This window comes from Papio anubis, chromosome 13 (genome assembly GCF_008728515.1).
Source record: "Papio anubis isolate 15944 chromosome 13, Panubis1.0, whole genome shotgun sequence".
Classification (NCBI taxonomy): Eukaryota; Metazoa; Chordata; class Mammalia; order Primates; family Cercopithecidae; genus Papio; species Papio anubis.
In genome coordinates, this window is record NC_044988.1 from 91,915,313 (window position 1) to 92,059,491 (window position 144,179).

At 43.1% G+C, this 144,179-nt stretch overlaps 2 protein-coding genes across 11 annotated transcripts; one reads left to right on the plus strand and one right to left on the minus strand.

Moving 5' to 3' along the window:
* Positions 1–9,098: 9,098 nt before the first annotated feature.
* RBM18 (RNA binding motif protein 18) lies at positions 9,099–35,457 on the minus strand. 4 transcript variants are annotated; one of them, XR_001895616.3, is made up of 7 exons: positions 35,313–35,457; positions 32,025–32,153; positions 22,569–22,695; positions 17,551–17,637; positions 15,282–15,367; positions 13,797–14,177; positions 9,099–12,095 (listed from the first exon to the last, which is right to left on the minus strand). XR_001895616.3 is itself a non-coding variant. In XM_003911280.4 (6 exons), the coding sequence occupies exons 2-6, from the start codon at positions 32,135–32,137 to the stop codon at positions 11,936–11,938; spliced, it is 573 nt and encodes a 190-aa protein (XP_003911329.1). In that variant the 5' UTR covers positions 32,138–32,153; positions 35,313–35,452; the 3' UTR covers positions 9,099–11,935. The 4 variants fall into 4 exon arrangements, 3 of the variants coding, with proteins under 3 accessions (XP_003911329.1, XP_009186408.1, XP_021782879.1); XM_003911280.4 differs by lacking the exon at positions 13,797–14,177 and having other exon boundaries at positions 35,313–35,452; XM_009188144.2 differs by lacking the exon at positions 13,797–14,177 and having other exon boundaries at positions 32,025–32,143; positions 35,313–35,433.
* Positions 35,232–100,622, plus strand: MRRF (mitochondrial ribosome recycling factor). 7 transcript variants are annotated; one of them, XR_002517434.2, is made up of 8 exons: positions 35,232–35,536; positions 41,470–41,681; positions 56,080–56,235; positions 60,854–60,972; positions 67,755–67,846; positions 87,875–87,948; positions 89,983–90,142; positions 99,678–100,622. XR_002517434.2 is itself a non-coding variant. In XM_003911278.4 (7 exons), exons 1-7 carry the CDS (start codon positions 35,343–35,345, stop codon positions 99,753–99,755), a joined length of 1,011 nt encoding a protein of 336 aa, XP_003911327.1. In that variant the 5' UTR covers positions 35,232–35,342; the 3' UTR covers positions 99,756–100,622. The 7 variants fall into 7 exon arrangements, 6 of the variants coding, with proteins under 6 accessions (XP_003911327.1, XP_017805074.1, XP_003911328.1 ...); XM_003911278.4 differs by lacking the exon at positions 87,875–87,948; XM_009188146.4 differs by lacking the exons at positions 35,232–35,536; positions 87,875–87,948 and adding an exon at positions 35,571–35,871 and having other exon boundaries at positions 99,678–100,618.
* Positions 100,623–144,179: the final 43,557 nt, after the last annotated feature.

The window sequence follows — 144,179 nt, forward strand, 5'->3', positions numbered from 1 at the left end:
CATCCTCACTACATCACACATGTCATCACCTCCATAATTGCCCTCACTGACAGATGTAAACACCCCACACACACAATTGTTCTTACATTTGTACACACAGCCATACTCAAGAGGGCACAGACTTTCACAGAGCTCCAAACCCATGTATAACCTTATGTCCTCTACTCAGGCACCCTCAAATATGTACTTACATCCTTACAGATGGTGAGGCAACCATTGATAGGCATTTATAGGCAGACACAGCACACACACTTCTGCAGCCATAGATTCCCAATAGTTACAGTCTCAGTTTGCACATACACAGACAGGTTCTGACAGATGCAGGTGGTAGAGGGTGCCTGCACACCATCACGATACTAAAGACCCACACCCATATTCCCCAGAGATACAAATATCTGTTTCTTTACTGATGCCAAGGTACACAAAAACAGCCCCAGCCTCAGCTAATGGCATTTCCCACCCCCTGCATTCATTGCTCTCAGACACAGAAATTCATAGACACAGAAATTCAGAGTGAAAAGAGTTTCCCTTTGAACCCTAATCTTTTATTTAATTTAATTTTATTTATTTTTTTAAGATGGAGTCTCTCTCTGTCGCCCAGACTGGAGTGCAGTGGCACAATCTCGGCTCACTGGAACTCTAATCTTTTATACGAAGAGAACAAGTTGCATTGTGAAGCAAGTGAGGTGTATGCATAGATGCACATGTGTACACACATACACATGCATTCTCAAACATGAACACAGAAGAACAACCCCTCCCCCTCAAATATCTCCTTTGCACATAATAATTTCAGCTACTACTGGGATTATTCCCAGTTATTACAGCTATTAATGTCTGCCAGGCATGATACTAGGCATTTTACAATCATGATCTCATTTTCCTTTCACAATAATCCCGTGAGGTAGTATCTCTCAGGGTGCTTGTTTTACTGATAAAGAGACTGAGGTTCAGAGAGTTCAGGTGATATATCCAAAACGGTGCACGTGGCTAATTGCCAGAACTAAGGACTTAAAACCAGATCCATCTCACATTAGAGCTCATACTCTTGATTTCTAGGCTACAGACATGACCATGTTTACTTTCTGCACACACACACATACACTCTACATTATCTGTTAAAAGATCTGGATATGACTCCTAGCCTCACCACTTATAGGCTCAGCCTGTTTTCTCATCTGCAAAATGGAAATAACAATAGGACCTGCTTTATCTCCTTCTCTTCCTCCCCTCTGGGTGACTTGGGGAATTGAGAGGTTAATAAACCTTACAGAATGCTACATATATGCTAGATTTGTGAGGACTCCAGGAAAGAAGACCATGTAGATTGTACTGGCTTTGCAAAACTTCTTAGACATGAGCAGTGGAGGAGGCTTGAGCTAAAACTAAAGGGCAGGTGAAATTTGGATGGGTTCAGGGAGAAGAAAGTATTTCAGGTAGAGAGAGGACCACAAAGGTTCAGAGGCTGGACAAACAAGCTGCTGTACTCTAATGAGGGGGAATGTGAAGCATGTGGTCCTAGAATGATAATAACTAACATTTATTGAGCATTTATGTGCTAAGTCCTTTGTTTTACATGCATTATCCTCTTTAATCCTTGCGACAACCCTACAAAGAGGTCATATTATTATCTTTCTTTTATAGTTGAGGAAACAAGCTTACAGGAGCCCCATTTGAAGCTCTGACACTCAGATTTTAGAACCCAAACTCTTACCTATCCTGAATTCTGATTAAGTGCTCAGATAATAAAAACTGGAGTAAAAGGCAGTAAAGTCATTAGTGAAACACAAAGACTCTGGGGACAGATGGCCTTGATGCCAATCTTGGCATCTGTTTTTTATTCCCTTTATTACTTTATTACTTGGGTAACGCTGGACAAGTTCTTTAGTCACTCATCAGCCTCAGTTTCCTCATCTGTAAAGTGGGGATAACAGAGTTCAACTCCTATGGTTGTGAAAATTACACAAATGATCCATGTAAGAGGACTCAGAAATATGCCGGGCACATAGTAAGCAAATAATAAACAGCCACCATTATGGCATGGACTGGCTGAATCTTATGATTGTTATTCTACTAGGTACTACATCAAATTATTTATGAAGGCCAAGGATGAATCAACCAAAAAAATCAAATCTTCTCCTGAATAACTTACCTAAGGAAGATGCAGAACCATTATTCGAGCCCAGAACTTGCCTAACTTCAAAGAGGACAGAAGTGAAATTACTTTGGAAAAGGAATCTCTCTTCCAATGACTCATGACTCCATTAGGAAAAAGAGTCCAGATAGGAGTGACCTTGGCAAAATTAGGATGAGCAAACATAGTACGTTCCATTAGGATACTTGATTTCTTCCTATGAGAAACTGTGGGTCACTTTGAGTCACTTTGCTTCTCTGAGCCTCAGTTTCTTACCTGCAAAATGGGGATAACGATACTAACCTCTCAGAATTGAAGTGACAACTAATTATACATTAAAAACTAATATTTTGGCTAGGTGCGGTGGCTCATGCCTGTAATCCCAGCACTTTGGGAGGCCGAGGTGGGAGATCAAGCCCATCCTGGCCAACACAGTGAAACTCAATCTCTCCTAAAAATACAAAAATTAGCCGAGCATGGTGGCAGGCGCCTATAGTCCCAGCTACTCGGGAGGCTGAGGGCTGAGGCAAGAGAATTGCTTGAACCCGGAGGCAGAGGCTGCAGTGAGCCGAGATTGCACCACTGCACTCCAGCCTGGTGATGGAGTGAGACTCAATCTCAAACAACAACAACAACAACAACAACAAAATCTAATATTTTTAAAAGTGTTGTAGCTTTATTCATTTATACATCCCTGAAGTTGCATTAAGCACCCTACATGAATAATGGCATCTTCTCACTTCACAGTTCTTCTCCCAGTCACTAAACAGGATGTGGTCATCTGGTCCTCTGGGGTGAATTTTGCATCTTCCCCCATTTGAGTCTAGGCCCAAGGGTTCAGTTTGAAAGAGGCTTCATTAGTAACTGGATAATTCTGTGGGAGGCCCCCAGCAATGGTTCAACCCTGCCGGGGAGTAATTCTAGGAAGGTAATGTGAGCTGGGGGAGGCTGGAGACCCAGCTTCACATTTATTTACTTTGACAGCTAAATTGGTGAGCAAGGGGGAAATCAGATGAAAGCCATTTCAGAGTAAATACTAAATACGAAATTTAAACATTCAGATTGTGACAAATGGGAAGGGGACAATGGGAAGAGACACGGGCAGCAGTCCCCTTCCAAGCCTAGGACCCCACCCTCACCCCATCAGCTTCCTAGGTATTTCCTGTTTGAGGAAAGAGCACAGAATGGGGTAAAAACTGTACGACCCTAAGCCGGCAATTTACCTCTCCTGGCCTCAGTGTCCTTGTTTGCAAAATGCACATGTGAATCAGTGATGTGGAAGTGACAGAGAGAGCCTGAGCATAAGACAGACCGCCAATCACAGCCCAGCCACCTCCTGTCGGGTGAACTTGGAAAAGTCACTTATCTGAAATTCATTTTTCTCAATATCAGTATCTGGGGACAATATCAATCTCAGAGGAGTCAATAAGATAATCACTGTGAAAGGGTTTTGAGAAGCACCAAACTCTGGGGCCAGATGGCCTTGATGTCAACCTTGGCACTTCCCTTTATTACTTGGGTAACCCTGGACAAGTTCTTCAGTCACTCATCAGCCTCAGTTTCTTCATCTGTAAAGTGGGGGTAACCAAGTTCCACTCCTATGGTTGTGAAAACTACGCAAATGATCCATGTAACAGGACTCAGATATATGCCTGGCACACAGTAGTCGATCAATAAACATTAGCCATCATTATGGCACGGACTGTCTGAATTTTCTGGTTGTTATTCTAGTAGGTACCACATCAAATTCTTTATGAAGGCAGGGGACAAATCAAAGCCTCAAAGTATATTGCAAAGCAATATTGCATATCTGAAAACATATTGCAAATGTGAACAATTATAATTACTGGAAGTCCCCTTCCAGGAAGCTCTGACGTTCACTAAGTAAGTTCAGGTAAGCAGACATTTGTGAAGCATTTACTCCATACCAGGTTCCACAATAGGCCCAGGAAATACAGGAAGCTGTCCTTGTCCCTGCCCTTGAGGAGCCCACTGTCTATTAAGAGAGAAGAAAGCCAGCAACTCAGTGCAATGTGACAGGTGCTACAGAGGGTGTTACAGAAGCAAGGAGGAGGGGCACTTAACCTGGCTTACGGGTGGTGGATCAGGAAGGCTTCCTAAGGAGGTGACGTTTCAGATAAATCCTGAAGGATGAGTAAGTGTGGACAGGCAAGCGCAGAAGGGAGCTGGACCAGGATGAAGAGTGACTGCCCAGTTAGTGTTGGCTGGGGCAACAAAGGGAGATGAGGCTGGGGAGGTAGACAGGAGCCAGATTGTGGGGGGCTGAGTGTTGAGGAGTTTAGATTCATCTTGGAAGCTGGAGTCTATAAGCCTACAGTGACACAGGAAGCAGCATCCTGCAGGAGTTGCACAGTGCAGTGGTTAAGGATTCCAGCCTTGGAGCCAGGTGGCCTACCTTGATGACCTGACCCTATTACACACTGGTTGGGGGGCCGAAGGCAAGTCACAAACTCTATGAGCCTTAGTTTCCTCAACCATAAAATGGACATTATTAGATAACCCATTGACAAGTGCTGTGATGATACCAGGAGACCACGATGCATCAACGAGTTAAGTTCTTCACCACCAAGAGCCATTGTTATCATTGTTATCACTGTTATCACTAAGAAGTTGAGGGAATGGGCACACAGAAGGCACTAGCTAAGTGGGGATCCTCAAGGTGCTAGATGTTCCCTCCTCAGAGAATTCTACCCTGACCACACTATTCAAAATAAATCTCCCCTATTAATCTTTTTACAGCAGAGGGTAGATACAGCTTACAAGTAGCCTCACAAATAGTCTTCTATAGAATGCTAAGGAATTTCAACTTCAAAATAGGAACTATGAGGGGCCACCAAAGGCTTGTAAGCATGAAGATGACATGGCGAAGTTGGAGATTTGGAAAGATTACTTAAGTAGTTGGTTTCAAGATAGATTTGAAGGGGTAAGTACTTAATTGATTGCAGCAATACTGAAGGTTTATTAACTAATAATCTAAGGGACAAGGGATGAGGAAGCTGCAGGAACAAGGAGGATGAACAGAAATAATATAATTAAAAGTTTATTATTTTACTTTATTATGTTATATATGATCATATGCATATATCTACAACACATCCAGTTTCCTAATCAACTTTACCTTTTTTTTTTTTTTTTTTTTCTTGAGACAGAGTCTCATTCTGTTGCCCAGGTTGGAGTGCACCATCTTGGCTCACTGCGACCTCTACCTCCTGGGTTCAAGTGATTCTTGTGCCTCAGTCTCCCAAGTAGCTGGATTACTGGTGTGTGCCTCCATGTCCAGCTAATTTTTTGTTTTTGTTTTTTTGAGATGGAGTTTTGCTCTTGTTGCCCAGGTTGGAGTGCAATGGCGTGATCTTGGCTCACCGCAACCTCCGCCTCCTGAGTTCAAGCGATTCTCCTGCCTCAGCCTCTCAAGTAGCTGGGATTACAGGCATGCACCACCACACCCGGCTAATTTTGTATTTTTAGTAGAGACGGGGTTTGTCCATGTTGGTCAGGTTGGTCTTGAACTCCTGACGTCAGGTGATCCGCCTGTCTAGGCCTCCCAAAGTGCTGGAATTACAGGTGTGAGCCACTGCCGCCAGTCAATTTTTTGTATTTTTAGTAGAGATGTGGTTTTACTATTTTGCCAGGCTGGTCTCAAACTCCTGGCCTCAAGTGACCCGCCTGCCTCGGCCAGAGTGCTGGGATTACAGGCATGAGCCACCATGTCTGGTCAACTTTACATATTAAGGTTATACATGATGTTATATAGAATCATATATATGTAGTATATATGGTATAAATACATACAAATGTATAATATATAATATCATCAGCTATATAACATTGAGGAGACTGGATATAGGGAGTAGGGGAGTGGAAAATGTCCGAGATAACTCTCAGGTTTCTAATTTTTTATTTACTTTTTCCCAATGACACGGAACACGGGAGGAATTGAGGAAGGGCAAGAAGGATCAATGAGCTCAGTTTTGAGTCAATGTACCCTGGGAATATTCAAGTGGAGGGGCCCAGGAGTGAACAGGACATATGGGTCTGCAGCTCAGAAGAAAGCCTGGATCTAGGAAAAGGAATTTCAGAGATATCAGCATAGGGATAGCAGCTGAATCCTTGGAAGTGCAGATTTTACAGCAGCTGGAATTTACCCCATCTATGAGAAGAGAGTTGACTTGTTTGCTTTCTGGGAGGTAATTTGCCCCTGAAACTCATCTTACCTTCAGTAAGAATAGTTTTTTAAATTATAAAGCGCATCATATGTAGTGGTAAGTGCGAAAACAGACCCAGGTAGTTAAGACGCAGAAAGACAACTAACTGCTTTAGAGGAATGAGCATGGGTGGGAAAATATCTGTTAGACAAGTGATGGGGGTGGGCAGAAGGGACTTCCCAGGCAGAAGGCACATTTTGTACAAGGACAGGGGAATCCAGGAGAGTCCATCATGTTTGGGGTACACAGTTTAGTCCGGTTAGGAGAATGCCTAGTGGGACTGATCTGTAGAAGGCGTCATAAACCTGGCTTATCCTATTGCTCTAGGTATTTGGAAGTATCTTAACTCCTTACTTAGATTATATCTCAATTTCTCTCACTTCGGGGCTTTGTTCTTTGTTCAACATTCCCCTTAAACCCCTTACGCAGCTTATTAAACACTGGCCACTCAGCTCAGGGGAAATCACCTATGTCACCGTGTCCCATTCCCAGCCTGGTTCCCATCCTCTGGCGTCTTGAAGCTGCTGAGTCTTCCCTTTATCATGGCACATCACAGTGCACAGGGCTCCTGCCTCATCATCTTTATACCCTCCATGCTTCACCCATGGCAAATGCCGTCTGTTTCAGGAATGAGTAACCTTCCTTCTGATGAGGTCGCTCACCAGAAAGCTTCTCAAATGGGATAGACCTGTTTTCAGAAAAGGAACACATAATTTTTTTTTTTAAGGCGAAATTTTAAAATTATACTTCCAGTTTAGATAAGTCACAGGGTATGTAAAAATTAAATGTCATTCAGCATAATCAGTAATCCTAGCCAAGTAAGACTGCATGCAGAGGAAAGAAGATACAGACCTGCGTACTGGGATAAATTTCGACAGATCGGTTTTTTTGGGGTTTTTGTTTCTTTCTTTTTAACTGGTGATTCAAAAGACCTCTCCAGAGACCACAAAGAAGAGCCTGCTTGAGAATGAAACTAAGCCAGAGGAAAACACAATCAAGAGATAGACAGATTCCTAATCATATCATTGAACACCTGGACTTTTCAGTTACATGAACCAATACACGTTCTATTGTAAGGGAGTTGGAGTAGGGTTTTTGTTACTTGAGCTGGGAATCCTGACAAATCTGCTTACATAGCTGGGGCTACAAGTCTGATGCCCAAGTTCTTACGGCCTTAGTTTCCTCACAGAGACAATGAGAGGATTTAGCCCACATTGATAGCCTTAAGCAGTACGGCGATGCCACTAGGGCTGGTATAGCCAGTTCTCTATCCCAAAAGGGGTCAGAGACACTAAGAAACAATATTCAGTGCACATCATTCTGACATCTGTTGCTTTTATTCTCTGCATTAATACCAGAATTTTGACTCTACAGTGGTTTAGAAAACACATTTCCAGTCATGGAATATGGTTCAGAGTAGGGCTCGGCAAATTTTTCCTGTAAAGGGACTGATAGTATATATTTTAGGTTTTGTAGGCCACAGTCTTCATTGTAACTATTCAACTCTTCTATTATATGGGGAAAACCGTCACATGTAAATGCTTGGGCATGGCTGTGTTCTAACAGTTACTTCACATACACTGAGATATGAATTTCATGTCATTTTCATGTCACAATATAGTGTGTATAGACATGTAACTTTTTTCTCAACCACTTGAAAATGAAAACAAAACAACATTCTTAAATTGTAGGCATACAAAATGAGGTGGCAGAGGCGTTTGCTGAACACTGGACTAGATGTTTGCAGGCCTGGGTTCTACCTAAAGCTCCCCCATTAACCATGTGACCCTGGCCAAATCGCTTTGTCTCTCTGGGTTCTCGTTTTTCTCATCTGGACAATGAGGGGGCTATATGAGATGGTCTCTTTAAGGCCCTTCGGCTCTCAAATACCAGAATTCTTGTAGTTCATTCAACAAATATTTATTGAGCATGTATGATGTACAGCCATTGTTTTAAATGCTGAGGGTATAGCAGTGATATAGAGTTCCTGCTTACATGAAACTTGCATTCCAATAAAAAGAGACAAAAAAATTTAGATATAATGTTGGTTAGGGGTAAGTGCTTTTGAGAAAATGGTGAGGAAAGGATTGAAGAGCGACAGGGTTGTAATTTTAAAAGCGAGGCCAGGGACTGCCTCTTGATCATTAACATTTGAGCAGAGACGAGTCAGGTGAGGGAGTGGGCTCTGCGGCTATCTGGAGAAAGAGCATTCTAAGCTAAGGCAACAGCCAATGTAAATGCCTTCAAGTAGAAGCTCCCTTGTATTCAAAGAATAGCAAGAAGGCCAGTGTGGCTGGAGCACAGTGAGCAAGGGGAGAACAGCAAGCTATCCAGTCAGACACGTAGTGAGGGACATGTCATTAGGGCCTTACAGGTCTTTGAATTTTGGTGATGGAAAGCCACCAAGAAGAGAATCACATTCTTAAAATAACTGTTTAAAAATCACTTTGGCTACTGTATGGAAAATGGACCCTAAAGAATCAATAGCAAACGCAGGGAGATAATTAGGAAGGTATTGTAGTAATGCAGGGAAGAGATGATGGTGGCTTTAACAAAAATGTGATAGTGGCTTTAACAAAAATGGTGGTGGTGTTGGAGGTGGTGAGATGGCTGGATTCAAGACGCATTTGGAAGGTAAAGTTGACAGGATTTGTTGACAGACTAGATAAGAGCTGGAGAGAAAAAGAGAAAACAAGGATAAACATGCTGGGACTAAATCATATTTTAGGAACAAATGATTACATACAGGAAATCTTTAACATTTAATTTATAAGGCAAGAATTACTCCTATTCTTTTATATAGTAGTATAAAAGAATCACAGATATATTTATTGATTCAGGAAACTGTGCATATCTTAATAAATAAGAGACAGAGCTACAGAATACTTGGTTTCATACCACTTGTGCTAATGATTTTTGACATGCTTTGTTTTTGTTTGAGATGGTGTTTCACTCTGTCGCCCAGGCTGGAGTGCAATGGCACAATCTCGGCTCACTGGAACCTCTGCCTCCTGGGCTCAAGCGATTCTTGTGCCTCAGCTGACATGCTTTGAAAAATCTTTCCTCATGTGATACTCCTCCCCAGTACTGAGATATAAATTATAGAAAATCAACTGGTTAGGATTACATTTTGCATTTGATAAAATAGCAATTGAGAAAAAAATAGTTCATACCTCTCTCCTCAATATTTCCTTCAATTCTTCATTCTTGTATATAAACCCAAATTATAAGTGACATAATTTTAGCAAACCAAAATAATTAACCAGTAAACCAAAGAAAAATTTTACCTTAAGTACAGATAACCTCCTAACAGAGTTGACCAAGTTAACACCTGAAATTTAAAAACCTTTCATCAGACTGCTTTCAGCATATTTATGATATATACATTTATTCTTCTGAAATCTCTACTATGAGAGACTAAACATAGTATGATACTTGCAGAAATTTCCATTAACAACTTCTTTTCAAATATTGACATTTGCAATGGAAACAGCTGGTCTCTCTTCTCATCTCTAACAACAGAGGTAGGCAGGCATAAAGGGTAAAGAGAGTTGCCTCTGAGTTTGACTCTAGCCAGAACCCTCTGCAGAGAAGGCACTTACAAGCAGCACCCGACCTGGACATGCTGGCCAGAGTCCTGAGTGGAAACAAGCCTGTCAGAGAACTGCAGTCTATGCCATTAAGTGAATGAGAGAAGATATAACCACACAGACACCATCTTACATTTATTCACAGAGGGATAAGAATCAGTACAAATAATAAACAATGCTTTAAATACAAATAAATAGCTCTGGTTTCTAAAGGAAACAACTCTATATATTAAGTTTTTTCTAAGTTCCTATTAAAAATAGAAGACTATTTTGCATTATGTAAGTTCTACTCCACCATTACCCTTTAAAGACTTATGGATAAAATGGTGAATTCTATACTCCAAGAAGTCACCAGAAAAATGGGAGATAATGCTCCTACCTCTCTGAACTATCCCCCAAATAGGAGGAGAGTTACTTGCATCATAGACAGACACAGCTAACATATACAGAAAGTATTTGATGTCTAGAGATATTTAAAAAGATTAACCTTGGGAAAAGTAAAAATAATTTCATTGAACCAGTTTTATGAATTCTGAAACCTCCCTCTACTGAAGCTTTGATTCAAATGTCTATATATTCATTTATACTCATGGGAAGATGTTAAGTTCCTATAACGAAAGCTTCCTCTTGCTAACAATGATAGTGATAAACAGTCTGTAATCACCAAGAATGGCACCTGGAGTAACAAAGTGATACATACCTGGTAAAGGAGCAAAAGTGCTGCCCAATTAAACAGTATGTCAAACTTGGCACCAAAATGACCAAAATGTGCTGAAGAAACACATCCCCAAATCTGTTGGTTGACTTATCTTTCTCTATTGTTATATTTAGGATGCTTAGAGTGAAATATCTAGAGGCAAGTATGTTCTCCAAGTGAAGAATCATTTCCAAGGCATGCAGTCCTTTAAAACTACCTACCACACAAAGTCATCACAGTCTTGGTGCCAGAGTGGCGTCTGTTCCATTGACTTTCTGTACCCACTGCATGTCCTCTCCTTGTCCTGCATAAGTTAATGCAATCTCTTCCACTTAGATCGCTACACAATTATTAGAAAATTGTATGTTTGATAGTGACCAATACAGCAATGTTTAGGTTTTCAAAGAAATTTTGCTTTTTCTATTTAGACTGACCATGATATAATTCCAAACAGAACATTCTCATGCTATAAAAACAATCCCATGCAATAAATGTAATTTTAAAAGTCCCATGAAAATAGCAACATTTGTTATTATAGAAGGCATGGTTATCTAGATTTGAAAAAAATGATTGCTATAGAATAAAAGTTCAATTTCCAAATAGAACTTGTGTTGTGGTATAAAATATTAAATTTGATTCTAGTTTTAACATGAACAACTTTAAGATATACAGCATGTTTTCCTAGCTGGGATTTTGAAACAATAAGCATAATTCTTAAACAGATTACTATAATATTTGCTCAAAGAATCAGCTCCTTTTTGCCAAGAACTTTCTCTTTTTCAGTCCAGTTGGAGGGACTGCCATAGTAAATTCTGGAACAACAGTTCTGAACATGATTTAAAACCTGTCTCTCACTTCCCTCCCTGTCTTTTACTTTTTCTTTGTGTTGTAAAGACACATAAGCGTAGAAAAATGCTCAATTTTTTAATAGACGCTAATATATTTAGTTTCCTGATTTAAGTAATAACATTTTGTGTATTTGCCTTTTGCTCTGGCACACTATAGAATGTTTCTGGAGTTACAAATCCAAACAAACCAGCCAATTAGAGCATCCCAGGGTTTCAATCACAATTTGGGATACAATCCTATTTATTCTGGATGATGCTCAATTCCATACATAGTGCAGGGAAGAAACATCCATAAGAACATCCAAAAACATTATGTTACCAAATGCTAACATGTGATTGTGCTCCGTTGAATAGTACCATTCACATCTACAAAGTACAAAGGCAGACGATTTTAGGTGTGGAGACCAATTTGCTTTTGTTGCTACAGTAATTCACAACCATCATCTTCGAGATTTCCATGCTGTTCTAGAATACGGAGTAGTCCTTTTTTTATCTGGTGGTTTAAAGTAGGAATAAACAGGCGCTGCTGGATACTCTGCATCAGGATTTTCCGCCATCATTTTCAGTTTTGCTTCAATGGCTTTTATCTTTGCAGTGACACTGGAAAAAGAATAGCAGAGGATCAGAGTGGGCCTAAATACCTGCAGAAAATACCTGTATAGTTCATCTCTTTGAGCCTCTTGGGAATATTAGAGAAGCAACAAGACATTAAATTACAAACATTTAAACATTTTACATATGTAACTAATTCTCTCATTCTAACAAAGACATCAAGTCTGAGCCATCTATTGTTTTTTTTTTTTTTTTGAGATGGAGTCTTGCTCTGTCACCCAGGTTGGAGTGCAGTGGTGCGATCTCGGATCATTGCAAGCTCCACCTTCCGGGTTCATGCCATTCTCCTGCCTCAGCCTCCTGAGTAGCTGGGACTACAGGCGCCTGCCACCTTGCCCGGCTAATTTTTTGTATTTTTAGTAGAGACGGGGTATCACTGTGTTAGCCAGGATGGTCTCCATCTTCTGACCTTGTGATCTGCCAGCCTCGGCCTCCCGAAGTGCTGGGATTACAGGCGTGAGCCACCGCGCCCGGCCATCTATTAAATTTTTAACATAAACCCAGACACTGTTAGGAGTACTTCATATATTTTTACATTTAATCCTCAGACGCAGACACTGTTCAGCACCTTAATGCTTGGCAGAGAGTAGGCACTAAAAATAATTCTTGTAGAATTGAAAACAACATTTTAAGACAGGTTATATTCCTTATTTTGCAGATGTTGTAACTGAGGCACAGAAAGGTTCATTTGCCCAATGTTACACAGCGAGTAAATGACAGAGCAGAGATTTGAATACAAACTGACTCAACAGCCCAGGTTTCACCTGAATCACTGAATAAAAATGGAAAGAAACCATTCTGGAAATCCTATACAGTCTCTTTTTATTGATGAATGTGTGTTAATAAAAACTATCATTTACAAAGTGCTTACAATGAGCCAGGCACAGTGCCCAGCATTTTACTTATACTGTTTTTTGTTTTTGTTTTTTTTAGACAGGGTCTTGTTCTGCCACCAAGGCTGGAGTGCAGTGGTGCCATCACAGCTTACTAAAACCTTGAACTCCTGAGCTCAAACAACCCTACTGCCTCAGCCTCCCGAGTAGCTAGGACTACAGGCACACACCACCACATCCAGCTGATTTTTTAAAACTTTTTTTGTAGAGATGGAGTCTCGCTATGTTGTCGAGGCTGGTCTTGAACTCCTGGCTTCAAGTAATCCTCCTGCCTCAGCCTCCCCAAATGCTGGGATTACAGGCATGAGCCACTGCACTTGACCTACTTATTATGTTTTTAATCCTTGCAATGGCTCTACATGGGTTATCATCCATGTTTTACAGATACAGAAACAAATGCAGAGGTAGTAATATGATCAAGGTTCACACAGTTAACAAATCGCAGTGAGAATTCAACTTATCACTAAAGCCCTCATTTTTTCTTCTCTATCAAGTTAAGAGCTGAATAGTCTTATATTACACAGGAAGGGAGAGGAGATCCTAGAGAAGTGGTGAGGAATTTGCTTTTGATTGAGATCATTGCCATCCCTGGACCTGAACGCAGAGCACTCAGGGAGTAGGTATTTTTTGGCCTATGGCTACCTTCATTTTCCATTCTTGATGCTGTTAACGGTCTATAGCCAGTGAGAGAAACTTGGAAGGAGTGTATACGTGGCCTTTTGGAGATCCTCAAAAGGTATACATGGGCAAGAAATTTAAAAACTAAGTTACAATAAAAAGAACACTGATGTATTACCGAGATGCATTCTGGCCCCTCTTCCATTAATGGCACAGCCGGTCACTGATTTTGTATGAGTCACAGGGAAGCAACCTTCTCTCATTAGGCATAGATGTTAATAGAGAGATGTAAGCTGCGGTCCTCTGGATAAAAAAATAGATGGAAAACCCTAGGCTATCTTGTAAACAAGTGGCATACACAAATCATAAGAAACTAAAGACATGTTCATTGTAACATGAAGACCATCAAGCACAAATGCAGTCATCTCTTTCCAATAGGAGTTAGATTTACGAAAACCTTCACGGAGATCAATCTGTGATCAAGGAGGTTCAAATCTCATGAGGAAAATAACACAGTGGATATATGTTCCCAGTGAATCTATAGAAGTCACTTAATTCCCTAGAGCAAAAATAAAAAAAATCATATTAAACTTAAATGAGTAACCATAAAATTAATTTAAATTTACTAATTTACCATTCCTGAAAACATTTCAGGAACACCTTCCCTTAGGTTTAATGAGATGCTTGTAAATCTGTTTTGCTTGGTGCAGGTAATATACAAGAAAGGCATTTATTCCCCCTGCTTGGTGCTCCACCCAAACAGGCATCACTTTCCTGACTTTACGATTGTTGGTTACTGATCCTTATGTATCACTGATGCTCCTTCACATATTTTCTTCCCCAACCCCGGAAGAGGCTTTAGTCCTGCACTTATGGCCTGGGGCTTCTTTGAAATAGTAACTACAAGACTGAATTTTGAAGTCTAATAGACCTGGCTTTGAATCCTGACTGTTATTTGCCATCTGTGTGATCTCAGCCGTAAGTAAATGACATACTACATGTAACATGTTTAGCACAGTGCCTGCTTCAGAGTAAGCTCAATAAATCTTGGATATTGTTATTGCTAAAATGTCTCCCTAGGCTACAATGCAAAACAAAACAAACAAACAAAAAACCCACCTTCTACTTCTGCTCAACCATCCACTTAACTTCCCCTTCCTCTACCCAACCCTTAGTTCTCCTGTTTTAAACTTCAAAGAAATAACTAATAATTTGTACAAACTAGAACCAAAACTGTCATGGCTGTTGCAATGGTACACAGAATCAAATATCTGCAAACCAAAATTTTGTATAAGGGAACTTAAGATTGGGTAAAAATTAGCATATAATGACAAACGCCCAAGAGACCCAAGGCCTTATTAAAATGCTTGTTTTTAGGGTAATGACTGATCTGTCTTTGTATTTCCAGTGCCAAGCACAAGGGTTCGTGTGTAGTAGCTACACCCAGTCTTTTTCGAAGGAATGACTCTGTAAATGGGGACTACATGACCTTAGGTGGATGGAAGGAGAGGAAATGTATACATTCTGGAGACTAACTGAACATATCTCTTGTCAAATTAATAAACTCTAAGAGTCTGAAGACTCACTATTTTATGAAGACATGGAATAATGAAATGGCTGAAGCTCCTGAATTACCGTGTCTTTCTATAGTACATCATCTTACCTTAGGTTAGACTGAGTAGGCTCAGTGCTTGAGGATGGCTCAAGACTGATTGGAAGAATCTTATCATTCTTGTTATGATCGTATCTCTGAAAATGAGAAACAGAGAAATTACTTCACTTGGGCAGAAACCAGCCCTTTACTGTAGTGCGTGGGTTCAGAAACTAATACCGTCAGTGCATCATCTTACTTCTAGACAATTTTTGGACTACTTTACATTTAGAATTAATGAAAAACGTCACATAGTTTTGGCCTAAAGGCTGTAAGTTTAGAAAAAGATGCTTCCATCTTGTCATCAGTTCCTCCTTATTTGGTAGGAAAAAAATGTCAACTTTCAATTTCTCAGATGGTACAAACACACAGGAGGGTTGCCTTCTTATATTCTTATTTTAACTGTCACATATCGCCTCTTACAATATTTATTTTATTAAAAATACTTTAAACTGGCCAGGCACGGTGGCTCACGCCTCTAATCCCAGCACTTTGGGAGGCTCAGGTGGGCAGATTGCTTGAGCTCAGGAGTTTGAGACTAGACTAGGCAACATGGCAAAAACCCTGTCTCTATTGTTAAAAAACAAAAAACCAAAAATTATCTGGGCATGCTGGCACATGCCTGTAGTCCCAACTACTCAGGAGTCTGAGGTGAGAGGATTGCTTGAGCCTGGGAGGCAGAGGTTGCAGTGAGCCAAGATCTTGCCACTGTACTCCAGCCTGGGTGACAGAGCCAGACCCTATCTCAAAAAACAAAAAACCCTTTAAATTTTGCAAAGTACCAACCAAGCATAACATTCAACTCTTAACAGGCCTGAGTGAAGAATAAAAGTTGCAGCAGCTTTCAGTTGTTGATATAGAAAACATTCTACAGTAAAGTAGTAGTTTAATTTGATGTCAGATAATTACATACTTTTTTTTTCTTTGAAAATTTTATTAGAAACAATAAAGACAGGGTCTCACTATGTTGCACAGGCTGGCCTCGAACTCCTGGGCTGAAGCCATCCTCCTGCCTCAGCCTCCCAAAGTGCTGGGATTACAGGCATGAGCCACCATGCCCTAGTCAGATAACTACATACTTCTTGTAAAAAGTAAATATAATATTGAAGAGCAATCAGGAGCCTCTGGTCAAAAAAGATTTATAAGAGAAGAGAACCGTGAGGCAAAGAGATTTTCAAATGAAAGACAGGAATGGAGGATGATTTCTCTTGCATGCCTTTTCAATGAGATGCAGAACCAGAAAACGGGTTTGGTAAATGAGACTTGATTTTCCCTTGAGTAAAAAAGCATTTGGTAATTCTCCTTGTTGTTTCTATTTTTAAGGCAATGTGTCCTAGAAATTGAGAAGGCTCTGTGATTACCTGGAATACTCAGAAGGATCTAAAGTATCTGAACTTACTTTTTCAGCTTGGATATTGAGTTTAAATGTCTGTTTAGTCTCTGTGACTCTTTACTGGGAAGTTTGTTGGGGTGGGGGGTAGAGAGTCTCTGATCAAAAACCATGCTTAGAGCTAAAGATTTCAGTTCCAACTCAAAACTGTCACAAATCTTTGTGCACGCAGGTTTTTCAAGTCCCCAGTGCGGAAGGAGGCAGATCAACTCTTGGGAACGTTCCAGTCAACACACTTTACCACCTCTGTGCCAGCTGGAACAGAATGCCATTTGTTGTTGTTTTTTTTTAATGGCTGAAGCTCTTCTAGTGCATTCTCCCAAGAGACTAATTACAGAATGCACAGGGCAGCCTACTGCTTCTCGGGACTTAAACACAATACAGGCACTGCAAAGCCCCATGAACCCACACCCTGGTAACTCCCAAGATTTCTGGAGTAAGGAGATGCCAGTGCTTTAAGCACTCATACGAACTACCCATTTCTCAAGCATTTAGAATAAACAAATTCAAACTCTCCAGAGTCAGAGGCTGGGAAGAGTCTAATAATGCCTATGGCAACTGATTTTAAAAATAAATACATTTTTTTCCTCCAAAGAACCCTCCACCTGAAGAAATGACAGAGGTCTGAGCGTAGTAATTATTGGCCACATGAGAAAATCAAAACCAGGATCTGTGGGCATGTGGAGAGAAATAACCAAGGAACTTAATCCCTCCTGAGATGTTCTCAAAAGAAAATCATCTGGTAACACACATGGCAGATACAAGTAGGAGCCTGAAGTATGGCTGTTTCTGGCGTGAAGAGATTGGGACATAAACGGGTAAGTGGATAACTGTCTTTCAGAAGGCTTATTTAGGATGAGGCTTGATGCCTTTCTAGCCTCTCAGACATACCTTTACTTGAGCATGTGCCCATCGCACCACCAACTTCTTGGACAGGGCCAGCTTGCCATTGAGACACTGGATGGCTTGCTCTGCTTCCTGTCCAGGAAAGGGACAAATGTTAGTTAAAAACTGAAGTGCTTAACTAGCTATATGTATTCTCACAGGGCCTCACTAGCTTTGATGGCTCAGTTTCTAACAAATTGTTTTTGGTAAATAACTGGCAAGGGTTTACAATTTTACAAGGCAGAATTTTAAAAAGGGCATTTTTTTTCTTTTGAGACAGAGTCTTGCTCTGTCACCAGGCTCTGGAGTGCAATGGTGCGATATCAGTTCACTGTAATCTCCGCCTCCAGGGTTCAAGCGATTCCCCTGCCTCAGCCTTCTGAGTAGCTGGGACTACAGGCGTGAACCACCATGCCTGGCTAATTTTTTTGTATTTTTTAGTAAAGACGGGGTTTCACCATGTTGGCCAGGACTGTCGCAATCTCCCGACTTCACGATCTGCCCGCCTCAGCTTCCCAAAGTGCTGGGATTACAGGCGTGAGCTACTGTGCCTGGCTAAAGGCGTGAATTTTTAAGTCAGTCAGACAAAAATTCAAATCCTGGTCTGTCATTTGTTGGCAGTATGATATTTGGCAGCTCACTTAAGTGTCTCTAGCTTTGTCAACTGTAAAATATAGATAAATAATACATAATTTTTAATAGATAATATGGATACTTATTCCTCAGTGGTTGCTGTGAGGACTCAAAGAATATAAAGCATGAAGTATATGATATGCACCTAACATATGCTAGTAATAGTGCTGTTCCCATTAGGTGATAGCCATATGCACACTTCCGTTAGCTAGGGTAGCACCCCCTATGTCAAGAAACTATACTCCCCGCAAGGGCCCTGGAACCATATCCTGGACTAGGGCGTACTCTCTGGATTCATAGTGAGGAATAATTGCTTTAAAGGGCATGGGAGTCAAGGAAACTAGGCCGGAAAAAGCAGGAGTGAGTCAAACAGACCGTTAGCAAGGTATCTGTGTGAGTCAATCTATGCACCTGGTTTTCAGAACCGAAAGTTCCTTGACCCTTTCCCCATCAGACACAGGAGTCATATGGTTGAAAGGAATTCCTGAAGCTGGCTAACAGTCACTCTGGGTCATTCCCAGGAAACCTGGCTGTACTTTCCATCCTGCCAAACCTTCTTTGCCCCATTTGCATCCATGAGACATTCGGCCAAGTGTAACCCATGTTTAGTGAGGGTGAAGAAATGCTTAAGGAACAGAGGAGGAATAGGATGTCCCAGGGAGCAGGGAGAGGCTATAGAAGCCAGTAGGCATTCCAGTCTGGTTTTACTGGTGATTCTCTTGTTCCTACAGAACTTACCAGTATGACATTTAACAAATATTTACTGAGTTCTCACTGTGTAGTAGGCTTTGGATATTCACTAATTATCCTTGCCCCACTACAGCACACAAAGCTAGAGTGTCAGGTAAGAAACATTTTATTCTTTTAAGCTTCATTTGGTGAATAAGAACTTATAGGGCACTCTATTAGTTCCAAAGTAGCAGCAGTTGCCAGCAGGGGCATTTTATTTTTAAATATTTTATTTTAAAATGTTTTTAAAAATAATTTTCTACCTGTGTACATTATTTCAAATATTTTCATATATTCGAAAATATTAAATGCCCACTATGTTTTCTTATACTTTCATCTATTCTCCCATCTTCCCATAAGTTACGAAGGATATGTATTTTTAATTTCCTTTCTTAGATGGAAAATCGAGGCCAAAAGAAGTTAAGAGACTTGCTCAAAGTTAATAAATAAAAGAGCCAGAAATATAAACTAGGCTTTGTATTCTACTCCAGTGTTTTTAAGCTAACATCTATGCCCAAACATGACCACTGATTTTAGTTGTCTGCAACAATTCCCAGACCGGGCACAGTGGTTCACGCCTGTAATTTCAGCACTTTGGGAGGCCGAAGCAGGCAGGTTGCTTGAGCTCAGGAGTTTGATCAGCCTGACAACATGATGAACCCCTGACTCTACAAAAAATGCAAAAATTAGCCGGTGTGGTTGTGTGTGCCTGTGGTCCCAGCTACCTGGGAGGCTGAGATGGGAGGACTGCTTGAATCCAGGAAGTTGAGGTTGCACTAAGCTGTGATCGTGCCACTATACTCCAGCCTGGATGACAGAGAGAGACCGTGTCTCGGGGCAAAAAAAAAAAAAAAAAAAAAAAAAAGGAATTCTCACTGCACTTCATTTTATCATTAAGAAAGAATAAAATATTTAAAAATGCTGGCCAGGTGTGGTGGCTCACACCTGGAATCCCAGTACTCTGGGAGGCAGAGAAGGGCAGTTTGCTTGAGCCCAGGAGTTTGAAGCCAGACTGGGCAACATGGTGAAACGCCATCTCTACAAAAAATGCAAAAATTAGCCAGGCATGCTGGCATGTGCCTGTAGTCCCAGCTATTGCAGCAGCTGAGGTGGGAGCATCACTTGAACCCAGAGGTCAAGGGTGTAGTGGGTAATGATTGTGTCACTGCACTCTAGCCTAGGTAACAGAGCAAGACCGTATTAAAAAAAAAAAATAAATAAAGACTGCTAATTATATAGTGCATTATTTCACTTCACTCAAAATACTTGAACAATTACAGTAACAATGTATTACTTATTGACTATCATATTTTAGAGTAACAATGTATTACTTATTGGCTATCATATTTTAAAAAATTAGAGGAAATAAAAAATACCCAGCACTGGCAAGGAGAAATGACACTACCATACAATCTCAGAACATACTGATATATCATTTCTTGAAGACAATCTGGCAGTTGTATTAAGAAAAACTATAGGCTGGGCACAGTGGCTCACACCTGTAATCCTAGCACTTTGGGAGGCTGTAGCGGGCAGATCACCTGAGGTCAGGAGTCTGAGACCAGCCTGATCAACACGGAGAAACTCTGACTCTACTAAAAATACAAAATTAGCGGGGTATGGTGGCACATGCCTGTAATCCCAGCTACTCGGGAGGCTGAGGCAGAAGAATCGCTTGAACTCGGGAGGCAGAGGGTGCGGTGGGCTGAGATTGTGCCATTGCACTCCAGCCTGGGCAACAAGAGTGAAACTCTGTCAAAAAAAAAAACAAAAAACAAAAAAAAAACAAGAAAAGAAAAGAAAAACTATGCATGGACTTTGATGATGCCATTCCATCTCCACAAATGTGGCAAATATACATAATTAGAGCTGTAAAAATACTCACTTTTGTGATATTTATACTAGTGAATCAACCCAAATACCAGTGAAACAACCCAAATAGCTAACAATTGGGGACTAGTCAAATATTATATATTCACATTATGTAGTTATCAAAAATGATTAGTTTTTAAATGCAGTCTAAGTCACATACAATCACAAAATGCCCAAATCTCAGATACAGATCAATGATTTTACCTCCCCCCACACACAGGTACATACAAACACCAGTGAAACCACAATATCAAGATACAAAATGGTATCTTGATGTGATTAAATGGTAGAAAAATTTTAGTATACTTTGAATGATAAACATGATAATATGATTCTGTTTGTGTGTTACAACACTGCATAATGTGTGTTTATGTGTGTGTGAATGTGAAGAAACAAAAAAAGACTGGAAAGATATATGACTAAATGTTAACAGTGATTATTTCTGCGTATTAGGCCAAGTGATTTACATTTTCTTTCTCAGTTATCTATATTTTCTTTCTTTTTTTTTTTTTTTGAGATGGAGTCTCACTCTGTTGCCCAGGCTGGAGTGCAGTGGTGCGATCTCGGCTCACTGCAAGCTCCGCCTCCCGGGTTCACACCGTTCTCCTGCCTCAGCCTCCCGAGTATCGGGGACTACAGGCACCCGCCGCCAGGCCCAGCTCATTTGTTTTTATATTTTCAGTAGAGACGAGGTTTCACCATATTAGCCAGGATGGTCTCGATCTCCTGACCCCGTGATCCGCCCGCCTCGGCCTTCCAGAGTGCAAGGATTACAGGAGTGAGCCACTGCACCCGGCCAGTTATCTATATTTTCATCTATAATATTCACACATTAATTTCAGAATAAAGAAAAACACTCATACAAATTATTGTTATTATTATGAGATGGAGTCTTGCTCTGTCGCCCAGGCTGGATGGAGTATAGTGGTGTGATCATAGCTTGCTGCAGCCTTGAATTCCTGGGCTCAAGTGATCCTCTTGCCTCAGTCTCCCAAGTAGCTAGGACTATAGGTGCACCATCACACATAATTAAAAAAATTTTTTTTAGAGACAGAGTCTCACTATGTTGCCCAGGCTGGTCTCAAACAATCTCCCCATCTCAGCCTCCTGGGTAGTTGTGATCACAGGTGTGAGCCAGGCCCAAATTATTAACATAACATTAACTATGCGATGTTCTTACATATGATGAATAAATTTATAAGTACTATGCAGCATCTCTACATTTAGCAACAATCAAATTCAATTTCTTTATCAATGTACTTCCACTTCAAGGACTAAATTTTAATACAAGGAGATCCATGTATATATCATGGTTGAAGGTGAATGCTCTCTTCTACATACATTAAAATTTATATGCATTTGTTCTGAGACCTTGAGAAGAAATAATAAAAGAGTCTTTATGGGTGTCTCATCACAGGTAGGTTTCTGTACCACAGGGAAAACTACTGAAAGAAAAGAAGGCTTTGTCAGTTGGCCAGCCAGTAAAGCAACAAACAAAAGAGAATAGAGAGGGGGATGTACATGTGCTCAATGTGGGCATCCCAATGCATTTGGTCAAAAATGTAGGTCAGTCAGTTGCCTTAAACCTTGGCCAAGGGAGAGTGAATTGTGAAAGTCACTAATTCATTTGTTTACTGAGGATCTCTTTTAGGACTCAATGTAAGGCACACAGATGAATCAGACATGGCTCTTGCCTACAGGGAACTGCTATTCTAGTAGGCAAGAGAGATGCACAAATAATTATGACAGAGTTTGATAAATACTATAAAATGGGGAGAAAGCTTAATTACCTGCTTAGTTTCAAAGTTAACAAAACAGTAGCCTCGAGGCTGTCCCTCCAAAGCACCTGACTTGTGGAAGAGGAAGTCAAACTGCTTTACTTTGCCAAACTTCTGGAGGAGCTTGAGGAGGTGGTATCTGCAGAGAAAGAAGAGTCCATGAGTATGCTCTGGGAATTCTGTTGGCCACTCAGCCTGAAGTGTGAGACAAAAGCAGGAGATAATTTACCCCAGGGATGAAATCTCTCACCCCAGCCCCCTGCCTTCCTCTAAACTGCTATGTTAGTTTATTTGGCAAACAGAGTTGTTTGCCTCTATTTGGAATGGGAACTAGAATTGTCATGGCTATGCATCTGTCCAACACAAAAATACCAAACAAAAAAACCACACCTTACAAACAGCTGTCTGGCCTACAAGCCCTATTTGTTTTTCTTTTGTTGAAAAGCTCAAAAATAGTGTTGATTTATTTATTTGTAATTCCTTGGCAATGAAATAGCATTTGTGAATAACTATAACTCCATTAGAAACACATACCCACCCTCCAAAAGCCAAAGCCTACCCTATCTCAAAAATAAACAAAGTAACAAACACACATGCATTCATGCAAACAAACAAACAAAAAAAACAGTCCTGGAAGATCTTCCTATTTGATTTTGTAGTTAATTCTTAGACCCAAATTGCACTTGTGAGCAACTCTACCATTAATCAAACCACAGCTAGTGATACTTCCATAGCACTTGAGAGTTTCAACGACTGATATGACTGAACATTAGGACAATGTGGAACAACTATGCGACTGAGGCTGGTTTCACAAAGGGCAGGGGAACCCGGCCAGTCCTACAAATCATCCAGCTATGGGTAACTAACCAACCTCAGTTGCTGTGAAACAGTTTATACTCTAGGGTATAGTCAAGTAAAGAATACAGATGGTCAAGGAAGAAATTTATTCCTGGCAGGATGTTCACTCCAAGCTATTGCTTACCACTCTGCCACTCATCCTCTTCTTAAATTCCTTACTCCAAAACTTACTTGGTTTCTATAGAGCTTTTAAGTTATTCAAACAGATGTGGCCTTAACAGGTTGCTGTGGCCAATCTCAATTCCGACTTCCTGTCATCTGATGTGGGGGTGAGACAAACCAACAGCTCTCCCGTTTCCTTTCCCTTTGGCCTTCCTCCTGGCATCCTCCGTGCTATTCAAATGGAGTCAAGGTTTTCTCTAAACAATGCTGTCCCTGTGATACTAAAAAGGTATCAGCCCACATGCTAAATCTGTTATTACTGGGAATTCTACCCCACAGGGAGTCAGTAAAGTTGTCGTTATAGCCACATTTATATTCACATTGTTTTCTAAGAGAAACTCATCAAAATTTTATTCTTGAGCAAGAATCTCCTTTGGGAGGCAGAAAGATATGAAATGGACCATACACTACACTAAATTTGATACTAATGCACATCAACAAGCAAGTCCATTATCCTGGATCGAGCGTCTGACACAGTGGAACAAGAAAGACATAATACAGGTTTACTGCGACAAATGCAAGGATCCCAAGGCATATTGTGGATATTAATCTGGTCTATTTTGAAAGGTAAAACAACCATGATTTCCTACTTTCCAACTTCCCAACTCCCATCAGGACACCTCAACCACTAGAGAGAATGTAGGAAGTGACTTCAGGGGAAAGGAAGACACCTTAAGTGCAAATGTGTGGTTTTACTTGACTTTTAAATAGGCTTACAGCAAGGGTGAGTCTCTCACACACAAAGATGGGCGAGAAGAGCCTCCCCCAGGATATTTAATTCACAGCTGCATCTTCCAATTACTAAACCCATCCAAATCTTAATGCCGTGCCAGTTGCCACAGAATGGGGAGTCAAACCTATTCTAAAAAATAAAAAAATAAAAAAAATAAATACATCTAGGCCAGGCGCAGTGGCTCACGCCTGTAATCTCAGCACTTTGGGAGGCCAAGGTGGATTGCCTGAGGTCAGGACTTCGAGACCAGTCTGGCTAACATGGGGTGAAACCCTGTCTTTACTAGAAATACAAAAAAATTAGCCGGGCGAGGTGGCACATGCCTGTAGTCCCAGCTACCCAGGAGGTTGAGGCAGGAGAATCGATTGAATCCGGGAGGCGGAGGTTGCAGTGAGCCGAGATAGCACCACTGCACTCCAGCCTGGATGACAGAGCAAGACTCCATCTCAAAAACAAAACAAAACAAAACAAAACAAAAAAACAACCAAAAAAACAATCTAAGGCTACTGTGGGCTGGTCATCTTTTCATTAGCTCCATTCTACTTAATAGCAGGAAGGTAACACGATTGGCATTTCCTAAAGAATGAATTTTAATTTACTCAGAAAAAAAAAACACACACACACACACTGACAAAAGATTACTCTTTGTAAAGCTAACAAATACATTCTGCCCAAGAAGTGCGACCTTAAGATTCCAGGAACATCTGCTTAGGTCTGTGTCTTTCAACTTCTCCAGGATTTCTTTTCTTGTTTGATAATTTCTTAAAACTATCGGAACACCGAAACAAAAGAAATGAAATGTTTACTATTTTGCTTCCTGGAGATGGGAACTGCAGGCTCTGATAGTGAAAAAAGCCTGAAGGATCTTGCTTTCACATCTGCAAGCACTTTTATCTGCTGCTGAAGTGCGGGAGAGCACACTACTCAGCATAGGCTTGCTTCACTTAATGAAATGTGTGCCCTGCAGCCTTCAGGAGCTAGCAAATTAGCACACCAGCCCCACACATAGATCTGCAACTTAATCAGTGTTTTCTGTAATTGGTCTTTAAGACAGCTTTTCTGCCTAATGGCACAGAAGTAATTAATCTATACAAATGTTAAAATAGATACCTACAATGTGTCTAGAGCCAAGCAGGCATATGGGCTATGCAGATGAATAAAACTAGGTTCCTGCCTTCAAGGACCTCACATTCTAGTTAATAGAGAGAGAGACGTAATCAAACAATTACAAAACAATGTGATGCTTGTACACAGAGGGGATGAATATGAGTACATAGAATGAAGACCAATGGTGCAGGGAAGGTGGTGGTTAAGGAGAGCTTCATGAAAGGAATGATATCTGTGACTGGGTTGTGTCAGTGTGAGTGAGTACTAAGCAATGTGCAAAGACAAAGGTGAAAAAGGGTCTGATCCATTGGAATAGAGTGGGGGTAGCCAGTAAGATGGGGCTGAAAGGTAGGCAGAGGACAGGTTGTGAAGGATGTCAGGGGCTGAGGAAATTTTAATTTCATGTTGTAGGCAATTGGAAGCCCATGAAATGACATTTAAGATTATTTTTGGTGCACAATTTGTTGTAGAGAAAATTTTCTTTATAAATGTATATAGAAATTACTATGAGATGGGTATTTATGTTTTATGCTAAGTACATTATTAAATGGTCTTGTTGTGTTTCCAATTTAAGTAACCAAACAGTGAAGGCCATTTCATGTAAACCAAGTCATAAAAAGAAGTATGGACAATGAGGAGACATAAGGAACAGGCTGAGAGAGAAACAGGTTTCTTCTGGGGTGAACACACTGTTCTCGCATGCTCATGCGTTTATTTTCCCTTGCATTCCAGCTTACCTAGTTTATCCCTGAAAGTCTGTATCAGGAGGACATTTCCACCTGGATGGCTTGCCACTGCTTTTAAGTTTACTTAACATACCGCAAACTGAATTCCTCCCTGCTACAAACTGATGATCCTTCCAGCTATCCCTCGGGTCAGGGGGGACATGATCTTTTTATATTCCTCAGGTAAGAAATCTCAGGATCACCTCAACCTTCCACTCCACTTCAATCACTTTCCTCATCTCAGACTCACTCATCAGTCTCCAAGTTCACTGTCTCTATCTAGGTGATAACTGATGGCAAGACTAGTTCATGGCGATCTCTCTCAGTGAATCTTCATCTTCAGTTTCTGCCCTTCCAATTCATCCTACATATTGATGTAAAATTTCTCTACTAATACATCATTGTCTAGCCTGGGCAATATAGTGAGACCTCATCTCTACAAAAAAAATTAGCTGAGTGTGGTGGCACACGCCTGTACAGCCAGCTACTTGGGAGGCTGAGGTGGGAGGATTGCCTGAGGCTGGGAGGTGGAGGTTGCAGTGTGTTAAGATTGAGCCACTGCACCCCAGCCTGGGCAACAGAGTGAGACTCTGTCTCTAAAACAAAACAACAACAACAACAACCAAACCCACATCACTTCATGATGTCAGTCTCCCACTAAATACCCACAATGAGTCTCTTTTTCATGAAATTCAGACTTGTCTGAATGAATTTTAAAGACCCTGTCTTAACCTGAGAGTATTCTATCAATGCAGCCACTATTTTCATTCCCATCCAGTATTCAAACTTTGCTTAAGTCAGAAAGATCTTCCTGATTATCTACTTACACATAACAATCTTTCTTACTCCTACTTATAGGCCTTTATTTACGATTTTCCCTCCACTCAGAATCCTCTTTCTATTAGCATTTCTATGGGCTTTGTTCTCTTTCATACTTCCATATGCATAATACAGTGGCTACAAATTTGGCATTTTACACAGCACATCTAATACTTGAAAAAGAAAGTCAGTATTATCCCTTTTAGAAAGAAAACCGGCCGGGCACGGTGGCTCACGCCTGTAATCCCAGCACTTTGGGAGGCCGAGGTGGGTGGATCACAAGGTCAGGAGATCGAGACCACGGTGAAACCCCGTCTCTACTAAAAATACAAAAAATTAGCCGGGCGCGGTAGTGGGCGCCTGTAGTCCCAGCTACTCAGGACGCTGAGGCAGGAGAATGGCGTGAACCCAGGAGGCGAAGCTTGCAGTGAGCCGAGGTCGCGCCACTGCACTCAGGCCTGGGGGACACAGCGAGACTCCATCTCCAAAAAAAAAAAAGAAAGAAAGAAAACCACAGTGCAGAAAATAGATAATGCCTTAGATCATTAAGTTTTTCAGCTTCTTTGTGGATGGCACTAATAATGATATTCAGAGGTACTGCTTACACTTACAGTTAGATTGGGTCTCATAACAATGAAAAAGAAAACCTTACATTTTAAGATTTAAAATAGGATACTTTTGATTATGACTGTTCAAAAATTAGAATATTTGTGCAAACAACACTAAATTAGGCGGTGGGAAATTATCATTAACTACTTCAGTATACTGAGCCAACTCACTTCACTCTTCATTTCCTATATAATAGGGAAAACAATATCTGTTCCACTTACCTCACAAAGTTTTAAGGGGTTACGTAAGAGAGATTCATATGGTATTAGAGCTAGAAGTAATGCTCAGATCATTTAGTTGAACATTCTCATTCTGTAGGTAAGAAATTATTACATATAATATAGTTGACAGGAATCAGAATACAGTGGAAAGAACATAGGTTTGGAATGTACTACCTCCATAAACAAGAATGCATCATCACTCCCTCGAATTCTAATCTCCAAGATCTATTTAGTCATACAAATATTTCTGGCATCTAACATAGCCCTAAAATGGTCAGTAGTACAACCAGAGAGTGAACACAAACAAACAAGAAGAGTAATATTAGAGTGCTAGACAGTCAGAAACGCATATTCTGTTGGGAGGAGGCTGACAGACATCCTAGCGCAACTTGAGCAGGACTCAGATTAATAACCAACAGGCACACACACATAGAATGACTAGAAATAATCACAGAATAAACTAAAAAACTGGGTGGAAAAGTGGTTATTTTTAAAAATTGCCATTGTTTTACATATTCATTCATGACAGTAAGTTTATATTGTCTTCTAACAAGAGGTAAAAGAATATTTGAAAGGGAGAGGTATTCAAATCAGTTTATAAAAGAGATCAGGTAGAGAGTAGGGACACATATAGGAAAGAGACTGGGAAGAAGGGTCTGTTGAATGGGGAAATGGCAGGAACTGGCAGCAATATGTAGACAGAAGGTAGGTTTAAACAGGAAAGCTGGAGGATGCTCTGCAAATTTCTATTAAAGAGTCATTAGAAGTTTAGAGATTTGGATTCAAGCAATACTTTTTGAGACTGCACTCCAAGACAGGTACCATATATTCACATAAGTTTCATTATGTAATCCTTCAATGTTTGGGAATGACTGTATTTTATAGTTCATCCAGGCTCACCATTACATGCCCTGAGAGGAACAAGATCCAGAAGTTTCTGTATTTCAAAAACACGGAAGGAAATCATCTATTTCTACAAGATAAGATTTACTTTACTAAAATGTCAGGTTCCTTTGCTGTAATTAAGTAAATTAAATGAGGTAATATTAACATTTTATGTTAACCATAAGCTATGACTGGTAGTTATTTCTTTCTTTCTTTTTTTTTTTTTTTTTTTGAGATAAAGAGTCGCCAAGGCTGGAGTGCCGTGGCATGATCTCGGCTCACTGCAACCTCCTCCTCCTGGGTTCAAGTGATTCTCCTGCCTCAGCCTCCTGAGTAGTTAGGACTACAAGCACCCACCACCATGCCTGGATAATTTTTGTATTTTTAGTAGAGACAGGGTTTCACCACATTGGCTAGGATGGTCTGGATTTCCTGACCTTGTGATCCACCCACCTCAGCCTCCCAAAGTGCTGGGATTACAGGTGTGAGCCACCACGCTTGGTGGTAGTTTTATCTTTAAGCGTAAATTTATTACAATTTAATAAACCAGTCTGTTTGACAGATAAAATGTTTTAAGGTAAAGAATCCATAGGATGGCCAGGCATAGTGGCTCATGCCTGTAATCCCAACACTTTGGGAGGCTGAGGTAGGAGGATCGCTTGAGCCCAGGAGTTTGAGACCAGCCTAAGAGACATACTGAGACCCCTGTCTCTACAAAACAAAAGCAAAAAACAAAAAACTAGCCAGGCATGGTGGCGAGCACCTGTAGTCCCAGCTACCCAGGAGTTCCAGGCTGCCATGAGCTATGATTGTGCCACTGTACTCAAGCCTGGGTGACAGAGCTGTGAAACAAACAAACAAACAAATAAAACAAAAAAGAATCCATAGGAAAAAAAATAATAAAAATGGTCTTTGGTGATATAGAAGTGGAGAAACCAGCCACAGGGAAAGCCCAGCACTTCCAGCCAGCACGCTCTGATCTACAGTTTATTACTTGATGTCTACCTCTGGCCTGATGTAAAAAGAGCGGAGATATCGGTGGGAAAGTTCTGATTCAATGTTCCTGCCAGTGTTCTAATTGGAAAAAAACATCCACACACTCCAACTTATGACATAAACTGAGGTGGCAAATGCCTGTTTGAATCTTCCTGTCAAGCAGCAGGACACAATTAGAACAAAAGTCTCATTACAGAGAAGTGCGGCCAACACAACCAACGTTGTTTCCACACTTTAGATTTCCATTTAGACAGGCAGAGGTGGGAATGGAAAGCACTATGAGCATTCCCTCATAGCTTGGGTTTTGGATGATGGAAAAAACTTCTTTGATGAAAAGACATTAGTTGAGAGGTTGTTCAGATTTATAAAGTCACCCTCAAAAGCCATGAACCATAAAAGAGAACCGAAATAAATGCAATCTACTCGAGGGTCCCTGTGACCAAGATAACATAATATATGGGCAACACATCTTAAATACCATCATAATTTCTAAGGGAATTAAATGTATTTACATTTGGCTGATATGAGCTTGAGTAGGTTTAAGGAACTTTTTGTTATAATCCTGATTTATAAGTTTATATCCTTTTTTTCCTCTTTCCTAATCCTAACTCTCATATATACCTTGTCTCATCTCACACTCAAAGAAGCAGGTTTCCTCATTTCCTCTCTTCACCTTTTTTTTTTTGACACAGGGTCTCCCTCTGTCACCCAGGCTGGAGTGCAGTGGCACAATCTCTGTGCACTGCAACCTCCGCCTCCCAGGTTCAAGCGATTCTTGTGCCTCAGCCTCCCAAGTAGCTGGGACTACAGGCATACACCACCATGCCTGGCTAATTTTTTTATTTTTAGTAGAGACGGGGTTTCACCATGTTGGCCAGACTGGTCTCAAATTCCTGACCTCAGGTGATTCACCTGCCTCGTTCTCCCAAAGTGCTGGGATTATAGGCGTGAGTCACTGTGCCCGGCCTCCCCTTGTCTTTAACACTGTTCCAAAGGGAGTAACTTCTAGGACTGATGATATGCTCAAAACTTGCTTTCGGCCTGGCACGGTGGCTCAAGTCTGTAATCCCAGCACTTTGGGAGGCCAAGGTGGGTGGATCATTTGACGTAAGAAGTTCGAGACCAGCCTGGTCAACACGGTGAAACCACCTTTCTACTAAAAACACAGAAATTAGCTGGCATGCTGGTGCTTGCCTGTAGTCCCAGCTATCTGGGTGGCTGAGGCACAAGAATCGCTTAAGCCCAGGAGATGGAGGTTGCAGTGAGCCAAGATTGTGCAATTGCACTCTAGCCTGGGCAACAGAGCAAAACTGTCTCAAAAAAAAAAAAAAAAAAGAGAAACAAACAAACAAACAAACTGGCTTTCAGCATTGACCTCATACAGGCCAACCCACCCATTCTACTCGGCCACCAACCACCACCCTCCCCCTATCAAACAACTGGCAGAAGGGAAAAATCTTTCAATTTTCTCAGCTAAGAAATTCCTTTTCATCTTAATGGCTGTGATGTAAAAGAGCAGGGAGTCAGGGCAATTCAATCAGTTTCGTGATCTTGGGCAAGGTACTTCTGTCTTTTGGAACTTGGCTTCCTCTACTGTAAGATAAAAAAGCTGGGTCCCATCAGAGGTTGTCAAGTGTGCTCTGTGGAGCCCTAGAAGTTCTACAGAGCCTAAACAGGGATGGCCAAAGAAAGGGTAGTAGTTGACAAAAGATTTTGGCTCCATCTCTTCTCCCTTTTAGTCAGAGCAACTCTGAGCTGTTATTTTATATACAGCTCTGATTATTACTTTTACTTTAAAACAGGGTTCTTCAGATTTAAGAAGTCTGAAAGCTGCTTAGCATGGCACTTGGCACTCAAATCATTTAATGAATGAATGAAAACCAAAGGGACATGGATGATTTCTAAGGTTCCTTACAACTCTGACCTTCTATAGTTCTATGGCTGCTTAACATGAACTACAGTCAAGGGGTCTCCTCTGCCTGTTTGCAAAGGTACTGAGACTTCTGCTTGTTCCTTCATTCTGGGTACAAATGTATTCCCAAGGCTGATTCTAGAGAATAATTCCCTAGAGCTACTAGGTACAAGGATTCAAATAGTTGGAAATGGGAGAACGTCTTTGGCAGATAGGTATATGGATTAAAGGATACCCAAGTCTGTGTCCTTGCAGTAGCAGAGTCCAAATGTAAAAAAAGTGACAAGATAACAGGCTAACAACAACATCTTATCTCTTCAAAGATAAGATGTAAGTAAAGGGGTCAAACTATATCCCACACCACTTGAAAATTCTTCTTGACATCACCACCACAAAACATTCCGATATTGTAGGTAAAGAACTAAGGTAATTTAGACTCACTCGGTAATTTTGGGGTCCAGGTTGCCAATCCATAATCGGTGTCCTTCCTGCAGAGAGCCCTCTGAAAGGATGGATGCATTCTCCAGGGGAAGAGTTTTGGTTTCTGCTTCCATCAATGTCTACGAAATACTAAAAGAAATGTGAACATTCAGGCAGGAGGGGAGTAACAAAGTGTGAACACAAGACTTCAAATTCAACTCAACAAACATTTACTCAAGGAGGGCATGCCCTCTGGGCAGTCCTTCAAAGGCCTCAGTGATTCCACAACCAGGGCTACAGAACCAGTTCCCTTGGGACAACTGCTCTGGCAGCCAGAGCACATAAGCTGCCATTTAAGGTGAAAGGGGCGTGGTTCTGTGTGGAGAAACTAAAGTTTTCCTCCTCTGTAGCCAGAGGCTGACTGGGCAGGAGGCCAAAGTCTCTATTACTACATGATACTTTAGTTCAACAACTGTCACCCAAAATAAGCCTTGGAAACCACCAGGAAGAGTCTTAATGGCATTAAAAGGGATGGGCAGGGAAGAGCAGCACTCCATCCCTTTTCCTCAAGGAAGAGACAATATAGCAAAGAGAAGAGGCCATATAAGAAATCTGTGCATAGACAGAACTGGGTTTGAAAGCAGGTTGTGTGACTTGATGAATTACCTGAACTTTCTAGGCCTCAGTTTCCTCATTATCTAAAGAGAGAACAGTGCTTATTTTATAGAGTTGTTGTGAAGATTAAAGACAGTAAAAAATCACTAAATACTGTATCTAACAACAGTAAGTAATCAATAAATACTAGCTATTATCATGTTTATTCTTTTGGGACAGACCAGGAAGAAGAGACTAATTTCCTCCTTAGTTAGTCAAGTTCCACCATTTGCTAGCTATGTAGCTCTGTGCAAGTTACTTAACCACTGTTGGCCTCAGTTCCCTCATCTGTAAAACGGGAATAATGCCTCATGAAATTAGGGTGCAGATTCACTGAGTTAATATACCTAAAGCATTTAGAACCGTGCATGGCACCTAGGAAGCACTCAATTAATGTTAGCTTAAATTATTACTAGTCTTAGTTCCTGAAATGTCTCATCTCACAGTCAAGGAGAACACAGGATTATGATGGAGACAGCAGTAGAAAGAGCAGAAAGCTTGGCGTCAGAAGACATTGTTTCAAATTGTGGCATTTCTTTCTTTCTTTTGAGACAGACTCTCCTCTGTTGTCCAGGCTCGTGGGTGGTGGCACATTTCGGCTCACTGCAGCTTTCACTTCCCGGGTTAAAGCGATTCCCGTGCCTTAGCCTCCTGAGTAGCTGGGATCACAGGCGCATACCACCAAGCCTGGCTAATTTTTGTATTTTCTTGTAGAGACAGGGTTTCACCATGTTGGCCAGGCTGGTCTTGAAGTCCTGACCCCAAGTGATCCGCCCACATCGGCCTCTCAAAGTGCCGGGATTACAGGTGTGAGCCACCATGCCCAGCACAAATTGTGGTATTTCCACTGGAAGTTACTTCTCTCTGAGCTTCAGTTTCCCCATCTTTAATAAATTTTGCCCTGTTTAAAACTTAAGGCTTCAAGGACCAAAAATGAGATGACAGATGTAAAATAAAGCTTTAGGGGCTGGTAAGAGAGCAGGCTGTGCCAAAATTCAGAAATCCCTGCTAGAGAACACGTGTCCTATACCCAGAAGTGCCTCGGAGGTCAGCACTACAGGAACCGTGAGGTCAGTCGCAACAACTGCCATTACCTCTTATTCATCTCAGCACACCCTATAAAGTCTAGCACAGCAGTCCCTAGTTAATTGTTTATTGAATACCCTGCACATGAGGTATTGTTCTTCCTTTCCCATTCACATCTTTAATCTGTTCAGCAATGTAAGCCAAGCAACTAGGAACTGTTAAACTCTGGGCTATGTACTGAAATAGAGAAATGAAAAAGACACAGCTCTTGTTCTAACCTCCTGGGAGAAAGGCAAAATAGATATAAATTTAATCCCAGGGGAGACACATTTTGTCTTCTCTCTGCTTTCCTTTTTCCCTACTTTTTAAACAAATCATTCATTCAAAAAAATAAATTCACTGTTTCTATTATCTAGGACTTATCTAGTTACTGGAGTCAGAGCAGTGAACAAGCAAGGTCCTTATCCTCTGGATGCCTATGTTTGGAAGGAGAGCAGGACAAAACAAAAGCAAAATAAATAAAGAAGATATAATTAGTGATACACGCCACAAACACAATTAAGCAGGGTGATGTGACAGGCACTGGACGACTTCAGATTGAGTGGAGGGAAGGCTTCTCTAAAGGAGACGACATTTGAGACTTGAATGACAGGACATTCTGATTTTCTCATGTCTAAAATTAGCAATAATACCAATAGCTATTAATACTTATTACTACAAAAAGGTACCATGTTTTACTGCTAAGAGTGCAGAATATGTGGGTCTGGATTCAAATTCTGACTTTTGCACCTAGTAACTGTGCCTTTAGCAAGTCACATGATCTTTAAGTATCCTCTCCATAGAAAAGCCTTCCTTAACAGAGTCCCTTGTTATTCTATATCATAGCCACCTTTCCACATTTTTCCTCCTATATAATGCTAACTCAATATATTATTTAACGTTTCCCTTTCTGTTTCCTTCACTAGAACATAAGCTCCCACAGGACAGGACCTTGCCAATCTTGATCATGGTTCTATTTCCACACTTAAGTACACTGCCTGGCTCACGGCTGGTGCTCAATATTTACTAAATGAAGCAAGTCATTTCTCCACTCGGAGCCTTAGTTTCTTTTTCCTTCCTAGAATGGGTAAAATTATTTCTGTCTCATGAGGTCGTTGTGAGTCTTAAATAAGACAATTTTGGTGACAGCTCAGTATATGGCTTTTTGAGGAAAGGTAAAGGGTAATAAAAGATCAAGACGGCATGGGACTACCAAAATGCTTTGCTTTTGCAATAGCAACAAGCCTTTAGACTACCAGAGTTCACAAAACGCGGTTACATTCATCCTTCCAGCTGAGCTGCAAACAACCCTGGAAGCCAGAGATAGTCATCTGGGGAAAGTGCAATCCAGAGAAGAGGAGACACTTGATTCTAAAAGCAAGCGGTTGGCCAAGCCTGGAACCCTGGCTTCCCGATTTCTGGCTGCGAATTCACACAGGCGAGGGGTCATTGCTCGGATTGTTATTTCCGGGCCAGCGACAGGACAATCCGGGGCGGGGCCTGAGATGCAGTCCCGGGAGGGCGGCCTCCTGTAAGACCTCTTCGCGGGCCCAGCGCTGAGGTGCAGGGACATGTCGCGGCCGAACTCACCTCGTGGCCTCGGCGTGGTGCTCTCAGCTCATGCCCGGAAACCAAGTCCCGACGCCGCGGTCAGACGGACCTCTAGCCGCGTCTGCCTCAATGCCGCCAGCTGCCAGGCCGCCCGTGACGCGTTACGCCTGCGCCGCCTCCTCGCCTCGTGACGTCACGACGCCCGCGCAGCTGCGGTCGCCGCCGTCGCACGAGTCTTTCCTTAGTAACCTGGGCGATAGCTGGTGAGTGTCCTTGACAGGGCCTCGAGGTGCGCGTGTGGTCTGAGTGCCAGAGACCCTTACTCAGGGACCTCTGGGGGACCTCAGGGGACCAGACTACCGTGCCCGACCCGTTCGAGTCCAGCTTGACCTTTAAGGTTGAGGGCGGGACCTGTAGCATCGGAGCGAGTCTCATGGGGTGGGGGCGGGGTTCCTTTTACCAGCTAGGAATTTAGGGGCTGCTGGAGGAACTTACTAAAGAGTAGCCTCACACTTGACGGGAACGTTTGAGGTTCAGGACAATCCCGTGGGAGTAGATATTATTACCTCCCATAATGAAGAAATGGAAGCTCAAATAGGTAATTTTAGCAGGGTCACGCGGTCAGAAAGTGAGGGCGCTTAAATTCAGACCTAGGTCTATCCGACTCTTAAGCCTGAACTTTTAACTACTACTCTGTGCCACCCAGTGGCAAAGCAACTGTCATTTCAGTAGCCCTTCTCCATTTACATAACCCTGACAAATAGTATTGTTATTTACGTTTTACAGATGAGACGGAGGTCCTGAGAGTTTGACCGATTTAAGGTCACGTGTCTAGGAAGTGCTGGAACCAAGACTTCTTTCAGAGTTTTCTCTAAGTTTAGTGCCTTTTTTTGTTTCAAACCACACGATTGCATTTCCCCCAATTTTGGAAAGCTTTATAGTTGGAAAGAATGAAAACCTGATCTGACCCCTTCATTTTATGGTTGAAACAAAATCTAGGAGAAATCACTTGGTACAAGTCACAAGTCACTGGTAGAGCTGCCGCAAATGCTTTTTGAATACTTGTGATTATGAATCTAAATGACAGATGGCAGGGAGTGATAAGGTAGGCATATTGGAATCCAGATGTCTTAACTCTTAGGCAAAAGCCCTTTCTGCACCTGTCTCATTCTTTCTTTGGCCGTGCCAGGTGCATGATGATTCTGTGTATAGTCAGGTACTACAAGTACCTTTGTTTACCTGGCACTGCATTTAGAGAAGAACATGCTCTACTATCTCTAAGCAAAAGTGTGGCAAACCAAGAGACAGTGAAGGCAACGCTGGGAAGCCCAGAACCTACCATAGTAAGGGTAGATTCCAATCCTATTCTGGTTGACCCTAGACAAGGAATTAATCTTTCTGGACTTTCACTGATGTATTCATCACATTCACAGTGTCTTCTGTGTTCTGGCAGTGTACTAGGTACTGGGGATACAGCAGTGAACAAGAAAATCATAGATTAGTCCTTGTAGTGCTTATAGTCATATGGAGGGAATTAATCAAATAATTACATAAATATTGGCTTTTGGTTAAAAATTAAGTGCTATGATGAAGTTAAGGGTGTTGTGAAAGCAGACTACAGGACACTTGACCTAGTTGGGCCGTAGGAGATGGCCAAGGAAGCCGTCCTCTGAGGAAGTGATGGTTAAGCTGAAATCTGAAATAAAAGCGGAGACAAACAGTTAAAGAAGTGAGGGAAGATCGTCAAGGAGATTCAATGGCATGTTTGAAGACTCTGGAGCAGGGGGAGCACTGGAGAAGTGAAAGATCACTTTTCTTATTTTGTAAAATACCGGTGGTGATTAACACTGTTTAGTTATTATGAGAACCAAATAAGATGATACATGTGAAAGTATTTTATATACAAGGGCCTGTGTATATGCACACTCATAAAAGTGCTTATGTTATAAGCTAGTATACAGCTGGATTGAAAGGAGTTGCTGGGACTGGATAAGCCAGGACTTTGGGTTGGTCATCTAGCCAAAATTAAAATGAACCTTCTGTGAAGAACAGGGAAATCTTTTGAGATCCTCAACTTTGGAAAAAGAATGCGTGCTTCAAGTAGTTAACAGAAATGTTTCAGTCTGTAATCTCAGCACATTGGGAGGCCCAGGCAGGTGGATCACGAGGTCAGGGGATTGAGACCATCCTGGCTAACATGGTGAAACCCCGTCTCCACTAAAAATACAAAAATTAGCTGGGTGTTGTGGCAGGCGGCTGTAATCCCAGCTGCTTGGGAGGCTGAGTCAGGAGAATCGCTTGAACCCTGGAGGCAGAGGTGGCAGTGAGCCGAGATCACACCACTGCACTCCAGCCTGGGCGACAGAGTGAGGCTGTGTCTCAAAAAAAAAAAAAAAAAAAAAAAAAAAAAAAAAATTCAGGCCAGGCGCGGTGACTCATGCCTATAATCCCAGCACTTTTAGAGGCCGAGGCGGGCAGATCACCTGAGGTTGGAAGTTCGAGACCAGCCTGGCCAAAAGGTGAAACCGCATCTCTACTTAAAAAATACAAAAGTTAACTGGACGTGGTGGCGGGTGCCTGTAGTCCTACCTACTCAGGAGGTTGAGGCAGGAGAATTGCCTGAACCCGCAAGGCATAGGTTGCAGTGAGCAGAGATCGCACCACTGCTGTCCAGCCTGGGTGACAGAGCGCGAGGCTCTGTCTCAAAAAAAAAAAAAAAAAAAAATTAATAGTCGGAATACTGTTATAATAGCTACAATTTATTGTGTACCTACCGGATGCCAGGCATTGTACTGTGTGTATGTGTTTTGTTGCTGGTGTTTTTTGTTTGTTTTTTGTTTTCTGAGACGGAGTCTTGCTCTGTCACCCAGGCTGGAGTGCAGTGGCACGGTCTCGGCTCACTGCAAGCTCCACCTCCCGGGTTCACGCCATTCTCCTGCCTCAGCCCTCCAAGTAGCTGGGACTACAGGCACCCGTCACCATGCCTGGCTAATTTTTTTTTTTGTATTTTTTTTTGTATTTTTAGTAGAGACAGGGTTTCACTGTGTCAGCCAGGATGGTCTTGATCCCCTGACCTCGTGATCTGCCCACCTCGGCCTCCCAAAGTGCTGGGATTACAGGTGTGAGCCACCGCGCCCGGCTTGTTGCTGTTTTTAAGGGATTAGGTCTCACTATGTTGCCAAGGCTGGCCTTGGACTCCTGGTCTCAAGTGATCCTCCTTCCTTAGCATCCCAAATAACTCGGACTATGGGCACCCACCACTGTTCCCAGCCATGCTGAGTGTTTTATATGCATAGTATAGCAGTTAACAACATAGACTCTGGAGCTGGATTGCCTGAATTCAAATCTTAGGCAGATTTTTGCTTCTGTTTTCTTATCTGTAAAGTGGGAATAATCATAGTACTTCAGGGTTATCATGAGGCTCAAATGAGTTAACGTGTGTAAGCCACTTAGAATAGTTTCTGTCACGTAGTCATTGTTATATAAATGTTAGGTATTGTTGTCATTATTGTTATCTTTTTAAAGCCTCATTAATATCACTATGATGATGATGTGGAAGCTGTAGCTCAGAGAGGCTAAATGACCTCCCCAAGGTCACACAGCTAGTAAGTGGAGGAGTTGAGATTCCGGTTCCAGACTGCATCCAGAGCTCAGACACTTCCCCACATTGCTTCTATGTATAGCTTAATTTTGTTGGCGAATACTTGGGATCTCAACAAATTTTTCTTCAACTTTAATTCTTTTATCTGTGCTGAACAGAATGTTAATTTGTACACCCTTAAGGTAAAGGACCTAAAGGACTGCCTTTATTGAACTTCCACTTTGAAATTTTCTGACTTCTGCGCAATTAAAATCTACGCCTTACGCGTTTCAGCAATGTGGTTTATTTATAGAGTTGTCTTCCGGTTCACGTGTACTGGGTCTGCTTTTGGGTGCTGCGTTTTCTGTCAAAGGTTGTTTATTTCTAACCCATTTTGATTTCCTGTTGCTTTGTGAGTTGGTATTATGACCTGCAACAGGAACACCAGGAAACCTATCTTAAATGGAGCAGCCAGATTGAGATCCTGTAGACTAAAATAAAAAACTACTCATTATTCTACAGCCATATTTGGTTGTAAGTATGAATTAGGCATTGGTTTTATTAGGGAAAAACCTAGATATAGAAACTTCACTCTGAGCCAAACCTCTGTGAACAGTTCTGCTAAAATAGAGCTTGGCTATTAGCTCCATGTCCTTGGACAGTGACTTAATCTCTCTGAACCTCAGTTTCAACGTCTGTAAAATGGGGATTATTATATGTTCTTTGTGGCATTATTGAGAGAATTAAATGAAATAATATGGGTAAAGCAAACAGTCCAAACTTGACCTCAATTAATAGTAGCTATTGATACTAATAAAGAAGAAAAATATTCCTTTTTTCATCAAATCTGTTTTTATAGACTTCATACACTGATCACTAACTTCTAGTATCCCTTACTATTAAAAATTCCATCAAGAGAAGTTATTTGTCTTTGTGCTACTCATTTGCTTTAAAAATAATAGCCATCATTTATTAAGCTGCTATATTCCTGGCACTATGTTAGTTGTTTACATGTATTCATTATTTCATTTTATTTTAAGTTCAAAGTTATTTTTATCATTGATGAGGAAAGTGATGTTCAGAAGAGTAAATTGCCTAAAGTTGAAATTTACATCCAGGTCTAATTGTAGGCTATTTTGTACATCATTATTAACATACAAGGTTTCTTTATTGTGTCTGACCCTGACATAATAGTTTTTGAGGCCCGGCATAGTGGCTTACGCCTGTAATCCTAGCACTTTGGGAGGCCAAGGCGGGTGGATTTCCTGAGCTCAGGAGTTCACGACCAGCCTGGGTAACATGGTGAAACCCCGTCTCTACTAAAAATACAAAAAAATTAGCTGGGTATGGTGGTGTGTGCCTGTAATCCCAGCTACTTGGGAGGCTGAGGCATGAGAATTGCTTGAACCCAGGAGGTGGAGGTTGCTGGGAGCCAAGATTGCGCCACTGCACTCCATCGTGGGCAACAGAGTGAGACTCAGTCTCAAAAGATAATAAAGATAATATTTTTTAAAAAGTTTGAAAGAAAAGGTGATAGCTTTCAACAGGTATTATTTTGGGGGGCTTCTGCTGTTTGCTAGGTACTGTGTCAAGGGCTTTACTTGCATAACCTCATTAATTATTCCCAACCCTAAGAAATGAGTACAATTATTCCCATTTTACAGTTGAAGAAATCAACGAGCAGAAATATTCAGGAGTATTTAGTCAGTAATGGAGCTAGGATTGGCTTCCAGGTCTTCCTGACAGCAAAGCCCATGTTATTCATTCCATTATGTTGGATCAAAATTTTAGGGTGGGATTTTTTAAAAAACATAAGATGTGGGACTGTTACTCAAAGGAAGCAGCTTCCAGATATTTGATACTAATTGTTCTTAATTTTTAGCTGAGCCATAGCAACATTACTGGCAGAAGCTATTAATGATATATTTGTCAGTTAGCTAGGGCTGTGTTATATCCTGAGGTAGTTGTAGGCAATGGCATCTTTCCATGGTCAAAGACCTCAGATGTAGAATGCGTAACTTGTGTTAACACAGTAGAGAGTGGCATTTTCCAGAGCTCTAGTTTTATACCATGGAAGACCTCAAACCTCAATCATGCTTTAGACTCACATTAAAGGGCATCCTAATTGGTAATCAGTGCGTAAGGAACCAAAGAAAATTTTAATTAAATGCTGTCGTGTGAATTTTTCCAGTCATTTTATGCCTGTTGAGATGGTTTTCTTATTTAAAGTCCTCTTCTAGTGCTCTGCCTTCTCTCTTTAAACTTTATCAAGATTTTGTGCTTTTCTCATATAAGGGTTTAATTAGAATCATTAAAATTTTAGTCTGCTGCATATTTGCTTAATGGGCATTTTGGTGCAGTGGAAAGAACTTGGGGTTTGGAGTCCAAAGTGGGGAAGTTACTTAAATCTCTGTAAGCCTTAGTTTCTTCATTCTGTAAAATGAGGCAAATAATACTTTCTTCTAGGGCAGTTGGGAAAAGGATTAGAGATAATGTATTTAAATTGTCTAGTACTTAGCTCAGTTTATAGGAATTGCTTGATAATTAGTACGAATTATCTGAAGTTGCAATACGGTCTCTTTTACTTAGATCTGCTTTTTGTCTTATTCTTTTTAGTGGATGTTTCCAAGGATCGTCTTCAGTCATGGCCTTGGGATTAAAGTGCTTCCGCATGTTCCACCCTTCCTTTCGCAATTATCTTGCAGCCTCTATCAAACCCGTTTCAGAAGTTACACTGAAGACAGTGCATGAAAGACAGCATGGCCATAGGCAGTACGTGGCCTATTCAGCTGTACCAGTCCGCCATTTCGCTACCAAGAAAGCCAAAGGTAGAGACATGTGATGTTCTCTCCTACTTCACCCCTTTCTTAAATTTGGCCCTTGAATTATAGCTGGCAGGTATCTCAGATGTACTGAATTTCTCCCCTTGCTAACATGAGGAAATGGGGCCTCAGCTATTTCATTTGATTAACTTAAAAGGTTACAGTGGCAGAGATGGTGTTACAACCCAGTGCCTGTTTTCTTATTACCATGCTGCCTCATTTGTTTTCTTAGTAGCTCAGAAAATGCCTAATTTCTTTCTTTTAGATTTAGAGTTAGAGGTATAAGTGCCAAGCGAGCCAGAATGCTTGTAGCAGGGATCAATATATTGTCTCCATATAGGAAGATACATGTTGGAAGTATAATTAAGACCAGAAGGTTGTTGGGTGAAGTGGGTATTAGAGTCATGGATTTAGATGGATGATCTTAATGGCTTGTGTCATCCAAGAATGAGACTTTGATGTACTGCAGGTCTCAGCTTAAATGCTACTTCCTCTGGGAAGCCTTCCCTGACCTCTAAGACTAGGTCAAGTCCCCTGTTAACTGCACTCGTGCATTCTGTTATTTTACCTCTGATGCACTTAAAACAGCAGTGATTAATTAATTAAATGTAAGATTGATTATCATTTTTCTGCCTTCTATGCTGGACCTGATGAAGGTAGGTTCTATATTGTTCTTATGTAGCACCTAACAGGGCCTGGATATAGTATTTTTGACAAATTTTGTTGAATGAAAGAATGAGTGATAGAAAATTGTCAGTCACACCAGCAATTTGCAGTGGTGGATTAGGGAGTCCTCCCCCAAGAATGGCGCTAGATATATGCTGCTGAATATTTTCCCACTGACTCTTCTTTTCTGATTTCATGCAGATCTTCCCCTTTCTGTAATAGGAAAATTAACAAATTGCTGAAAGAACGGTAATGCTTAGAAGACTTATATTCTGTTAATAGTAATAACCTTTGATCTGTATGTTACATTATATTTTTTAAAGTTTCCATACATTTACTAATTTTATCCTTATAATTATCCATTGAAGAAGTAATTTTCCATTGAAGAAATCCTTATAATTATCTAGTTAATCCAGATCTCACCATTTTATAAACGAAGAAACTGAGATAATTAGTGAGAAATTTGCCAATGGTCCTATATAATTAATGGCAGAACCAGAAACTTTAGTTCTTGATGCCTACAGTATTGCAGTCTTCTAGTACACTAGACAGTGACTACAGTGCATAAGCAGCATTTTTTCATATTTTGTGGGCTATTCAGTTTTGTCTTCTTTGCTTGCCTCTATAAAAGTTGGTTAAGCTAAGTGCTGTGGCTCACACCTGTAATCCCAGCTACTCAGGAGGCTGAGGCGTGGGAATTGCTTGAGGCCAGGAGTTTGAGATTAGTCTGGGCAACATAATGAGACCTTGCCTCTTAAAAAAAAAAAAAAAAAAAAAGCTGGGCCTGGTGGCCTGTACCTGTAGTCCCAGCTACTCAGGAGGCTGCGGTGGAAGGATCGCTTGAGGTGAGGCGTTAGAGGCTGCAGAAGTTGGTTGGTTGACTTTTTCTTTTAGATTTATTCGATTCTTTCTTTTATATTAGGGATGTTCATTCTTTGTCAATAATATGTGTTACAAGTATCTTCTTTGCTTTTTACTTTGTTTATGATGTTTTTGTTGAAATGGGTTTTAATGTCATATTTTTCAGTCCTTTATTAATTGTGTCTTCTTTAAGAAATACCCCTCTGTTGCAAGGTAATTTATTTCTGAATATAATGTGAGGTAATTTTTGAAGTTTCCTTTTCAGGTGGATAACAAGTTGTATTAAAATCATTTATTGATTAGCCTACTCTTTACTCCCAGATTTGTAATGTCCCCCCGTTGTGTGAGTTTCTTTATATATATGGTATTGTTTCTGAGCTCTTGATTTTATTGAACTGCTTATCTCTCCCTGCAATAAATTTCATACTGCCTGACTTACTGTCATAAAGTTCAATTTAGTGATACAAATCTTTCCCCTCACCACACATATGCTTTTTCTTCTTGACTTTCTCCTCTTCTATATGAAATTTATGATCATAGTGTCAAGTTTTCTCCAGACAGATCTTGCACAAGGCTAGGAATGGTGGCCCACACCTATAATCCCAGCACTTTGGGAGGCCAAGGGGGTTGGATTACTTGAGCTCAGGAGTTCCGACCAGCCTGGGCAGCATGGGGAAACCCTGTCTCTACAAAAATTAGCCAGATGTGGTGGTGCATCCCTGTGGTCCCAGCTACTCGGGAGGCTGAAGTGGGAGCATTGCTTGAGCCCAGTAGGTCAAGGCTGCAGTGAGCCATGATCATGCTGCTGCCACTCCAGCTTGGGGGACAGAATGAGACCCTGTCTCAAAAAAAACAAAAAACAAAAAAAAATCTTGTGTAGTTCTTTAATCAGGTTTATTGCTGGGGGAATCCTATCTTTTTTTTTTGGGGGGTCACTTTTATATATGTTAGTGTTTTGAGTTATATATAAAGAAAAATGTGTACATAAATCATAAGTTTGTGCTTCAGTGAATTTTCGCAAAGTGAAAACAATCATGTAGTCATCACCCAAATCAATAAATAGATTGTCACTTGTATTTTGGAAACTTACCACATGTCCCTTTGAGTTGTTACTCTCCCACTGTAAGGATACATAACCCACTACATTGACTTTAACACCACAGATTAGTTTTGTCCTTTGTTAAGTCAGTATGGATTTTGTTTCTGACTTCTATTGGTAGTAATCTATTTGTGACATATGTCTATGTTGTGCACATAATGGTTGTTTGTGCATTTTTATTTTTTTAATGATATTCTACTGAAAGTATATACCACAATTTAATATCCATTCCACAGTTGACAGACTTTTGGGTTGCTTCCAGTTTTGAGCTAAAAAAAAAAAATGCTAGTATAAGCATTCTTGTACATGTGTTGTGTTGCACATATGTCCCTTTCCATTCTTCTCCCCTCCTGTCCTGTTGTCCTCCCTTCTCTCCCCCCCACTTTCATTGGATTGGCTAGGAACTTTAGTATAATTTGAATAAATGTGACTGGTGATAATAGGCATCTTTGTTTTATTCCTGACTTTATAGGAAACACTTCTTATATGTTAATGTTAAGAATTATGTTTGTGGAGAAATCATATTACCTGACTTCAAATTATACCACAGAGCTATAGTAACCAAAGCAGCATGGTATGGGCATAAAAACAGATACGTAGACCGTGTTAGTCCGTTCTCACGCTGCTATGAAGAAATACCCGAGACTGGGTAATTTATAAAGGAAAAAGGTTTAGGCCAGGCACGGTGGCTCATGTCTGTAATCCCAGCACTTTGGTAGGTCAAGGTGGGTGGATCACTTGAGGTCAGGGGTTTGAGACCAGCCTGGCTAATGTGGCAAAACCCTGTCTCTACTAAAAATACAAAAGTTAGCCGGGCATGGTGGCGCATGCCTGTCATCCCAGCTACTTGGGAGGCTGAGGCAGGAGAATTGCTTGAACCCAGGAGGCGGAGGTTGCATTGAGCTAAGATTGTGCCACTGCACTCCAGCCTGAGTGACAAAGGAAGACTCTCACAAAAAAAAGAAAAAAAAAAATTAAAAAGGAAAGAGGTTTAATTGACTTGCAGTTCTGCATGGCTAGGGAGGCCTCAGGAACTTACAATCATGGCAGAAGGCACCTCTTCAGGGGGGCAGGAGAGAGAATAAGTGCCCACTGAAGGGATTAGCCCCTTATAAAACCATCAGATCTCTTGAGAACTAACTCACTATCAAAAAAACAGGATGGGGAAAACCGCCCTCATGATTCAGTTATCTCCACCTCCCCCATGAGAGGTGGGGAACTATAATTCAGGATGAGATTTGGGTGGGGACACAGCCAAACCATATCATTCCACCCCTGGCCCCTCCCAAATCTCGTGTCCTCATAATTCAAAACATGATCATGCCCTTCCAGCAGTCTCCCAAAGTCTTAACTCATTCCAGCATTAACTCAAAAGTTAAAGTCCATAGTCTCATATGAGACAAGGCAAATCCCTTCTACCTAACCGGTAAAATCAAAAACAAGTTAGTTGCATCCTAGAAACAATGGGGGTATAGACATTGGGTAAATACAACCATTCCAAATGGGAGACATTGGCCAAAACAAAGGGGCTACAGGCTCCATGCAAGTCTAAAATCCAGTAGGGCAGTCATTAAACCTTAAAGTTCCAAAATGATCTTCTTTGACTCCATGTCTCACATCCAGGTCATGCTGGTGCAAGAGGTGGGCTCCCATGGCCTTGGGCAGCTCTGCCCCTGCGACTTTGTAGGCTACAGTGCCCCTCCTGGCTGCTTTCACAGGCTAGCAATGAGTGTCTACGGCTTTTCCTGGCACACAGTGCAAGCTGTTGATAGACCTACCAAGTTCTGGGTTGGAGGATGGTTGCCCTCTTCTCACAGCTCCACTAGGCAGTGCCCCAGTGGGGACTCTGTGTGGGGGTTCCAACTTCACATTTCTCTTCTGCACTGCCTTAGCAGATGTTCTCCATGCAGCAGACTTCTGCCTAGACATGCAGGTGTTTCCATACATCCTCTGAAATCTAGGCGGAGGTTCCCAAACTTTGATTCTTGTCTTTTGCGCACCCGCAGGACCAACACCATGTGGAAGCTGCCAAGGCTGGGGGGCTTGTACCCTCTGAAGCAATGTCCTGAACTGTACCTTGGCCCCTTTTAGCCGTGGCTGGAGCAGCTGGCATGCAGTCCCAAGGCTGTACACAGCAGTGGGGGGCCCTGCATCTGGCCCAAGAAACCATTTTTCCCTCCTAGGCCTCCAGGCCTGTGATCGAAGGGACTGGTAGAAGGTGTCTGACATAACATTTGCCCCATTGTCTTGGTGATTAACATTCAGCTCCTTGTTAAATTATGCAGATTTCTGCAGGCAGCTTGAATTTATCTCTAAAAAATGGGTTTTTCTTTTCTTTTGCATTGTCAGGCTGCAATTTTTCCAACTTTTATTTTTTTTTTTGAGACGGAGTCTCATTCTGTTGCCAAGCTGGAGTGCAGTGGCATGATCTCAGCTCACTGCAACCTCTGACTTCCTGGTTCAAGTGATTCTCCTGCCCCAGCCTCCTGAATGGTTGGGATTACAGGCATGTGCCACCACACCCAGCTAATTTTTGTATTTTTAGTCGAGATGGGATTTCACCATGTTGGTCAGGATGGTCTTGATCTCCTGACCTCGTGATCCATCCAACTCAGCCTCCCAAAGTGCTGGAATTATAGGGGTAAGCCAGCGTGCCTGGCCACATTTTTCAAACTTTTATGCTCTCCTTCCTCTTGAATGCTTTGTTGCTTAGAAATTTATTCTGCCAGATACCCCAAATCATCTCTCTCAAGTTCAAAGTTCCACAGATCTCTAGAACATGGGCAAAAACCCACCAGTCTCTTTGCTAAAGCACAACAAGAGTCACCTTTGCTCCAGTTCCCAACAAATTCCTTATCTCCATCTGAGACTACCTCAGCCTGTAGTTCATCGTTTATATCACTGTCAGCATTTTGATCAAAGCCATTCAACAAGTCTCTAGGAAGTTCCTAACTTTCCCACATCTTCCTGTCTTCTGAGCCCTCCAAGTCTCTAGGAAGTTCCAAGCTTTCCCACATTTTCCTGTCTTCTTCTGAGTCCTCTGAACTGTTCTAGCCTCTGCGTGTTACCCAGTTCCAAAGTTGCTTCCACATTTTCAGGTATCCTTACAGCAGCACACCACTCTTCCAGTAGTGTGTTAGTATTTACTGTATTAGTTTGTTCTCAAACACTGCTAATAAAAACGTACCTGAGACTGAGTAATTTACAAAGGAAAGAAGTTTAATTGACTCACAGTTCTGCATGGCTGGTGAGGCCTCAGGAAACTTACAATCATGGTGGAAGGCACCTATTCACATGAGGGCGAGAGAGAATGAGTGCCCAGCGAAGGGGGAAGCTGCTTATAAAACCATCAGATCTCTTGAGAACTCACTGTCACAAGAACAGGATGGGGGAAACCACCCCATGATTCAATTATCTCTACCTGGTCCCTCCTACGACACGTGGAATTATGGAAACTACAATTTAAGATGAGATTTGGGTGAGGACACAGCCGAACCACATCAAAAACCAGTGGAACTGAATAGAGAACCCATAAACAAATTCATACACCTACAGTGAACTCTTTTTTTGACAAAGGTGCCAGAACATACATTGGGGAAAGGACAATCTCTTCAATAAATGTTGCTGAGAAAACTGGATATCCATATGCAGAAGAATGAAACTTGATTTCTGTCTCTCGTCATATACAAAAATCAAAATGGATTAAAGACTTAAATCTAAGACCTCAAACTATCAAACTATTACAAGAAACCATTGGGGAAACTCTCCAGTACATTGTAGTGGGCAAGGATTTCTTGAGTAGTACCGCACAAGCACACACAACCAAAGCAAAAATGGAGATTTTTTGTTTGAGATCTCATCAAGTGAGAGATCTTTTTAACAAGTGAGATCTTGTTAAAAGATCTCACTTTTTAACAAGTGAGATCACATCAAGTTAAAAAGCTTCTGCACAGTGAAGGAAAAAATCAACAAAGTGAAAAAACAACCCACAGAATGGGAGAGAATATTTACAAACTACTCATCTGATAAAGGATTAATAACCAGACTGTATATGTAAGGAGCTCAAACAACTCTAGGAAAAAAAATCTAATAATCTGATTTAAAAATGGGCAAAATATTTGAATAGACATTTCTCGAAATAAGACATACAAATGGCAAACACACACATAAAAACGTGCCTGGCATCATTGATCATCAGAGAAATGCAAATCACAACTATAATGAGATATCATCTCACCCCAGTTAAAATGACTTTTATCCAAAAGTCAGTCAATAACAAATACTGGCGAGATGTAGAGAAAAGGAAACCCATGTACACTGTTGTTGGAAATGTAAATTAGTACAGCCACTGTGGAGAACAGTTTGGAGGTTCCTCAAAAAACTAAGAATAGAGCTACTATATGATCCAGCAATCTTACTGCTGGGTATATACCCAAAAGAAAGGAAATCAGTATACTGAAGAAATTTCTGTATTCTCGTGTTTGTTGCAGCACTGTTCACAATAGCCAAGATTTGGAAGTAACCTAAGTTTCCATCAACAGATGACTGGATAAAGAAAATGTGGTACATATACATAATGGCATACTATGTAACCATAAAAAAAGAATGAGATCCTGTCATTTGCAACAACATGGATGGAACTGGAGGTCATTCCGTTAAGTGAAATGAGGCACAGAAAGACAAACTTTACTTGTTCTTTAAGTGAGAGCTAAAAATCAAAACAATTCTGTGGATCTAAAAATCAAAACATTTGAACTCACGGAGATAGAGAGTAGAAGGACGGTTATCAGAGGCTGGGAATGGTAGTGGAGGGGTGGGAAGGAGTTGGGGGTTGTTAATGGATACAAAAATTATATACAGTTAGAAAGAATGAAGAAGACCTAGTAATTAATAGCACAACAGGGTGAATAAAGTCAGTGATAATTTAATTGTACATTTAAAATTAACTAAAAGCGTATAATTGAATTGTCTGTTACACAAAGGATAAATACTTGAGGGGATGGATATTCTATTTTCTATGATGTGATTATTATTGCATGCATATATCAAAGTATCTCATGTAACCCATAAATATGTATACTGTGTACCCACAAAAATTAAAAAATTTTTAAACAGAAAAACATTATGTTTGCTTTGCTGTTGGTATTCTCTTTTAAGCAAATATCTTTTATCCCTATTTTGCTAGGAGTTTGTTTCATATGGATATTAAACTTTAATCAAATGTTCTTACTGCATTTACTGAGATAATCATATTTTTCTCTGTTAATCTATTAATGTGACTCAACATCAGTAGGTTTTTATGATGTTAAACCACTTTTGCATTCTTGGTATGAGCCCTACTTGTTCTTGATACATAATCTGTGTTATACATTGTTGGATTTGGCTTGCTAGTATTAATTTAGGATTTTTTTAGATTATATTGGTATGTGACATTAGCTGTAATGTAACTTTCTAGTTTTCATGAGCATAGTTTTCTAGTATTATCCTTCTCTGGCTTTTGTATTAAGAATATCTGAGCCTCATAGTATAAGTTGGGGAATGCATCTCTTTTTCCTAATGGGATGGTCTGTAAAAAACCAGGATTATCAGTTCCTTGTGTGTTTGATAGAACTTGCCTGTAAAGTAATATGGATCTGGTATTTGTGTGTGTGTGTGTGCGCGTGCATTTGTGTGTGTGTGTGTGTGTGTGTGTAGGTAGACTTTAAATCCTAGAATTGGTTTCTTTAATGATTATGAGACTACTTAGATTTTTCTCATTAAGATTTATACTGTTTTTATAATCATGTCCATTTTTTCTTTCTTAATATTATTTATCTGCATCTACTTTCTTCTTAATTGTTCTTGACAGTAGTTGTAAACATTTTAAGAGTTTTTAATTTTTTGATCTGTCTTTTTTGCGATTTTATGATTTCCGTTCTTTGTTATTTACTTTCTCCTATGTACTTGTTCTCTTTCCATCCTCTGAGTTGGACAATTAGTTCATTAATTTTTGGCCTTTCCTGTTTTCTTTTTTTCTTTGAAAAATTCTATTATAAACACGATGCTTTCATATACATACAGTGATATGGTTACTTACATGCAAGTTAACATACCCATTATCTTACATAGTTACCCCCTTTTTTCTTTGCAAAAGCACATAAAATCTGTCTTAGCAAAAACTCCAGAGTATAATACAATATTTCTAACTATAGTCCTCATACTGTACATTAGATCTCCAGACTTGTTCATCCTACATATCTACTACTTTGTATCCTTTGACTTATATCTCTCCCTTTGCTCACCACCACCACCACCCCACCCTGCCGATCCCTGGTAAGTATTATTTTATTCTCTGTGTGTATTCAGCTTTTTTGTAGATTCCACCTGTGGTTAGGCATGGTCGCTCACGCTCATAATTCCAGCACTTTGGGAGGCTGAGGCGGGCGGGTCACTTGAGCCCAGGAGTTCGAGACCAGTCTGGGCAATGTGGTGAAACCTCTTCTCTACAAAAGAAAAAAAATACAAAAATTAGCCAGGCATGGTGGCATGTGCCTGTAGTCCCAGCTATTCAGGATGCTGAGGTGAGAGAATCACCTGAGCCCAGGGAGGTTGAGGCCTGTAGTGAGCTGAGATCCCACTACTGCACTCCAGTCTGAGTGAGGCCCTGTCTGAAAAACAAACAAGCAAACCCCCACCCCGAGATTCCGCATACAAGTATAATCATGCAGTATTTTTCTGTGTGTGGCTTATTTTGCTTAGTGTAATGTCCTCCGGGTTCATCCATGGCAAATGGCAAGGTCTCCTTTTTTAAGGTTGAATAATATGCCACTTTATACACACACACACCCCCACATACATGCACCCACATTATTTCTCTATCCACAGACACTTTGGTTGTTTTCATATCTTACCACTGTGAATAATACTTTCTTCTTTATTTTTATTTTTTATTGTTTTTTGAGTTGCAGTCTCCCTCTGTCACCCAGGCTGGAGTGCAATGGCATGATCTTGGCTCACTGCAGCCTCGTCCTCCTGGGTTCAAGCGATTCTCCTGCGTCAGCCTTCCGAGTAGCTGGGACTATAGGCACCCGCCATCACGCCCAGCTAATTTTTGAAATTTTCTTTTTTTTAGTAGAGATGGGGTTTCACCATGTTGGCCAGGCTGGTCTCAAACTTTTGACCTTGGGTGATCCGCTTGCTTTGGCTCCCAAAGTGCTTTAATTATAGGCATGAATCACCACGCCCAGCCTGTTTTGTTTTGTTTTGTTTTTAAAGTATTAAGGTTAGAAGTTTCTGTGTAAATACAACTTTAAATGCTTCCTATGAAGTTATTTACTTATTTATTTTAGAGACAAGATCTTGCTTTGTTGCCTAGGCTGGAGTGCAGTGGCACAGTCATAGCTCACTGTAACCTTGAACTCCTGGGCTCAAGTGATCCTCTCGCCTTGGCCTTCCGGAGTGCTGGGATCACAGGTGTCAGCCATCGTGCCTGACTTGAGTTTTTGATATTCAGTATTTTTATTATGGTCATTTCTCAATATTTAAACATTTCCATTATGCATTTCTGTATAGTCCATGAGTGTTTATTAAGAAGTGTTTAAAATTGTTCAAACATGGTTGTTTTGGGGTTAGCTTAATTCTACTCTGTTGAGAGAACATATTCTATATGATATAGATTATTTTGTCTTTGTTGAGATTTGATTTGTGGGTAAAACATGGTTGTTTCATAGAAGGTCCAAGTGTGCTTGAGAATACTGTATATTCTCTTATTGTTGGGTGTATTGTATTAGATCAAATTGACTAATTTTGTTGATCAACTTTTCTGTTTTTTTATTTGCTCAATTATCAGTTATCAAGGAAGGTATATTGAACTCTCCTGGTATGCTTGTAGATTGATCATTTTCTCCTTTTTTGTTGTTTTTTATTTTGAGACAGGGTCTTGCCCAGGCTGGAGTGCAGTGGTATAATCACAGCCCACTGCAACCTCAATCTTCTGGGCTCAACTGATTCTCCCACCTCAGCCTCCCAAGTAGCTGGGACTACAGGCACACACTGCCATGCCTGGGCAATTTTGGTATTTTTTGTAGGGACTGGATTTTGCAATGTTTCCCAGCCTGCTCTTGAACTGCTGGGATCAAGCAATCTGCCCACCTCAGCCCCACAAAGTGCTGGGATTACAAGTGTAAGCTACTGCACCCAGCCAGTTTCTTCTTTTAATTGTATTAATTTTGAGGCTATCTAATTGATATATTTAATCTTAGATATGTTATATATCTTTCAGGTGAATTTTTTCTGTTATCATTTTGAAGTTGTCCTCATGATTTCCAGTAGTGAATTTTGTCTTAAAATCTTTTTTGTTTGATGATAATGTGGCTACACCAGCCTTCTTTTGCTTAATGTTTGCCAGGCTTAGAATTTTTCCATCCCTATCCATCAAACTTTCTGTGATCTTGTATAATTTTTTAAAACTGTCGTGTTATATTCAACTAGATTTTTAAAAATCTTACTGATCTCTCACTTTTAACTGGTCATTTTGATCCATTTATATTTATTGTTGTCACTGCATATTTGTGTTATTTTATTTTGTACTTTCTTTTTTTTTGAGACAGTCTCACTCTGTCGCCCAGGCTGGAATGCAGTGGTGCAGTCTTGGCCCACCGCAACCTCTGCCTCTCAGTTGCAGGTGATGCTTGTGCCTCAGCCTCCCAAGTAGCTGAGACTACAGGCATGTGCCACCATGCCCAGCTAATTTTTTGTATTTTTAGTAGAGATGGTGTTTCACCTTGTTGGCTAGGCTGATCTCGAACTCCTGGCCTCAGGTGATCCTCCCACCTTGGCCTCCCAAAGTGCTAGGATTACAGGCATGAGCCACCATGCCCGGCCTTATTTTGTACTTTCCTTATGTCATGTTTTTTCCTTTTTTTCTTTTTTCTTTTTTTTTTTAAATGCATATTTAAACAATTTCTTATTGATACGTATTTGTATATACTTATGGGGTATATGTGATATTTTGTTACATGCATAAATGATTAAGTTAGCGTATATGGGGTATCCAGCATCTCAGGCTTTTATCATTTTTATGTATTGGGAACATTTAAGTTCTTTTAGCTATTTTGAAATACACCTTTTTAAATCCTTTTTTCTTCTTTTCCTATTAGATTAAATTTCTCTATTCCTCTCTCTTTTTTAAATTCTGCTGATTTGGAAGATATACTTTTAATTCTTGTTTTGATGGGTACCCTTAACTGATTTCTTTAACCTTTTTATGGAAATAAAAAAGCACTCTAGGAAAGTGCAGCTATCATAAATTTCACAAGCTGAAATTACTTATGTATCAGCATCCAGATCAAAAAACAGAACATTCCTAGCATGTCAGAAGTCCCCTTTGTGCTTCTTTCTAGTAAGTACTACCCTCGACCCTTTGCAGATAACTGTTGTTCTGACTTCTAGTAGCATGAATTAGTTTTCTCTGTTTTTTTACTGTTCAGTTTATATTCTCATATCTGGCCTTTGTACTGTACAGTTTTGTATTCTTGTGTCTGGCCTCTGTGTTCAACACGATTTGTGAGACTCATTTAAATTTTTGTATGTAGTTCATTCTTTCTCATGGTTGCATAGTATTTCATTCATAAATATTACTATTCATTCCAATATTGACAGAGATATATTTAAATTTTTAATGTACATATTTGGTTCTAAAAGTTTAAAGTTGGCTGGGCGTGGTGGCTCACACCTACAATCACAGGACTTTGGGAGGCCGAGGCGGGCGGATCACGAGGTCAGGAGATCGAGACTATCCTGGCTAACACAGTGAAACCCCTTCTCTACTAAAAAATTAGCCGGGTGTGGTGGCCATCGCCTGTAGTCCCACCTACTCCGGAAGCTGAGGAGGGGGGGAGGAATGACGTGAACCCAGGAGGCGGAGCTTGCAGTGAGCCGAGATTGCGCCATTGCGCTCCAGCCTGGGGGACAGAGCCCGACTCCGTCTAAAAAAAAAAAAAAAAAAAAAAACTTTAAAGTTGAAGATATTATTTCCATTGTTTCTGGCTTCTGTTGTTGCTCTTGGAAAGTATTCTAAATTTTAATCCTTCATGGATAATTTGTCTTTTCTCTTGGGCTTTTATAAAGATCTCTTTGTCCTTTGTTTTCTGCAGTCACAACATGTCTAGGTGTGAATTTACTTTTATTGTCCCATTTGAAACTTGTGTTTCTCAATCCGAAGATCCACATCTTTTTTTTTTTTTTTTTTTTTTTAATCTGCCGCCCAGGCCGAAGTACAGTGGTGCGATCTCGGCTCACTGCAACCTCCACCTCCCAAGTTCAAGCGATTCTCCTGCCTCAGCCTCCTGAGTATCTGGGATTACAGGCACATGCCACCACGCCCGGCTAATTTTTGTATTTTTAGTAAAGATGGGGTTTCACCATGTTGGTCAGGCTTGTCTTGAACTCCTGACCTCGTGATCCGCCCACCTCGGCCCCGCAAAGTGCTGGATTATAGGCGTGAGCCACCGTGCCAAGCCCCACATCTTCTATCAGTTCTGGAAAAAAAAAAAAAAAAAAACCTAAGCCATTGGTTTCAAATCATAATGGTAACATGGGCAAATAAATGTTTTAAAAAATCACTCTGTTGCTTACCAGTTGTTTACTTTGGGCAAAACATTCAAATGACTTGTGCCTCAGATTTCTCATCTGTGCAATGAGGGCAATACTAATCTCTATTCTTCCTACCTCAGAGAGCAATCTTGGATAGCAAGGAGGAGAATGTACTTGAAATTGCATTGCAAGTTATAATATGCTACACAAATAGTGCAGGATTCAGCTCACTGTAGATGTTCAACAGAATTTATTGAATGAATCTCAATAAATGTTTGTTGAATGTTTAATGAATAAACTGTAAATATTATTTAAAATTTTATTTTTCTCCTTCCCCATCCCCTATAAAAGAAATGCGAGAATATTTGCATCATTCACAGAAATTACCTATGTATACACATAGAATGTATATGAAAAATCACTAGGATGATTTAGACATAAAATGAAATTATATTCAGCTCCTAATGCTGTTGATTTTCTAAAATATAAGCCATTGTCTCTACCATTGGTAGTGTTTAATGTCTGTAAACTACTGTTGTTCCTTTTGTCTGTACTCTGTACCAGCCATCAGATATGTGCGTATTCTTGTCTTAGTGTTCATTTTTTAATGAATTAATGTATTTCCAGCCTCTCTAATTAGATTTTGTGGAGATGGGCTAGTAGAAAGTTCATGGGTTTAAAATTAGGCAGATCTGGAACCAGATCTTGACTTTTCCATTTCCTGACCTGTGACATTAGGCAAGTAGCTTTGGTTTTCTCATCTTCTGTTTACTTTTCTGAAAAGTAAGAGATTAATTTAGTTATGGATTCCCTGCCATGTGAATAGTGTTCTTTTAGGAGTTTGAATGACTTAATTTGTATCCTTGTAGCAACCTTGCAATATAGATGTTATTATTCTTTTATAGGTAGGGAACTTGATACTCAGAAAGGTAACTTGCCCAAGGTCATAAAGCTAGTATGCATTATAACCAGACTTTTAACCTGGGGTGTCTGATTATAAAGTCTGTCTCCTCACTAATATCTGAGAAGGTGTTTAGCACAGTTGACACTCAGTTAATATAGGCTCTTTTTTAGTGGAGTGATAATGTTTTATAATTTTCTAACACTTGACATTTTTCCCTGTACATAGTAGGCACTTCTTCACCAATTGCTTATTGGCTCTGTTTATGCTGCTGTTGTTTTATTCACTGAATGTTCACTTTTTAGCCAAAGGGAAAGGACACTCCCAAACCAGAGTGAATATTAATGCTGCCTTGGTTGAGGATATAATCAACTTGGAAGAGGTGAATGAAGAAATGAAGTCTGTGATAGAAGCACTCAAGGATAATTTCAATAAGACTCTCAATATAAGGACCTCACCAGGTTAGTGACTGAACCAGTGTTCTGGGGAGGGATGTAATGGAAAGAGCATGAGTTTGGCAGAGTTGAGTTTTAGTCCCAGCTTTACCACTTACTAACTGGTGGCCATGGGCAGTTACTTTAGTTTCCTGGTCCTCTGTTTTCTTGTTTGATTCTTAACTTACAGCTTTGGGGTGAGAGTTAAAATAAATGAGGTAACATATATTATGGTTCTAGCACAGTGCCTGGCGTGTAGTTAACACTACGTTTATTTATCCATGCAGCAAATTTTTGTCTACTGTGGAACTAGGCATTGTGCTAGTGCATAGTAGTGAACAAAAATAGGTATTGTCTTTGCTATCATGGAATTATACTCTCAAAAAAATGAGATTTTTATTTTGAATGTACTATAAACACATCTAGGTAGTATCATAGTAACTGACGTCTTTGGTCCGATTTTTCCAATTTGTCCTGTTTGGCAGTTCTTATCCCTTACTGGGAACCAAATGGATACAGACCTGCCCACGTGAGGCATTTCTGTACCCCTGAGCTTGACCAGGAATATTCCGTTTGGGTTAATAACTTCCTGAAAGGGGCTTTTCTAAGTGGGAAATGTCAGAACTGTCTAGGCGAACTGTTTGCAGATGTGATGGAGAAGTGAGTTGTCAGCTGATGGTTCAAGCAGGCAGGAAAAATCCAATTGCTGTTAAATTAGCCTTTTGCAAATTGTCATCATCCTAAAGTCAAACCTGGGACCCCCCTCTGAAGGTACCTGTGGGAGCTTGGGCTGCTTGTACTCACGTCTTGATTAGGGTAGTTCATAAGAAAACTAGAAATAGTTCGCTCTTAAGAAAACCAAGTGAAAAATACAGTTCCACTTATAAACACTATCAGAAACATACCGAGTTCAGAGATGAGATCCAATGTGAAACTAGAAGACCATTCCCGTCATTTGTCAACCTTTGGGCTGGGGCATTTCTGCCTTTGCTGACAGTAGAGCGTGCCATTCAATCTCTCTCAACTGTTTATTTTAAACTTGCTTATTATTTTAGGTATGAAACTGATAAAGTGCTCTGTCTCCCCTGTGCTTTCTGGCCTGTTAACATTCTGCAGCCGAAACCAGAGAGCGGTTTGAGAGGAGCTCAGGGAGAAATGTGATACTTAAAATTAGCCAGCAAGCTCCACTCTTGTTGAACTTAAAAAGATGATGGGCCTGGAAAGAGGTTGGGAGTGTAATTTGTTAAATGTTAACCTCTGAGAAAATGAGGGGCAGGAATGAGGCTGAGGGAGATTCTCGCTGGGGACAGATTGAGGGAAAAGGATTTGATGCATTATGTCGATATGGATTTAGGAATGGTAACTACCACAATTGCATTCTGAAAAGTCTGTGTGGGGACTTCTGTGGCAAAGGATCTTATGGCAAATCAGGAAGACTGAATTAAGATCCATTTCAAAAGGCCTCCTGTTGGTATTTCCTCTTTCCTTTCTCTTCAGGATTATGTTTGTATAATGTTCTATATAGAACTTTGGGCCATGAAGAGACTGGATGAAACAGACTAAATTTAGCTAGTCTCTTTTGCCAGATTCTTCCATTTTATCTTTAATTACTGTTTGAACCAACGGGTACCCCCCTACATTTTGCTCTTTCTCACAGCAATTTCTATCTCCCAGATAACTGACACCTTTTAACAGTTGTCTAGATACAGGTTTATTTGTTTATTCATTGTTGTCCTCTTCCCTTTCATCCATCCATGCATACATTCATTTATCATCAAAGCATTATTGAACACGTTTTCTGTGCTGATTAATATGTGCTGTTGATACAGAGAGAAAATATATCGTCCCCACCTTCCAGGAGCCTAGAACCTGATGTGAAGGGTCAAACAAGTAAACCAGTATGTATAAAACCATACAGCAAAGCTGAGTGGTGAAGACCAAATGACTTTGGAGTTGGTCAGACCCGGGTTTGAATTCAGGCTCCATTAAGAGCTGTTGTCATCTTGGGCAAGTTACTCTGTATGCCTCAAGTTTTCTTGTCTGTAAGATAGAAATAATAACTATCTCATAGAGTTAATATGATATTAACAGCAGATACATTATAGAAAGCATTTATCATGATGTCTTGCTCATAGGAAGTTTTCAGTAAATATAGAGAATTGTCATTATTATGGAAATGTGCTCGGATGCTGGGGGCTTATAAAAGGGGTTTGTAATCCAGCCTAGGAGGTGAGACACGATTGCTGAGATTAGATGCCACTGTATCTGACTGTTAAGGAATGAGCAGAATTTATCTGAACAGAGAAGAGTGTTTGCAGTAGAAGGAAAAATATATGCAAGGGTCCTGAAGCAATTCAGAACAGAGTTTAATTAGAGAATATTAGAGTATATTAGAGAAATTAAAACACAGAATGTCAAGAAGTAATAATAGCATTTACTGGGACACAGTTTAAGTGCTTTTCCTACGTTCTGCCATTTAATCTTCATAAAAACCCTATAAAATGTAAGTACAGTTTTTTTTTTTTTTGAATCAGAGTCTCGTACTGTCTCCTGGGCTGGAGTGCAATGGCGTGATCTCTGCTCACTGCAACCTTCTTCTCCCGGGTTCAAGTGATTCTCCTGCCTCATCCTCCCAACTAGCTGGGATTTCAGGCGCCTGCCACCATGCCCAGCTAATTTTTTGTATTTTTAGTAGAGACGGGGTTTCACTGTTTTGGCCAGGCTGGTCTCAAACTCCTGACCTCGTGATCCGCCCACCTCAGCCTCCCAAAGTGCTGGGATTATAGGCGTTAGCCACTGTGCCCGGCGAGATATAAGTACAGTTTTTATGTCCCATTTAGAAATCAGGAAACAGAGGCCAAGAAGGCTGAAGGAATCTACCCATGGTCACACAATCAGAAAGTGGCAGAGTTGGTATTTGAACTCAGGTCATTGGTCTTCAGAGTAACAAAGACTTTTACCATTATACCTCCTGGACTTTTCCAGGTTGAAGCCACTGGTGTCAGCAACCTTCTGTCTCATGATGACATTGAATCTGGTTGAGTATCTCAAATCAGATCTTTGGGCCACAGTATGGTACTGCATTATTCTAACAACATATTGCCAGGACAACTCCAATTTGTTTATAAGACTCCTTTCCCCCACTTTTCCCTTTGTGTCTCAGAATGAGCCATCCTTGAGTGGTTCCTACTGTGAATGGTAAGGTTTTTCTTCTAGTTCTCATTTGCATAGGAAATAAGGGAGTTTGAATAATGCCTGTTTTCCATCTGTAACTGTAGCTTTATTGCTTGCCTTCTTGCCATTTTTGAAAATTTTTCCCAGGGTTTTCCAGAATTTAGATGCAGACAAAGATTATATCCAGGATAACAGGAAAATGTTAATAGTTTTGTTGTTGTTGTTGTTTTGTTTAATGAGCTAGTTTCTAAAGGGGATCTAAGTACCACAGTGAAAGGTCGTATAAGCAAATGGTTCCAAATCTGGCTGTGTCAGAATCATGTGGTGAACCTAAAAAAAAAATTACAGGCTTCCCCAAATCACAGGCTCTGAAGCCTCTACAGAATCAGGATCTCTTTGGGGTGGGGCCCAGGAATCTAATTTTCAAAGCTCCCTGGTGATTCTGATGTACAGCCGGGTTTGAGTTCCATTTGTAAGGGAAAGAGCCTTGATTGAAATCAGAATTAAGCATACCTGAGTTTGGGTCTTGGCACTTGTTTTTCCTTTTGTCACCCCTGTGATCTTGGCCTGTTTATTCTTCCCAAGTCTTATTTTCTCATCTGTAAAGTGGGAGTAATAATGCAGTGTTACAGGGTCGTTGTAAGGACTAAAAGGGATAATAAGAGTTACCAACTTTAATGCATATTTTTTGGTGTTTATTGTATACTGCATTGTTTATATTTAGTTAGACTCCTTTAGCTGCAGTCCTCACTCGAATCCTCTAAGGTAGTTAATTTTTGGCTGAGTTGGAAACAAAGGCACAGAGAAGATAAGTAACTCACCCGAGGTTTCATAGCAAGTAAATGGCAGAGTTGCTTGTGAGGGTGATCAGCTGTTTCCAGTTTTAGTTCAAAAAGCCCTGTCACAGAAAATTCTTCAGCTCCAGGCAAACCAGGATGGTTGGCCACCCTAGTTGCTGGTGAGGAATTCCAACCTAGTTCTGTCAACATTTCAAGCTTTTTCTATCACAGAATACTGCTGTTCCTGTGAAAGCCCCTTGCACACTCTTGTCACAATGGTAAGAATCCCTAAATGTTTGTTGAATCTGAATTATTATTATTGTTTTGAGACAAGATCTCACTCTGTTGCTCACGGTAGAGTGCAGTAGCCAGTACAGCTCACTGTAACCTCTACCTCTTCGGTTCAAGTAGTCCTCCCACCTCAGCCTCATTGCTGAGTAGCTCGTCTTCCAGGCACACGCCACCATGCCTGCTAATTAAAAAAATATTTTTGTAGAGATGTGGTCTTGCTGTTTTGCCCAGGTTGGTCTCAAACTACTGCCCTCAAGCATTCCTCCCACTTCACCCACCCAAAGCTCTGGGATAATAGGCATGAGCCACTGCATCCAGCCTGAATCTGAATTAGATAGAGACTTAGATTTGGGGCTACTAAGGTTCTTTGGAATTCTAAAACTGTATAATTTTTCTTCTAGGATCCCTTGACAAGATTGCTGTGGTAACTGCTGATGGGAAACTTGCTTTAAACCAGATTGGCCAGATCTCCATGAAGTCGCCACAGCTGATTTTGGTGAATATGGCCAGCTTCCCAGAGGTAAGGTGGCCTTGCTAAAATCTCTCTCCATGGTCTCTTTTGGAATGGAGGAGACTGGGTCATATCAGGAGGAAGTAAGTGTTCCTTCAGCTTAGAATGAAACAAGAGAGAAGACATAATAAAGAGAACTTAAGGATAAGGCAAAGCTCTTTTCCCGTTGCCAGATTCCTTTTCTGTTAAACATAAATGCTACAGAGGCTAGGTAAGTTGTTTGAATACCCAAACGGGTCCCATCTAAGAAAAACAATACTGGAGATGCAGTGATTGGTGTTTGGCCAGCGTGGAAAGGTTCTGGTGACCTGGAGAGCCTGTGCCTTGTCTGAGTGGAATGCCTCTGCCCAGCTCCTGCTGATCATTGCCAGGCAGAATGTAGGCCTGGTAATCAGTGTTACCTGATACTACGATTTTTGTTTCTAGAAGAAGCTAGTAACACACATTTTAATGTCACATCTTTATTCTTTAAATATTGATGACTAATTCCATTTTTTTTAAAGACTATGAGGCAAATAAAACCATATTTTAATGGGCCAAATGTGGCCTGAGGGCCACCAATTTGTGACTTCTGCATTAGTATTTGGAGTAGACCCTCCAGGAAGTCCTTTTATACTAGACTGGCCATTGCAGAATATTGCATGGAACACTCTGCTTCCATAACTGGAAGGTGGGTTGTATTAGGTCATTGCATCGTTGAGGCTTTATGATTTTAAGTATAGTTGAGGAAGGTAATTGGCCTTTTTGTTATTGGTCCACTAGGAATTGGCCTGGATTAGGAGTCCTAGAGTACCTGGAATCGGGTGCCATCTCTACCACCAACTGGCTGTTTGACCTTGGGCAAGTTGCCTCACTCTCTGGGCCTCCATTTCCTCATCTGCTAATATGAGGTGAAGGAATCCTCCTGTTCTTATTGTCTGTTTCAGTAGTTGTATTCCAAAGTCATAGACCAACGTTGGACCTGTTGGATTTGACAAACTAGGCTAGAGGTAGGAGACAGGGAACGCCCTTACTGTGAACACACAGTTTCAAATCAAGGGGCTCTGATAGCTAATGGGCCAGGCACACCTGTGAGGGTGCTGTTACCACTCTCCTACTCCATTCTCCAATACTACAACCAGAATGAGTTTTTGAAAAATATATATTGTGCCAGGCATGGTGGCTCACACCTGTAATCCCAGCACTTCGGAAAGCTAAGGTTAGAGGATCACTTGAAGCCAGGAGTTCAAGGCCAGCCTGGGCAACATAGTGAAACCCTGGCTCTACAAAAATTTCAAAAATAAAAAAATTAGTGAGGTGGGTTGGCCTGTAGTCCTAGCTACTCAGGAGGCTGCAGTGGGGGAATCACTTGAGTCCAGGAGTTTGAGGCTGCAGTGAGCTATGATCATGCCACTGCACTGCAGCCTGGGTGACAGAGCAAGATCTTGTATATTAAATAAATAAGTAAAAATATGTACATATAAAAGATTTTGTCATTTGTCATTCCCATGCTTTGCATTTATTGGTGGCTCCCAGCAATCTTTAAGAAAAAGTCCAGAATCCTCACTGTGGTCTAGATGGCTTTGCTTGATCTGGCCTCTGTCTTTTCAGTTTTGCCAGTCTTGTGCCACTGTCATCCTTGTGCAGTGCTTTAGCCGCACTGGTCTTTCAGTTCCTCAGACACACCAAACCCTTTACATCCTTAGAGCCTTTGCATATCCTGTTCCCATTGCATGGAACGCTGTTGCATGACTAATTGCTACTTATATTTTGGATCATGGCTTAAATGTCACTTCTTAGAGAAGCCTTTCCTGACCTCTCCAATTGGAATTATTCCTCCACACTAGGTTCTCCTATACAGCACAATTCTTTTTCTTTATTGTACTTATTACTAGTATACATTTGTGTATGCATTTATTTGTCATCTCACTTTTACTAGAGTGTAAACTTGGAATGTAGGAATGTCTAATTTGCTCATGTGTCCAACACCAAACACAGTGCCTGGCACATGGAATCATTTGGTAAATTTTCCTCGAATGGATGAATACCTGTTATTAGGTTGATAAAAGGGAGGCACTCATTCCTGGTGTTACTGAGGAACAGAGAAATTGATGAAAAGGGAGCTGTCAACTCTTTCTCTTTCTGGCCCCCTCTGAACCACTGAGGCCTCTCCTCCTTGTTCATCTAATCCCATAGGCACTGCGGGCCAATTTAGGGAATGGCCTCCTAATTACACAGCTTGAAGACCTCATCAGGCAGATTGCTTTTTCAGAGCCAGCCACTTCTTTTATTAAATAGAAAATGGCATTCACAGAAGAAGCACCTGATTGGCCACCAGAGCATCTTACGAAGCAGGAGGAGATATTAACAGCTTAATTTTTTCTTAGGAAGTTGGGGTATATCTTCATTTTTCAACTCAAGACATCTTTGCCATTTGTTCAAGTTAGAATTCCATGGGTTTTGGAAAAATCCTTACAAGTATATCAGTAGAGAGGTTCATTTACAGGGACAGAATGAGGAAGTGTGAGTTACATTGTCTTTTGAATTCCTTTATCTCATCTGTTGTACATACTAAACAAATAGCTCTAACTAAAAATTTCCTTCCTCCAGCTTAGAAGCTGACCATAGAGTACCCAGGTTCATGGCTTTAAAATGCTGAGCTAATCCTCTCTGTGTTTATGTAATTTCTTTCTGTTTCACATACAGTTGGCTTTCTTTCCAAACCCGAGCATTTCCGTGTCACGCTGTAGTGACACGATGCAGATTTACATGCATAATCGTTTTGAATGCATTAAAGACAGAAAACTGTGTTGCATTTGTTTAACATGTGTCCTGCTTGATAAATGATACACATAGTTGCTGCCTTCCATAAACTTGCCTGCAGCTAGAGTTAATGATGGGAAAGAAAAGAAGGGAATAAAAACCACAGCATGATTTGAATAAAACAAGGCAAATGAAAAAAATAAAAAATAAAAAAAAACCACACACAACTCTGCAGGCTCCATTATTGCTCTTGTGGAAGGAAGAAAATGAATGTGTATTGATTGTCTCCTTTGTCACTAGTCTCTTTCTCATATTTTGTTCCATATGATCAGTACAGGTACTCTGTAAAATTAGGCATTATTTATTCATTTTATCGATGAGGAAACTGAGACTCAAAGAAGTAAAATATCTCCACTAGGTTCACACTGTTGTGACAGAGCCAGGATTTGAACATATCTCTGTTGGACATGAAAAAGCCTATGCTCCTTTCACCATTCATTCATTAATTCAGCACATATTTTTTGAGTCCTTACAAGTGATTGGTTTCTATTTGAGGTGCTGGGAATTCACTGATTATTAAGACAGACTATGTGTCTACTTTCTTAGACTTGACTTTACATTGGGATATGAAGAAAATGGAAGGTCAGTAATTGATACGGCACTAGCAGAGTTGACTTGAATCCAAATTCTCAAGGACTTGTTCACCTGTCTACAAAAGTCCTATTTTTGTTGTTGTTGTTGTTGTTACTTAGCACAGATTAGCTTAGAATAACAAAGGCAGACACTACTGATTGATCACATCACTCTTCTCTGCCTGACCCCGGATGAGATTTGTGATCTTTCTCAATACACTACTGCAAGCAGCCACAACCAGTTAGTTATGTCATCGTTTGAGAGCAACCTGTTTGCCCTATGATACTGTGGAGCATCCTTTCCTTGAAGGGATGACACATAAGAGATGGAAAGTCTATAGGAATGTATGCCTCTTAGTCTGAACTAAAGAGTTTTTCAGATGTCATAGGAGAACATGACTAATTCCCTGAGGTTCTGTGTTGTACCATGTCAAAGGAAAAAATATGTAGAATTCAGTAGTTTTCTTTGTAAAATAAAACTTTGAATCACGATTTTTCTGAATATGAAAAGACACAGAAAAGTTGAAGTATAAAATAAGATTTTGAGCCGTTATATAGATGAGGTAAAGGAAATGAGTTTTTCTAATAGATCTGAACCAAATCACTAATATATTCAATCAACAAGCTTTTACTGAGCACTTACCATGTACCTGGCACTCTAACTTTTACTGGGAAGATGTAAATATTGAGGCATAATTCCTGCCCAGCTTGGTGTCAGTAGTCGGTGCCCTCGTGCCTATAGGGGAAGGTTGTATGGAAATACTTGGGTCAGCTTGTGCAAGGCAGGTAGTGGTGATGGGGTGTTATAGTAATGATTATCAGTCATTCATGAGAAGCTATAGTAGAGGATTGAAAGACTTGAGATTGGATTACCCCTTCATAGTGGAGATTCTCTCTTTATTGTTAGCTTTAGACTGTGTGGTTTTTTTTTGTTTTTTCTTTTTTAAGGAAGATGGCATTTATTTTGCAGAGAAAAATTAATTTTATTTCTTTATTCAGCTCTTTTATTACCTTGATTATAACCTTTATACTGCAAACGTAATTCCAAATTAAATTTGGCTGTTTAAGAAAAAATCAGGCCAGGCATGGTGGGTCATGCTTATAATGCCAGCACTCTGGGAGGCTGAGGTGGGCAGATCGCTTGAGCCCAGGAGTTTGAGACCAGCTTGGGCAACATGGTGAGACCCCATCTCTATAAAAAATACAAAAACTAGCCAGGTGTAGTGGTGTGGACCTGTAGTCCCAGCTCTTCTTTCTTTTTTCCCTCCCGCAGCTACTTGGGAGGCTGAGGTGGAGGGTCACCTGAGCCTGGGAGGTCAAGGCTGCAGTGAGCCGTGATTATGCCACTGCACTCCAGCCTGAGTGCCAGTGTGAGACCCTGTCTCAAAAAAAAAAAAAGAAAAAAAAGAGAAGAAAAATCACATCCTTAATGTTATAATTATTGAATGCGTTGAACTTGGGATCTAGAAAAAAGTAAAGGCAGAGCAGCATCATTGGATTAAATCCCTGTTCAATCTCCTCTTAACTCTGCCAGTAACTGGAAGTTTGATGGATGGGGGTCCTCAAACTATCTCTCTTGGGCTGTCAGGGAAGACCATGTCTACTCTTGGGGGTGTGACCCTATTCTACAAGTTCCTGTTCACATAATGAAGAGACTTGGTTACGTCAGAGATCCCTTCCAGCTCTGATAATCTGTGGCCAGAGGTACTATTTTAAGAATGTACTGCCGGGCGCGGTGGCTCACGCCTGTAATCCTGGCACTTTGGGAGGCCAAGGCGGGTGGATCACGAGGTCAGGAGATCGAGACCATCCTGGCTAACACGGTGAAACCCCGTCTCTACTAAAAATAAAAAAAATTAGCCGGGCGTGGTGGTATGCGCCTGTAGTCCCAGCTACTCGGGGGCTGAGGCAGGAGAATGGCGTGAACCTGGGAGGCGGAGCTTGCAGTGAGCCGAGATCGCGCCACTGCACTCCAGCCTGGGCAACAAAGCAAGACTCCGTCTCAGAAAAAAAAAAAAAAAAAAAGAATGTACTATTTTAGGTAGTGGCCACAATATGTTACATTCTGTGTACAGCCTCCCAAGAGGATTCTGCATGTGTATGTGGAAGTTCTGGTTTGTCTTTGTGACCTTATAGTAATACCTCAGGTAGCTGTAGCAATAAGGTTATATAAAAATGAAATGAATGAGTTTTATGGGCAGAGAACCTAGAAAAGTAAAATAGGTGTGTATCAACCCCCATTCATTTAAATTAGAAAGTCTAGGAGGAGCTCAAGTGCAGGAATTGGCCTTTGAATCCAAGTGATGTGGATTGGCTCTGGTCAAGCCTAAAATTCTTTTGAAAATATCAGAGGCTTTATTTTCATGAATTCCACATTGTCATGCCAATGAAAGGATCTCTCTTACACACTGCTTTCTTGTTATTCTTTAGGATTACATACCAGGTGTAGTTATAATGTTGCTTGAGTGTGAGGTGAGGCACTTTGGGAAATGAGTGTGCCAGTGTGCCAGCTGGCCCATTAGTGAGCAAACTTTCAGAGAAGCCCCTGAAGGATGTTGGGCAGGATAGCAGTACCTCAGCTATATGAGGACATCAACTCCACCTTGTTTGGGGGTTTTATGCATTCTTACCTTTGTATAATAAATGTATATAATATGTTTATATAACTGCTCTTGCCTGAGTATTACTATGTGCCAGGCACAGAGCAAGATGCATCGCTCATGTTATTTCACTACCTCTCTGAGGTTTAGGTGCTACATGGTCTCAGATGGCAAAATATAGGTACAGAGAGGTTAACCATGTGCCCAGGGTCACATGGTTACCAGCACTGGGATTTGAACTGAGATCTTTCTGACTCCAAAGCCCATGCTTTAAGCTAGTATACCACACTACCTTTGCGGGAGCATATACCAGCAGAGATTCATTTTGCATTCCAAAATATGAGTGAGTTTGGTGTGAGTACAGATGTGAATGAGTTAAATTTATTTACTCATTTCAAATCGGCACTGGTATATTTTGAGTGTAAAATGTCAACTGGATTTTTTTACGTATGAAATCTTTCATCTGACTTTACACCAATCTTTGCAGAGACCAGCCCCCCTCCCTTGAGGATTTATTGTGGTTTTGATCTGTGTTGCCTCAAACCATTGAAATCTTTTCAAAGAAGCAGAGCTGTTTTCTTTTTATTTTTTCTTCTTTCTTTTTGTTCCTCCTGCAGTACAGTGGTACCAGGAGTGGACATAGTTTGCTATTCAGCTTGATCAAAGCACTCTACACCAATGTAACTTCCTGATCTTGCTGGTAACAGAACTAAATGTTTCCATGTTCTGCCAAGATGGGTTGCCAGTTATCGACAGAGGGCTTGCATCTGGTAATAATTATTTACTAATTCTGTTTACCTTTTGATCTGGTTTTCAGTGTACAGCTGCAGCTATCAAGGCTATAAGAGAAAGTGGAATGAATCTGAACCCAGAAGTGGAAGGGACGCTAATTCGGGTGCCCATTCCCCAGTAAGTTTGGCTGAAATTCACATATTTTAATGAAATGGAGTGGTTGTCCTTGGAAGGAAACCAGCAAACACCCTACTATACCATTAGGCCAATAACATACCTTGCCTGCACCTTTCACCCTGGCAAACATCTTTTGAGATCACTTTACTAATTCAGAAATACTTATTGAGTGTCTGTTATGTACTAGATGTGAGGTTTGCAACAGTAAGCTTGAGAATTTGTTGTCCTTACATACTTTACATTCTGGTTGGGAGGGTAGGACAAATAAATAAAGTCATTCCAGATAATGACATGCCATGAGGCAAGAAAAGGCAGTGGGAGCAAATAGGGAGTGACTTGGTAAGGATGGTGGTGGCAGGGGCACCTTTAGCCTGAGAAGACTGTTTATAGAGGTAACGTTTTTGCTGAGAGCTAAATGATGAGAAAGAACCAGCCTAGGGGAGAGCATTTTGGGCAGAGTGAACAGCAAGCACAAAGGCTGCAAGTCTGAAAAGACCTTGACACTGGTAGTCTCTAACTTATATTCTTTGAAGAGCTATTTTTTTTACATTAGTCCTTGCTAGTTGAAGAATTTTAGGCATGAGAACAGAATATTGTTAGTTATATAAATATATAGAACTTAAAGGTTTTTTTTTTTTGAGACGGAGTCTCACTCTGTCACCCAGGCTGGAGTGCAGTGGCGTGATCTTGGCTTACTGCAAGCTCCACCTCCCAGATTCACACCATTCTCCTGCCTCAGCCTCCTGAGTAGCTGGTACTACAGGTGCCCGCCACCACGCCTGGCTAATTTTTTTAGAATTTAAAAGTTTTAGGTGAATAAAAATAAAATGTTCATTTTTAAATTTAAAAAAGAAGAGAAAATACAAGACTTTGGCCTTTTTGAGAAAGAAAAAAGTCAGTGTGTGCGAAATGCAGGGAGAGGGTGGTAGGAGAGGAGGTTGGACTAGTCACTAGAGGCTGATGGTTTAGTCTTTGTAAGTCCTGGTGAGTGTTTGGGCTTTATTCTCATTGTGATGCGAAGTCAGTGGAGGGATTTAAGCAGGGGAGTGGCCTGATCTGATGTTGACTATGTGAGGGTCTCTCTGGCTGCTGATTTAACAAATGGACTGTAGGGGGACAAAGTGGACACAAGGAAAACAGTCAGGAGGCTCCTGCAGCAGTCCAAGTGAGACACATCTTCTCCAATTCCATAGCAAAATATTTAAATCCCTATTCCTACACAGTGCCTCATATATAACAAGGCCCAAATAAGTGTTGAATTAACTTGTTCAGTCTTTCAGCAAGTATTTATTAAGCACTAATGGCATACCAGATACTTTCTTAGCTGTTGGAATATAGCAGTAAACAAAAGAAACAACAAAAAGTCCCTCTCTTCCTCGGGCTTCCCTAATAGTTGCATAGGCACAGTAAATAAGTACGTAATGGAATGTCAAGTGATAGTAAGGACAATGAAGTAAAAAAAGCAAAGTAAGGTGATAAAGAGATTTGGGGCTTTTATTATGGATAGGGAGGGTCATGAAGAAAGGGACATTTGAACAAAGACCTAATGAATGAAGCTTCCAGATAACTAAAAGGGAAATGGAGTTGAACACTAGTTGAGTGTCTTTTTGTGCCATGCATTATCCTGTATTCCTTTACGTATATTGCCTCATTTGTCTTTAATCCCTGTAAAGTAGGTTTTTTCCTAGGCATGGAAGTTTAGGCTCGGAGAGGTAAAGTCATACCTTTGAGGCCACACAGCTTGTGTGGAAGCCACACAACTTGTGCTGCAGCTTGGACCCAAACCCAGTTTTAGATGATTCCAAAGCCTCATGATGTACCTACACCCATTCAAACAACAAGAATCAATCCCAACATGGGGAGTTCAGAAACTTCCCACACTGAACTTTTTCCTGCCTCATGGCCAGAAAATAGCTGTCTTGTTCCGTTGTGCTCTCAGTACTCTGTGAGGCTGAATTAACACTCTGCTTTGAAATCATGTGAATTGGGAACAATATAACTTAATGTTTAAGAAGCAGATAGACCTGGATTCAAGTCTTCCTGCTTGAACCAGATAGTTCGAGTTTGTTTGGCAAGTTCATTGATTTGCTCAGTGAATGTTCCGAGAATGTATATGTGCCAGGCTCTGTGCTGGGGATGTATAGACGTGATGTATGCCTTCATGGAGCTCACAGGCTGTGTGCCAGGTCCCTTGTTTGTATTGCATCAAGCTTGTGGAAATTACTAGGACCCACATTTATAGATGAAAAACGTGAAGTTCAGAGAAATTAAGGGACTTGCCTGAGATCACCTGACAAGTAAATGGTGGTCAGGATTTGAAGCCTGAGTTTTTCTGTTAACTTTCTCCTGTATTTTCTGTGTAGATGCACAATTCTGGAAAGTGCTAAAGGTACGCATGGACATTAGAAGCAAGATTTACAAGGGTAATAGGTAGTACTCAGTGGGTTTATTTTCTAGTTTTTGCTGTCCTGTTTGTGAAACCTCGGACAGCCACTTAACCGCCCTGAGCCTTGGTTTCCTCACATATCAGATGAAGGGATTATTCTTAGTGGCCTGCCAGGTCCTTTCTGAAGCTCCAAAATTCTATGGGGCTATGAATTTGTGCTACTAAATGCTCATTGCTGATTTAGATTCTTCTTAAGGTGACCCAGTTGTGTATCACATTTTTCTTTCAAAGATCTGGTTGACAACATGCATTTCTGCAGCCCCACAGGAGTAAATGATCACTGTTGGTGCATTGTATGTAAGTTTGAAAGATCAGTGAGTTTAACTCGAATTTCTAAAGATATGAGGATCTGTTACATTTTTTTTTACATTATTTTATTTTGGTTAATGGGTGTAATCCAAGAGAAAGTTGATGGACCAAAACCGTCTGCTCCTGCAAACCTCATTTTTTATATACTTTCTTCCCTTTGACAAGGTAGTGGGGTCATGAGGCCCCTTACTGAATTATAACGTTTGGTAGTTTTCCAGATAAAAAAATGAATGATCTGTTCTTTATTATGGAGGCTATGTCATGTGAGAGGATAAAGGTTGATTTATAAGTAAGAGGATCAAGGTTTTTATTTGGTTTTAGCAGTGACTCCCATATGACTCTGGGCACATTGCCCTAGCTGTTTGCTGCCTTCTAGTTCCTTATTTGTAAAATAGGTTAGTGCATAATGATAAGCAGAGATGTGGTGAGGTTAATAGAGAAAATAAATTAAGTGGTATGATTTCCTTAAACTATATAAACATACTTCAGTAAACTTTTAATTTTCTACATGTTATATAATTTTAGGAGAAAAGGAAGGAGGGAGGAAGGGAACTAATAGGTTGAGCACCTACTATGTGCCAGGAATGGTTAGGTGCCTTACATATTCGGGAAAGCAGAAAAGTTTAATGGTTAAATTTTGCGTTTAAATTTTGCATTGGTGTCACATAAGCATGAAATTGAGTTCCAGCACTTCTTGCTCTTTGGCTGTGTGACAGTGGCACCTGTCTCTGCCTCTCTGAATCTCAGGCAGCTTGTCTGTGAAATGATAATTTGCAGGACTTGCCATATATGCTTATTGGGAGATTTCAGTGAGATAATGTACATGAAGTTTTTGATGCTTAGTAAGCACTCAATTAATGCTAGCAAATATGCTATTTCAATCATCCCCTTTCACAAATAGGAGCATCTTTCCTTTTTAGGGATGAAGAAAATGAGATTCAGAGAGGTGAGGCATTGGTTCTGGGTCACACAGCTGGTAATTGACAAAGCTGTGAGGAGGAAAACAACACATCAAATCTTAAGTTGGAACTTTGATGGGTAGGGGAAATAGGAAGCATACATTCTTAGGATCAGTTTCTTTTTTCTTTTTTTTTTGAGATGGAGTCTCACTCTGTCGCCCAGGCTGGAGTGTAGTGGTGCAATCCTGGCTCACTGCAGCCTCTGCCTGCTGGGTTCAAGCATTTCTCCTGCCTCAGCCTCCCAAGTAGCTGCAATTACAGGCGCCCGCCACCATGCCTGGCTAATTTTTATATTTTTAGTAGAAACGGGGTTTCACCATGTTAGCCAGGCTGGTCTTGAACTTCTGACCTCAAGTGACCCACCCACTTTGGCCACCCAAAGTGCTGGGATTACAGGTGTGAGCCACTGTGCCCAGCCTCTAAGATCAGTTTCTGATGATGAAAGTTTAAGTTTAGTTCTAGGAAAATTTGCTTCCTCTGATTGATCCTGATTCTTCCACTGCCTAATGATAGTCTGTAGGTTTGCTTTTTTGACTTAACTCTGGATACCCAGAACTAAATTTTATTTTCAATGGAAACAGATCTCACCTATTACCTCACCCTCATTACATTCCTCTGATTCTCATATTCTTATTTAAATGAGTCTACTGAGTATGTGACTCTTAACTATAATCTGCCTCTGATCTTTTGGGGAAGTAGGTAGAAGATAAGTCCTAACTCAGTAACAGTCAGGCTTGGAGCCTGAGTGGTCCTTATCACCAAGTCCTCTTTTTACAGCCTCTGAGACTCAGCTCTGCGTGGCTGTATGTGAGGTGTTGTTTTTTTTTTTTTAATCATGGCTATCTCCTCAGGTAAATAACCATTGAGTCTTAGGGGCTCTGGATTATATCTTTTCCCACTGACAATGTGGATAGCTTTTGTTTGCTTCTCTGGCAGTGATTTTTATGTAGATAAGTTAGTCAACTGGATTGGTTTTTTTTGAAACATTCCTGTTAATGGAGATATACTGAAATAGTTTCTTCTATTTTTCCAATTCAGGCAATTACATTTTAGGTACAGTTTATCAACCACCTAAACTAGAGGTATAATGCCTAGAAGTGCTGAGCTGAACACTTCACAATTTCTCCCCAAATTCTTATAACATTATGTGGTGAAGAGACTATTTTAGGCTCATTTGACTGATGAGAGTCCTGAAGCTCACAGAAGTTGATGCCCAATATCAGATAGCTAGTAAGTGGCAGAAGTAGGATTAGAATTGGGGTCTTTGTTACTGCCTTTCTTACTGTTCCTGTCTCCTGATAGAAGATTTATCTGGAATATCCATCTTTTCACTCCTTAATCAGGGGCCCTGAAAAGTTTTGATCAGGGGTTTATTTTGTTCAGGCCAAGTTTCTGCCTCCACCTTATTCACATCATCATTATGCCCCTAAACAAATAAACAAATAAGAATACACTCCCTTACTCATTGTTTTACCAAATATCTATGGGAAAACCACACTAAGTAGAATAGTGGTTCTTTGGTTTGAGATTGCTGAGTTCATGCCTGGCTTTAAATAAATGCTATAAGGAAACTATGAATTCACCCAGGAAACAAAACTACATATGATTGACTCATTCCTCACCAAGGTTACGTCTTTCCTTGATTGTCTTCCAGTTCCTTCATCAGTGTCTCTGTTGGTTTTATTTTAAATAAAATTACATAAAATATTTAAATGGGGGTAAGCACGGTGACTCACACCTGTAATCCAAGGACTTTGGGAGGCTGAGGCAGGCAGATCACAAGGTCAAAAGTTCGAGACCAGCCTGACCAACACGATGAATCTGCATGTCTACTAAAAATACAAAAATTAGCTGGGCGTGGTAGGGCGCGCCTGTAATCCCAGCTACTCAGGAGGCTGAGGCAAATCACTTGAACCTGGGAGATGGAGGTTGCAGTGAGCTGAGATTGTGCCTTTGCACTCTAACCTGGGCGACTGAGCGAGGCTCTGTCTCAAAAAAAAAAAAAAGAGAAAATGTCTCCATCCTTTTCTCCTTTGGGAACCACTTTTAGTACCTTGATTTTCTAGATTTTTTTCCAATGTAAAGTCAAGCATATGTCTGGTATCTCCTTCATTTTTCTTCTAATGATACGGGATTGTACTATACATAGTGTTCTGTACCTAAAAAAAAACCAAAAACTTAAGCCGGGCGCGGTGGCTCACGCCTGTAATCCCAGCACTTTGGGAGGCCGAGGCGGGCGGATCATGAGGTCAGGAGATCGACACCACGGTGAAACCCCATCTCTACTAAAAATGCAAAAAATTAGCCGGGCGCGGTGGCGGGTGCCTGTAGTCCCAGCTACTCAGGAGGCTGAGGCAGGAGAATGGCGTGAACCCGGAAGGAGGAGCTTACAGTGAGCTGGAGATCGCGCCACTGCACTCCAGCCTGGGGGACAGAGCGAGACTCCATCTCAAAAAACAAAACAAAACAAAACAAAAAAAACAGTGTACCATTGCTCTCTGTTGTGAGAATTCTTCCTCACTCTTTTTCTAAAGGTGTACTGTTGGCATTTTACACTTAACCAGTTCCCAAATGTCAAGTATCTTAGTTTAAACTTTTTCTCTTTTACTATTTCTGAATGATTTTCTAAGGCCTACTTCCTGTTCTTCTGCTGGGAGTGGGAAGTGGTGGCGTGGGGACTGTGCTTGGGAAAGAAGTGAATGCAGAATGTGGGGGATGCTGTGGCTGTTGCCCTTGATTGAGTGCTTATTTGCAACATCACTGCATAGTACTGTGCTTCTTAGAGACATGGACATTTCAGGGCCAGAAAACCATCTGCAACACACCCAAGTGACCCCTCTGTTGGTACTTAGACCCAGACTTGATGTGGCTCTTTTAGGAAACCCGATTGGTATTTTAATGCCTTCCCTGGCTCACTGTAGGGCAATAATAATATTAAGGAAAGTGACTGTTTACTGAGTGCATACTGCATTCTAGGCTCTATACTCTATTATTGAACACATTCTGTTCCCTATTTTTTATGCATGAGCGAAGTCAGCCTGAGTTGTTAGATAACTTGCTTGGGTTCATTTAGCTAGTAAAGGTAGAGTTGAGCAGGATTCAAACTTGGGTTTGTTTTACTTGTAAGTCTGTATTCTTGCATCCGTGGACTTCTGAGAGTACTTTCTGTTTTTATTTTGCGTTTGCTTCTTCGTTTTTGTAGCAAAGGATAGCAATTGATGTTTTTAAATTTAATTATATAATAACCCAAACTATGTGGAACATAATTTACAAAACTCACATCAGGATGCCTAATCTCACAGTGAACTTGTCTGCACTTTTTGGTTCAAGGGGCAGTCTGGGATATAGTGTATTTATTTAGTTTTATTCAACTTTATCAAAGTATAACTTACATACAATAAAATGAATCCATATCAAGTATATGTGATGATGGCTTTTGACAGATATATGTGTCCCTGTAACTACTACCCCAATCAACATACAGAGCAGTTCAGTCACCCCAAAAAGTTATCCTCTGCCCCTTTGCATGTCAGTCTTCAGTCCTCTTCCTCTGTCCCAGATAACCACTTGTCTGCTTTTATGAAGAGTTTTTATGCTGAAATGTAAAACTTGTAGGACATTCATAAATTTACTCAACAGACATTTATTGAGTACCTATTATATGCCAAGCATAGTGTTAGACACTGATGATAAAGTAGTTGAATAAGCCAGACAAAGCCTTTGTCCTTAATGGAGCATCTACTGGGAAGATGGTTAACAACACACACATATAGTTTGTGTGTGTCAGATGGTCATATTTTTCTCTCTGTAGAGAAAAATAAGGCAGTAAAAGGAAATACAGGATGCTGTGAAGGTGGGGATGGTGGTGGTTCAATATTAAGTAGATGTTCATGAAGTGTTCAGAGGAAGGTGATACTTGCAGAGAATTGAAGGATGTACAAGAACAAACCATGCCTGTATCCAGCACTGAGGCAGAGGAAGCAGAAAGTGCAAAGGCCCTGAGGTAGGAGTCTACCTGGGATGTTCAAGGAACAGCAAGAGGGCTCATGTGCCTGTAGCAGAGCGAGTGAGGAAAGAGAAATAGAAGATGAGGGCCAGGTGCAGGCTCACACCCGTAATCCCAGCACTTTGAGAGGCCAAGGTGGGCGGATTAGTGAAGGTCAAGAGTTTGAGACCAGCCTGGCCAACATGGTGAAACCCTGTCTCTACTAAAAATACAAAAATTACCCAGGCGTGGTGGCACGCGCCTGTAATCCCAGCTACTCGGAAGGCTGGGATTTTTAGTAGAGATGAGGTTTCACCATGTTGGCCAGACTGGTCTTGAACTCCTGACCTCAAGTGATCCGCCCACTTCGGCCTCCCAAAGTGCTGGGATTACAGGCATGAGCCACTGCACCTGGCGGAAGAGAAGATTTTGTCCATATTTATTTTCAGATGCTACTGGACATCTAATTGGAGAGGTCAAGTAGGCTGTTGAATATATGGACCTGAAGTTCAGAGGACAGATGTGGGCTAGAGAGATAAATTTGGGAATCATGAACTTGTAAAGGAGGCCACGAAATTAGATGAGATTACTTTAGAGAGTAAATGTAGGTAATGAAAAGAAGAGGTTTGGGGACTAAGCCTTGGACACTTTACTTCAAGGTTTGGGGGTCAGAGAGATGAGGAGGAACCAGCAAAGAAGACTGAGAACAGGTGTCCAGTGAGGTAGGAGGAGAACTAGGAAAGTGTAGGGTCCTGGAAACCAAGTGAAGAAAGTATCTCAAAGAGGGGAGGGAGTGATGGGGTCACAGAAGGTAAGATCTGAGATTGTTGGACTTAGCAACATAATTTATTGATCAATTAATCTGTCTCTGTGGTTAGACAGAGATTGATGGGCTTTGGGGTTAGACAGACCTGGGTTCAAATCCCTGTTCTGTCACTGTGGGTATGTCAGTTTGGGTCCTCTGAGAAGCAGATGCCAGGATGGAATTAGATGTGCAGGAAATGTCTGTGAAGGACAAAGGGGAGAGGGAGCAGGAGTAGACCTAGTGCAGGTGTGATACTGGTGGAGAAGGGGAAGGAAGAGGGTTGTGGGGAGGGAGACTCACACTGCAGTGCAGCCAGGCTGATGGGGCATTCCTGAGCAAAGATTGCCCCTACAGCAGCCCCATTTAGGCATAAGAACCTGGCTCTAGTACCTCTGCCATGCATGGTCATTGACTGGGAGAAGCCCAGTGGATGTGGCCTTGATGTGATCTCAGCAGGAATGTCACAGTGGATCCGAAGGTGTGGGGCCTGGAAGTTGTCAGGCATCTGTGCCCCTCACAGCAGGTTCTACTGGAGGGTGATCTGAGCAGCATACCTTCATGCCCACTGCAGTGAACTTGGGCAAGTTGCTCAATTTTTTGAAGCTTCAGCCTCCTTATCTGTAAAATGGGAATGGTATTTATGGTTTTGAAGAGTAATAGGATATTTTATATGAAGCTCATAGTGTGAGGCCTGGCATATCATAGGTACTTAAATTTTAATTCCTTTATCTTAGAGTATTTGTTATTATATAATCCTCCTGGTTAAGGAGGAAATGTCCTTTTCCTGATTTTTTTGGGAGCAAAACCAATAAGTAATAATTTATTTCTGTTTGCTGATTTCTGTTTTAGTCCTTAATGCCCTCTTTTCTTCTCTTCCTCACTAACCACCTTCCTGAAGCCCCATGTTCTTTTTTTCCCCTGTCTTTTCCTCCATTTTTACAGACGGGAGGAGTTGAGTCATTGTGTTGGAAGTATCTTGGAATTTAAGTTGCTCGGACATACTGTAGTTTGATTGTTAATAAGTACTTGGTTTGTTCTTTGAATATGAGTTATGTGTGAGCAAGACCTCCTGGAAGGTATATCCCAAATAAGAAAATCTAGTGACTAGTCCTGCTTATGGCGTGAGAATTTCTTTATGTTCCTGATAAAGGCAAGAAGCCTTGACTCTCCTTGGCACTCTCAGCCCACTGAACTGCTTCCTAAAGCTTCAAGATCATTAGATAATTGCCATTGTCATTTTCCTCTGGGCATTGTTGGGGATGATAAACTTTATGGCTAGACTAGGCTCTTTCCCCCAGACTTTGTTCCAAGTTGATAGGAAGGAGAATGCCACTGAGACCAGGGAGTGTCCTAGATAACAGTAAAAAAAACCCTGAGTTATAGTTCCTCAGCCTAAATTCTTTCTCAGGTGTTTATTCCCCCCCGCCCCTCATACGCTGATGTGCAGTTTCTCACGAATGATGACCAGGTTTTTCTAGGGAGAGCAAGCTGGGTGAGGCAGGGCAGGATGGTCCCTAGGTGGAGGTAAATGCAGAGGGGACGCTGTGTAGCTAGGAAGAGGTGCAGTTGACAGCTACAGGAGCCAAGGTGACAGTCACTAAAACTCTAAAAAGAAAACCAGGAGAAAGAGCTTTGTGCTTTTAGGATACTTATTTCAACTCTCTGATCCTTGGTTTCCTCACCTGAAAATGGGATCATAGAATATTTACTTTTGTGAAGATTTGTTGGGAGAAACTCCTGTGAAGGATAGAGGGGAGAAGAGAACAGGAGTAGACAGGGAGAAACTTTAGACAGCAGTATAGATTTGATGCCAGTGAAGAAAGGAAAGAAATTCAATAAATGAGAGTTAATATTATTTTTTAAATTGTCATGATCAGGCTAGCCATTGTTACTGAGTATTCTATGACTTTTCTGCATGGTGATTTTTTTTTTTCTTTCTGAGATACAGTCTCTGTCTGTTGCCCAGGCTAGAGTACAGTGGCATGATCTCGTCTCACTGCAGCCTCCACCTCCCAAGTTCAAGCGATCCTCTTGCCTCAGCCTCCTGAGTAGCTGGGACTACAGACATGCGCCACCTCGCCTGGCTAATTTTTTTTTTTTTGTATTTTTAGTAGAGACGTGGTTTCGCCATGTTGCCCAGGCTGCTCTTGATCTCCTGGCCTCATGTGATCCACCCGCTTTGGCCTCCCAAAATGTTGGGATTACAGGCATAAGACTACGTCTGGCCTGCATGGTGATTATTAACTGTTGTAGGGGAGTATTGTCTGTCTCTACTGCCATGAGGCGTGCTGCCTGTCATCAGGCTTTCTACCTAGGATACAAGTATTGTTCAGTGGTGAGAACTAGATAGGCATATGGCATTTTTGTCACCTTCATTGAAATATAATTCACCCACTGAAAGTGTACAACTCAATGGTTTTTAGTAGTATATATTCATAGAGGTGTGCAACCAGTTGTAACCACAATCAGTTTTAGGAAATTTTCATCATCACTCCAAAAAGACGCTCTACCCATCAGCAGGCACTCCTTACTTTCCCCCCAGAACCTTCTCCTAGGGATTGCTCTGGGCTATTAATAATCCACTTTTCTATCGCTGTGGGTTTCCTAGTTCTAAACATTTTATGTAAATGAAGTCACACAATATGTGGTCTTTTGTGACTGGCTTCTTTCTATTTGCATAATGTTTTCAAGGTTCTTCCACGTGTCAGTACTTCATTCTTTTTTATTGCCAAATAGTATTCTATTGTATGGCTATACCACATTTTATATATTAGTTCCTCAGTTGATGGACATTTGAGTTTTCTCTACTTCGGGGCTGTTAAGTGAATACCACTGCTACGGACATTTGTGTGAACATGCTTTTAATTCTCTTGGATATAAACCTAGGAGTGGTTTATGACCAGTTAATTGCTGGGTCATATGGCAACTCCATGTTTAACTTTTTGAGGAACTTCCAAACTTTTCCACAAGGACTGCACATTTTAAATTCCCACCAGCAATATACGAGGATTTCAGTTTCTCCATTCCTTTGCCAACACTTGTTATGATTATCATCCTAGAGGCTGTGGAGTGGTATCTTATTATGGTTTTGATTTGCATTTTCCTGATGACTGATGGTGCTAAGCATCTTTTCATGTGCTTTTGGCCATTTGTATATCTTCTTTAGAAAAATGTCTATTCAAGTCCTTTGCCCATTTTATAATTGGATTGTTTGTTCTTGTGTTACAAGATTTCTTTATATATTCTGGATATTAGACTCTTATCAGATATATGGCTTTCATCTTTTTTAATTGCAAAAATAACATACGTTTATCATAAAAATTCAAATCCTACAGAAGTATAATGAAAAGTTCATTTATTGTTCCCCAGTTGTTCTTCCCAGAAGTAACCATTGTTAGTGTATCCTTCCAGATTTCAAAGGATGAATATGCAAACCTATATATATATATATATATTTAGTTTACATAAGTGGGATAAAATGTCTACAATACCACAACTTGCTTTGTTTCCCCCTTTGACTTAATATCTTGTATACTTTTTAATTTGTTTTTTTTGAGACAGGCTTTTTGCCACTCAGGCTCGAGTACAGTGGCACAGTCACAATCAGTGGCCCTGACCTCCTGGGCTCAAGCGATCCTCCCACTCAGCCTCCTAAGTAGCTGGGACTACAGGCACAAGCCACCAAGTCTGGCTAATTTTTAAATTTTTTGTAGAGATGAGGTCCCACAGTGTATCCCAGGCTCCTCTTGAGCCCCTGGTCTCAAGCAATCCTCACCTCGGCCTCCGAAAGTTGTGTACGTATTTTCATGGTGATCGCATTGCTGCCCAGAAATGCCCTTTTGAGATGGATTTAATACAGAGGAGGAAACTAGGGATCAGAAAGTTTAAGTAACTTGCTCATGGTCACAGATTAGTAAGTGAAGGAGCCGTTATTCAAACTTGAATCTGTCTGTTTCCAAAGCCTGGGCTGTTACCATGTTATCACATTTGCTCCTTGGGCTGCCGACGTGAAACCAACTTTCTTTCAGTTCTGTGGCCTGCCTGTGCTAGCTGCTATATTGCCTTGTGGATCTTGTTACAGAGTAGTGTCTATAGTTTGCACATTCCAGGAAATACTGGTAATACCCTTTTCTACATCACACACACACACACACACACACACACACACACACCCCTTTAGGGATATTGAAAGATAAAAAACCCTGAAAGATGAATGCCTCATGACCTGACTTGGGCTGGGGCAGACACAAACTGCATTTGAGCAACTGCAGCTGCTGCTTTAGCCCTTTTATTCCCACTGCCTGCTTGCCATTGCTGCGTTTGCAGGGCCATTCATTCTCCTGGTTTGTTCCAGTACACTGTTTCTTTCTACTTTCCAGGCCTGGGTAAGCCTTCATGCAGTTTTTGAACACCTGTCTTGTGTTCAGTGTTGCTTCTCACCTGGCCTGTGGCTTTTTAGGAGTGCATCTTGCTATTGCAGGTCCCAAGTGTGTGGAATGGGGCTCCTTCCCAGCGTAGATATACCAATTGAAGCACACAAGGACGTTCAGTCAAGAATCAAAAGTGGAGGATAGGCTGAAGAGCAAGTTGCCACCAACACTTATGCAAAAATTGCAAACAAAAGGACAGGTTTCTCTTGTCCCTGCCCGTCCTCTCTTCTCCATGCCTTGTATCATGCACCTATTTATGGTACCTAGCGGTTGACTACCGTAGATCAGATCACTATTCCATTTCTTTTTTTTTTTTTTTTTTCTGAAAGAGGGTTGTTCTTTTTCCCTTCCTTGATGGGGGGGAGCAGTGGCCGGATCTCGGCTCACTGCAAGCTCCGCCTCCCGGGTTCACGCCATTCTCCTGCCTCAGCCTCCCGAGTAGCTGGGACTACAGGCACCCGCCACCTCGCCCGGCTAGTTTTTTGTAATTTTTAGTAGAGACAGGGTTTCACCGTGTTAGCCAGGATGGTCTCGATCTCCTGACCTCGTGATCCGCCCGTCTCGGCCTCCCAAAGTGCTGGGATTACAGGCTTGAGCCACCGCGCCCGGCCCACTATTCCATTTCTTTCCTCCATAAATTCCCTCTCTTCTTTCTCTCCACTACTCTTGGACGTGTCGGGGAGTAGCATGAACTATATATCTAAGCCGGTCTTAATGTGAGAATAGTACTATTATTACCACCACTGGTAAGAATAGTTGCTAGATTTGTCTAGCACCAACAAGAGAGGAACAGAGCCGAAGGCCTGGAATTCAGGAGTCAGGCTATACTGGGCTCAAATCCCATGTCTGCCAAGAACTTTTTGTGTGACCTTGAGCAGGTTACTTGATCTGTCTGAACCCCCACTTCCCAATTTTTTTTTCCCCGCAGGCAAGGTCTTTCTTTGTTACCCAGGCTAGGGTGCGGTGGCATGATCATAGCTCACATTGAGCCCACCTCAAATTCCTGAGCTCAAGGATCTTCTGGTCTCAGCCTTTCAAGTAGTTGAGAATACAGGCATGCCCCACCATGCCCAGCTAATTAAAAAAAAAAAAAAATTTGTAGCTGGGCACTGTCTCACGCCTGTAATCCCAGCATCTTCGGATGCTAAGGCAGGTAGATCACCAGAGGTCAGGAGTTCGAGACCAGTCTGGCCAGCATGGCGAAACCCCATCTCTACTAAAAATGCAAAAATTAACCTTATGTGGTGGTGCGTGCCTGTAGTCCCAGCTACTCAGGAGGCTGAGGCAGGAGAATCGCTTGAACCTGGGAGGCAGAGGTTGCAGTGAGCCGAGATTATGCCACTGTACGCCAGCCTGGGAGACAGAGCAAGACTCCATCTCAAAAAAAAAAAAAAAAAAAAAAAAAACTGTAGAGATGGAGTCTCACCATGTTGCCCAGTCTGTCCACTTTCTAATCTGTAAAACCCAGGTACTCATGCCACTAATGTCACAGGAATGTTATGAAGATTAACTGAGCTAATGCATGGAGAATGCATCAGCTCAGAACTTGACACAGGGAAATGGCTCTGCAACAGTTTTCGTTATTATTAGTATTGAAGGGGAGCAGATGACATTGGGGTCAGGTGGCTGGGCAAATATAAGTGGGCCTTACCATGATAATAATGTGGTCTCTCCTTATCTCCTTCTCTTGCTTTATTTTCTTCATATACTTTGTGTCATTTTATCTGCTTAATTGTTTACTGTGTCTGTCTCGCTTTCACTAGAATGTGAGTGCTTTGAGAGGAGAGAGGAAGAACTTTGTCAATTTTGTTCATTGCTGTATTCCTAGGCCCTCAAACAGAGCCTAGCGTGTAGTAAGTATGCAATAATGTAATCATTGTTTCTGGAACACTGTGCCAACTGTTGTTCCGGCTGCCATTTATGTATTAGCTAATATACTTGTAACATCCTTTTGAGATCAGTATATTATCTCTATCTTACAGATGAAGTAACTAAGTCACAGAGGAATGGGATTTTTTGTGCCCAGTGTCACACAGTTAATAAGTGAAAGAACAGGCTATCTTTCTCCAGAGCCTGGACTTGTAGCCACTATGCTATGTTCTCCCCTAGTAGGAAACATTACAATTACTTTTATTAATAATATTATTGAGAACTTAAAATAGTTTATTACCTATATATGCAAAGTCATTTAGCTATCTTCTCTCATTTGCTCATAACACTGGAAAAATCCTGTACGGCCTCCCTCATCCCTCTGCACTTGACGGTTGAGGAAATAACAGATAATGTTTATTGAGTACATCCCATGTACCAGCACATTTATTAACTTGTTTAATTCTCACAATAATTAAGTTGTTGTAAGAGGGACTGAATGGGAACAGAGGAGAACAGTTAAGTAAACAGTATTATACACATTTGACAGATGGAAAAACTGATGCAGAGGTAAAATAACTTGCCCAGGGCCACAAAGCTGAAAACTGATAGATCTGGACCTCAAGCCCCAACAGTCTGACTTCAGAGACTGTTCTCTTAAGTGCTTCACCTGACAGCCTTGCATTCAGAGAGGAAAAATTAAAGTCCACAGGTCCTCAACTTGTAAGTGGCAGAGCTGGATTTGGAAATCAGGTTTGCTCTGACCACCAAATTGTGCTTTTTTGCATGTATGATGGAGCTGAGGCAAGAGTTATGTCCACTTACCCCAAAACTGGGGTTTCCATCCTTCTGTGGCGACAGGGAAAGAGAAGACAAGTGACTTAAGACCACTCAGCTGGGAATGTGGAGCTGTGACCCCTGACCGCAACCTCCTTTCTCATTCAGTCAGGCTGGTCTGGGCTGTGTTTCGGGATGGTATGTCTGGTTTAACCAGGCATCAGTCACAGAATAGTCCTTTGAAAGCAGGTGCCCAGTTGTGTCCCCAGAGAGAACTAAAATTACTACTGGTGTTAGAAGTCCTTCCAAAATGTATGATTTCCTTGGGCTAAAAGGATACCTACAGAAGATCTAATGTCTTTATGATACATTAATGTATGTAAAACAGGCTAGTGGGATGAGGCGAGGGTGGTGTCCTTAGAAGCATAGGAAATCTGGCTAGGCTACACAAACAAAAACATTTCCTTCAGGACCCGCAGCCCCAAGGCATAGGGCAGCTCCCACCAGCAAACAGTGAAGCAGGCACGTGATCCTCCTGATTTCAGGCCCATGCTCCCGTAGAGGGAGTCCCGAAAGCCCAGGGAGGAGGTGGCAAGGTTTCTGTCAGTGGCAGTGTCAGGAATGTATCTTGATATGCCGTTCCTTGAAAGTGCAGCTTCCTTCTCCCTTAACCTGCTCCCTACAGCTGCTGGAGCAGAATTCATGTCCCCCGCTTTCCCCATTGCCTACTGCTCTCCTCTGTTCACGTTCTGTTTCTGTCTACTCACTATCCCCTCAGTTGCCTAAGCTCCAAGTGGCAAAATCCTTTGTGACCATTTTCTCTCTCACTGCTCACATCCTATTCTCCCCAAGTCCCAGAGATTCTGTAGTAAGAATAATAACTCAGCTGTCCTTTGTTGAGCTTTTACAGTGCATACATATTGACAGCACGCCAAGTACTTGCCCCCATTAATTCATTTAATCCTCACTTCCACCCTCTTTGTAATATTCTTACTCCCATTTTGTATAGGAGAAAACTGAGTTTGGAGAGGTTGAATAGCGTACTCAAAGTTCTGAAGCTAACAAGTAGCAGAGCTGGAATTTCAGCCTAGGTCTTTTTGGCCCTAAACCATGTCCTTTCTACGTTTTAAAGCCCCCTTTAAGTGTCCAAAGAGCCTTCTGAAGTTGCGTGTCTGTTGCATTACAACTTTTTTGCTGTCATTACCTGAGCTGAGCGTGACTTCCTCTGATATACACCTGGTGTATAGCTTTGTACATGTGTCACATTCTCATTGAAACAATAGGAAGTATCATTTCAGTCAGTGGGATTCTCTGTTGTGTGAGTTAGCAGTGGGGCATGCCCTCTGCTTATTGTTCATAGGAACATGCTCAAGGAATTTTTCAGGAAGGCCCCCATCCAGGATGTTACTGGAAGATCTGCCTGGTGGAGCTTGTACAAACAAAGTATGACCCTGCCAGCTCGGCCAAAACCCCTGCCTTGTGCTAGAGGCTCTCTGACCCTAGCGGAAAAGGCTTCCTCACCCAGCCAAGAAACTGCAAAAGGGTGGGTCCTGAGCTCCCCGTCTACCTACCTAGAGGCTCCTGGTCAGACTCTTACATGTATGTAGATCTGGTTTGTATATTGCTGTCTACACAAACTAAAAATCTGATCAAGTTTCTTCTTATTTTAATGTAAAATATACATTTTTAAAATGTACTGCTTTAGTCTTTTTTTTCTTTTCTTTTCTTTTTTTAAGATAGGGTCAGGCCAGACGCGGTGGCTGATGCCTGTAATCCCAGCACTTTGGGAGGCCTAGGCAGGCGGATCACTTAAGATCAGGAGTTCATGACTAGCCTGGCTAACATGGTGAAACCCCGTCTCTACTAAAAATACAAAAATTATCCAGGCATGGTGGCTTGCGACTAATTCCAGCTACTCATGAGGCTGAGGCAGGAGAATCACTTGAACCCAGGAAGCGGAGGTTGCGGTGAGCCGAGATCGCACCACTATACTCCAGCCTGGGTGACAGAGCAAGACTCTATCTCCAGAAAAAAAAAAAAAAGATGGGGTCATGCTGTCTCATCCAGGCTAAAGTGCAGTGGCATAATCATGGCTCACTGCAGCCTCAGACTCCTGGGCTCAAGTGATCCTTTTGCCTCAGCCTCTCAAGTAGGTGAGACTTCAGGCACATATGATGATGCCTGGCTAATTTTATTGTGTATCGTAGGGATGAGGTCTTGCTGAGTTGTCCAGGCTTGTATTTTAGTCATTTTTTAAGTGTACAGTTCAGTGGCATTAAGTATATTCACATTGTTGTATAAACAATCTCTAGAATGCTCTTCATCCTGCAAAACTCTTTACCTATTAAACAACTCCCCACTTCCCTCTTCCCCCAGCCCCTGGTAACCACTATTCTACTTTCCGTCTCTATGAATTTGACAACTCTTAAGAACTTCATGTAAGTGGAATCATACAATATGTGTCTCTGTGAGTCTGGCATATTTCACTTAGCATAATGTTTTTTATGCTAAGTGTTTTTTTATGCTAAGGTTCATCCATGTGATAACACATATCACATTCTCATTTCTTTTTAAGGCTGAATAACATTATATGCTTATACCATATTTTGTTGAGCTGTCAGTGGATTTACTAAGACCCACTGTGACATTGAAGGGCTTACAAAGCCTTTCTCTTGCCAGCCTCCCCAGCCTTCTCTTTTGGGATAGTCTTTGCCGCCTTCTTTCAATACTATCACTTTTTTTTCATCCTATAAGAGCTATATTCTTTACACATGCCATTCCCTCTGGTGAGAATGATCTTTCACTACCCCCCCAACTCTTTCGCAACTTAAATATCACTTAGCCTCAGTATCTCCACATTTAGTTCCTGGGGTCCCACAAAGAAAGGTTGGTCATACTCCTTTCCCCACTTAATTATTTTTGTAGAACTCTATATGACTTTATGGTGCATATTACCACTGTAATTTATTCATTAATTTGTATGTGTTTGTGTAATGACTGCCTTCCTTGTCAGATGGTAAACTCCTGTGTATTTAATGCTGTCTCCCTTTTTTCTGTCATAGTGAGTAACTTATAGTAGGTACCTAGTAAGTAGTTATTGAATGAAGCTATAGATTGAATGAATGAATATTGAAAAGAGAAAATTTCAGGGCTACATTCTGAGAGCATTTGGATTTTGAAATGTCTGTGAGATATGAAATTACCAGTGAGATCTCAAAAAGTCATCTTGCCAGAGCATAGATCTTTGCTCTGTCATTTCTCTGTTGACTAAAAACTTTCATGAATAGATTCTTCGTTATTTGAAGATGCTTCACGGCTTCCAAAACTGTAACCAACAACAACAGCAGAGACAGTTTCCATTTCCTGAGTGTTTATTCTCTATCAGGCTTTGTACTGGATGCTTTCCATGTATTACCTCATCTAAATCTCACAATAACTCTGAAAGGGAGGTTCTGTTTCATTTGTTTGTTTTTGATTTCTGTTTCCAAATGAGAAGATCAAGGCTCAGAGTGTTTAAATAACTTGCATAGGGTCACTCAGCCTGTAAGTGGCAGGTCCAGAAGTGGAGGCGGAGCTGAGTTTTGTGGCCTGGGATAGAGCCCACCCCTCCTCCTCTTCAACTGAAGTAGTCTCTTTTTATCTGCTTTACAAATGGGGTCTCTGTCTCAGTTTTCTTTGGAGCCAAGGTTTGTGGCTAAAGAAGAATTTGAAAACTCCAGGCCTGTAGAATATATTTGACTGGGATGTACCCTTTTCAGCTTCATGCTCTCCCTTCGCTACATCTCCCACTGTGCTTCCCAAAATGCACTTTGCTTTCTTCTGCAGCTAACAAGTTACTGTGCATCCATAAGGCAGTTTCCAGATCTCAAGATAGAAGTGTTGTGTTTTCTGCATGCTCCTCCCACAGGAGATCCATCCTTCCATCCTAGCAGCAGTCATCCTCTTTCTAAGTAGTGGCTGACAAGTTTGTCTCCACCACTAGTCTGAGCCTCTGGAAAAGATGGGCCAGGTCTGCCTCTTCTGAAGCTCCTTGGTCTGGCCCAAGATCTGGCACAGAGCGTAGGAGGCTCAGCCAGTGCTTGATGAGTGAATGCATATCAACTTAAAGTGGGTACTCAGAACTAACCAGCTGAGTTCAGAAGCCTGGAACACAAACTCTAATGTATACTCACAGAACCCCAGGAATGCAAGGTGGAGATGATCAGATGTATGAATCACATTCGGAAAAGAATGAAAATATTTCCATAATAAAATATGTTTCTTTTCTAAAACAGATGTGCTGTGATTGTTTCATGAGGAAGTAATTAAACATGTTTGATTAAAACATTCATAAACACTACCATTTATTCAAGGCTACTATATATGCTGCTCTCTTTATTGATACTTTATCTGTTGTGTCTGCTTCTCTTAATCCTCCGGTAAGGTGTCTTTTTAAATCTTCATTTTAGAGATAAGGAAACTGAGGCTCACAGAGATGAAGTAGCTTGCCCAAGGATAGTCAACTTCTGAGCAATAGATAGAGGTATGAACCTAGTCTGTCTGACTTCAGAACCAGTGCCTTGCCATCACCCTAACTGCTTCTGATCTTGTATTTTAGATTCTTTTCAGCTCCGAGCACACACATGCCCTTCTCCCTCTCAGCCCGCCCTGTGCCTAGCATGGTTTGTCTTCCTCCTTCCCTTTCCCCCTTCTCACTGCACTCCTCTCTCCATTTCCTTGTAGTATCTCTTTGATTATTGCCTCTTTGCATCATGAAATGGAAATATTTTTGATAATGTCAATGATTGGACACTATTACATGTGGAAACTGGTGTTAATAGTGTGGTAATGTCACATTTGCATTAATAAATACAAAATGATACATTTTATTAAGGCCAAATTACCTATATTATGATTTTGTTTTCTTTATGTAGCCTTTAATTCTTAAGGATTTTTTAGTCTCATTTTATATTTTTTAAATGTATGTTTTTTCCTCCATTTAAAATATAACAGGGTAGTGAAAAGAAAAGTTGATCAGATAATTTTTTTTCTTTTATTAAGCATTGTCTAAACAGTGAGATACCTATTTGAAATTATATGAAATACAATACTCAAATACTTCAGTATGTTCTTTCTGGAGAAGTTTATGAGGTTTCTTAAAGGCTTAGATTCATTTATTTTCTGCCTCTCTCAGTATTTCAGCAGGATTAAGTTTTTTGAATCAGTGGATCAAGTTTTAATTTTCCTGTTCCTTCCTTATATTGACATATGCTTTGGCAGAACAAAAAAGAGACCTAAACATGTCAGCATGATTTTTGTTCAATGAATTAAAAACCATAAAAGTAACAAGATCTGATCCAAATCCCTAAACTCCTGACATGGTGGTTTTGTCCTTTTCAGTCCCAAGCTTCATATTACTGACTTTGAAGAGCTTTCTGCCTGGAAGCAGAAGTAATGGCAGCAGTGCATGATTTACTTGAAATAGATTACAAGAGTAAAAAGAATATAGGCCAGAAAGATCGGGATTTGAATCCCAGTTCTCTCACTCATGCTCACGGGCCAGTCACTTAACGTCTGTGAGCCTGTTTCCTCATTTGAAGAGTTGTGAGGATCAATGAAGTAACATACTTAAAGTACTCACGTGGCCCGGGGGGTTTAATAATAGTAGTAATTAGACTCATTGTTATTTTGAGAATACCTTCAAATAGCTGAATCCAAAAGGATTTACATAAATATAACTGTTCCCTTCAGAGCTTATTCTTTCTCAAAATTATTTTTTTCTCAGCAGAGAAAATATAAGGTAGATGTTACTAAATCTTTAACAGCTGCTCATCACTATTCCACACTGAACATGTACCCAGAACTTGGGATTGTCCTTTCTTGAGCAAGAACTGTGTTGATTTGAGGGTCAGGAAGCATAAGCATGTCCATTTTAGGACCCGGGGGGAGCAGAGGAATGTTGTCATACTAAGACCATTGGCTTTTGTGACAGGCCAGCTTGGGTTTGACTGGGTTTGACTTTGTATAAGGTACCAAATTTCTTTGGGCCTCATTTTCTTCATCTGTAAAATGTGGTTTGTGATCTTACAAGACTCTCTGTGATATGGCTTGCCAGCCTCTTTTCTTGTCACTCCTTTCTTTGTTATCAGTGCTTCAGCCAATTCCTTAAATGAAACATGGGCTCTTGGTGGTTTTGTCCTTTTCAGTCCCAAGCTTCATATTACTGACTATGAAGAGCTTTCTGCTTGGAAGCAGAAGTAATGGCAGCAGTGCATGATTCACTTGAAACAGATTACAAGAGTAGCAGAAGGAATACAGGCCAGAAATATTGGGATCTGAATCCCAGTTCTCTCACTGGGAAGTTTGGTACCTTATACAAAGTCAAACCCAGTGTGCCCACGTTTGGGCAACTTAAAGCCTTTTTACATGTGTTTTCCTCCTCCTGGAAATTCCAGGAGTTCAGCCCACAGAGAGGAAAGTTACAAACTGCTGAACTGGTTGACAGAGTGATGTTAAATTCTTGGCCAGCAGTTAATGTATAGAATGATTTTGTTGAATGTTTTTTGTTTTTTATCAGAGTAACCAGAGAGCACAGAGAAATGCTGGTGAAACTGGCCAAACAGAACACCAACAAGGCCAAAGACTCTTTACGGAAGGTTCGCACCAACGCAATGAACAAGCTGAAGAAATCCAAGGATACAGTCTCGGAGGACACCATTAGGCTAGTAGAGAAACAGGTACTATTGCCAGCAGATGTAGTAGTATCTGTGTATTCAACGCAAGGAATCATTTGTTCATGTTTGAGGTGAGGACAGTTAAAACAGAATACCTCTCATCATTCATTCACATTATCAACATTGACTTGAGTCTCTGTTCTGGGCTTAGCCTAAGGCCAGATTCAGAGGGATCCATAGAGGAGGATAAGACACTTGTATTGTGTGCCAGGTTTTGTGTGGAACACTTTATATTACTTCATTTACCCTCATCACTACAAAACTATGAGGTAGGTAGTAAGGAAACTGAGGTTCCAGTAAGTTAAATAGCTTGCCCAAAATCACGCTGCTGGAAATTGGTAGAAATCGGATCCATACTCAGGCAGACTGATTTCAGAGCCTTTACACTAATGTTCTCCTGTCTGGTTTTCTGGTTGCTGAGAAGTGAGCACTTAATGTTCTCAGTGTGCTGAGTAGTGGCACTTGAATAAATCTTAAGCTATTGGAGTAAAATAGTGAGTGACAAGGGGGAAAAGTAAAACCATATGTACAAAGGTATGGTGATATAAAAACAATATTCAGTTAGATCATGCGGGTTTGAACATAGGATAAGACTAGGGAATGAATAAAGAAAACAGAGTGGCTAGATAATAGAAGGAAGGTCTTGTACACCAGGTTTAGGGGTTTGAACGTTAACATGTACAGACTTTCTCACATTGTGCGACTATATAAGTCATATGTGGCCATAGTAATGGTACACAACTACCCCAAAACTCAGTGATCGACAATATCAAAGCATTATTTCTTATTCTTATTTCCATGGGCCAGCTGGGGTGTAGCTATTCTAGCCTGGGCTCAGTGGGCTTGACTCCAGATCTTGGATTGGGTTCAAATCTGCTTTATATATCTCGTAATCTTCCGGAGCCAACAGGTTTCCTAGGGCCTCTTTTCGTGGTAACAGCAGATGCCACGATCATAAGCCCAACCACTCAAGTACTTTTTAAACACCTACTCTTCTCACATTTGATTGGCCAAAGCAAGTCACTTGGGCCAAGCGCAATATCTTTGGTACAAGGAAATACATATATTTATGGAGGTCTGGGGAAAGAAGTGAATATTTGCTGAACAACATCTAATCTACCAAAGTACCATAATCACTTGGGTAGCTTATAAAAATCCAGGTATCTGGGGCCCCATTTCCAGAGATTGAGTCAGTGAATCTGGGTTAGAGCCTAGGAATCTGTATTTTAAATCCTTCTCAGGTGATTCTCATACAGAGACATGCTTAAAAGGTTTTTTTTAGATGATAGAGAGAGCACATCTATGTTTATGAAAGATGACTGTAGTGGCCAGGTAAAAAACAGATTGTAGGGGGCAAGACTGAAGGCAGGGAGACCAGGGAAGCTGCTGCAGAAATCCAACCAGGAAGTGATGGTGACTTGAACCTGAGTGGCACCTGTAGAAAGATGTAGAGATAGAATTAGTAATGTTCAATGTAATATAAAGGGTTTGATAGGCCTTAAAGCCTCCTCATCCACGATAAAGCAGCATTTTAGGGAGATTGAACAGGCGTGTGGGCTGGATAGGGAGTGAAGAGAGAAGCGAGAAACAAGGAGAAACCTGAAGAAGTCCATAAATTGACTAGCTGCTCCCCTTCTCCTCCATCAGCAGTTAAAATGCTAGTTTTACTAGCAATTTACTAGTAGGAGAGCCATAACAATCACCTGGCGGGGGGAATTTTAGGTGGCTTCCTGGGCCCTACTCCTGCATTTTCTGATATGTTTTCTGATACAGTAGCTCTGCCTAGAAATGTATATTTTTATTTTACTTAATTTTATTAATTTATTTTTCTTGAGATGGGGGTCTCACTATGTTGCCCAGGCTGGTCTTGTCATCCTGGGCTCAAGTAGTCCTCCTGTAGCTGGGATAACAGGTGCGCCCAGCTGGAATGTATAGTTTTAAAAAGCTCTCAGGTAATTCTGTAAAAGCACGTGTAGAAGATAATGACCTAGAAGATTGTTCTACACTTGTTGTCCTGTGACCTTGGGGAAGTTGCTTGACTCTTTGGAGTCTGTTTTCTGTAAAAAGGGATTGGTCATTTCTGCCTTGAATGGTTTCCTTGGTATGCTAGAAAGCACCATTAGTGTACCTGACACCCACACACTCAGAGCTCCTCTCTTGCCATCTCTCTGCCCTCCTCTTTCCCTATATCAGCTAAAAGAGGAGGTTCAGAGATTAGGCGGGCCTTTCCTGAGCACTGACCAGGCCTCATTAATAGTCTGGGCCCTGGCTCCAGCTGGGCCAGCTCCTGGTCTTTCTCCCAGGGGATTTCTTCACTGCTTTGCCTTGTCATTGCTTCTTGGTGGTAAGCCTATGGACCTCCAGGGCCTGCCAGGCGCTCCTCACTCAGCAAGCCAGGACATCTGCCTCAGGGACTAGAGCCCACAGCTCCTTGAAAGAGGAAGAATGATCAGATAGCAAGCATTCTTGATAAAACCCTCTTGACAAAGACCTTGCTGGAAGTCTTCACTCATTAGCACTGGCTTTTTGCCATCCTCTTCAGATAAGAATTTTTCTTTAGTGCTTCTTACTGTTGATTTTTTTTTTTTTTTTTTTTGAGACGAAGTCTCGCTCTATCGCCCAGGCTGGAGTGCAGTGGCTGGATCTTAGCTCACTGCAAGCTCCACCTCCTGGGTTCACGCCATTCTCCTGCCTCAGCTTCCCGAGTAGCTAGGACTACAGGCGCCCACCACCTCGTCCGGCTAGCTTTTTGTATTTTTTTTTTTAGTAGAGACGGGGTTTCACCGTGTTAGCCAGGATGGTCTTGATCTGCTGACCTCGTGATCCACCCGTCTCGGCCTCCCAAAGTGCTGGAATTACAGGCTTGAGCCACTGCGCCCAGCCAATTACTGTTGATTTTTGTTAAAGTGAAAATAGCTGTATTAGTTTTGCTGTTAAAACAATGAAGAAAATAATTGAAATCTCATCACTCAGATGACTATTGTTAACATTTTAGTGTAGAACTTCAAGTTCTCTCTCGAAACAAGAAAAAGTATCATACTATTTATATGACACAATATATCATAGACATCTTTCAAAAAATAATATTATTTAAATGTTTATTCTTTTTTTTTTTTTTTTCTCACCCAGACTGGAGTGCAGTGGTGCAATCTCGACTCACTGCAACCTCCACCTTCTGGGTTCAAGGGATTCTCCTGCCTCAGCCTCCCGAGTAGCTGGGATTACAGGCATGTGCCACCATGCCCTGCTAATTTTTGTATTTTTGGTAGAGACGGGGTTTCACCATGTTTGCCAGGCTGGTCTTGAACTCTGACCTCAGATGATCCTCCCGCCTCAACCCCCCAAAGTGCTGGGATTATGGGTGTGAGCCCAGCTAAATGTTTATTCTTAACCGGGATAGTTAATAACTTAATTTACTGTCATAGAGTTAAAAGTTTGGAATAAGAGAGAGCCTTATATACACTTCATGGTATTCTTTCTGCTGTCAGAAGGCCCCAAACTGGAATTTTTGGGGGGTGTGTGTGTGTGTGTGCGTGTGTGTGTGTATGCGCGCATGCATGTTTTAAAGATATAAAACAAGGCTATGGCTGATTGTTGCTTCATCAGACAGCTTTAAAATTTTGTTTACTTTTGTTCCTTATTATCAAAGTAATATATGTTCATTGGAGAAAATTTAGAGTACAGAAGACTGTTTAAAACAATGGGGGAAAATTCATCCTACCATCCCACATTGGAGGGCAACCGTTCTTAACATTTTGGAATATTTCTTTTTTCCTTTTTTTTCTTTAAAAAAAAAAAAAAAAAGGCCGGGCGCGGTGGCTCAAGCCTGTAATCCCAGCACTTTGGGAGGCCGAGACGGGCGGATCATGAGGTCAGGAGATCGAGACCATCCTGGCTAACATGGTGAAACCCCGTCTCTACTAAAAAATACAAAAAAGTAGCTGGGCGAGGCGGCGGGCGCCTGTAGTCCCAGCTACTCGGGAGGCTGAGGCAGGAGAATGGCGTGAACCCGGGAGGCGGAGCTTGCAGTGAGCTGAGATCCGGCCACTGCACTCCAGCCTGGGCGACAGAGTGAGACTCCGTCTCAAAAAAAAAAAAAAAAAAACTACATATTTTTAAGCATGGTTGAGAAAATATAGTATATATGCAATTTTGTATTCAGCTTTTTATTTTCTGTTTGACCTCAAAGGCATTAGCATTTTTCATGTCTTGAAAAACTCTTTGTAAAACTCTTTCTGATGCCTGTTAAATAGTTGGTGTTGTGGTGTTCACTTTCATAAGCCCTCTTTTTGGACATTTTAGTTTGTTTAAACTTTTTTCTTGTAAGGTTGCAGTGAGTATATATATATCTCTGTATCTTTGTTGAGATTTCCTTAGAATAGACTGGAACGTCCCAAGTGTGGAATTACTGTACAGAGGGATTGCATATTTTTAATAAGATTCTTGGTACATACTACTGTGTTTTTAAAATATATATGTATTTAATTTGCCTTTTTAACCCCTAACACTTGAACCTAGAATTTTTTATCTGAGCTGAAAATGTTGCTTATCTGGGAAGTGTTGCTTTTATTTTCACACTCTATAGAAAAGATTGTTATTCTTTGTATAAATCCATATGACCTTTCTAGAGGATAATATACACTAAAATCCATACAATTCTGATTTAGCGACTTAGGAATTTGCCCAAAATAAATAATCAAGAGCCTTATTTATAGAAATGTTCATTGATATATATAATAGTAGAAAACTGGAAACTCTATAAATTTTTGACTGTGGGAAGTAAATTGTTTTACATTCATTAAAATCTACATAGAAAGTTATAAAAATATTTTATAGACATGGTAAATTTTTTTGGAATTTGTTTTTAAAAGGTACATTATACTGCCATTTGATTTTATTTTTATAAAGGAAAGTCACATGTACATAGGGTTGGCAGCTTATACATGTCAAAATATTAAAGGTGGTCATTTCAGAAGATGGGATTATAAACAATTTGGATTTTATTTTGTGTGAGATTATCTTTTTTAACTTTTCAAAAATCTTTTGAGGTCAGATTTTTTAAAGCTTTATTATAAAAATGCTTCTTTAATTTTTGGTGTATAGGAATGAAATGATAGGCCAGGCGCGGTGGCTCACGCCTATAATCCCAGCACTTTGGGAGGCCCAGGCAGGTGGATCACGAATTCAGGAGATCGAGACCATTCTGGTTAATACGGTGAAACTATGTCTCTACTAAAAATATAAAAAATTAGCCGGGCATGGTGGTGGGCGCCCATAGTCCCAGCTACTCGGGAGGCTGAGGCAGGAGAATCGCTTGAACCCGAGAGGCAGAGCTTGCAGTGAGCCAGATCGTGCCACTGCATTCCAGCCTGGGCGACAGAGCAAGACTCCATCTCAAAAAAATAAATAAATAAAAATAAGAATGAAATGATTCATTTGTAGGTTCTATCCCTGTAGTCATGTTTGACCCCCAAATTTCCTCAACTGTTCCCCCACCCCCGCTACTTCCCAAGCCCGCTTCCAGGCAAGCTTTGCTGAAGAAGGACCGGGGTCTTCCCGCTCAGGACTCTGACATCTGCCAGCCTGCTGTTTCACCTTGGCTTTGGTTTGCTATAAATGCGCCTGCTGAACATTAAAGTACTTGGCAGAAACCACCAGCAACTCTGGCCAAGATCCTTTCACTGCTGCCTTTCCCTGAGAAACAGTGCTGCTCTGAAATGAGCAAAGCTGGGTGCTAGCAGAGCTAAAGGAGGGAAAGGCTCCTGGCAGACGGGTGGCAGGCAGGGAGCTGGTCCAGGCAAGGCAGTGGGTGTTTTGAGCTAGGCCTCAGGAAGGATGGCTGATAGGCAGGCCTGCCACAGGAGTGTACTCCATGCTCCTGCCATTCCCCTTTTCTGTCCCTGCCTTTCATTTTCCTGAATTTGTAAGTAGCAAATGTGATGATGATAACGATGATGACGATGTTATAATCTCTATGAGGCAGTGCATTATATTGGCAAGGGTTCTTGCTTTGGAGTGGGACAGGCCTAGATTAAAATCCTGGCTGTTTTACTTCTTAGCTGTTAACGTCGGCAAATGGTGTCATCTTTCTGAACCTCTGTTTCTTCATCCACAAAGTGGGAGCACAGGATTGATACGAGGACCAAATGATGCTACATACTTAAAAGTGGCTAGTATGGTGGCTGGTCCTCAGTAATTTTTCGCCCTATTTCTTTATCCTTCTCTTCTCCCCAGTCTTGCGACTTTAAATGTAGAACTTGGATTGACTCTTAATGTCCCTAACACAGCCTGTCTGGAATGAGGAAGGACTCGGCCAGGTGCTGTGGGACCCCTCCAAAGGGGAATAAGAGCCTCAAACTGGCCATTAAGATGGGTGAGTTCCTGGCTCAGCCACACCACTGACTTTTTTTTTTTTTTTTTTTTTTTTGAGACAGAGTCTGGCTCTATCCCCCAGGCTGGAGTGCAGTGGCGCAATCTTGGCTCACTGCAAGCTCTGCCTCCCGTGTTCATCCCATTCTCCTGCCTCAGCCTCCCACAATGCCCAGCTAATTTTTTGTATTTTTAGTAGAGACGGGGTTTCACTGTGTTAGCCAGGATGGTCATTGTCAATCTCCTGACCTCATGATCCTCCCGCCTCGGCCTCCCAAAATGCTGGGATTACAACCACTGACTTTTTATATGATCTTGGACTGATCAGTTAACATTCTGTGCCTTGATTTACTCCTCTGTAAAATGGGGATAATACCTATTATACCTACTTTATAGAGGCTATGTGAGGTTGTTGGATTTGAATGAAGTAATAGAAGATAAAACACTTTTGCATTCCTACTCTGCAACTGTCAAGTTAAATAATGTTTATTATATGGTAAAGAGAGATAACAGTCTTTCGTATGTTATAGGGATTGTGTGCAATAATGCTCGTAAAGTTTTAACCAAGTGTCTGACATGTAGTAAGTACTCAGTAAGTGGAAGCTGTTGTTGGCCTTGTTGCTATTAATCATCATTATTTTAAGACGTCTGATAAAGGTAGAAAAGATGAACTTATAGGCAGGCTGTCCCCAAGAACACCTTATGCTTGTACTGTGGTAAAACGTTAGTAAATATTTTCACTAATTTTTTTTTTTTTTTTTTTTGAGAGAGTCTCTGTTGCCCAGGTTGGAGTGCAGTGGCACCATCTGTACTCAGTGCATCCTCCACCTCCTGGGCTCAAGCTATCCTCCCATCTCAGTTTCCTGAGTAGCTGGGACTACAGACGTATGCCACCATGCCCGGCTAATTTTTTGTGTTTTTTTAAGAGATGGGATTTCCCCATGTTGCCAGGCTGGTCTCAAACTCCTGGGCTCAAGTGATCCTCCCACCTCAGCCTCCCAAAGTGCTGGGATTACACGTGTGAGCCACCAACCACACCTGCCCTATTTTCATTAATTGATTAATTGGAAAGAAGTTAGGAGTGATAGTAAAAGTTATAGTAACACGAAATAGCAAATAACCAGTTTAAAATGTGTTTGCATATTCATTTGATAGATGAGGAAACTGAGAGTCCAAGTGGGAAAATGTGATTACACATTTTCACCCCACTAATTTCACCCAGAACCCATGTTATCAAATTGTTACCCTAAGTACTCTCCCTCCTCCCAGTCCCCATCCTTGTCCCCAAACTACCCTCAAAGCCATTTTTCCAGAGGAGGCTTTCAGCCATCATTCCTGGCTGTCCCAGGCTGCCAGCCTGCAGGTGTTGGAGTACTGCTGGGCACCATGCCACACCGCATGCAATGCAGCCACAGGAGGGCAAAAGCATCTCAAGGCTTTGTGGCTAGCTGAGTGAGGAGGGACCAAACTGTCATTCTGTGTCCAGCCACTCTTGCAGTGTCTGGCAGCCCCCAGGTGCTTTGCTTTTCCAGCTGAAAAAATGTACAACTGTTGCTATGGTGAGAGCCTGGCCACCTCCCTGCCCGGGACCAATTGCTCTAAATCCTTTTTAGTTTCTACCCTTTTTAGTGCATTTGGTTCTCAATTCCTAGCCAAGGCCTGTGGTCTGCAAATAAAGATATCCAACAGCCGCTATGCTGCTGAGCATGCAGATCCTTGGCACCATGCTGCAGCCCTCAAAGCCTCCTGCCTAAGGCTTCCTGCTTTCAGTCTCTTTTAGACATAGGAAGGAGGCTGCAGCAGCTACTATATTGTATTGCATTTTGTTTTTCATTCTTAGAGGGAGTACATGTTTATTGCAGAAAATTTGGAAAATATAGAAAAGCACAGAAAACTTTAATAATTATTCACTTAGTGTGTTTTTCCTGAGAACTTGATATGTGTTAAGTCCTTGGCTGGATGTGACAGAGATGGACATGAACGATACATTACCTATCTTCCCATCACTAAAATATAACCACTATTAATATTTTGACAAGTTTCCTTGCAGCTTTTAAAAATACACGATTTTTTGTTTATATATTTTAGAGATCATTTCTACTATGTATATACACAATTTTGTGTCCTGCTTTTCTTCAGTTCAAGGATAATGTGAGCATGTTTCCATGATATGTACTGGAATGTTATTCATATTAACACCCTATCCTTAAGAAGTAGAAAATCTTAACCATTTTTAATGACTATATGTATTCAATTACTTCCCCATTCTATAACTTTAGATTTTCTAATTTTTGTATTATTAAATATAAAGCTGGGATAAATATCTTTGTGTATAGAACTTCAGAAAATTTTTTCAGATCCTGTTCATGTGATAATTTCCCAGTTGAGAGATTTTGGGGTTAAATGGTATGAACATTTGCATCAATCTGAATTTCTATCAGTGATATATGAGCTTATCCATTTCATCATAGCTTGCTGGCATTGAATATTGTAATTAAAAACCACAGCATCAAATTTTGCTATGATAGCTGAATTGTATCTTGTTTTAATTTGCATTTCTTTGATGTCTGTTTTCCATGTTTGTTAACCAGATGTACCTCATTTTTTTTTTTCAAGGCTTTTTTTTTTCGCCTAACTATTGGGATCTTAATATTCTTATTATCAATTTGTATGAGGGCTTTATATACAAAGTATTTGAGGTGTAGGAAATTCTAGAGGCTCATTAGGGAACAGATAAGACTAGCTTCTCTATATTGTAGATTACTAGTTAAGAATTTTGGGCTGTGGAATCTGAATACTGTGGATTAAATTTTGTCATTCTAGCTTTCTAGCTATGTGTCCTGAATAAGTAATCTAAATGCCTCAGTTTTCCTGTCTGCAAAATGGGGATAATAATAGTATCTATCTTACGGGTTTGCTGTTAGGAGTTAAAAAGAATATATATATATATATATATATATATATATGTATGTATGTGTGTGTGTGTGTGTATATATATGTATGTATGTATATATATATAAAGTTCTGAGTACAGTGCCTGGCTGGTACTTAATGTGAACTTTTGTCTCTATTATTATTTCTCACATAACCTTTTCATGTTTCTGGAATATTCATCCCCTACCCTTTTCCAGCCCCATTAATCAGGCTCTCTCTTTTTGTGTTCTTGCAGATCAGCCAAATGGCCGATGACACAGTGGCAGAACTGGACAGGCATCTGGCAGTGAAGACCAAAGAACTCCTTGGATGAAAGTCCACTGGGGACCAGCAGTACTCCAGAGCCCAGTTTCTGCTGGATCCCATGGGTGGCACATTGGGACCTCTCTCCCTCCCCCATCCACACAGAAGACTGTTACCACTCTGACAGAAGGCTGTCCTTGTGAGGCCCAGACTTCCAGTGGAACACTCAGACTTGTTCATTCTCTTCCTCCTTCTTCTGCTCTCGGCCTTCTGACATGGGTGACTCTCAGAAAATACTTGCTGCTGGCAAAGGGCCTTTACTCAGGCTTTTGCTTTGACTTGATGTCGCCAAGGGACTGAGGCCATTGGCAGGCTTAGTACCACCTGCTCCTCATCTTAGGAGCCTCCTTTTCAAGTAATTAGGCTCTGTTCCCATTTTAAAATTCTGCTTGGGCTGATATTGGCCTTCACCTGTGACTGGACACTTTACTAGAGGCCCATTTTCACTAAACAATAAAATCTAAATAAATTGGAAGGAATAACAACCACAAAGGAAAGAATAGAGTTGGTCTGGATTGATGATCACTGAGGATCTGTATGTGAAGCACCCAGAACAGTAGTTTTGCTTCGGAGTCATCTTCACACATGCTGTTTTCTCTGCCTGGATCTCTCTTCCCCTCCTTACCTGGCCAGTCCTGTTTATTATCAGGCCTTGTCTTGGATATCACATCCTCTGGGAAGTCTTCCTTTCCCCTCTAACTTAGGGCCCTCATTACTGGCTCTCATAGCATAGTCTACTGCTTTGTACGAACTCTTAAGTATCCTTTTTGCATTTAATTAGCCTGTATATCCTCAGAACTTTGTGTAATGCTTGGAGCATAGTAGGCAGCCGTATGTTGTATTGTGAATAAATTGCACATAGTAGCTACCCAGAAAATGCTGACTTCTTTTCTTTCTGGTCTTAACACTGTCCTTCTATCATTTTCCACTCTGGTACTTGTTCTCAACATTTACTTGGCAGTGAGACACCTTTCCCCCAGGGCCTGCCCATTGTTGACAGACAAGTGGTTTATTGTGGCCTATCTTTGGATGCTGGGTTATTAGGTTTTTCCCGCCAATTATTTTTTATTCATTCATTCATTCCTAATATAGCCATTATGAGTTGGGCATTATTTATAATCTTGACAGTAAACTTAAGAGATGTGTATTATCTCCATTTTACAAATAGGAAAACTAAGTCTTGACAGTATTAGGTAACTTGCCCAAAGTAACAAAGCAAAGCTGATAAGTGGTAGAAGGTTTTCATGATTCATTATCAGTGTCATTTACATAGAAGTGAAGTTTCTTGTCCAGGGTTACATAGCTAGCAAGTAGCAGAGCTGGCATTCAAATGGAGGCCTAATGTGCTAATGTAAAAGGAAAAAATCAAACTTTTTTTCCTTTTATACTTTCACACTCAACATGGAACACTTCTGTGACCAGGTGTGTGAGTTTGTTTCCCCCGCACACCAAGCAGTTCTCCAGCAGTCACCAACTGGGTATCCTATAATTCAGTTCATTTCTTTTTTTTTCTTTTTTTTTTTTTTTAAATTTATTTTTTATTATTGATTCAGTTCATTTCTGACATTACCTGGAAATAGTGTCAGATCCCATGGGTTGAGGGCTCCATCTCCCAAGACTGCCAACGCTTTCAATGCCAGTCACGAGTCTGGGCCACCCATACTCCTGACTGACCAAATACAAACTAGAGTCCTTGACTTCCTTGGGTTCAGTTAATTTCCTAGGACAGCTCACAGAACTCAGGGAAACACATTCACTGGTTTATTATAAGAGATACAGCTGAACAACCCAATGAAGGAGGTACACAGGGCAAGGTTTAGGGAGAAGGACAGGGTGTGGAGCTTCCATTTCCTCTCTGGGCTCACACTGTCTCACCAATCTAGAAGGAACCACTGTCCTGCTGTCTTCATTAGCATTTAGTGAGCACCAACTGTCAGGTACTGTACTACGTACTGGCAATACAAAAATGGGTAAGATATGGCCCCTGTTTTGAGGGAGTACATAGTGCACTGAACTAAATTGCTATCTATAATAATCTCTCAGGTGGAAAAGTAGGAAGTTCATTCCAATTCTGCAAGGTGTCTGCTTTCAGAATGGAGCCCACTTTGGTGGTGGCAAGGCCTGGCTGAGTTCTTTCGAAGCAGCATCCAACTTCTCATTGCTCTTTGAGTTCCTCCGTATTCTGTCCTGTGCTGGAGGCAATAAGGGTTGCACTTTCCCCTTTACTTACACTGGTGAAACATGCAGTAAGGATTCAAGGTCAAAATTGGGCCAAAGTTAAACTAACACAGTCTCCTGCCCCACTTACCTGTTCTCTAACCCCATTCACCAGCCCTAAGTGGTCATCACACGATTAGAAGTCAGCTGGGGGAAGAGCAGGGATAGATACAGCAATTAAGAAGCCTTTATTGGGGTAAGTCACATGACAGGGGCTTTGCAACAGTCTTTCATGAGTGGCCGAAATCCCCCACTTACTGCAAATGTGCTTCTCAAAGATGCAGGATTTTTTAATAAACAGAGGAAATGATAAATTATGTTGTAACTCCACTCCAAAGGCATTTGGTTCTTAACAGCCAAATCCTCTGTAGTCTTTAAATAAACAAAAACTTATTTGGTGAACAGACAGGGAGGAAAATGAAAGATTTTCTGTACTTGGGTTCCACATGTCAACAGTTTCTCTCCTGTGTGTATGTTGGCCAAAGCTGTATCATGATAAATGAATAAAGGAAAACCTCGAGCCCAGGGCAGTCAGACAGCTCAGCAAATGGCTTTCAGCTGAGTACTCAATTTCAGTTGACATTTATTAAAGAGTTTCTCTGTTACTCTGTGTGTCAGGGCTGCAGTGGTGACAGGGACAAGAATGAGACTACCTGTTTGGATGTAATGAGTAATGCTGGAGCAATTCATTCTCCATCTCTTGTCTCCTACAGCCTCTCTCAAAAAGAAACGCTGAGTGGAAATTCTCACACTTGCCGGAAGAATTAACCACCTCTTCTATTCAGTTTAATGACTTTCAAAGTCCCATGAAATATTCAGGCTGAAGAGAATTTGATAATTTTTATCCTGTTTATTTTTTTCGTGTGTGTGTTGGAAATTACAAAATAAGTTGGAATGTAGAAAGTTAAAACATCTCACCAGTCCCTAATCCTACTCCTTTAAAATTAGGCATATATCCTTCCAGACCTTTCTCTGTGCATATGTGTGTGTGTGTTCGTTTCATTTTGTTTTGCTTTTTGAGACAGTGTCTCACTCTGTCGCCTGTTGTGAAGTGGCGCAATCAGCTCACTGCAACCTCAAAGTCCTTGGCTCAAGCAATTCTCCCACCTCAGCCTCCTGAGTAGCTGGGACTGCAGCTATGCACCACCACACCTGGCTTTTTCTTTTTCTTTTTCTTTTTTTTTACTTTGTTGCCTAGGCTGGTCTCAAACACCTGGCCTCAAGTGGTCCTTCTGCCTCAGCCTCCCAAAGCGCTGGGATTACAAGTGTGAGCCACTCTGCCTGGCCATAGATCTTTTTTTTTTTTTTTTGACACGGAGTCTTGCTGTGTCGCCCAGGCTGAAGTGCAGTGGCGCAGTCTCGGCTTACTGCAACCTCTGCCTCCCTGGTTCAAGCAGTTTTCCCTGCCTCAGCCTCCTGAGTAGCTGGGATTACAGGTGCCCGCCACCATGCCCAGCTAATTTTTGTATTTTATTTTATTTTTTAATAGAGATGAGGTTTCACAATGTTGGCCAGGCTGGTCTTGAACTCCTGACTTAGGTAATCTGCCTGCCTCAGCCTCCCAAATTGCTGGGATTACAGGTGTGAACCACCGTGCCCAGCCATATAATTTTTTAGAAGGAGAGAGGGGAACTATTCATATTCTGATGTTTGCTTTTTTTTCTTACCCCGTAACAATCATGGTCATCTGTCCATGTTTGTACATATAGATACAATTTATTCTTTCATTGTGATACAATATTCCGTAATATGGATCTACCATGACTTATTTCACCATTACCCCATGACACTACTTAAAAAATAAATTATTTCACATGCATTGGAGGATATTTGTATTTAAAGATTTTTTTTTTTAAGAAAAAAGGCCCCTATTCTAAGATTACCTGATAAGGTCTGTTCTTTCTCCCTCAACCGCAGACCAACATTTATTGAATGCCTACAGTGGACCAGGTTCCATGTGAGACCCTTTACACATGTTACTACATTGAAACTTCTGATCAGTCCTTGTTAATGTAGCTGTTATGATTATCTGTTTTTCTGTGAAAAAAACTGAGGTTCAGAAAGGGTATTTAACTTGCCCAAGGTCACACATGTAGTAAGTGCTAGAATGAAATTTCAAACCCACGTCTGACTGAAGTAGGTCCTTAATCAGTGCACTTTGGTTCCCAAGTCTTCGCTGAACACTTACTCAAAGGAGACCTCACGCTGTTCTGGACCTGGACAGTGATATGAGAGAAGCAGAAGTCTTGCTTTCATAAAACAAATAGCAAGTTGTTCCTAATTAATGACTGCGTGTAAAACAGCATAATACCTGGCACATTGTAAACACCAAAGAAATGGTAGCTCTTATGAAGACAGTAAAGATTACATATTAATCCCCCGTCTGTTTGACCATCTGCCCTAGAATATATCAGAGAGGAAACAAAGTGTTCACCAAGCAGTGAATAATGATGATAATAGCAATAACAGTATTGACAGTATCAGTAACTAATATTTGCTTGGTGCTTTTTAGTTTTCAAACTGCTTCTACATTCTTTGTTGCATTGATACCACTCAGTGAAACTTGGCGGTTAGAAAAAGAGTGATCATAAAAGCTTGTATCCTCAAAAGCCAATTTGAGGCTCTCTTTTGCCCAAATAGATGGTCATTTTTCATGATGTGCATTTGAAATGGTATGTTCCCTATTTTGGGGGTACAAATTTTGATATGTATGCAGGAGATGTAGCTTATAGATTATGTTGCTAAGGTTTTCCATTATTTTTTGACCCTTTGATGAGTCTTGGACTGAAAGTGGTGTGTTTCAGACCCCTGCTATTAACACTTCTCTTTCTTCTTGCATTTTCTGCTTTATGAAAATGGATTCTGCTTTGTGAAAGTACTGCTGTGTTGTTTTATACATAGCGCTCCAGACGCTTACATCTTCTTTATTTCATTCAATGCTATTAGTCTGAATTTTGTCTTGTTGTATATCGGGATTATAGCTCTTGCTTGCTTTTTGTTTACATTTGCTTTCCCCATTTCTTGATTTTTAGGCTTTCAGAATCACTATTTTAGGTGTTTCTTTTTTTGGAATTGGGTTTTGTTTGATGAACCATTCTGAAAATCTTTTTCTTATTTTTATTTTTAATTGTGGTAAAATATACATAACAAAATTTACTCAACCATTTTTTTTTAGACAGGGTCTTGCTCCGGCACTCAGGCTGGAGTTCAGTGGCATGATCTCGGCTCTCTGTAGCCTTGACCACCTGGGCTGAAGCAGTCCTCCCACCTCAGCCTCACGAGTAGCTGGGACTACAGCACCACCACACCTGGCTAATTTTTAAAATTATTATTATTTGTAGAGACAAGGTCTTGCTATGTTGCCCAGGCTGGTCTTGAACTCCTGAGCTCAGGTGATCCTCCTACCTTGGCCTCCCAGAGTGCTGGGATTACAGGCTTGAGCTTCCATGCCCAACCTTAACCAGTACAGTAGCATTTAGTACATTTACATTGTTGTACAACCATCCTCCAGAACTCTTTACCATGCAGAACTGACTTTCTATACCCATTAAACAACCCCAGTTTCCCCTTCTCAGCACCCAGCAACCACCATTTATGAATTTATAAATTTGATTAGGAACATCATGTAAGTGGAATCATACAGTATTTGTCTTTTTGTGACGAGTTTTTTTCACTCAAGCATGATGTCCTTAAAGTATATGCATATTGTAGCATGTATCAGAATTTCGTTTTTAAGGCTGAGTAATCTATTGTATATATGTATAAGTATATATAAAGCTCCTTTTAACAGACACTTAAATTCATTTACATTTATTTATAATAGTGATATGTTTAGTAGAACCCATTTACTTTTTCTTTATATTCAGTATTAACATAAGTGATTTGGTTTTCTAGCCCTAAGCAGATTAAGGATTAGAGATTAGAATGAGGAAAAGGGTTGCTTCACATAGACGAAGTTCAGTTTTTGTGGAATAAAAATAAGTGATTATCTCTGTCTCTCTTTCTTTCTTTCTTTCTTTCTTTCTTTCTTTCTTTCTTTCTTTCTTTCTTTCTTTCTTTCTGTCTCTCTCTCTCTCTCTCTCTCTTTCTTTTTTTTTTTTTTTTAAGAAATGAGGGGTCTCCCTATGTTGCCCAGGCTGTACTTGAACTCCTGGGCTCAAGTGATATTGGGACAGCAGATATGCCCGATGAGCATATATAGCTGTGCCTGATGAGCCCTTTCTCTTACATTTCTTTCTTCTGATCTGTGTTTCAGTCCATCCTACGCTGTTAAGTTAGAACAACCTGAAACATAGATTTTATCATGTCACTCTTCTCTCAGAAACCTTCAGTGGTTCCCTGTTGCCTGCTGAATTATGTAAACTCTTCACCCTGGCATTCAGTAACTTCTGCAATCTGGATCTGATGTATTCCTTTAATTGTGATTCATCTCTTACAACTACTCTGATACAACCAGTGCTTAAGCTAAACGGAATTCTTACCTTGTCTGAAAGCTAATAATTTTGTGCTGCTTTCTCTCACCTTCAAGCCTTTTAGGCTATTTTCTTTGCCTAGTATGTGCTCCCTTAAACCCCTTCCCCACCAGAAGGCAAAGTCTTATAAGGCCTTCTTAGTCCCATGTTCTTCCTTACACTAACTCATTCATTCATTATCCCTCCCGATACTTGCGATTCATTCATTCATTATCCATACCGATGCCTCTCGTGATCCCTAGACCTGCCTATGCCTATTAAGCTCTTGGATTTGCCTCAAGCATCTGAAGTTCAGCCACCCAACTGCACTTCCTCTCTCAAGAAAAGCCTCACCATCCACCCAGGTGCCAAGCCAGGACACTGGGAGCCACTTTTGCCTCCCTGTCCCTCACCCAATAAGTCACCAAGTCCTGTTGATTCTTACCTTCAGCATACCTTTCCTTTCCTTCCTGAGTGGTGCTCACCAGGGAAGAGAGGTGGCAAATGTTCCAGGCTGGCCTCACCTGGGTCTCTGGACACTTGACTCAGAGGCAGAACATGGGTAACCCTAGATAAGCCTTGTGTGAGTTCCTGGCAAGAAAGTCCCCTGCTCTCTTAGTCTGTGCATTCTCTGACTAGCACAGTGCTTGGCAAGAGCAGGTGTTGAGGAAATGTTTGTCTGATTCTAAGGGGCCTGCCAGGGCTTGATGCAAGTGGTGTCACATTTGTATTAATAACCCAGAGTTTCTCTAATTACCCTCACCTGCCTGCCCAGGACCTTCAACCTCATCTGCTAAGTCGGCCTCAGGCGCTTCTAGACATCTTAAGGGACCACATGGCATCCAAGGCCACTGGCATCTACTGTACTCCTTTCCCACTGGCGCTTCCCTTTGCTGGCATCTACAGCCACAAATGCCACTTGAGGGAGCTTTACCTCCACTCCTCGGAGTGTCAGTGTCTGTGACAAAAGTACTGGTTCCTGGGCTGAGGGCGTCTGAGCATGCTGAGTGGAAGCCCTGAAGAGGAAGGGAGAAGGTCTCTGCCCACATCCCACATTTTCCATGCATCCCTGAGTTCCAAAGCAGCCTCACTGGGCTTCAGAGCCCCTAAATCTCCCTAGACAACAGCTCCACCGCAGGTTGGCTGCTGCCCCTGACAGAGGCTCACAGCTTGCCTAGGGGAGAGCAGGGCAGAAGTCCGTGCTATTCTCTTCCTTTCCTGGCTCAGGCCTGGATCCAGGTAACTCCCTTCTTTCAAGACACCACTCCCCAGACCCCTCTTCCTGATCCCCAGACCCCTCTTCCTGATAATAATAGTGGCTAACAAGTTTTACTACATTTTAGGCAACTCAAGGAGCTAGCTGTTATTTCGCTCATTCTACAAGTGAGGAAGGAAGCACAGACAGTGGTTAACTTACATGTCCAGAGACACACAGAGGGCCTGGTGCGGTAGCTCATGCCTGGAATCTCAGCACTTTGGGTGGCTGAGGTGGGCGGGTCACTTGAGGTCAGGAGTTCGAGACCAGCCTAGCCAACATGGTGAAACCCCGTCTCTACTAAAAATATAAAATTTAGCCAGGTGTAGTGGCGGGTGCCTGTAATCCCAGCTACTCGGGAGGCTGAAGCAGGAGAATCACTTGAACCCAGGAGGCAGAGGCTGCAGTGAACCAAGATTGCACCACTGCACTCCAGCCTGGGCAACAGAGCAGGACTCTGTCTCCACACAGAGGAACACTTGGCATCAGGGAGTCTGCTGTCTGACCCCCAACTAGGCAGCCTCATACATTATTTTCACGAAGAGACCAGTGGGGCTGGAAAGGGACTTGTGAAGTACTGAGTAGCCAGTGAGAGCTTCTGGGTCCTGTTCCAGTTTTGCCCTTTCTTCCCACAAAAAAAAGGTCTCTCCATTTTTCTGTGGGAAAGGCTTGGGCAAGATCTCTGGTTTCCAATGAGGCCAGAGAGCCTGTTTCAATTCCTAACATCTTCACCCATCTAGGGCAAAATAAGTAAAATAAAGGTAATGTAGCAAATGTTTTTATAAAATTGCTTATTTAAGTTAATGGACTATTACCTATTCTTAGAGCTTTCTCTTTTGTTTTTGGCATTAAAATATCCTTTCTAATATAAAATGATAAGTTGGTGATTCTTTAGAAATCCTTATTTAGAAAAAATAATTGGTCACATTCTGTGGGTTCCTTTCATTCTGTTTTTTAACTTCACAGATGTATGAATCGCAAAGTCTCGGAGCTATGGGACATCACGCCTACTCCTAGTTCTGATGTCCTCATGGCTGTCATCCAAGGGAAGCTGGAGCTGTAACTAGGGAGAGAAGTAAGGGAGGGAGGTGGTTTGACCTGTGTGGGTGTTGGGGACCCATGGGTGAGTGAGCAGTGGCAGTGAGGCAGAGGTTGGAAACAGGACAATAGTCAATCAGAAGGGTTCAGAGACCCACAAGAGAGGAAGGACAGGTTGGGGGAGGTGAGTCAGAGAGAGGCGAGAGACAGAGACAGAGAGATGCAGGGACAGAGGGAGGGAAACAGAGGCAGAATCAGAGACAAAAATAGGAACACACACACATGCACACATACAAGCACAGAGATCAGCAGAGGAGACAAAGATACAGAGAGACACCCAGGAAGAGAGATGGAGACAGTCCCAGAGACAGAAAACAGACAGGGACAGTGAGAGAGAGACATTATCATCTGTAGAGATACTCTGAAAGAGATACCCACGAAGACAGAGACTGAGATAGAGACAGACACAGAGGAGGACAGAGAAGTACACAGAGAAGGCAACAGAAACCAGGAAGAGAAACAGTTTAGAAAGAAGGGAGGGGAAGGGATTTCTCTTTGTTCGAATCTGACCACCCCCCCTCCACCCGCCTCTATGCAGGGGAGCTGTTTTCTTCTTCCTTCCTTCTTTCTTGCCTATTAAACTTTTCGCTCCTTAAAACAAAAACAAAAAGAAAGAGGGGAGGGGAGCAGAGAGAAGAGAGACACATATATAGGTGGAGACGGAGTGAGGCAGTTGGAGATGTAGGGGAGAGGGAGGGTGAGCCAGGCCCGGTGGCTTTGGGCAGCCCGAGGTTCTGGCTCAGGGTGTGGGTAAAGGAAGTGTCACATCAGCCCGGCCGGGGCTGCAGGGACTAGATAAGGATGCCTGCCAAAGGAAAGCAGGGGAAGGAAAGACGTTTACAAATGCCTCTAGGGGCAAAGCCAGGGAGGCTGCCCCAGGCCCAGAGAACAATGGGTACTTGACTTCAGTGGGTCATTAATGAGACAATTAATGGAAAGAGTAACATAGGCCTCCCTGGGGAGGACTTGGAAAGTGGTTAAGTGGAATTATTGAGGGCTTGCGGTGGCTCTGAGTGGGGGGCCTTTTCCCCCACAACCCAGATGTCCAGTGTGGCAACTGCACCTCCCCTGCTCCTCCAAATATGCCCGGTGCTCCCTCCCCCCTGGACCCCTGCTTTTCTATCCCTATGCATTTGCTTCTGCCACATCCTCTACCTGGAATGTCTTCCCCTGATTACATCCATCTATGGAAACCCCACCCTTCAGCGGGTAAGTAAGCATCCATACGGTGCAGTGGTCAGCCAGGGTCATATGTTTCAACAAGAATAGGGCCCTTAACACATGATGGGCAGTGGAAGAAGCAAGCAGAGTCCTATTACAGCATGATGCTATTTATACGAATTGGAATTACATAGACACAAAGCAATTCCTTTAAAAAATGATGCCTACTTTGCATTATAAAATGTTTAAAAGGGCAGGGGGAATTGTGAGGGATACTTGCTAAATTTGTAATGGTGATTGACACTGGGGAGTGGGGGGAAGACTTAAAGAATATGCTAAAGTCATCGTGTGTGTGTGTGTGTGTGTGTGTGTGTGTGTGTGTGTGTGTGTATGTGTGGACATGTACTTGAAAACTTGACATAATGTTAATTTGGAGCTGTGAAAATAGGTGTGGTTGTCAACCTCATTTTCTGTTTTTATTTCCCCTGTACTTTTAATATTTTTTTTTCCCAGGGAGAGAAAGAGAGATTCTAGCTATCCTCCACACCCATCCCAAATACCTCCGACTGCAGGAAGTCTTCCAGGAATGCATCCGCCAATCAGACACGGTCTCCCTTTTTCACTTGTACCAAACTCTCAGGGCTCTAAGCACTTTCTCCCTCACCTTTCCCCTTGTGATGTTCATGAGCTGCCCCTCAAGGGCAGGGACTCCCAGTACAGGGGTATCTGAGACTGAGCCTAGGTCTTCCACCCTCTTACTGCAGGAAGAAAGCCAAGAAGGTGCTGACTATTTCTCAGCTCCAACATCCACAATCCACTATGGTGTGGGGAGGTGGGAGGGTGGGGCTCCTGAAATTCCAAGCAGGGCTTCTAGAATGCGGATCTACCTCTAGTGGGGAGCTGCTATTCAAAAATGTTCAGGGAGGAAGGAGGAAGTCTTGTTTACTGTGGCCAGGGAATCCTTTGTTGCTTGTTAGCTGGTTGTTTATGGCCACATTGTTAACAAGGCCTCTAGCTAGCAGTGTTCCCCAACCCATCCTAGTGGGCTAGAGATGCATTTAACCCCTTCCACCCAAAGCTACAGATTAAAAAAGAAAACAAACCCAAATTCTAGCAGCCCACAGCGAATCCCAGTTGCTGGTTAAAATGGAGCCATTGTTGGCCAGGCATGGTGGCTCACACCTGTAATCCCAGCACTTTGAGAGGCAGAGGTGGGCAGATCACCTGAGGTCAAGAGTTTGAGACCAGCCTGGCCAACATGGCAAAACCCTGTCTCTATTAAAAATAGAAATCCCTCAGAATTCGTCCTGCCCTTTTAAACATTTTAGGCATTGTTTTTAAAGGAATTGCTTTGTGTCTATGTAATTCCAGTTTGTATAAATAGCATCGTGCTGTAATAGGACTCTGCTTGCTTCTTCCACTGCCCATCATGTGTTGAGGGCCCTATTCTTGTTGAAACATATGGCCCCGGCTGACCACTGCACCGTATGGATGTACCATGTTTATTTACCTAATGAAGGGTGGGGTTTCCATGGATGGATGTAAAATACGGGCATGGTGGCGGGTGCCTGTAATCCCAAGTACTCGGGAGACTGAGGCAGGAGAGTCGCTTGAACCTGGGAGGTAGAGGTTGCATGCCAGTGCACTTCACCCTGGTCAACAGAGTAAGACTCCATCTCCAAAAAAAAAAAAAAAACAAAAACCAAAAAACGATTCCCCAGCCCCCAGCGAATCCCAGTTGCTGGTTAAAGTGGAGCCATTGTAGAGAAGGAAGGAGAAAGGACATCAGTCCCATCTCTCCCATCCAGGCAGCCACTACTTATGGAGCATTTACGTGATGCTCAGCCCCTAAGCCACATTATCTAACTTCATTCCCACAACAGCCCTTTGGGCTTAGATTTTTTTTACAGATGAGAAAACGGGCTTAGAAAGGCCAAGTGCCTTGCTCAAGTCACAGGTGGCAGTGAGTGTTGGAACTGGGACCCCCGTCTGACCTTTTGGGGGAGTCTCGAGTCTGCTATAGCTCTCCCCACTTCTAGACAGCTCTCTGTTTTACAGGTGGGATACTGAAGCACAGAGAAGGGAAGAACTCATCCACTGGCGACAGTCAGTAAATCGCAGAGCTGGGACTTGAACTCAGATTTCCTGATTCCTCCCTGCTGCTTTGGCTGCTGAGTGGAGTCTAACAGACGGCAGGTCAGACCACACCTTGGGATTTTTGAGCCACCGGGCTTTGAGGCGTCTTTAAGCCTTCATGGGGCAAAAAACTGCAGAGTTTGGGGAGCAGAGAAGGGTATTAGAGATAATCTAGTTTGGCACCCTCTTTGTAGTGATGAGGAATTTAAGGCCTAAACAGGGCAAATGACTCACAAGAACACTGATGTCAGAAAGTCCATGCCAAAATAAGCAGCCTCATGATCCACAGAGTCGCTTGGAGTCTCAGAACTGACTGATGCCAGCTTTAGAACCTGTGTTAATAACAGGTAACTTGGTATCAAAACCCAGAGCAGATTGGAAACTATAAATTACAATGCAGAGAAGGGCAGCTTTCACACAGAGATGTCTGTTGAATGAGGAATACACAAATGAATGAATGAATGGACTGCCAGGCTGATTTCTGGCTTCTACCTCACTTCTCTTCCTCCCATCTATCTCTCGCCGTCATATTAATAACCTTAAAACACAGCCTAGGCCGGGCGTCTGGAATCCCAGCACTTTGGGAGGACGAGGCGGGCCGATCACCTGAGGTCAGGAGTTGGAGACCAGCCTGACCAACATGGAGAAACCCTGTCTCTTCTAAAAATACAAAATTAGCCGTGCGTGGTGGCGCATGCCTATAATCTCAGCTACTCAGGAGACTGAGGCATGAGAATCACTTGAACCTGGGAGGCAGAGGTAGCGGTGAGCCGAGATCGCGTCATTGTGCTCCAGCCTGGCAACAAGTGCAAAACTCTGTCTCAAAAAACAAAACAAACAACAACAAAAAAACACAGCCTTTGCTATAATGTCCTGCTCAAAAACATTCAGTGGCTCCCCCTTGCCTGGATGACTGAATAGCCTCCTAACCAGTCTCTCTGTTCTTCATGCCTGGCCCTCTGATCGGTTTTCTCCAGAGGATAAACTCTTCAAATGCAAATCAGGCCACTAGCCTTCAGAGGCTCTCTATTACCCCCAGGAAAAAATCCAAAATTCTTAACCCAAGGTCTTAACTGCAAGGTTTGACTATCTCTCTGGCCCCATCTCACCCCAGCCTCTCCTTGCTCTGGCTTCTCTCAGCTCCCCACCGGTAAGTGTCACTTCAGGGACTTTGCACATGCTGTTCTCTCTGCCTGGGTCATTCCAGGCCCTACTGGCCTTGCTAACTTTTATACATCCTTTAGCTCTCAACCCAATGTCACTCCCTCCGGGCAGCCTTCCCTGACCTCCCCAGATTGGGTTCAGCAGGTCTGAAAGCCTCTGGTCTTCTCCCACACCACACTATCCCGTCTGACTATATGTAATGACTTTCATGTCTGTCTCCTGCCCCGACTGTGAGCTCTGAAAAGGCAAGAACTGTCTCATTCACACTGCATGCTCAGTCCCCAGGAGGAAGCCTGACACACACTGTATACTCAACAAGTATTTGCTGAATGCACAAATAAATACATGTGACTGCTTAGTGAAACTGATTTAGCCATTCAACAAATATTTAAGCATCTTGGTAGATGCTTGTTGAGCACCTACTAAGTGCCAGGCATGGTTCTCCACACTCCACAGGGCAAACAAACCATCACAAAGTCCCTGCCTTTGTGGAGCTCACAGTCTACTTGGGAGAGACGGGCATTAAATCCATAGAGAAATGACGTTGTGCCAGGCATAGCTGAGTGCTGTGAAGGAAAACAAAGCAGGAGTCAAAAGAATTGGGAGGGCGGTGTCGGGGGTGGGGGTAGGGGGTTGTCACTTTAGATGGGGCAGTCAGGGAATGCCTCACAGAGGAGGTGACATTTCAGTGACGAGCCAGGGCCTCTGCGAGACACAGACCCTCCCCTGCCTGGGGCTGGCTGGGCCACAGGTGTGTCCAGGTACGGCAGGCCCAGGTCCCCAAACTCTTCCTGCCTCTTGGTTGGAGGAAGGAACCCAGAAGAGGCCTTAGGTGAGGCTTTGAGGCCGGTGCAGAAGCCTCAAGCTGCTCTTCACAACAGCTGTGATTGGGCTCTTTCTGCATGGCGAGAGGCAGCGATTGCTTTGTGCACCGAGGACTCGGCTGATTGTGGTGGGTGCCGGGCGATTGGCACCCACAGACCGCGGCCACCAGGGTTTACCATACACCCCCAGCGCCATGGCGGGCCGTGCGCAACGCGCCAGCCCAATCTCGCCTCCTATATTCAGAGTTGATTAGACGCTATTTCTGCCTGGATTTTCAGAAGGCTCAAGAGCTTTTTTAATCACTACAGTGGCTCATTACGGTTTTGCAGTGACACTCATGTCCTTCAGTTCTCTTCTCAGATTAGATTCTATAGTCAGATGAATATTGGATGATTTCATTACATACAAATGCAATCAACAGTTTTGCATAAATTTCTTCTCTTTTCTTGAGTTTCAATTGACCCCAGCACCCATGGTGGCAGGCGCGATCCACATGCAAATGAGCTGGGTTTGCAGTGAGGAGAGGGGCCGGGAGGAGGCGGGCACTTGTACCAGCCCAGGGAGGCAGCAGCCTTGATTGCTCAGGCTTTGGGAGAGGGGCCTTGGAGGAGGGGGCACCTGCAGTGGGCAGCCTCTGTGGCCAAGATTGGGCAACCCATTCAGGATAATGTTTTCCAGGTGAACTGAGGCACAGGGATGCTCCGAGTAGGACAGGCTCTCTCTCTGGGCAGAGACTGGAATGTGAAGTTAAGGCCTGGCAGCTGGGCTGGCAGGGGTGAGTGTGCTCAAGATGCTTGGAGCAGTGGCTATTTAACAACTGGTGTGGACATGTTTCAATCTTTTAACAACTGGTGGGGCTATAACAGTGCATTCCTGCTGTGTATTTGCTGCTGTTATTATGATCATAATCACTGTCATTACTCCCTTTGGAGGGCTTGAGCTGTGACCCTGTGGGCAACCAGTAAGAGACAAAACCCAGCCCGAGGCAGGTGGGAAATTTTGGAGCCTGAGGCAGTTGTCTCCGGCATCATTTTCTGGATTTCTCTATTGCTTTATTGGGTGGAGGGCCAGGATATTCTCAGAATTGGGCCTCAGAAGTATCTTAATCCATCCATTATCTGATGCTTGAATCCTCTCTATAACACCCTTGTCCAATTGTTTGGAAACTTATCCTCCCCAGGAATGAGAAGCTCCTTCCGTGTAAAGACCCTCTTCCGCCTCACATAGTTCCACAGTGAGAAGGTGCTTTCTGTGACTCCTGAAGCCACCCTCCCCAGCCCTGACTGTGCGCTCTGGGCCCAGCCCACCTCTGCTCCTTTGCCCTGTTATAGCCCCTGAGGTCAGCCGCTGGTGACTGTGCTCTCCTGGGTCACCTTCCTAGGGCTGGTCATCTCGATTCCTGCAGCTTCCATTCCCAGACGGCAGCCTCCAGCCTCCTATCTTGGTCTGCCCTCCAAATGCTTCTGGTGGCTGTCACGATTCATAGTCCAGGCCTGGACTTGACACCAGGCCCAAGGCTGGAGGGTGGGTGTGGGGAGGAAGAGGACCCAGGGCTAACAGCTGTATATCCCACACGCTAAGCATTAGAGCTAAGACAGGGGTCTGCACTTTGCAAACCTCACTTCCTTTGTGCAGCTTCTTTATAAAATCTTCAGACATAAACACAGACCTGATGGGACCCAGAGAGAGACATGTGGATGCACAAAAAGTCAGGGACCCAAGCTACTGCCATCACGGACACGATGGAAGCTGGAAGTGGCTAGCCAACCATGGGCAGGAACGAGACACACCTGTGCAGCCGCCGCTCCAGGCTCAGGTTCTTTCCCGTCACTGCCCTCAGCTCCCTAGATTGGGGTTGTAGAGGTGCAGGAATCTGAATTGAGCAGAGGGCTCCCGTGTGGCTGGCAGGACTACTGAAGTCTGGAGCGGGGAGGTCTGGGTAAAAAGTCACACAGCATTGAAGCGAGAGCCTCCTGATGCAGGCTGAGGGCCACTTTCTTGTTCCTCTGGCTGCCCCTGGGGACCATTCCCTCATCATTCTGTCCTTCTGTGTGTAGTCAGGAAGGTGTCTTCTTTCCTGGTTGAATGGACTCCCCCCTCATCCACTCATTGCCTACGCCTCTGCCTCTACTTCTGCTTTCGCTCAGCCTCCCTAGGCTCTTTCTGCTTGCATCTCTGTGTGCATTTCTCTCCTATCTCTCCTTGTCTCCATCTCCCTGTGTGTCTCCTTGTCCCTTCCTCCCCCATCCCTTCCCTTGCCTCCCTGTCCATCTCCCCGTCTCCCTGGGTCTGGCTGTGTGTTCCCTTTCCCAGGCCACATCTGCTCCTTTGCTCTCAGATCACGTGTTGCCCAGAGCTGGCCTCTGCCTGGGATTGGCAGAGTTGAGATCCTCAGGACTGCTCCCCCTTAGAGCTGTGGCCCTGGAAGGAGGAGGCTGGGGAGGGGCTTATTTCTGAACTCTGGAGCCTTCCTACAGTGACCTGCACTGGGTCATCTGTCCTTCCCTCCCAGGACAAGGGAAGGACGGCGGGGAAGCAGCCAGCTCTCTTTCATCACAGACCCATTCTCACTCAGGCTGGAAGAGGGGGCTGGAGTTGGGTGGGGAGGGTTCAAGAGGACTCCCACTGACTCTTCAAGCCGACTGGGATCATCCTAGACTAACCTGCTGCTGTCTGTGGCAGACTGCCCCCAAAGAAGCTCCCTTCCTGCCTCCCCTCCCCCAGGTTCTCCTGGCAGAATGAACCTAGCTGGCCTCTCCTTTCCCTACTCCCCTCTCTCCCACCCAGGCACAGAGGGCTGCCTTCCCCTACCATGCCTGCTTTCCAACCTGCGCATTAGCACATGCAGGATGGAGAGGAAATAGCTGAGCTCTGGAGGCTGATAGGACCATGCCAAATCCCAGCTCTGCCACTTGCTAGCTGTGTCATCTCAGGCAAGTGACTGAACCTCTCTGAGCCCAGTTTCTTCCTCTATAAAATGCAGACAATACTCTTTCCTCTGCAAGGCTGTCATGAAGATTAGCTTATGTGAAAGTAGCTAGTACAGAGCTGGGCGCAAAGTAGACATTCAATAAAACATTTGTTATGAATAAATGGATGAGTAAATAATGAATGAATCATAGAATTGAGACATGCATAAATGGGGCATAGAGAAGGAGTGCCAGGTGTCAAAATGGTACAAGCAGAGGCAGGAGGTAAGAAACCCTGGAGAGGGGACAGGGAACCATGAACATGTGAAGTACAAATGCAGAGTCAGGGGTCGCAAAAGCAAGTCTTAGGACATGAGGCAGAAGTGGCAAGGGCCACATCCTGGCAGTGTGAAGGGCCAGGCTCGGGGGCTTTTTTTCCTTTTCCTTTTTAAAATTGAGCATCCCTTGTAGCAGGGAAAGGAATGATCAGAACTTACTGAGGGTCAAAAATGAATCAGGCAGCTAAGAGTGATTATGGCAGCAGCTACCGCAAGTAGAGGCCTCGTGCTGGAGCATCTGACAAGCACTGCCTCATTTAATCTTCACAACAGCCGGTGAGGGAGATGCTATTACTATTGTTTTCACTTTACAGTTCAGGAAATTGAGATCTAGAGAAGTGATTTTCCCGAATCATGCTGCTAACAATGATCCCAGCTAGGATTTGAATCCTGGTCTATTCTGGCTCCAGAGCTGGTGCTCAGTCCCTTGGCACCACTTGGCCTTCTGAAGGGAGGACCCCCACATCCCTGGGCAGGTGAGGCCATGTGAGTAAAATGGCTTAAAAACACTTTGAGTTAGTGAAGGGGAGTACGAAGGGCATAAGCAGAGTGCCTGAATATGAGGATTAGAAGCTTGGCTTGGAGGAATCAGGGCAGGCTTTCTGGAGGGAGCTGGGCACAGAGGCAGAGGGGCAGCCCAGGAGTGAGGCTGAGGCAGCCCTGATGGGGGTGGAGGTGGGGTGGGGGCTGTCACCTAGGGCCTGGAGTACAGTAGCTGTGCTGCCTGCAGCCTGGGGCTGGGGCTCTTGGACAAGATCTGCTTTTGACTGTGGTCTACGTCCTTAACCCCACCAGGTCCAGCTTGTGTCTCATCTGCTGGTCCCCAGAAAAGCAAGAAGATCAGGGTTCTGGTGACTCCAGACCTGGGCCCCATTCCCAATTCTGCTACTGTACCCTCTTTTTTTTTTTTTTTTTTGAGACAGAGTCTTGCTCTGTCACCCAGGCTGGAGTACAGTGGCACGCTCTCGGCTCACTGCAACCTCCGCCCCACCGGGTTCAAGCGATTTTCCTGCCTCAGCCTCTGGAGTAGCTGGGATTACAGACATGCACCACCACACCCAGCTAATTTTTGTATTTTTAGAAGAGATGGGGTTTCACCATGTTGGCCAGGCTGGTCTCGAACTCCTGACCTCAAGTGTTCCGCCCACCTCAGCATCCCAAAGTGCTGGGATTACAGGTGTGAGCCACCACGCCTGGCCTGCTACCCTCTTGCTGCAGAACTTTGGCCAAGCTGATGCCCCTTTCTGATCCTTGCTTTCCCCACCTCTGAAATGGGGTAGATATGCCCACAGCTGGGTGCAGCAAGGGCCAGCAGGGTCCATACAGGGCCAGGTTCACAGCAAGTGCTGAGCAGTGCTAGCTCCTTCTCCCATCTCCAGGGGCCTCTGAAACTCTGAGCCGGGCCTGGACACCATCAGAGAGGGTGCGCGCTGCAGAGGTCAGACTCCGAAGCCAGTACGGTCTGGATTTATATTGCCTGAATCTGTATTGCTGTGTGGTCTGGAGTAGGGTACTTAACCCAGCTCTATGACAGTCTCCTCATCTGTAACATAAAGATTCTAAGTCCAGAGTCCCTTCTCTAAAACCTGTAAAGTTTGAGTTTCAGAGTTTTTCTTATTCTAAAGTCTAATGCAAAACATATCCTGTGTGCTGTGTGACCTCCCAGTGGGGTCTACGGCATTTCTTATAATTAAACTCACTCATTTTTTTTCCCCAAAAACTTATAAATATTCATATCAGGTAGTGAAATGAAGACCTAAAATAGCCTCTCCTTAGTCCAGGTCAGATTTGGCATCAGACCTACGGAAAACCTTTTTGGTCACTGAAGCTTTTTGAATTTCGGTCTCGTGGTTAAGGGATTATGAGCCTGGAGTATTTGCTTGTGGGGCTGATGAGAGGATAAGATGAGTTCCCATACACAAGGCATTCAGAACCATGCCTGGCACATAGTGAGCACTTGAGACAGAAATGGCAGACAATGGGTTCCTCCCTTGCTCAAAGCCTTCTCATGGCTTCCGTGTCCTCGGGATAAAGTTCAAACAATTTAGCATGGCATTTGAGACCCTTTATGGTTGGTGTCCTGCAAAGCTTGATTCTCAGGTGTTACCACTGCCCCTCACGCCCTAAACTTTAGATTCATTCTTTTGTCAATTCCTCAGTCACATCAGACCCTCTTTCTCTGGAGGCTGTTTCACTTGCTGTATTTTCTGCCTGAAATGCTTCCCCTCTTCCTAAACTTCCTTTATTCACTCTGTATCATCCTGCAAATCTCACCACCCTCATTTAAGCAAAAGTCACCTGCAATGACTATTGCCTACCTCCTTCTCTAGACTGTGGTCTCCAGGAAGGCAGGGGCCACGTGCATATTCTTCTGTGGCACAGAGTTGGTGCTGAATGAATGAACATTCTCACCCATCAGTGGTGTTGCGTTTAGCTCCGGGACTGAATAGCATTCGTTGGATGAATAAATGAAACATAGCTTTGGAAGGAAGATCCCTAAAGGAATCTTCCATCCCTACCTCCACATGCACCCCAGGAGAAAATTCCTGGAATGCTTTCCTCCTGCCCTTTCTAACTCTCATCCCCCTCAGATTCCTTAAGTGATTTTAAAACAGGGGACCCAGTCCACGCAGGGGGCCATTGGGGCCTCCAGAATTGCAGGGCCTGGAGGAGGCAGAATCAGTACATTAGGCAGAAACTACTTGTCCGGGGTTGGTAGAGGCCTCTGGGGCCCGGGGAGCAGTGGGTAGGGCAAAGCGGGCCTCCAACACTCTGCAGCAATTGATATAAAATAAACTCCATAATCAGGTAAATGCATTCGTGCGGGGGATGGTTCCCGTGCAGCTGTGGGCGTCCCCCAGCCGGAGGGGACCTGTCTAATCTCAGGGTAATGAAAACGTGGGTCTAATTACCGCAGAGGGCCGAGGCCTGGGCCGCGGCCGGAGTTGGGGAGTGGGGGCCCTGGCAGCGGAATTAGAACATTTAAGCTGTCATACCAAATCCGGGAGAGGCCTGATTACCTGGCCCTCGAAGAGGCTGCTTTGGTTTGGTGTCGACTATAATTTCCTGGCCACCAGCCCTGAAGCCAAGGGCCACCTTCTCTCCCCTGTGATGGGGGTCCAGGTTCTGCCTCTTTGACCCCCCACCCTCACATCAGACCCACCCAGGGGGGCCCGCCTAGGCCTCCCAAGCTGCCTGTGTGGGGTAGATAGGGGAACAGGTACACCAGTCACACATATTGGCTATGTGTATGCACACAGGTTATAGGTAAATGCCTTAAGGAAAGCGTGTACACTGGCAGAGGGTGAATGAACATGCGCAGATGTGTATATGGTACATATACATTTGTTGTGTGCACACTCTACTTTGGAGTGTATGTGTGGGGTGCAGGTACAAGTGGTATGAATATACTAGGTGTGGGTAAATGATAGGAGATGTGTCTACGTGGATTATGTGCAGGTGATCCAGCTTTTTTTTTTTTTTTTTTTTGACTTTTTTCTGAGACAGGGTCTTAGTGTCACCCAGGCTGAAGTGCAGTGGTGCAATCGTGGCTCACTGCAGCCTGGACCTCCTGGGCTCAGGCGATCCTCCCATCTCAGCCTCCTGAGTAGCTGGGACTACAGGTGGGCACCACTGTGCCCAGCTAATTCTTTTTATTTTTGTAAAGATGAGGTCTTCCTATGTTGTCCAGGCTGGGCTGATCCATCAAGGGGGCAAGGGAGTGGTTCGTGCAAATGGGCTGTATGTTTATGATGCTACATATGGGAAACGTGCACACAGCAGGGCCACATGTATGCAGGTTACATGTAGTATGTATACACAGTGGTGTGTGCTGGTAAGTGTCATGAAAGCAAGGAGCAAGTCTATTTTGCTGACTGCTATACCCCAGCACCTAGCCTGGCACATGGTGGATAGCTGTTGATTGTATAGATGCTCAATGACTAGAAGCCGTTATCTTCATCAAACAAACGCAGGAACAGAAAACTAAATACTGCATGTTCTCACTTACAGTGGGAGCTGAATGATGAGAACACATGGACAGATGGGGAGGAACAACATACATTGGGGCCTGTCGGAGGGTGGGAGGAGGGAGAGCATCAAGAAGAATAGCTAATGGATGCTGGGCTTAATACCTAGGTGATGGGATGATCTGTGCAGCAAACCACCATGGAACACGTTTACTTATGTAACAAACCTGCACATCCTGTACATATGCCTCTGAACTTAAAATAAAGGTTGGAAGTCGGGCTGGGCACACTGGCTCATGCCTGTAATTCTAGCACTTTGGGAGGCCGATGTGCATGGATCACCTTAGGTCAGAAGTTCAAGACCAGCCTGGCCAACATGGCGAAACCCTGTCTCTACTAAGAATACAAAAATTAGCTGAGTGTGATGGTGGGCACCTGTAGTTTCAGCTACTCGGGAAGCTGAGGAAGGAGAATCACTTGAACCTGGGAGGCAGAGGTTGGAAGTCAAATAAATAAATAAACAAATAAAACTATAGATGCTCAATGAGTTTATGTCTATGTGATAGGTACAGGGGAACTATGTGAGGCATGGGTTAATGATGTGAGCATTTGCAGTCTACACGGAATGTGCCTGGTGTGTGTGTGTGTGTGTGTGTGTCTGTGTGTGTATTTGTCCCCATTGTGTGATTGGGGTCACGAGCTCGAGACAGTACTATGGAATGCTGAACTGCCTCCTCCACTTACAGGTTGTCTGACCTTAGGCAAGTCATTTAACCCCTCTGAGCCTGACTTCTCATCTCTAACACGGATACTAATAATCAGAGCTAACGTTTACTGAGCACTTAGTCTACGTGTGGAACTGTACTATACGTTTCTCATGCATGATGATCTCATTGATTTCCCAACAACTCGAAAAAGGAGGTACTACTACCTCCTTACAGATGGGGAAACAGAAGCTTGCCACAGGTTAGATAATGGTGAAGCCAGGATTCAAACTCAGGTGATCTGACTGTGGTGTGAACTTTTGGCTGCCAGGCTAAATGAATAGAACCTGTTGCATAGGCCTGTCCGAAGGATTGAAGGAGGTCATCCACCCAGCACTGCATATGGCATGTAGTAATCACTTGGTAAATGTTATTGCTATTATTTGCATGTAGATATGGGACACATAGAACAGCTACAAGAATGTTTGGGAAATGGGTATGTAGTATATTGTGAGAGACAGATGTGTAGGTGTGTTTGTGTGGTGTGTATAGACATACATTTACACAAGGTTTATGACACATGTATTTGGGTATATGAATATATGATATATTTTACATGATGAACACAAGGCATGTAAATCCATGTCTTATGATGTCTTTGGATGTACTGTATCGATATGTGGCTTATGAAATTACACAAGCACATACTTGAGGGGTGTGATACACATATGGTCTACCTGGGGTCTGCATATGTATACATCTAAGCTGCAGGCATGGGCATAAATATGCACATGGCACACAGTAGGACACCTGTGTGCATAGAAGTGATACATATTATAGATACAGATGCCATAGAGAGAGATCAGATGTAGGCCAGGTGGTGGCTTATGCCTGTAATCCCAGCACTTTGGAAGACTGAGGCAGGTGGATCACTTGAGCCCAGGAGTTCAAGACCAGCCTGGGCAACATGGCGAAACCCTTCTCTACAAAAAATAGAAAAATTAGCTAGGTGCGGTGGCGTGCACCTGTAGTCCCAGCTACTCAGGAGGCTAAGGCAAGAGAATTGCTTGAGCCTGGGAGGTGGAGGTTGCAGTGAGCTGAGATTGTGCCACTGCACTTCAGCCTGGGTGATGGGAGTGAAACCCTGTCTCAAAAAAAAAAAAAAAAAAAATGCATGTAGCAGATATAGTATGCATGTAACATATTAGACTATGTACATACTGTATACCATGCATTTATATGGTCTAGTATGTGCAGATGTATGTGAGGTGCTTATGCATGGGGTATTTATAGGCATGTGGATGTAAGCAGAGTGTGTTTGTGTAATACATATTCTTGGAGGTATATATTGTATATACTTTTGAGATATATCTGTTTGTGATACGTATTTTGTGCATCTTTGCTCCAGTGTCACCTTAAGTTAAAATATCCATAGCCACCCTGTTTAAAACAGTCCCAATTTCCCACCACAGTCCCTTCTTCCCTTTTCTCCATGAAAGTGTCGATTTTTAATATACCATATAATGCAGTAATTTAGTATGTTCTGTTGTTTCCTCCCTCACTAGAGCATAAACTTCAGAAGTCCAAAGCTCTTAGTTTTTGTTGTATTGGCCACCATCGATTACAGCCCACTGCAGCTTGTAACTCATGGGCTCAAGCGCTCCTCCCTCCTCACCTTTCCGAGTAGCTGGGATTACAGGCGCGCGCTACCACGCCTGGCCAGCTTTTCTGTTTGTTCACGCTGGACCCCCAGTGCCTGGCACAGGGCCTGGCCCCTGGTAGATGCCCACCCACTCAGCCACCACGTGTGGAAGCAACACATGGATGTCGGCGCAGGCAATGCGGCTGTGTGGGGCACGTGAAGCGTGCAGTGGAGACTTAGGTGCATGGCACAGACACGCATGTCACAAGGGGTGCGACCAGCAGAAGGCGTGTGCGCGCGCCTGAGTACATGACGGTCGCCTGCCCGCTGCCGCCTGGCTATCGCTAGGTCACCTCGCACCCTCGCCCGGCAGCCGTCGGTGGGCGGCCCCGGCAATCTCCCGGGGCGCGACCCCCTGTACCCCGGGCTGCCGTCATTTTCCGGCGGCCGCAGGGCGGGGAGTGAGCTGGCCGCGGCCCGGCTGGGCCGGCAGGAAGCGCGCATTGTTTGCGGGCCGCGGCCCAGCAGGGAGTTCCCGGCCCCGCGAAGACATAAAAGGAGAAAGAGCGCCCGCAGTGCGGTCCCGGCGGCCGGGGGAAGCGCGGCCCCGCGCTCCGCTGACCCCGGTGTCCATTCCCGGCTCCGCCCCTTGGCTTCGAGGCACGGGTTCGAATCCCGGCTCGCCGCATCCCTGAACCTGGGAAATGAACGTTGTCTGCTGGAAGCCTATCTCAGGGAAGACCCACGTGCTCGCCCCCTCCACTCTCCGCGTCCAGTTTCCTGCCCTGCTAAAAACCCAACAGTCTCCTGAAAAGAGAAGGTGCACAGTGAAACCCAGGATTTCGGAGAAAGGTTTCACCAGCTAGGAAACCTACCACTGTAGCTTGAGCCACGCCCCACATCTCTGGCCTAAAACACCCTCTTCTGCGGGGAACGTTATATGCAGGCACTTTTATGGATGGGAAACTGAGGTCTGGAAGAGGAAACACTTGCTCAAGGCCTTCAATCACAAAAACCCTATTGTGCAAAATTTTTACCAACTCAGGGACTTTCTCCCATGCTTAGAGGCGTAGCCACTTTCATGGTGGTTGTTGATTGAAAAACTGATGGAATGATCACTTACTGGGTGAACCGGCGTCACACCTGATGCTTACTGAATCCTCACACCCCTTTTAGAGGTGGACATGAGTAAACTGAGGCCCAGAGAGATAAAGTGTCTTGCCCAAGCTGGTTGAGGAACGGGGCTCGGCCTTGCTCTGGTTTGGGAGATGTTACTCCTGACAATGCTGGCACCATAATCTTGGGCAGGGACATATTTGCATAAGGGTTAAGATCTAAACAAGTCAGGAAAAAGTAAGGAGTTAGCAACCCCACCCATTGCAGCCCAGCCCAGCCCATAGTATTGAGCCTGGATTGTCCTCTTGCCTGTTTGGGGGGAAAAGGTAGGAAAGGAAAAGGTTGAATCTTCACAGTTGCCACAGGGGCCCAGAGAGGTTAAGTGAGTGGCACCAGGTCACACAGCAAAATGGCTGTGAAACAGAGGCTCCACCCACACACAGCCAGACCTCTCTTTTGGGGAGAACCCTCTTCTGCATTCTGAAATTCTGGGGACCTGTCCTGAGGTGTCTTCACCCACTGGGCCAGGAGATTCTGATTATGGAGAAACGGCCTACCCTCCACCCCTGTCCCTGCCCAGTCGGGGAACCCTACACCCGGGGGTAATTGAGATCAGATGCAGCTGTGGCTCACAGAATGCACAGAATGCTCCCTAGGAACCTGGAAGCATTTATTGTCTGGAAGAGAATCCAGGGCCGTCCTCCCTCCCTTGCTGTCCCTTCCCCAGGCGGCCTGGCAGAAAGTGGATCGGGCCTGAGGAGCCTCTGGTGCTGCCCCGGGTTAGAGCAGCGGCCTTGATGAATACGACTGCTGAAAGCGTCTTCCTGGCTTCCTCCTTCCTGGGGATATGGTTACAGGGGGTCAGACTTCCTGCCCAGCCTGCCTTCGCCTTTGCCTTTCTGGCAGTGTGGATCTGCAGGCTCTTCTCCTGCAGGCAGCTCCACACGCCCACCCCCATGCCTTGCAACTGGGGCACCGGCTGGCCCCATTTCATTCAGAGCCCAGCTTGAATGTCACCTCCTCAGGGAGACTCTCCCTGGCCACCCTATATGAACCACCCACCTACCAGCAGTCCTTCCCTCTCACCCTGTTTAATTCTCTTCATATCACTTATCTTTAGTTGGGTGGTTCATTTATTTTCTTTTAATAATGTTTATTTCCTCTCCCCACCGCAAGAATGTGAACCCTGGGAGGAAGGGGACTTTGTCCTGCTCACTGCTGTATCATAAGGCCTGGAACTGTGCTTGGCACACCTGCTCAGTAAATACTGATTGAAAGAACAAGGCAAGGACTGAGCGCCTACTTTTGGCCTCTGAACTTGGAAGTTGACCTTGAATCACATTGCTTTGAGGTGAGGTTTACTGTTTCTGATCTCCACCCTCTGGCTTGTCCTGATTGCACGTCTCTGGTATAAAACCCCACTTTCTTTTTCTTTTTCTTTTTCTTTTTCTTTTCTTTCCTTCTTTCTTTCTTTCTTTCTTTTCTTTCTTTCTTTCTCTCTCTCTCTCTCTTTCTTTCTTTCTTTCTTTCTTTCTTTCTTTCTTTCTTTCTTTCTTTCTTTCTTTAACCTCTTCCTCCTCCTCTCTCTCTCTCCTCTCCCCCCTTCCTTCCTTCCTTCCTTCTTTTCTTTTCTTTTTTTTTTTTTTTTGAGAAGGAGTCTCACTTTGTCACCCAGGCTGGAATGTGGTGGCATGATCTCGGCTCACTGCAACCTCTGCCTCCCAGGTTCAAGTGATTCTCCTGCCTCAGCCTCCAGAGTAGCTGGGATTATGGGTGCCTGCCACTACACCTGGTCCCTGGTCTCCAATTTCTTGTGTCTGGATTTTGGTTCCCTCTCCTCACTCAGCAAGCCCATTTTACATGGTAGTGCTATGAAGTCTCAGGTGGGGTGACTGCTGGCCAATACCATACCTTTGTCTGACTTGAGAAAAGGTGCTCCCTAATGGAAGGATGCAGTCCTGCTGGTCCCCAGCTTGACCAACAGAAAGTGAACTTACATGAAGAAAACGGACCATCTTTTTTGGCTGACGCAGCCCCACACTTGGGCACAGGTTGGCTGATTTCAGACTCCACAGGTGTGTGACTTGTGCTTGGTTTAATGCTCTACTGCTATTGTATTGAAAATTTTAATATTTGAACAAGGGATTGCATATTTTTATTTTGCACAAGGCCCCTCAAATTACGTAGGTAGTCCTGATTCTACACACAGTCCTGATTAAATGTTAGCTGTCCCCCTTATACAGATGGGGGAAGGTGAAGCCCAGAAAAGGTGACCATTAATGTGGCTCAGTGAAGCCTGGTGGGGCAGAGGCTGGTCTGCCAGCTCCCAGCTGGGTGAGGCTGGGCACACTCTGTTATGGGGGAACCAGCCATGGTCCCCCACCCACAGGTGCTCAGGATCAGAGAGAAGAGAGATGATATTCACTTGTTTGCATTGCCCGGACACAGCAGGTGCTTGGTACTTGTGGGGGACTGAGGTGCCAGGGCATTGTGGTAGAGGGAGTGATGCTTTCCATTAGGGGCTTTGGAGAAGGCTCCCTGGAGGAGGTGTCAAGGGATCTGACATTGAAGGATGAGGAAGGTTTGAATCAAGAGAGGAGGGGAAGGATATTCCCAAGAGAAAGTCCAGGACGGGCAAAGGTCACTTAGTCTGGATAGGAGAATGAGGATGGCACTGGAGAGGTAGGGACCTCAGTGTCAGGGTGAAGATTTTATCCTCTGTGTGGGCTTGGGAGAGTCCCCAGCTTCTACTCCAACCAGAGCAGATCAGTGTAAACATGTTTTCTGTTTCATACATGGGATGGAGGTGCAGGGGGTGAGAGGGTCCTTGGATTTTATTTGTAAAAAAAGAAGTTGCCTCTAAAAATATGTTTAAAAGCCACAGCTGTTGGGGACGGAAAGCAGAGAAGGAATTAATACTCCGTCTGGCAGCTCTGGCCTTCTTTCCTTAAGGAGAGTTTGCCCTCTTTAAGGAAAACCTGGAGCCTCAGAGAGGGGCATGTGTCTGCTCTGGGTCCTTGGTGTATCTAGAACCCAGGACTCCTGACTCCCAGATCGGTGCTTTTTTGACTCTGTAGCTGCAGGAACTCATCTCCACAGGCCTGTGGTCCAGTTTCTGTGGTCAGGTGGCAAAGCTGAATCTCCAGCAGCGATAGATGCTCCCTTTTGCCTCCTCTGGCTGGCCTGCCAGGCCAGCCCTGAAAAAAGGTGGCCTATGCTGCCACCTGGTGGCCACTCACAGGTAGGGGAGGGTGCCACTTCTCTGCTGGGAGCTAGCCACACTATCCTGGTAACTGATGGTCTAGACAAGGGATCCTGTGCTTGGGTGGGGATTGCCCTGTTCTGGGGCATTGACCCCTTTGGGAATCTGGGACCATTAATAGTGGTATGGCCCACCTCAAATCTGTTCTTCCTTCTATCTTTCCCAGTCTAAGGGACGTAATACCCTAATTGTCTAATCTGGAAGCCTGGGTTTTACCCTTGACTCTTCCTACTCCCTTTTCCCCTAAATCCGGTCTGTCCCGAAGTCCTGTCAAGCCTACCTTTTAGGCACATATGGCATGTGTCCCACGCTGTCTATTCCCAAGACCACGACTCAGGTCCAGCTGCTTCGTTGTCCTCACCTGGTCTTCTCCCCACTCAGGCTTGTCTGCAATCCACTCCCCAGGCTACATCCAGAGGGACTTTGTTAAAATGCATGGATACTTATGTTCTCCCTGCTTAAAACCATCAATGGCTCCCTATTACCCCCAGGACAAAACTTAGCCTTTTTGCCAGGAAACCCGTCTTGGGAATAGTCCCTTGCAAACCCTCTAGCTCTGCTTCTCACAGGCCCCCTCCTTCCCCGACTACTTGGGCAGCATAGCATAGTAGTTACAGGAGTAGATGCTTAGATGCTAGTGCCTGGGTATCTGCTTTTTTTTGTTTGTTTTGTGTCGGAGTCTCACTCTGTCGCCCAGGCTGGAATGGTGGCACGATCTCGGCGCCATTCTCCAGCCTCCCGAGTAGCTGGAACTACAGGTGCCCACCACCACGCATGGCTAATTTTTTGTATTTTTTTTTTTTTTTTTGAGACGGAGTCTTGCTCTGTCACCAGGCTGGAGTGCAGTGGCACGATCTTGGCTCACTGCAACCTCCACCTCCCGGGTTCAAGCGATTCTCTTGTCTCAGCCTCCCGAGTAGCTGGGACTACAGGCTACTACTGTGGCACCCCGCTAATTTTTGTATTTTTAGTAGAGACGGGGTTTCACCATGTTGGCCAGGATGGTCTCGATCTCTTGACCTTGTGATCCACCCGCCTCGACCTCCCAAAGTGCTGGGATTACAGGCGTGAGCCACTGCACCCGGCCCATATCTGCTTTTAAATTTCACTTTTGTCATTTGATAACTATGTGACCTCAGTCAGGTTCCTTATCTCATTTTCCCAATCTCCAAAATGGGGTTGATGATAATAGTGCCTAAGGGGGTTATTGTGAGGATTAACTGAAATATCATGTAAGAAATTGTGCTAAGTAGGGGCCAATTACAAGGTTAGAGGGCAGAGTCTCCACACAAGACAAGACTTCCTTCCTTCCTTCCTTTTCCTTTTCCTTTTCCTTTCTTGATGGAGTCTCACTCTGTTGCCCAGGCTGGAGTGCAGCGGTGTGATCTCAGCTCACTGCAACCTCCAACTCTCAGGTTCAAGTGATTCTCCTGCCTCAGCCTCCTGAGTAGCTGGGACTACAGGTGCGTGCCACCAAACCTGGATTTTTTTTTTTGTATTTTCAGTAGAGATGGGGTTTCACCGTGTTAGCCAGGATGGTCTTGATCTTCTGACCTTGTGATCTGCGCACCTCTGCCTCCCAAAGTGCTGGGATTACAGGCATGAGCCACTGTGCCCGGCCCACCTTCATTTCTTACATGTTTTTAATTAAAAAATTAAAAAATCATTTTTGTGTTAATTTTTTTCCCCAGAGATGAAGTCTCACTATGTTGTCCAAGTTGGTCTCAAGCTCCTGAGCTCAAGTGGTCTGCCCACCTTGGACTCCCAAAGTGCTGGGATTGCAGGTGTGCGCTACTGTGCCTCCACAAAAAATTTTAAAGTTTTAAAATGTATTCATTTATTTGTTTATTATTATTTTTGAAACAAAGTCTCACTCTATCACCCAGGCTCGAGTGCAGTAGTGTGATTACGGCTCACTGCAGTCTCGACCTCCTGGGCTCACATGATCTTCCCACCTCAGCCTCCTGAGTAGCTGGGACTACAGGCGTGCACTACCATGCCAGGCTGATTTTTTATTTTTTGTAGAGACACAGTTCCACTATGTTGCCCAGGATGGTCTTGAACTCCTGGCCTCAAGAGACCCGCCCGTCTCAGCCTCCCAAAGTGCTGGGATTACAGGCATACGCCACCAGGTCTGCCCACCATCACTTCTGACACCTGCTACAAGTTCAAGAGGTTCCCTAAACCACCCTCAGGTTCTGTAATTTGCTAGAAAGACTCACAAGACTCACTGAAAGCTGTTATACTCATGGTTATAGTTTATTACAGGGAAAGGATACAGACTAAGATCAGCCAAAGGGAGAGATGTACAGGGCAGAGCCCAGGGGATTTTCTTTCAAGCATAAAGTAAAGCTTCCATTGTCCTTCTCATGGAATCAGAATGTGTCACTCTCCTAGTATCAATGTGACAATGTCCGTGGAGTATTGCCAACTGGGGAAGTGCACCTGAGCTTCAGGGTTCAGAGTTTTTATTGGGGCTCTGTTTTCTCTTCTCTAATTTACTTTATTGTAAGAATATAGCATATTTTATATATATATAAAAAACATATAAAATATGTGTTAATCAACTGTCATGTTATTGGTAAGGCTTCTGGTCAACAGTAGGTTATCAGTGGTTAGGTTTTGGGGGAGTCAAAAGCTATATGTGAATTTTTGACTTATGGGGGTCAGTTTCCCTAATCCCTGCATTATTTTTATTTTTTTTGCAACAGAGTCTCATACTGTTGCCAGGTTGGGGTGCAGTGGCGTGATCTAGGCTCTCTGCAACCTCTGCCTCCTCGGTTCAAGCGATTCTCCTGCCTCAGCCTCTTGAGTAGCTGGAATTACAGGTGCCTGCCACAATGCCCAGATAATTTTTGGATTTTTAGTAGAGAGAGGGTTTCACCATGTTGGCCAGCTGGTCTCAAACTCCCGATGTCAAGTGATCTGCCTGCCTCAGCCTCCCAAAGTGCTGGAATTACAGGCATGAGTCACCATGCCTTGCCACCCCTGAATTGTTCAAGGGTCAACTGTACTAGCTGTTATCCACTTGAGATGTAATCTACTTCTCAGAATTCCTCAAAAGGGCAGCTCTCTGTCTCTGGGCCTTTGCACATGCTGTCTTCTCTGCTAAGAACACCTTTTCTCTGGGAAGACCCTGGAGACTGAGTTAGGTGCCCTGCATGTACCTCACCTGCCTCCTCTTTCCCAGGACTTATCTCATGGTCATTGTCTGGTCAGTGGTCAATGCCTGTGTCCCCCATCACAGTGTGGGCACCTTGTGGGTACAGAAGCTTCTGTCTTATTCTTCCTTGTTCCAGGTGCTTAGCACAAAGTAAGCACTAAGGAACTGGTTATTTTATTTTTATTTTTATTTTTGAGATGGAGTCTCCCTCTGTGGGTCAGGCTGGAGTGCAGCGGCGCAATCTCAGCTCACTGTAACCTCCACCCCTCGGGTTCAAGCGATTCTCCTGCCTCAGCCTCCCGTGTAGCTGGGATTATAGGTGCGTGGCCCCGTGCCCAGTTAATTTTTGTATTTTTGGTAGAGACAGGGTTTCACCATGTTGGCCAGGCTAGTCTCGAACTCCTGACCTCAGGTCATCCACCCGTGCTAGGATTACAGATGTGAGTCACTGCGCCCAGCCAGCAGGAACTGGTTATTAAGTTAAACTTTGAACTCCGTGCTATAGGATGTAACTAAAAAACTAGATTAGACTCAGAAAGGATTTGAAAATAAATAATACAAATCTGGTGAAAAGCCATGGCCAGAACAGGGGCATTTCCTCTACTTCACAATGACATTAACCATTTAAATGCCAGGTTCTGTGCCATGTGCTTATCCATGCTATCTCTTTTCTCCTTTAAAGCCCATGCACACAATTATCTCCATCTTAGTGATGAGGGTTTGGCCATTTAGGGAGGCAAAGTGACTTGCTCAAAGTCACACAGCTCGTAAGGGCTGAGGCGGGACTCATGCCTCTTGGAGGAGCTTGCCTCCAAGAGCTTGTTGCCTCTGGAAACAGTGATGCTGGCAGGGAGGGTGATTGCTGCTTACCTGACTCTGAGGGCCCACTGGGCAGAGAAAATGACCTGTGCTGTGGGCCCTGAGCAGCAGCAGGGTCAGTGGGAGACTGAGGAGGTGGATTTCAGTTTCCTGGGTCCAAGAATGCAGACTGCCTGATGAGGTGGCTGCAAATGAACTCTTGCCTTGCACGTCTGCCACCCATGTGCCTCAAGGTCCAGGCCTGGGTTGAGATCCTTCCTCTCTGTCCATCCCCAGTGCTGTTGGGGGTGGGGAGAGGGGTTCTGGGGAAAGAGGAAGGAAGAGCCAGTCCAGCCAGAGGTCAACAGAGGAGCCGGAGGAACAGGAAAGGAAGAGGAAGGAGGGAGGGCTTGGAGCGTGCTGGGATTCCCAGCTCCCTTCAGTGCCTGAGTTCGTGGGTTCTGAGAAACAGGACACTCTCTGGGTTGGAGGTGGGCTGCCTGAATTTGACCTTTTGGGCAGATGGGGCAGAAATCAGGGCCCCAAACAAACTCCATCTTGAGAGCCAACTGGGGAAGGACCCTGGCCTGGGGGCCAGGAGCCCTGGATTCCAGCTCCTTCTCTGTTTCTTGTTCTCGGGCAAACTCCTTCCAGCTGTAGACCTCAGTCTCCAGATCAGTTGAATGGAGGTTTGGGCTCAATGACTTGAGATACTCCCTATAGAAAGGCGGGAAGCTGGGGCTCAGAGAAGGCCTGGGGAGGGAACTGGAGGTTGGGTCAGGATGGGTGCTAGTGGCGCCTGTCCATGGGCCTAGAGCTTAGTTCCGCAGCCACCCCACCCCCTCCCAGCTTCTCCTCTGCCCACCACACAGACCACGTGGCCTTCTCTTCTCCTTTTCTATATTCAGATATCCTAGAGTTCTGAGGAAGGCCCAGGCTGGTGCCCAGGAACTCTGAGCTGCTGATGGAGTCAACTCTAGTGGGAAGGATTGCAGTTAGAGATACAGCAGGTCACAGGCTTGGGAGGAGATAGCTGGGCTGCAGGAGGGGCCACCCTGAGTGCCGTGGGAGCGGTGAGGGGTCTTTTTGTTACCCTAGCCTGCCTCTGGCCCAAGAGCCACCCCCCAAGTGCTGGTTGCTTCTGGAGTCTGGACTATCCAGCTGGCTGATAGGGGTCGGAGGGGGGAAGGTGGGTGGGAAGGAATGCAGCCCTGGCCTTGTCTGAGAGCTCACTCTGACCAACAAAGTCATGGAGGCTGTGCCTGGCTGGCTGGGGGGCCTGTGGCCAAGGGTGCAATGGCTGGATTCTATGTTCAGTCTAGACTAGAACTTGGTTTGACTTGAACTGAATTTAGTAGAGTTAAACTGAGTTGGGTTGTGTTGGGATGGGTTTGGTTGAGTTGAGTTGATTGGAATTGAGTTTGATTGACTTGGATAAGGTTTGATTTGGGTGGGTTGAGTGGAAGTAAATTGAACTGAGTTGAATTTAGGATAGTTGAGTCATTAAACCCCAGCCCTATCCCTCACAAGCAGCCACTCTGTGGTGGGAGGCCAAACCCCTGCTTCCTCCTCTCCCCTGGGCCTATGAGGCCTTCCCCCTGGTGCTCTCAGAATGGTACCTGCAGTCCTGACCCCAAGAGGTGGAAGAGTTGGGGTCAGTGGTGGATGACTCTCATCAAAGGGACACCCAGAATCTTCTTGGCTCTCCTCTTCCCCACCCTCCAAACAATACATTTTACTAGAGAGAGGTACAGAAAGGCACAGAGAAGAGAGAGAGATGGAGGAAAAAGCAAGTCAGTGAGGCACTGCTCTGAGAAAGTAATGGCATGGCGATTGATACTTCTGTTCGCAAAGATGACTTCTGGGGACAGACACTGTTGTTTTCCCACCCACCTCCCAGCCTGATGCTCAAATCTCCTTACTCTGGGTTCAGATTCTGGGCTCTCCAGCCTCAGGAGGGCCTCATTCTGATTCCCCTAACTCCGAATGATCTGGGGCAGGCCCCCTCCAGTCTCTGGATCTCAGTTTCCCCATCCATAAAATGAGAAGATTGGCCTCAATTTCCTTCCAGCTCTATTGTGTCTAATGCTAATTTTATGACTGGGGAAGTAGCTTTAGCTCCTGGTTCTCAGGCAGTCGGGGCTGACCTAGGGCTCCCCTGGTGGAGAAAGGGTGGAGGGGATGAAGGGACAGGGGCGTCTCCGTTTAGGAGGAATAATTCCCCACCCAAAGCTTAGAACATGAAGCAGATTGTGCCAGAAACAGAGACAGAGAGGGAAGAGTCAACGAGAGGAAGACAGCAATACAGAATTATTGAAAGAGGAGGGGAATCCAAGACAGCCACACACAGACAGAGCAGAGATAATGAGAGAGAGGGAGAGAGAGAGAGAGTGAGTGAAAGAGCACAAAGCTGATAAAGGCAGGCAAAGGAGGACTGGGCCATAAAAAGGAGGGAAGACAGTGCCAGGCAGATGGAGCAGAGAAGCCAGGGACAGAGTTTTCTGTTCCCTGGAGGTCAGCTCAGACCCTGCTTTTCCCTGCAAGGTATCCAGTCTGGTGGTCCCTCTTCTGCCCATCAAATCTTCTTTTGGAATTTTCCCTGCCCCCCAATCTAAATCTCCTCCAGATCTCACCTCCCTAGAGGTGGTGTGGGCAGAGGTGAAAGCCCTCACAGGCCTGAGGCTTCGTGGCCTTGGGGCTTCATTAAAGGGTAGTAGTAAATGGCAAAGTCAGGGAGGAATAATAGTTATTATATGTATGGGGATGTGGTTAGAGTTGGGAGAAGAGCGAGGAGAGGCAAAGTCCAAAGAAAAATCTCCCCTTCTTTCATTAGATCAGGTATTAACTCTTGTGTTCCATTTCCCTACCATATATCCTATCGTTTAGGGATAAGCATTACTTTTTGTCATTTAGGGAATGACAGGATATCTGGTGGGGAGGTAGGAGGAAGGTCTTTATTGTTGGAAGGAAGGAGGAGATATAAAGGAAGAACTGAGCTGGACAGGGATGAGTTTAGTTGAGTTAAATTATGTTGAGTATAATTGGTTTTGTTTGGGTAGAGTACAGTGGAGTAGAGTTGCGTTGTTGTGTCATGTCAGGAAGGGTTGGGTCAAATTTATTTTAGTTTGGTTGAATGAGTGGAGTTTGGTTTGGGATTGGTTGAGTGGAGATGAGTTGGTTTGACTTGAACTGAATTTAGTAGAGTTAAACTGAGCCAGGTTGTGTTGGAATGAGTTGAGTTGACTGGAGTTGAGAGTTTGATTGACCTTGCATAATGTTTGATTTGAGTGGGTTGAGTGGAAGTAAATTGAACTGGGTTGGCTTGAGTTGAATTTAGGATAGTCAAGATGCATTGAGTTGAGCTGAATTAAGTTGGGTTGGTTGGGATAAGAAAGTTAAAAGACTCCTAGGAGACAGATCCAGGAGAATTGTGCCTCAGGAAGGTGGTGTGAGATTCCAGCAAAGAGAGACCTGGTGAGGGGAGGTGTCCATGGCTGAGATCTAAGCAGACTGTAAGTCTGACAAGATTTGGCATATAAATGATTTATCTCAGTGTTTCTCCATTTTCTTTTGTACTATACACTCTTATTGGTAATGGAGGCTCATGATGGCATGGGAAGAAAGCAATATCAGAATCTCATTGCATGTGCATGTGTGCTCACGTGTGTGTGTGTATGTGTGTGTGTGTAATTTGAAAAAATACCCAAAGGTAGTTCCTTATTTTTAAAATTAATTTATTTTATTTTATTTTTTTAAAATTTATTTATTATTATTATACTTTAAGTTGTAGGGTACATGTGCATAACATGCAGGTTTGTTACATATGTATACTTGTGCCATGTTGGTCTGCTGCACCCATCAACTCGTCATTTACATCAGGTATAACTCCCAATGCAATCCCTCCCCCCTCCCCCCTCCCCATGATAGGCCCCGGTGTGTGATGTTCCCCTTCCTGAGTCCAAGTGATCTCATTGTTCAGTTCCCACCTATGAGTGGTTGACAAATAATAATTATGCATATTTATGTGGTACAATGTGTATTAGTTTGTTTTCATGCTGCTAATAAAGGCATACTCAAGATTGGGTAATTTATAAAGGAAAGAGGTTTCATCGACTCACAGTTCCACTTAACTGGGGAGGCCTCACAATCATGATGGAAGGCAAAGCAGAGCAAAGGCACGTCTTACATGACAGCAGGCAAGAAAGCTTGCAGGGGAACTCCCATTTATAAAACCATCAGATCTTGTGAGACTCACTACCGTGAGAACAGTATGGGGGAAACCACCCCCGTGATTCAATTATTTCCACCTGGCCCAGCCTTTGACACGTGGGCATTATTACAATTCAAGGTGATATTTGGGTGGGGACACAGCCAAACCGTATCAAATGTGATTTTTTTTTTTTTTTTTAGACAGGGTCTTGCTCTGTTGCACAGGCTGGAGTGCAGTGGCATGATTGAAGCTCACAGCAGCCTAAATCTCCTGGATTCAAGCAATCTTCCCATCTCAGCCTCCTGAGTAGAACTACAGGCACATGCTACCATGCCTGGCTAATTTTCTTTTCATTTTTTTTAAGAGGCAGGGTTTCACTGTGTTGCCCAGGCTAGTCTCAGACTCCTAAACTCAGATGATCTGCCCACCTTGGCCTCCCAGAGTGCTGGGATTTACAAGCGTGAGCCACCGCTCCTGGCTAATGTGATGTTTTGATCTGTGTATTTGTTGTGGAAAGATTCAATCAAGCTAATTAACAAATCCTTCACTTAACTGACTTGTAATTTTTTGTGTGTGATGAGAATGTTGAAAATCTTTTAGCAATTTTGAAATATATAACAGATTATTATTAACTGTGGTCACCATGCAGGTATAATAGATCACTAAAACTTCTTCTTTCTAACTGAAACTTTGCATCCATTCATCAACATCTCTCCCTTCCCCATCTCTCCTCCTCCCCACCTCCCTCTGCCAGCCTCTGGTAACCACCTTCCTACTCTTTGCTTCCATGACAGTGACTTTGTAAGATTCCACATATAAGTGAGATCATACAGTACTTGTCTTTCTGTGCCTGGCTTATTTCACATAGCATAATGTCCTCCAGTTCTATCCATGTTGTGAATGTTTCCATCTTTTTAAAGGCTGTGTAGTACTCCAATGCGTCTACCTACCACATTTTCTTTCTTTCTATTTTTTTTTTTTTTTTTGAGATGGAATCTTGCTCTGTTGCCCAGGCTGGAGTGCAGTGGTACAATCTCGATCTTGGCTCACTGCAACCTCTGCCACCCAGGTTCAAGCAATTCTCTGCCTCAGCCTCCCGAGTAGCTAGGATTACAGGCACCTGCCACCATGCCCGGCTAATTTTTGTATTTTTAGTAGAGATGGGTTTTACCATCTTGGCCAGACTGGTCTTGAACTCCTGATCTTGTGATCCACCCGCCTCAGCCTCTCAAAGTGCTGGGATTACAGGCGTGAGCCACCGCACCCGGCCACCACATTTTCTTTATCCATGTATCTGTTGATGGACACTTAGGTTGCTTCCATCTCTTGGCTATTGGGAATAATGCTGAAATGAACCTAGACATGCAGCATCCCCTTGACATACCCCAAAGGTGATTCATAAATGCCTCCCAGGCTACAGCATGTTCCAGTGGAGAGTCAATATCCTGCAGAATCTTCACTCTTGCTGAGAAGTTCTGTTTGGATGAATCCCTGGCTGGAAACAATTTTTTTAAGGAGAACGAAGAGGAGCATAAAGGTCAGAAAGTCTCCCCTCTCCATTTCTTAACCCAATTCTTAGGTAGCAGCCTTTGAAGAAAAGAAAATGTAATATTTATTGAGCACCTAATATGTGGTAAGTATTTTTGTTTCCATTGTTGTATTGAACACTCACAAAATATTTCTGTTTTATAGTGGGGGAACTGTGGCCCAAGGAATTGAAGCAACAAGGTCAAGGTCACACAGCTAGTTTGATGTAAACCCAGGTCAGTGTGTCCCTTTTTGCCAAGAGAGTGACAGAAAACCATAGATGGTTTGGGGTGACAGCAACCAAAGGATGGTAGGGGAGGTGAGTGGGAGTGATGAGCTAGGGTGGTGGTGGGGTGCTGGGGGACTGAGAGGGAGGGTCAGAGGAGACTGGGGTGCAGAGAATGTGGGCTGAATGGTCTGTCAGAGAAGAGGTGAGAAGATAAGGGAGTGGGCAGTCCAGAGACACTTTGCAGGTGGAGGTCTGGTCATGGAACTTGTGGCCTCAGCAAGGCAGCAACAGGTCAGGTGCTGGTTTGTGCACCTTCAGCACTTGGGAATTGAGACCTTCCTAAGAATCTGGCAGGTGAGTCCCTGCAAGGAGGTTCCCAGCATTCTCCTCTCTCCTTTGTTTTCTATTCCTGAGGTTCATCCCATCATCTCGGAGCTCCTTGAGAGCTGAGGACTCCCAGGGCCTGTCTGGAGGTAGGCCAAGATGTCATGTTCTGAGCGTTTGCAGGATGGGTGCAGTGGAACTGAAGGAATCACAAAGCGGCGAGGTCACTCCTGTGTGCTGGGTGTTGGGTGCCCCTAGGAGGCTCCCAGTTTCTGTCCTGAGGGTGGCCTGAGGGAGGGATTCAGGTTTGGAGTCTCTGGGGTGCTCACAGAGCTGGTGCTCCTCTCCTCCGGAGTGGGTGGTTGTGGGCAGCCAGCTGCACGTCCTACTCACCACCTGGTTCTTTCTTGTGGTCCTGTGGTCCTGGCTGGATGGCTGCGCCTCCTCCTTCCCCAGTGCCTTGATGACTCACATACCCCCTTCCCCACCACAACACACACATACCTCCCCCCAACACAAGTACACCACACTTACCCCACACAACCACTGGGCAGCCCCACGAGAGAGTCCCAGGTTGGATGGAGGGAAGACTGACTCCTCCCAGCTGTGGAGCCGGGGCAGCTCTCCCCATCAAGCTGCTCTGAGGGCCTGGGATCAGGATTTCAGCAACTCCTTCATTCACTTGCTCATTCTTGGCTTAAAATATGTATATTTGTGGGGATAGCATGCATAGAGAGAAGCCAGAGCCTGAAATTTTAGAACTGCAGTTCAACAAGCAGAAATCTCCAGCCAAGTCACCTCATCTCTCTTTGCCTGAGTTTCTTTATCTGTAAAATGTACATAATGCTCTCTTGCAGGGTGATGGAGGGGATCAAACAAGATAACAAAAGCCAAAGTGTGTGTGAACTATAATCAGTGTTTATAGTTTACAAACATATAAATAGTCATTCATTCATTCACCCCATTGAACAAAGGCTGATGAAATCCTTGAGCACCAGGCAGTGTCCTAAGCCTCCAGGCAGTGTCCTAAGCCTTTTACAAGCATTAACTCATTTGATCCTCCTAAAAACCCTATGAGGATGAAGCTAGGATTGCCCCCACTTTATAGACAAGGAAACTGAGACACAGAGGATTTAAGTAGCTTGCTCAATGCCATCTGGCTAGCAAATGGTACAGCTGGGATTCACACCTAGTCCTTTTTGATCGACTCAAGAGTATTCCATTCATTCATTTAGGGAACATTTATGAAATACTTTCTCTTTTTTTTTTTTTTTTTTTGAGACAGAGTCTTGCTCTGTCACCTAGGCTGGAGTGCAGTGGCACGATCTTGGCTCACTGCAACCTCCACCTCCCGGGTTCAAGCAATTCTCCTGCCTCAGCCTCCTGAGTAGCTGGGACTACAGGCACATACCACCACACCTGGTTCGTATTTGTATTTTTAGTAGAGATGGGGCTTCACCATGTTGGCCGGGCTGGTCTTGAACTCCTGGGCTCAAGTGATCCTCCCTCCTTGGCTTCCCAAAGTGCTGGGATTACAGGTGTCAGCCAACACACCCAGCCAAATTCTTTCTCTATGTGAGTCCCTGGGTCCATGGAAAGGAACCAGAGTTGGTGAGGTGGTTGAGGTCATCACCCAGGGGCAGAGGTAGCCTCCTGAGGGTGGAGGTTGGATATGCGGGGTGCAGGAAGGATTGCAAATTTTGGTTGTTAGCCAGCTAAGATTTCTGCCCTGTGCAGGACAGTCCTACACACATTGTCAACAGAACCCCATTGAGAAAACATTCAAGAAAAGAGCACAGGCTTTGGAGTCATTCCAGACCTGGGCCTTACCATTCCAAGATTGTGTGACTTGGCTTGGATAAATCGCTTTATGTCTCTTAGCTTCAGTTCCCACCTCTGAAAAACATGATTGAAGACATTATATATGTGAAGTACCAGAAGTATCTAGCATGCGTTGGTTGCTCAATAAACATGAAGGTCTTTTCCTGCGCAAGCAAATATCAAGAAGTATGGAGAAGAAGCAGTTTTGGCTTCTGGCATCCTTGCAAACCTCTCTCCCTCTCTCGTGAGGAGGTCTGAAGCAATCTGGGTTCTGGACACGCAAGAGCGCTCTCACCACATGGCCCTCCCCCTTCTCTCCATCCAGGCCCAGGGCCCAAGGCCAGTAAGGCTCCTAACCTACCAGCTCTGAGGCTCCAGGCAAAAGCCACTTCCCCTCTTGGAGCCCTGGATTCTTTGTCTATGAAATGGAGAGACGCAGTGCTGATGGCCGTCAGTTGTTCCTGCCCATCTGGCATCCCTTCCCTCTTCTTTGGGTGACTGCAACCAGTTTTCTATTGAGGAACATCCTGCTCCCATTCTCAGTTGCCTGGGCATGTGGTCTGGGACTGGCCAGTCAGCATGTGGACATTCCATCTTCCTCTTCACAGTCATTGGTTCAGGTACAGGTGTGTGAGCTATCCCTGGAGCAATCACAAGTGTCCCAGGAACTCCGGGTACCAAGAAAAAGGCCAAGAAAGAGGCATTCTCTTCCCATATGGGATTGGGGCATGAGAACAGCATAAACCTGGAGCTGCCTGAGACCTCTGTAACGTCCCTTGGGGAGAACCTGCCTGAGGATGAAGCCAACAAGAGAAAAAGAGAGAGGAAAAGGAGAAGGAGATGAGAGGGAGGAGAAGAGAGGTGGGGTGGAGAAAGAGAGGGGCAGGGGTGGGTAGGAGAGAGAACCTGATATGATTTCTGGATATAGCCTTGCCTATCCTTGGATTTTCAGCTTGAGAGAAAATACCTCCCCTTCTTTTGCAAAAATTAGTTAGAATTGTGTCTGTTGCTTGTAATAGATATAATCTTCACTTATTCAGGGGCTAAAAACACTTATGTTGGCCAGGCACGGTGGCTCACACCTGTAATTCCAGCACTTTGGGAGGCCAGGGCAGGCAGATCGCTAGAGCTCAGGAGTTCAAGATCAGTTTGGGCAACATGGTGAAACTCTGTCTCTATAAAAACAAACAAACAAACAACAACAACAACAACAAACAAACCAAAATCAGCCAGGCATGGTGGTGAGTGCCTGTATTCCCAGCTACTTAGGGGGCTGAGGTGGGAGGATTGCTTCAGTCCAGGAGGTCTAGGCTGCAGTAAGCCGTGATCATGCCACTGCACTCCAGCCTGGGCAACAGAGTGAGACCCTGTCTCAAAAAAACAAAACAAAACAAACACAAAACATCTACATCAAAAGATTGCTGTGTAGATCAAAAGGGAAGATAATGTAAGCAAAAATGTTTCTTTATACTGTATATGGCTGAATGACGATAAGTTATTAGTGAAGTGTTAAAGCAGGAACACACATTCCATGCAAATGACGAGTCAGTCTGTCCAGTTCTGTTTGAAAGGCTTGAGAAAATGGACTTTTACGGTTCTTGCCTGAGAACAGAAGGAGTTTTTGGAAGTGCGAAGTCTTGTGCCCTAAATTTTCAGTTCATTGGGTGCAAGTTTTCTAAGGATGAGGTGTCCTTGCATTGGGTCGCACTGTTTCTTATGTGACTTGTTCCAAGGTCGCTTACTTTACAAGAGGCCATAGTACAGTGAGGAAAGATACCTGGCCTGTTGGGGCAAGTCCCTGCCTGGCTCTTAGTCTCTGATTTTGTCACCTGAGTGGGGCTGGATTGGGCCTTCTTCTAGGGAGCAGCTGGCTCTGACCCACTGTGATCCTGCTATTCCCAGACCTTATCCTGGGACAAGAGAAGTCTGCTCACCTCTGTTGTCTGCAGCATGCACTGGTTACTGAATTCTCCAGAGAAGCCACCCGTCTGAAACCATAGCCCACGCCAGAAAGAGGCTCTTTCTGGAGTCTGGCAGACATTTTCAACTCACTGTCTCTTCCCTGTCTGTTCCAGAAAATTCGATTTCTCAACCTGCTTTGCAGCCAAGTGAGGCCACGTGACATGGTTCTGGTGAAAGAAATGTAAAGTGGAAATCTCCTGGGGCCGTCTCTTCCCTTTCCAACCTTTTCCTGTTTGGAACATGGGCATGAAGTGCTAAGTGCAAGGACGCAAACTATTTTGAGGATGACGGAGCTGAAAGATGGAAAGAATCTGAACACCTGATGGCACTGCTGAGATGCTGAGAAGCCACAACAGGGCTGGGTTGCTTACCTCTGGACTTCTTGTCATCTGAGAGAAATAATTCTCCCTCCTTTTAGGGCTTAAGCCTCCATATTTGGAGTTTTTGATATATGTAACCACATGCATTCCTGACACACTAAGCTAGCACTTGCCTGCAACCATTCTGTCTCTCTCTTTTGTTTTTTTAGAGAGATGGAGTCTTGCTAAGTTGCCCAGGTTGGTCTTGAACTCCTGAACTCAAGCAATCCTCCCACCTTGGCCTCCCAAAGTGCTGGGATTACAGGCATAAGCCACTGCGCCTGGCCACTATTCTCTCCTAAATTCTTTCTAGGCATGTAGTCCAACTTTTTTTTTTTTCCTTGCATCTGGGGCCATAATGACAGAATTGGAGTAATTTTATACTTATTAATTATAATAATTCTACCAGCAATCATTATTTACTGAGTGCCTCCTGAGTGCCAGGAATTGAGCTAAGTGATTTTATCCTCACAACAGTCCCAGGAAACAAATACTGTTATTTTTCTCATTTTCAGATGAGGAAACTGAGGCTCAGAGATGACAGATGACTGGTTCAAATTCACACAGCTAGAATTGAAGCTGGCCTCTGAACCCAGGTCTGCCTTACACCAAAACTCCTGCTCTTCATCCTCAGCATGCCTAGTTCACCATGCTTAGTTAACATGTAGGGAAACTGAGGTCCAAGAGGAAGAGTTACTAGCCCAAGGTCACACAGTAATTTCAGGGGGTCATTTTACAAGAAATCAGATCGACTGGGTCCCTATTCCAGGGCTCTTTCTATGATATCCTGCTGCTTAGCAAATGCCAGGGCCTGAAGTCCAGGCTGAGGTCTGGGGATGGTGGGAGCTATTGAAGGTTCTAAACAGAATTAGAAGAGTGTCCCACATGCCAGAGGAGGGCTGTGGAAACACTTCCTCTCCCTTCCACTATGGTGGAGAAGGAAGTGGGGTGAGAGGACTGATGTTTTACAGCCCCATAAACTTCCTGAGCAATGTCCCCTGGCCAGATAATAGCTCTTTCCCCTGGTTTGTCCGTCACAGGTGGCTGAGTCCCCTGATCCCAGGAGCTGATATCTGATGCTCTGCAGATTACACTGATGGGGGGGGGGCTGGCTGGGGAGGATGCCATGGCATGACCACTCAGCCATCCTGTGCCAATCAGATGGTGCTGGCTGTCTAGTGGAGAGGTCTGCGGGGCAGAGGGCCCTGCAGTGGAAACTCCCCAGATGAACTTGGGGACTCTCCACTTAGAGTCTCCCACTTGTTTATCTTCTTGGCCCATCCCTGGCAGGATCTGGGTGTTTGTTTAAGGATTCAGGGTTTGGGATCCAAGATAACCAGCGATGAGTGTCATAGGGAGTTATGCTTGTAAATGTTGAAATCATACAGGCCAGGGCTCAAATCCCAACTCTACCACCTATATGTAGCCTGTGGTATAGGCTATAGCAAGTCAGTTAATTTTCCTGTTTATAAAAATGGGGACAAGAGGAAAATCTACCTCATGGGGCTGTTAGGAGTTATAAAGGAGATGATGCACCAAAAACCTTTCGCATAATGTCTGCCACATGGTAAGAGCTCCAGAAGTGGTTAAAACTCCTCCCACTTTTCTTCCTCTCTGCGTAATCTAGGGAAATCTTTGAGCCTCATTTTCCTGTTTCGCAAAATGGGGATCATGATACCTTCTTCTTCCAGCTATTGTGAGGGTTTCAATGAGAAAGGGATGTAAACACATTTGGTGGGCCGGGTGTGGTGGCTCATGCCTGTAATCCCAACACTTTGGGAAGCCAGTGTGGGAG

Bases quoted from the DNA above. Each gene is read 5' to 3' on its own strand.
- MRRF (XM_003911278.4), top strand. From the start codon at position 35,343: ATGCCCGGAAACCAAGTCCCGACGCCGCGGTCAGACGGACCTCTAGCC. The intron at 60,973-67,754 runs GTAAGGTGGCCT...TCTGGTTTTCAG, and splicing joins ATATGGCCAGCTTCCCAGAG to TGTACAGCTGCAGCTATCAA. The intron at 90,143-99,677 runs GTACTATTGCCA...GTGTTCTTGCAG, and splicing joins TTAGGCTAGTAGAGAAACAG to ATCAGCCAAATGGCCGATGA.
- RBM18 (XM_003911280.4), bottom strand. From the start codon at position 32,137: ATGGAAGCAGAAACCAAAACTCTTCCCCTGGAGAATGCATCCATCCTT. The intron at 22,696-32,024 runs GTGAGTCTAAAT...CTTTCTCTGCAG, and splicing joins CTGGACCCCAAAATTACCGA to ATACCACCTCCTCAAGCTCC. The intron at 15,368-17,550 runs GTATGTCTGAGA...TCTCATTTTCAG, and splicing joins GGGCACATGCTCAAGTAAAG to AGATACGATCATAACAAGAA.